The following is a 144,179-nucleotide window of genomic DNA, read 5'->3' as shown; positions in this document are numbered from 1 at the left end:
CATTCCACCACTGTGGGGCCAGGACAGAAAACAGCCGTGATCGGGTCGATCGGCCGTTGGGACCTCTGAGCGACGGGGCAACCAATCGCCCCGAGGCAGCAGAGCGAAGTGGTCGGGCGGGGGTGTAGGGCTTGACCATGGCCTGGAGATAGGAAGGAGCTGTTCCTTTCACTTTCCTGTAGGCTAGCACCAGGGTCTTAAACTGGATGCGAGCTCTTACGTGGAGCCAGTGTAGAGATCGGAGAAGGGAAGTTGTGTGGGAGAACTTGGGGCGATTGAACACCAGGCGAGCTGCAGCTTTCTGGACAAGCTCCAGCGGTCTGATGGCCGACGCCGGGCCTCCGGCAAGTAGTGAGTTGCAGTAGTCCAGGCGGGAGATGACCAGAGCCTGGATGAGCACCTGTGCCGTCTCGTCAGTAAGGAAGGGGCGAATCCTCCTGATGTTGTCGAGCAGGAATCTGCAGGAGCGTGTAACCGATGCAATGTTTGCTGAGAACGACAGTTGGTCATCCAGGGTCACACCCAGGTTCCTCGCAGTCCGAGTTGGCGTCACCACGGTATCATCAATGGTGATGGACAGGTCTCGGTGTGGGCAACCCTTCCCCGGGAGGCACAGTAGCTCGGTTTTGTCCAGGTTGAGCTTGAGGTGGTGTGTTGTCATTCATTTCGAGATGTCAGCCAAGCACGCAGCGGTGCGTGCCTCCACTTGAGTGTCACCGGGGGGCTATGACAAGACCAGCTGGGTGTGATCGGCATAACAATGGTAATGTAAAAATGATTATATTCATTATATTAAAATGATGATTCATTATACTACAGTCCCTCAATAATATCACAAAGTAACAATGGTTTATGGGTTTTAATATTGAACTTGCTGATTAAATCAAAGAGTAAGCAACTGATATCAGACAGATATGAAAAGGCACAGTCCAACAATGTTGTTAAATTACTTTACTAATTCACTTTACTATTACTTACAATCATGGTGCATTTAACCCAAAAACATCATACAGAAAACTAAACTTTTCTAACTATCCACATGTAAGGGCCTATTTGAGTAATCCTCTGTGTGCACACCAGATGGTCTTTAATTCCATACAAACAAGTCACATGTAATCAATCGTGTTATTTATTGTAGAACATAACATTTTTAAACTTAAGATAATTTAAAACTGATGTGTTGTGTCTACCCGACGCGGTCGAGAACACAATATTAAAGCTAATGCTTTGTTTCTATACAACAAACCAAAAGTTTATTTCTTGTGTCTTCAGTTTTGAAGCCAGTGCAGGAAGAAAAGTGGAATTCTATGATACATGGTGCCAGGGTTTCAGTACGTTCACAATAACGATAACCTTACACAGAACTGAACAGACACTGAAAGGGAACATTTGTAGGCGTGTTTGTTATAGTTGGGTTTTCCTCTTCATCCTTCCTTCTTCCTCAAACTCCTGTCAAACACAAGGCTTGGAGATAGCCCAGCACCATTAAGCCTGAGTGACAAGAGAGGACGAGGAGGACAAACTAGGAGACCAGAGACATGTGCTTGTGGGACATCCAACAACAAACAGTAAACCCCAGAAACAGTCTACATTTGATCAGAGACACAGAGGAAAGAAATGCTGAATAAGTAAGTATAACTGATACACTGAACATTTTTACCCCGGAGCAGATTAGTCGTAAGTTACCATGGTGATCTAGTGGTTACAATAAAGTCACCATCGTGACATCAAAAACTCCAGCTTTAGGCGCAACTTAGCCCACTACCCCATCAATCTCCCCTCATAGTTCACTCCTCTGGAAGAAGAAAGACTACAGAAACACACAAGAGGCAAAACTCAAGCCCACCATTCACACAGATAGGAGAAAGGAAACAAACAAGGAGAGAGATCCAAAGATCACCAAGATAGCTCTAAGTCTTGTTGTGGCAGAAAGTCAGAGGTTGAGTGTGAGAATGGAATTAAAGGTAAACAAGGTGTGTTTTATCTCTTTTGACACGGTATTTAGAAAAGGAAACATTCTTTGGAATATGACTCCTACAGGTAACGATTGCACAATGACTGAACTGCTGAAAGGTTAAGGCAACCGGTACAATGAAAGATTCTTTGGAATCCTCAGACAGGCAATAATTGCGTTACTGGCAACAGATAAGAGGCCTGAAGTAATCAAAGAAAAAGCAAATAACTGAAGGTTAGGACCAAAAGATGAGTTTCAAATTGGGATTTAAAGGCCTCAACTGCTGATGTGAGCAGAAAGGTCATTCCAGAGGAAGGGGATGTGATAGGAAAATGTTTATGAATGATTGAATGTTACGTCTCTGTATCACTTTATTCTGCACATTTCAATAAAGACAACTTTGTAAAAAGTGTAATAAATACAAGTGATAATCCTTTACCCAGTCTTTTAACTTAAGAAGTCTCTCATGATGTACAAATGCTTTTTAAGAGAGCTCAGACTTCTTTCAAGCTGCATGTTTGAACAAACTATCATTAGTCATGATGATTAACACGTTAGCTGAATGCAAACAACAAGAATAAAGCTGATTCTGGCCCAACAAGAAAACAGTTGTTAACTTTCTCAAAGCAGGTGTGACTTACACAGAACTGGACCAAACACTTGATAAGAACACAAAGCGTTCTGATTTTGTAATGTACATTACACTACATTACATTACAGTCATTTAGCAGACGCTTTCATCCAAAGTGACTTACAATAAGTGTATTCAACATCGGTTTTCAAGAGAACTACTAGTCACCAGAAGTCACAAGTGCATCTCCTTTTTCAAACACGCATCTAAGAGCATAAACCAGAGCAAACGTACAGTTCAGAAACAAACAAATACAATAAGTGCCACAAACTAATACGAATACAATAAGTGCAGCAAACTAGTACGAATACAATAAGTGCTAAGTGGAAGGCTCAGGGTAGGCCTGACATCAGTGGGGAGTTCATTCCACCACTGTGGGGCCAGGACAGAAAACAGCCGTGATCGGGTCGATCGGCCGCAGGGACCTCTGAGCGACGGGGCAACCAATCGCCCCGAGGCAGCAGAGCAGGTGTGACTTACACAGAACTGGACCAAACACTTGATAAGAACACAAAGCGTTCTGATGGACCAGCACAGGACAAGAAGGAGAACCTATGATCTCGTCAGCAGGACAGACATTGACTTTAAGAGCTCGACTCATTAGATTCATTGAGACTGAGACTGACCCGTCAGAAGGGTAACAGCAGCACAGAGAGGGCCCAACACTGTAGAGAGCTTTAGACAGCCGAGGTCACAGATAAGAAGTTTGAAACATGACGTCAGAAGAGAGCGTTGGTGAATAAACACTTTTGCCTTCAGACGTCTTCAAATAACTGGCTGTTTGTTTACCAGCAGCCCCGCTGAGGACGTGTCCAACAGACACAGGGTCACCCATGTGTCCCATTGTACATGGAAGGTTGGACTGGTTCATATGAACACATATCAATAAACACACAATAAACACATGAGCATTGGAGCAAGGTAGCTTTGGTGATTGTTTTGGAAAGAATTCAGAGGTTGAGTTTGATGATATTTACTGAAAGGTAATCAAGATATCAATAGTTTGATAAGATATTATATACTTTAGAATATGACTCCTCACAGATAATAACTAAACAATGAGCTATAGCATCTCTGTTGTAGAAGTACCAGTAAAAGTACTGCATTCAAAAGTTTACTTCAGTTAAAGTACAAAAGTACTAACATCAAAATATACTTTAAGAACGAAAAGTAAAAGCAAACATTACACAGAAGAGCTTATTTCAGAATAAGAATTATATTATTGAATTATAATTATGAACGCATCAATATGTACATTGCTTTAATGTTGCAGTTGTTTTACTTTATATAGTGCTAAGTAGCAAAGGATCAATAAAGTCTACATCTTTATTGATTTGTTGATTATATTCATTATTATTACTCTGAATCTGTAAAGTAACTAAAGGGGTGTAGAAGGGGCCGTTTTCAACACTGTTAATGAATGATGAATATTACGTCTCTGTGTCACTTTATTCTGCACATTTCCTGCTTTTCAATAAAGACAACTTTGCATATGAAGTGTGTTTGCTTCAGACTCTATAGAAACTTCACTTTGAGTGTTTAGTGTGAGTCAACCCCCAACGACATTTGTTGGAACTTAAATCACAGCGTTTGTGTTGCATTTTATGGCTATTAAACACATGTATTACCCATGTCTGCCATTGGACATGGAAGGTTTGACTGCTCCGAAAAGACAAGATTTAAAATATTAAGACATTTAGTTTTGTCCAGATTGTTCAGCTGCAACTTTTTGTTGAGCTGGAAACGATTAAATAGAAACAAAAAAGACACATGAGCCGTGGAACAAGGAAGCTTTTGTGCTTGTTTGGCAAGAGTTTAGAGGTGGAGTTTGATGATATTAATCAAAGGTTATCAAGATACCACTCTGGTTTGACAATATGTCACTTTCTTTGGAATATGACTCATGACAGGAAAGACTTGCACAATGGGAAAGAGCATCTCTCTATATAAAGGCAGCTGACCTGCAGTGAGTACAACAGAATCCAGAGGACCAGCTGACTTCTTCCTGCCGCTCTATCACTGACTGTCAGCAGACACGTAAGTCTTCAAGAATGTCATGTTTTATGGTTGTGGAACATAAAGTTTTCTATTTCAGATCTTAATTGATTATATTCACTGTGATTAGTGTAAATGGTGGCAGTATGCATGCACATTTAAAAAGTAATTTATGTTAGATGTCATTATGGTGATCCATATTTCAGCACTGATATTGTAATTTGTAGTGATGATATTGGCGCTCACCTGAAGACGCACAGTCATGCTGCTAACTGTTTACTCATGATGTGTCTTTCTTTAATGCAGTTACCCACCATGCCCACCTACATCTCACAACTTGATGTGTCCCTCAATGATGGAGAGGAGCAAAATCTCAGAGGCAAGGGCTTCAAGCAGCTCCGAGGTAATCTGAACAAAGGAGCAGGTGGAAATGAAATCTATCTTTGGTACAAAGAGGGGTCAAAAGCAATCACTAAGCTTCAAGTTACATTCAACGATGGCATGACTGCTGGATTGATCAGTGCAGGGTACAAAAAGATCTATAAAGATCTCAATGCTGGAGCAGGAGGTAGTAGCATCTACCTTTGGTCCTACCAAGGGTCTGGAGAGTTTGATACTCCCATAGTGGACATTGATGTCACTACAGATGCAAACAATGAAGCTGCAAAGTTTGGCTTCGACTGGGAGAGACTGGCCTGTGATCTGAACCGCGAGACCGGAGGGGCCTGGATCCACATCTGGGTGAAGAGAGAGAAACAAACCTACATCTGCGACATCACTGCCACCGATTCCTACGGATCAGACGCCGACCTGTTTGGAACCGGTTACATCCGTGTGGATGAAAATACTAACAAGGGAACAGGAGGATCCAAGGTCTTCATCTGGTACCGTCAGACCACCGACCCCAAGCGTGCCCTCACTGATCTGAAAGTCTCCATCAGTGACAAGGAGTCTCGTGAATATCAGGACCAAAGATACAGTATTGTGAATGTCAACCTCAACGATGAATCCTGTGGTGACCAAGTGTACCTGTGGTACAAGAAGGAGGAATCCAGCGATCCCATTAAGACCATCGCCCTGCTTCTCAACACAGCTTTGGCTGATGACTACAGGAAGGCTGGTCTCACTGTAATCGAGAAAAATCTCAACGCAGGTGATTGTTGCCACACTCAGTACCTGTGTGTGTATCAGTGAAAGCAAAAAGCCCTCTTCATGGTAGCAGAGCTGAGAATTCCCAACACTCACTGAAGTGGAAAGAAAAGTCCAGCAATGCAGTTAAATCTTTTTGGTGATGGACTCTTTCACTTTTTTTCTCTTTTTCACTATATAACAATGTGATTATTATATTACTGTAATACTACTGGTAATATCAGAAAGTATCAATAGTATATGATTTCTACTGTTAAACCTGATGTCAATGAAATGAATCAAACTATTTCACATTGTTTTTTAACACTGTTAATGAATGATGAATATTAAGTCTCTGTGTCACTTTATTCTGCACATTTCCTGCTTTTCAATAAAGACAACTTTGCATATGAAGTGTGTTTGCTTCAGACTCTATAGAAACTTCACTTTGAGTGTTTTCATGTGTTTTCATCACCTACTCAGATTTCTGACTCTAGTCAAGTCAAAGGTGCAGCACCACAGTATATAAATACAAGTTAAAGTCCTACATTACTTATTATTGGTTATAATTAATAATGCATGACAATGTACATTGCTTTAATAATGCAGTTTTTTACTATATTTACTGCCAGGTAGCAAGGGATCAATAAAGTCTACATCGTCCATTATTTGTTGATAATATTTATTTTTAGTACTCTGAATCTGTAAAGTAACTAAATATCAAGTAAGTGTAGAAGAGTAAAAAGTACAATATTGGCCTCTGAAATGTAGTAAAGTAGTACAAGGCAAGGCAGGTTTATTTGTATAGCACATTTCAACAACAAGGTAATTCAAAGTGCTTCACATAAAACCATTAAAAGCATCAAAACATAAGGCAAAAGAAAAGGAGATTTAAAAACAATTAAGAACATTCATTGAAACACTAAAAACAGTCATTAAAACACTAAGATATGTAAGATATAGTGTAAGTGTAAGAAATAAAATACAGTAGTAAAATGCAGAAATGCAGGAAAGTGATTAATATCCTTGAATATGGTTCAATTAAAGGCAGCAAACAGAAAAGTCTTCCATCTTGATTTAAAGGAGCTGAGGGTCTCAGCAGACCTGCAGCTCTCTGGGACTTTGTTCCAGATATGTGGAGCAGAACAACTGAACGCTGCTTCTCCATGTTTAGTTCTGACTTTACAAGAAAGTAAAGTATAGGAACCTCAACATTGTACAGAAGTACTTGACTGAATGTATTTAGTTACATTTCACCACTGTGGACTCAAGCTGCTCTATTGGACAAAGTCATTATTAGTGTTTTCTGATAACAGAGACTTCACACAATGTCGGTCATCTCATGTCAATCACTTATATTTCTGCAGAGTAAGAGTAAAATTGCAAGATTACATTTTTTTTTAAAGAATATACAATTTGGCAGAGGTAGGGCAAATCCTTGCCTCTGATTGGCTCTCGGCATACATGTGATCACTTCAAGTTGTTCTTGCTTCTTATTCTTCACACTGAGCCAGTTGGCTCTTCAGAGCATTCTTTGGTGAAGTTATTCATTCATGTACAAGTTTTTCTTTCCAAGTTTGGTTGTATTGGTTTGTGAGGAGGAAGATGCATTTGTGCTTTCTATGAAATCAAATATGTAAATGTTTTATGTGTATCATGAAACATGCTTTAGAGTTCAGTATTGAGATCAATTTCTCTCCAAATTTTCCGTGTCAGACACACACACACACGCACGCACGCACGCACGCACGCACGCACACACACACACACACACACACACACACACACACACACACACACACACACACATGAACTAACATTCTTCAGTCCTCAGTGTCCCATGTTAGTGAACTGTCTTCTCCACAGGGAGCAGCTAACTACAGTACAGCTACTCTAACTGCAGTAACAACAGATTGATACTGGATATGCATTCATGCATCATCCTCTTCAACAGCACTCTCTCATAAATAACCATAAACTGATGCAACACCATGTATGTGATGTTTCCCCAGAAGCTGAAGCAGACTCGGTCACACTGAAGCTGCATTCTCCAGGACAATAAAGAAGTTCCTCCAGCACTTGAACTGAGATCATGAGCTAAATGATTGCTGTATGTTTTATTTATTTATATATCTGTTGTTTATTGGTTGAATAAATAGCTCTGGATAGATGACTATTTATTGTGCGATAGTCTAAATAGCATAATATTAAAGGTGCAAGATAAGGGATTGGCAGCAGATCGATTGCCTCTCAACAGATCTCAACATGGCGACGGCAAGTCTGCATGAACATGGACTAAAGGTGTTGGGAGTTGTAGGAAATTTGGGTTTAGAAGTGTTTTAAGAAATCATAATTATAAGTGTTTTGGAATACATAATTAGAAGATTCATAATTGAAGAAGTGATTTGTAGTTAGAAGTGTATCTTAGTAGAATTTGTAGCACCTTTATATTTGCTTGTGAAACTTGTGAAGGTTTTTGCCAAAAGTTGCAAATCCTAATCTTTATATAGAATGTTTACCATAGAAGTGTTAAGCCATAAAAGACAGTCATTGAATGTATTAAACTGTGAAGAATAGCCAAGGGAAAGTCAGACTTCTAGACAGACATTTGCAGGTTGTACCCGCGCGAGGGTTTTCGGAAGCCTGACGCCAGGAGGAGGCAACCGAAATTAGCCAATAGGAATTAAGATGGACAAAAGGGAGGGGATTTCAAACTGTAAGAGGAAGTGCTGGAAAGGAATTCACTCTCTTTCTTCTCGGCTCTCAGCCCGGAAACATCTGTGTTTCCGGGCTGAGTCGCGCGGATCATATTATTATCTATTTTGTTAGTAGTGTACTTCATTCTGTAATTGTATTAGCTTCAGTAGGATTAAATACTTTTAATTGTAGACCAGTTTATGGTAGATTTATTAAGAAGCAACTCTACTGTAAAACAACAGTGGAGCGTGCTCTCCGGCCTTCTCTTGGTGGGGAAGATTTCAGCCCCCACAGAGTAGAACCTCTCGGAACTGTGGAAGACCGCACGTCTCTCGCTGCTGCGTGCCAAAAAGTCAGCTGGATCCGGTTTATAATCAAAAATGTATTTAATAATTACAGAGGCTAAACAGTTACAACCTGAATTACACTATTGATAGAAAACAAACATATAAATTCCATGAAATGTGAGATCCAATCCGAGCCACCCAGGAGACTGGTATGCCTCCTGGGTGGCCAGCAGAAGATCTGAAACCCGCCAGAGCTTTAGACCCTTTTGTCCCCTCAAAGTTACATCTCTCAGCTCATCGATCAGCTCATTGATTGGCTGAAGTCCAACAAGCCCCTCCTTGGCTCTTGACCTGTTGAGACCTCTTAGGCCATGTCCATACTACTCTGTTTACATTTGGAAACACATGTTTTGCTACGTTTACACTGAGCGGCCACACTACGCCGGAGTTTTGGAGCACCCGAAACGGAGGAGTTTGAAAACACCCCCGAGATTGGAGGTGTTTGAAAACTCCGGGGTTGCGTTTGAGTGTGGACGGTCGGAAACTGATGTGTTTAGAAAAAATGACATTTTCATGCTCGTATTTATCCCTCTTCTCTTGCCGTAGTTAGTGCCTCGTTGTTTTTAGATTCTAATGAGAAGACACGCTGCACTAACGTTTTACTTCTTCCGTTTGGTAGCCTTGAGAGACCTTAGTCTGTAAGTATGTATTTATGAAGCATGAAAAGATGTACGGAGATATATTCTATTCGCTCTTTTAGTATAGCATTTGTGTTGTATTAAATGCTAATCGCGGTTCGCATTTCTCCATTGGCGGTAATGTTAAAATTAGCTTAGAAGCTAGCTAGTCGGACATGTTACATGATGGCTAAGCAAGAGCAGAATAGAGTGAGAGACGTGTGTTGACCACATTTATGGACCCATAATCTAGTAAACGTTTACGTGTAAGTGTTGATTTTAAAGTAAGTTTGATGTGAGAGAGAGAGATGGAGAGAGAGAGAGAGAGAGAGAGAGAGAGAGAGAGAGAGAGAGAGAGAGAGACCCGCAGCGCTGTAACTAAGTCTGAAAAATAAAACTTCTAAAACGTTCCACGAACTGTGTCTGTTTGAGTTTATAGAGGGAGATTTTAGAGGAAGATCTTAAGTATCAAATACAACCTTTCATTATTAAAGACTACTTTATTACTCTGTCGTATTTTTTTTAACTAAGCAACCAATCCACTTCCTGTTTACACCATCACGCGCATGCCCAGTGTACGTTAATGGTCACGTGCTGTCCGTCTTCGAAGGTTGCCGTGTGGATGCAGATCAACTCGAGAATGATGCTGAAACTCCCGTGTGGACGGAGATCGTTTCTATTTGACAAATCTGCTTCCAAATAGAAACGGAGTAGTATGGATGTAGCATAACACCTCACGAAGCTACTTCCCAACCCCCCTTGGCTCTTGGGCTATTGTTCTTCTCCAACACCTCAAGCAGACACTTTCGCCCAACCCCCGCTCCAGCATATTCCTCAAACCTGATCACACAGACACTCAAACACATTTATTGGTCTAAACTTCCATAAGTAAACACATTGTAACATATAATATCCATAATTAGGAGCTTCAAAACTTAAATTCCTCACAAAGCATGCAGGGCGGCCCGGCTATGTCCACAAAACAAGGAGAAGCCCGGATACCAACACACATACAGAGGGAGAGCGACTTCATTCTCAATAGTTGTTTACTGCTCTATTAATGTTCAGAATATCATAAAGAGAACCTTTAAAGCAGTGGTTCTCAAACTGTGGGCCGCGCCCCACTAGAGGGGCGCGGCGGTATTGCAGGTGGGGCGCAGGGGGAAATGCAGAATTTTTTTATTTCAAGAACTTTATTCTTACCTGCAAACTTGTCGCTTTTCGGCGAAATTCTCTGTTTTGAATCAAAATATATCATCCACGTGAATCGTGTAGATCCGTAGAGGGTTTTTTTTTTGGGGGGGGGGGTCAACTGGCCAGCCAGCGTTTCTCAAATTGGAGTGAGACGAGGAGAAAAGGTGATGTCGTGATCTTCACAATAAAACATCTCTGATGTGACGTGTCGAGTCTTGGCCAATCAGCGTTAAGATGTCTACACCGTCTTTCCCTCCGTTACAGTTTAAGTTACGTTATGTCCCGTTACCGTTCATACTTGCTGGGTTAAGTTAACGTCCACTGCATGCGGAACTTCGTGGACTGTTAACGTTCGTCATTATCACGATTTAGGAGGAAAAAACGTAACGTGATGAAACATGAAGCCCCCCGTGTTCCGGTTCAGTTCACGCGGTCACTCGTTAACGTTAAACCAGAACACCGGCGGATCTGGTTGCAGGTTGTTTGTTTTAACTCAAAGTAGAATGAAAGGCCCAGATACTGATGAGATGATGAGGTCAAAGAGCTCCAGGGAGAGGAGTCTGTTTGTGTAGCGCAGCTTGACGCAGGGCTGAGCTGTGAGTGGAGCTGGGCCTGGATAAAGGTGGAGGTGGGCCTGGATAAAGGTGGAGCTGGGCCTGGATAAAGGTGGAGGTGGGCCTGGATAAAGGTGGAGGTGGGCCTGGATAAAGGTGGAGCTGGGCCTGGATAAAGGTGGAGGTGGGCCTGGATAAAGGTGGAGCTGGGCCTGGATAAAGGTGGAGCTGGGCCTGGATAAAGGTGGAGGTCTAAACAGACGTGAGTACAGCTTCCTGCTGTCACAGTGTTTTAAATACATTGATAAGGCAGGTATGCTAAATGCAGCCTCTGCTCCAAGGAGATAAAGTACAGCAACAAGGGCTCACATGTCCTCTCATCACACTGTACACACTGTTCACTGTGATGACCACAGCCAGTGTACTAACAGTCCCAACAGTCCCACGTGCTGTTAAATCACAGCTATTTTACTTTTAGAATGCTACATTTTAAAGCTCATATTTAAAATAAAATGCTCCAGATATGTGTGACACATATCTGGAGCATTTTGTTTTGTTTTGCACAGATTGCACGTTATTGTTGTTTTGAAAAGATATGCAGTGTAAAACTCAGTAAAACTCTTTATTGCCAAATATTTGAACTTGTTTTGTTTAGTTTTTCACAGGTTGCACTTTATTGTTATTATCTTAGAAAGATATTCAGTGCAAAACAGGTTAATTGCAGCCACAATAAGCTATTTTTTGTGGGCGGTGGGGCATGAACATTTTTCTTCCTCCAAAGTGGGGCGTGACAGAAAAAGTTTGAGAACCACTGCCATAGGCCCTATATATATATTCTAAACATTTTTTGTAATTATTGATGTTTTGAGGGATATTTCAACAAGTGTAATCCTTTTATACAGGCGACAAGCGCTTTCAAGGGCGGCCATCCTCTAGGCATCCAACTTGAGGAAGATGATGGGCATCTCATTCTGAAGTATATGGTAAGTCAATGTAACCAGCCACATGTACTGTTTTGTATTACAGAAAATGTTTTAAGATCCTAATATCACTAATAGTTATAACAAGTCATTGCGACAGCCCAAAAAACTCAGTTCACACCTGTTGAATAGGTATAGAACATGTCTGTGATTTTGAGAAAGGAAAACAATGCTGAACTTTTTTGCTTTAACTTGTCATTGTGAAGTAAATGTTGATTGCTCAGTGTAAGGGCTATAGAAAAATGACACCACGTTCCTTTTGTCTTCCCCAGCATCGTCTGCTGTTCAAGTTCAAATGTGTCAGAAATAAAGTGATGGGATTTACTAGGTTACATGTGTCACACATCAGTCATGTGAATTAGTAGAGAGTGGGAACCTCCACACCATAGAGGGATGTACAGACTACTAGCAGTGTTTTAAATAATGAAGCACATTGTATTCATATGTGAATAAGGTCTATTAATTCCTAATAGGCAGGGAGAGATCTTCCAACTGTATATTAATGTGTTCCATTGATTCTCTCATATACAGCAGGCCTTGGCTGGCAGCACAGTGATGGTTTCAAAGAGGGCCTTCCTGCGGCTTAATCGATCATGACCCTTTTTTTCCAGGAGCTGGCTGCTCTGGTGTTCACAAAGGAGGTCCTTGCACTGTCCACCCTGACTGGGAAGTCTGGGAAAGTGGGACCTCCTAAAAGACAACTGGACGTTGCCAAAGTGCAGGCCATAACAGGTAGGTAATTGTCTTGACTCGTATGTAGACAATTTAAAGCTTCTGTGATTTATAAAGCAGCAGGATCACATGTTCAACACACCACCCGTGATGAAATATATGTTTGACCTGCACTGGTAGGAATATTGGCATATCATATTGATATAGTTCCTCAATATTAATCCTGATTTACTGTTCAAAAAATAATATTGGTTCAACAGGATTTCCTGTGTGGTCAAAATAGAAGAAACTGTTGTATGAATATGCTGTGTGACATCATTTCTCGTCTCTTCTCTTAACAGATGCTGTTATTCAAGAGTTTCCGCAGACGAGAGCCTCGGACGTGCGAGCAGCCATCAGACGGAAGTCTAACAACGAGCAGTTCCATATTAACTTAAATCAGAATTTTTTTGCTCTCTCTTAAGTATATTTTTGTTATATTTCTCGAAAATGCACTACATTACATATATTTGAAAGTGTGTTTAAAGATTTAATTTGCAAATTGTTAGACGTACAATGTTAGTATATTTTATATATTTGCAAATAGTAAAATTATTGGCAATGTATTTGCAATGTACTATTATATATATATATAATATATTAAGAATATATTTGAAATTCAATAAATGTTTTTGAACTTTTTATTATTGTTTAATCTTATTGTTCAAAACAAGATCAATTACATCAGATATTGTTAATATTTGTGGTTACACTTATCACAATGTGTTTTCTGTGCATGCATTACACTAGCAAACTTAGTTTTTCCTTTACTACTTTATTGACTTGAAAGCGAAATAAGTACCACATAAAATTCCAAACTTTTTATTTAAAGGAGACGCGTCATACTGCCTGTATAGAATCACAAGCACCTGCTGCCTGGAAGGGGATCTGATCATTTAAATCACTATGAAGGCCAACACAGTGTACTCAGGCAAAATGTGACCTTTGACCTTCGTGATAATAGAGCAAATGAATCCAATTTACAACGAAAGAGGAAACTAATATTGTATCTCACTAGAAACATTCCTTTTTCCTACAAAATTACATTCCAATATCATTAAACTGCAATTTCAATTACATTTCGAGGGACATGTTTTTTCTCTCATATCGCGGTCGCAGTTTTCAACAGTTTTCAACAGCCCTCCTCCCACAGCAGTCTTCTGCAGACCAGTGTTATTGGATGGGAACTTAATTTTACGAGACAGTGTCATGCTGGTGTGGCCAACATGCTAAATAGCTGGTAGTCTGTTGCATTAGTTCCCAACTCAATTCATCCTGACGGTCTGCATCCGCCTACAGCTCCAGAGATCAATCTGAGGGGTCACGAGACCGGTAACATGGCAGCAAAGAAGAAAAGAGAACCAATTAATCTGGTTTTTGCTCTTGTCTTTTGAGATTAGGGAAAACAAATGAAAACATTCTAGAGTCAAACTCTCTGTAACTCAATGGCATTAAAACTGAAGTCATTTTATTTGGACTACAGCATTTAACCCACATATGGGTCCAACCTGAAAGCTCTTCTTAACAAGAAGAAAGCAGCTTTCAGGTCTGGGGACAGGGACGAGCTCAGGAGAGTCCAGCGCGACCTGAAGTTGATGATCAGAGAGTGCAAGGACACCTACAGGAGGAAGCTGGAGGCCAAACTCCAGCAGAACAACGGGAAGGAGGTGTGGACGGGGATGAAGCAGATTACCGGCTTCAAGGTTGGAGGCAGACAACCAGGGGGCTCCCTGGAGAGGGCCAACGAGCTAAACTCTTTCTTCAATTTAGGTTTAGCTCAGAGCCCTCATCTATGTCCTCCACACACCACACCTCCCAAACACCACCACCTCCCCCTCTGTCCCCCCTGGTGAGCTGCATGGACACAGAGCCCTCAACATCAAAGGGCTCTTCCACCCTCCCCGCCCTCTCTGTGACGACTGGCCAGGTTAGGAGACAGCTGGAGAGACTCCACCAAGGCAAGGCTGCTGGACCTGATGGCATCAGCCCCAGGGTCCTGAAGACCTGCGCCAGCCAGCTGTCTGTTGTCCTGCAACACCTCTTCAACCTGAGCCTGAAGCAGGAGGAAGTCCCGGTGCTGTGGAAGACGTCGTGCCTGGTTCCTGTACCAAAGAAGACGACACCATCTGGCCTCAATAACTACCGACCAGTTGCCCTCACATCTCATGTGATGAAGGTGCTGGAGAGGCTGGTCTTGGCCCACCTCCGACCGCAGGTGAAATCCTCACTGGACCCTCTGCAATTTGCATACCAGCCTCATGTGGGAGTGGACGACGCCATCATCTACCTGCTGCAACGAGCTCAGTCGCACCTGGATGGATCCGGTGGCTCTGTGAGAATCACTTTCTTTGATTTCTCCAGTGTATTCAACACCATCCAACCAGTGCTGCTGAGTGATAAGCTCCGTGTGGTGGGGGTTAACGCGTCCACCGTCTCCTGGATCACTGACTACCTCACAGGCAGACCACAGTTTGTCCGACTAGGCCGTGTGCTGTCTGATACGGTGGTCAGTGATACTGGAGCCCCACAGGGAACTGTCCTGTCTCCCTTCCTGCTCACCTTGTACACCACTGACTTCCAGTACAACTCAGGGTCATGCCATCTGCAGAAGTTCTCTGATGACTCTGCAGTGGTCGGGTGTATAAGGAACAGACGGGAGGAGGAGTACAGGGCAGTAGTGGATGATTTTGTGGAGTGGGCCGGTAGAAATCACCTGCGTCTGAACGTGGCCAAGACCAGAGAGATGGTGGTCGACTTCAGGAGGAAGACGACGGCTCCACAACCGCTGAGAGTTCTGGGAGAGGATGTGGACATGGTGGAGGAGTACAAGTTCCTGGGTTTCTCCATCGACAGCAGACTGAACTGGCAGACCAACATCAACGCTGTGTACAAGAAGGGGATGAGTCGACTCTTCTTCTTGAGGAAACTTCGATCCTTCAACGTGTGCAGCAAGATGCTGGAGATGTTCTACCAGTCTGTTGTGGCCAGTGCACTGTACTTCTGTAGTCTGCTGGGGGAGCAGCATTGGAGCCGGAGACACCAACAGACTTAACAAACTTGTTAAGAAGGCCGGCTCCATCATTGGCTGCAAACAAGACTATCTGGAAGAGGTGGTGGAGAGGAGGACACTGAAGAACTTATTATCCATATTGGATAACGCGGACCACCCTCTCCACCACCTACTGCAGGGACAGCGGAGCACTTTCTCCAACAGACTGATCCAGTTCCGCTGTCACAAGGACCGATACAGGAGAACATTCCTGCCCTCTGCAATAACACTTTACAATAAATCACCTCTGGCCAGATCATCCTCCACATAACTACACACTGCTTCACTGTTGTTTGCTGGGGTTGATTTTTGCACTACTGTTATTCACCTAGTTAGTTCATTTAACACTATTCTATTTCATTGTATATATTGTGCATTTTTTAATACTTAAAAAAAATATTTTTGGTTACTCTGTTACTTTGCTTCTTGGTGTGTCTTGCTGCTATGTTGAGTTCTTAAATGACACAAATATAACATGTAAATACATGATGTATACAACTAATGCAAATTAACCATAAACATCAAATATCAGATGAAATAATCAGCATTAAATACATCTGTATCAATAACCTAAAGGCACAGGTAAATATGACTAAATCTATGGTTTAAATACACTTATACTGTCATCTACTGGTAAAAATGGCAAACACTTTGACTTTGCATCTACTTCACGTTCACTAAATCAACAGCACAATACGGTGGAAAAATAAATATCAGTGCTCTGTGAACACGAAAATGACTTTGATTAAACTATATCACGAACTGTATTGCATCAAACAATGCACCGATTAATCGAAAACTTAATTATTGCTGTGTACATAGATAAATGAATATTAAACAGCATGTAGTCAACTACTGATGCTAACGCACTCCCATCGGCCCAGATTAATTAATTAATTAATGTATTAATTTCTTGCATACGGTCATTATATCGTCTTCACTTTTATTTTGAAATATTCTTCTTTCCGGGTTACCTGTTGTGCTCTGCGTCTCGTTTTAAAGGAAAAAACAAAAAAGGGATTTGCAAAAACGAAATACGGCTCGTCATTTGACTTTGGTTTTTCCGTTTTTGGTTTGAAACGAAAAACAAGAATACCATGGTGTTTCCGTATTTTCGTCTGAACGGTAAAACAGATGACTAAAACGTACACGGACCGTTCTCCCACACAACTTCCCTTCTCCGATCTCTACACTGGCTCCCTGTAAAAGCTTGCATCCAGTTTAAGACCCTGGTGCTAGCCTACAGGAAAGTGAAAGGACTACTATAGCAACTATAACAAACACGCCTACAAATGTTCCCTTTTAGTGTCTGTTCAGTTCTGTGTAAGGTTATCGTTATTGTGAACGTACTGAAACCCTGGCACCATGTAACATAGAATTCCACTTTTCTTCCTGCACTGGCTTCAAAACTGAAGACACAAGAAATAAGCTTTTGGTTTGTTGTATAGAAACAAAGCATTAGCTTTAATATTGTGTTCTCGACCGCGTCGGGTAGACACAAGACATCAGTTTTAAATTGTCTTAAGTTTAAAAATGTTATGTTCTACAATAAATAACACGATTGATTACATGTGACTTGTTTGTATGGAATTAAAGACCATCTGGTGTGCACACAGAGGATTACTCAAATAGGCCCTTACATGTGGATAGTTAGAAAAGTTTAGTTTTCTGTATGATGTTTTTGGGTTAAATGCACCATGATTGTAAGTAATAGTAAAGTGAATTAGTAAAGTAATTTAACAACATTGTTGGACTGTGCCTCTTCATATCTGTCTGATATCAGTTGCTTACTCTTTGATTTAATCAGCAAGTTCAATATTAAAACCCATAAACCATTGTTACTTTGTGATATTATTGAGGGACTGTAGTATAATGAATCATCATTTTAATATAATGAATATAATCATTTTTACATTACCATTGTTATGCCGATCACACCCAGCTGGTCTTGTCATAGCCCCCCGGTGACACTCAAGTGGAGGCACGCACCGCTGCGTGCTTGGCTGACATCTCGAAATGGATGACGACACACCACCTCAAGCTCAACCTGGACAAAACCGAGCTACTGTGCCTCCCGGGGAAGGGTTGCCCACACCGAGACCTGTCCATCACCATTGATGATACCGTGGTGACGCCAACTCGGACTGCGAGGAACCTGGGTGTGACCCTGGATGACCAACTGTCGTTCTCAGCAAACATTGCATCGGTTACACGCTCCTGCAGATTCCTGCTCGACAACATCAGGAGGATTCGCCCCTTCCTCACTGACGAGACGGCACAGGTGCTCATCCAGGCTCTGGTCATCTCCCGCCTGGACTACTGCAACTCACTACTTGCCGGAGGCCCGGCGTCGGCCATCAGACCTCTGGAGCTTGTCCAGAAAGCTGCAGCTCGCCTGGTGTTCAATCGCCCCAAGTTCTCCCACACAACTTCCCTTCTCCGATCTCTACACTGGCTCCACGTAAGAGCTCGCATCCAGTTTAAGACCCTGGTGCTAGCCTACAGGAAAGTGAAAGGAACAGCTCCTTCCTATCTCCAGGTCATGGTCAAGCCCTACACCCCCGCCCGACCACTTCGCTCTGCTGCCTCGGGGCGATTGGTTGCCCCGTCGCTCAGAGGTCCCTGCGGCCGATCGACCCGGTCACGGCTGTTTTCTGTCCTGGCCCCACAGTGGTGGAATGAACTCCCCACTGATGTCAGGCCTACCCTGAGCCTTCCACTTAGCACTTATTGTATTCGTACTAGTTGCACTTATTGTATTCGTACTAGTTTGTGGCACTTATTGTATTTGTTTGTTTCTGAACTGTACGTTTGCTCTGGTTTATGCTCTTAGATGCGTGTTTGAAAAAGGAGATGCACTTGTGACTTCTGGTGACTAGTAGTTCTCTTGAAAACCGATGTTGAATACACTTATTGTAAGTCACTTTGGATAAAAGCGTCTGCTAAATGACTGTAATGTAATGTAGTGTAATGTACATTACAAAATCAGAACGCTTTGTGTTCTTATCAAGTGTTTGGTCCAGTTCTGTGTAAGTCACACCTGCTTTGAGAAAGTTAACAACTGTTTTCTTGTTGGGCCAGAATCAGCTTTATTCTTGTTGTTTGCATTCAGCTAACGTGTTAATCATCATGACTAATGATAGTTTGTTCAAACATGCAGCTTGAAAGAAGTCTGAGCTCTCTTAAAAAGCATTTGTACATCATGAGGAACTTCTTAAGTTAAAGGACTGGGTAAAGGATTATCACTTGTATTTATTACACTTTTTACAAAGTTGTCTTTATTGAAATGTGCAGAATAAAGTGATACAGAGACGTAACATTCAATCATTCATAAACATTTTCCTATCACATCCCCTTCCTCTGGAATGACCTTTCTGCTCACATCAGCAGTTGAGGCCTTTAAATCCTAATTTGAAACTCATCTTTTGGTCCTAACCTTCAGTTATTAGCTTTTTCTTTGATTACTTCAGGCCTCTTATCTGTTGCCAGTAACGCAATTATTGCCTGTCTGAGGATTCCAAAGAATCTTTCATTGTACCTGTTGCCATTAACCTTTCAGCAGCTCAGTCATTGTGCAATCGTTACCTGTAGGAGTCATATTCCAAAGAATTGTTATTTTTCTAAATACTGTGTCACAACAGATAAAAGACACCTTGGTTACCTTTAACTAAGCTGTGTGCCGCTCTCTCTCTCTTCTCCCATAAGGAATTCTCAAGTTAATGTTGGTTTTACAAGTAATAAAAGTAAAGCATTTTTTCTTTAATTTTTCACATAAGTCTAGAATGTCCCTTTATCAGTTTATTAAATGATGTCCTACAAGCACATGTCTCTGGTCTCCTAGTTTGCCCTCCTCGTCCCCTCTCTTCACTCAGGCTTAATGGTGCTGGGCTATCTTCAAGCCTTGTGTTTGGCAGGAGTTTGAGGAAGACGCGTCTATCATGAAAAGAAGCAGAACATGAACACACACACACACACATCACACACACACACACACACACGAACACACATTTCTTTGGGTGAAATGCACCCTTATTGTGACTCTGCAGACACATTTTAACATTTGGTTTGCAGTTATTATAACATCTGTAACATCTAATACAGCTGTGTTCTGTTTGAACTCACTCAAAACCAAACTAGATGAGAAATGAGAAGCTGCCAGGGTACAAAGATAAACTACCAAAGACACACCAGAAAAATGAGAGTTAAATATTTATCCTGAACATGAGAATGCTGGATTCACCCCACGTCAACAATCTAATTTATTTACAATAAATAGAGATGAAACTGAAATGGTGTACAGCCTAGCTGTGTAACCGATACCCCCTCCTAGTGCGAGAGAAGCGCTGGAAGACGGCGTGTTCAGTAACCTCTGACCTAGGTAACGAACGCACCCCCAAGATCTACACGCGAGACCGTCTTAGCCTGCTTAGTGAGGCGAAAGCCAGGATAACTTAATAACACTAGCCACCGCCGTATCACTGATTTCAGGCTAAAAACGTCGGCCTCCCCGACAGCCGGATATCAACGGATTTAGGTGTGTGTGTGCAATAGGTGTGGGAGGCCTGGAAGTACCCCAGGGTAGACCCGCTCTAAAGGGCCACTGGAGGAGGAACCCTGTGTGGTTGGGAAACTCACTTGGTTCTTCAGGGCAGCTTAAGGACCCTGGCCCTAACACCCCCAATTTAGATGCCAATCTGACCGCTATTGCTTCCTAATACACAACAGCTAATGTCTAATTATTATCATCACACTGCAACATCACATAAAATACGTTTGCAGAGCTTCAAAGTCAATCTGAGCCAACCAAGTTAGTAAATCACAACAATAATGAACAACACCATCTTAACCTTAGCTTGTAACAGGAATGTCATTCAAAATGTCATGTCATGTCATAACTATGATAGAAAGTCATAATTATGAGATAGAAAGTCAAACTGATGAGATACTTAAACACACAGTCACAGAAGCAGCTCTTTGGCTGGTTACTGTACACTTGGAATGGAAATGTATTGTGAGTACATTGAAGACTACTTTAAACGTGGCTTTACAACACATGAAATACTTCACGTGGGATTGTGCAAACGCACCCTTGAAAGGATTTTAAGCATTGAACAAAGTTATTGTAATAACTTGTGTTTGATATTTGTCTTTGCTATTTTCTTTAATAGTTTGATCTTTGATAGAGTAATGTGGGTTTATTAACCCTAAATTAAAAGGATTTAAGTTATAATAACAGAAATGTGCTTAAATATAGTTTTACATTTATATAACTGCATGTACAATATTTTTACACTTGAATAAACAATAATCAAATGCAGAGACAGTTATTTAACAATATGTTAGGAGTAGTTACAGTTATACAGTCTTACATTTACAACCGGCCCTTTGAGGGAAACCATGATGCTGATGTGGCCCAGAGTGAAGATGAGTTTGAGACCCCTGGTCTAGAGCATGAACCCTCCAGAAGTCATCAAAAAAGCCTCCATCCTTTGTTGTCTCCTCTTATACGCTTCTCCTTGGCGCTTCCTGCAACCTCCAGGTCCATATCGGGTAGAGAACAGATCACTCTCAAGTCATAGTGTGGATTACAACACCATCTGGTGTGCACACAGAGGATTACTCAAATAGTCCCTTACATGTGGAGATGTGGTTTGAAAGGTTTATTCTGTATGATAACTTTCAGGTGAAATGCACCTTTATTGTAGTGATTTACAATCCATGATCTCTCTGAAGCGTAATAGAAAATAGTGGAGCAGGGAGGAAGTTCTGCTGCTGGTGGATGAGCTACATCAGAGAAATCATATAATATTTAAATATATAGTAGACCAGGGGTATTTCATTAGAATTCAACGAGGTACTTTTAGAGAGAATTTCCTCATGCAAAGGTCCAGAACATCACAATAATGTTTAATGGATCACCGTGTGTCTCACTTTACATGCATTTCCGGAACTCCCGTATAACCCCCAGTATATGTGCAAGCCAGGGGCGTTTCTAGGATTCAAAGAAAGGGGGGGCTAAGCCCCAAGGAGAGTGGCATGTTTGCGCGCACAGTTTTGCTTGCATTCAGTATATGATAACACAGGAGACAGAATTTCAGGGTCATAGTGAAATTTGACAACACAAATATGAACTTTTCTCAAATAAAGAGAGAGAAATAATTTTCCTGCTTGTAAAGGAAAGACGGATAAACTAGCTTTCATATCCGCGTCACTCCCAAATCCTAATTCTTAAAAGGGCCGCACACAATGGATGGAGAATGGACCTGACAGTGTCAACTTTACATCGTTAGGTATGATGATAGGCTGTTGGATTGTAATTTGAAGGGGGAGAGAACATACAAACCAGAACGCACGCACAGATGTAGCATGTTAGAGTTATAAATAACTTGTCCATGTGAGAAACAATAGTTTAATTTAATGACATCACCAAAACAATATATATATTTTTATTTTTTATTTTTTTAAAGCCAATAATGCCAAATTATTTGGGGAGACTGAAGAACATTTTAGGGGGGCTTCAAAAATTAAGTTCCCCCAAAACTAAAATGCATTCTCAATTACCTTTGACCAAAAACGTATTTTCTCCCAGATTATGTTTGTGTTTGACTTATTACATTGACTTATTACAAATACGTTTGTTGGAGCTATTTATTTGATATTGTATTTTGTTATTTCATTTATAAGTAGTATTGTTTAATTATTGTAGATGTTTTATATATTAAGATAATTTTTCTCTTTAATAGTAATTTGTTTAGTTATATTGTTTTTTGGGTAATTACTGTGGGCACCTGTTGCTATATATATGAGTAGAAGGATAGGACCAGCATGCACCGGGGTGGGCGTATAGTTTTTACCAGCATATCACATCACAGGAGAGACAGCACGACAGGAGTTTTTGTTAGTTCGTTTGTTTGTTCGTTTATTTGCTTTATTCAATAAACACAAAAATCGGAATCCTGCATGGACAATCCACTCTCTTCTGGCTGCGTAAAAATACCGACCACGGTGCATCAGTGGCGTTTGAGTATTGTTTGTTTAAGTTGGATGAAGTCGACAAATGGCCACTACAACGTTTCTAATCAACATTTTAACACTTTAACCTTTTTTTCCCTCTCCACCACCGCCTCTCCTTCTCCCTATTACGCGGTCAGAATACTACCAAAACACCCCGCCTGTCTCCAGCAGAAACGCGCTCATCCAGGCCGAGCAACGATACATTACGCGGCTACAATACCTCCACAAAGGCCCGCGTGTAAAATCCGGGAGTAACCGTGACTCTCTTAAGGGTTAGGTTTGGGTGGGGACGTGGCTTCTTAGTGGAAGTTATGGTTAGGGTTAGATGGATACAAATAAATAAAATATACCTCCATAACACCCCGCCACTCTCGGCTCATACCTCCCCAGCAATGAGGCACATCACCCGGCCACAATACCTCCAGAATGTCCCCCGGGTGAAATCCGGGACTTGGTTTTATGGTTCCGAGTGGCGGGCGCTCACCCGTCGGCGCCGGACGCGAGGTCTCCAGCCGCCCCCGCCCTGAGGCACCCCATCGTCAGTGTCTGTCAGCCCTCGGAACAGGCCACGGGGCAACAACTTGTGGGTGGCGGGGGTAGAGGCGAGGCAGATCACAGAAAAATAATAAAGACTAGAGTATGGCAAAGATATGTTGATGAGAAACGTATTTGTAATAAGTCAAACACAAACGTAATCAGGGAGAAAATACGTTTATGGTCAAACATAATTGAGAATGCATTTTAGTTTTGGGGGAACGTAATTTTTAGGAGACAGGACTGCACCATTAGACCACCATTACATTTTTCCTCTCGCGCACACCCTAGAGGCAGCTCGCGCACCCCCAGGGGTGCCCGTTTACAGCCAGGTACTTCATCTCGGGCACATCCACCAGTTTAAGTGAGTTACAGGGCAGAGGAGCTGCAACGTGACCTGCGGGCATGAGGTCAAGTTCAGAGCATTCACTCAACTTTTTCTTTATAACTCAGAGCGTTGAGAGATGTAACACTTGAGTAAGTCCTTCTTATTTATTACCTGCTTTCCAGTCTCCGGGCATGGTCATGGTGCATCCAGCAGTACACTCTGTGTTCCATAACCTTCATAGAACTGAGACAAAGAAAAAACATGATTATTAGTATTATCATGACTACTACTGCTGCTACAAACAGGATTATGCAACGTAGAACCTATTGGGGACAGAGAAGGAGCATTTCTACTTTTTTGTTTAAATTACCTGTTGCACTGCAGATTTTCAGGACAGGTGATAGAAAGACACATAGATATCAAGATAACATTTGAAACAAGGGCCTGTGTGTGTGTGTGTGTGTGTGTGTGTGTGTGTGTGTGTGTTACCTGACAGCCTATTGCAGCTCTGAGCAAGGTGAGGACAGTAGGAGGGATGGGAGCAGCTCCTCTCAGCATGAGACGCACGTGACCTCCGAGGCTGGCCTGTAGAGGGCAGCACACTGCGTTAATGCTTGACAGCTCTATCAGTCACATCCACAACACATTCATGTAAATCTTAAAATGCCACATAATGTTTATGCCGTTACAGCTGTCTGAGGCTGATAACAATGCTGTACACATTTGACTGTGTGCTCTTAGGAGATTAATCAATGCCTTATATGATAAGCTAAGATAATACATTTGCAATGTTGCAGCAGAAAAAGGGATTGTGCAATAACAAGAAGCATTAGTAAACTAAAGCAAGATATAATAAATGAGTGAAACTGTAACAATCTAAATGTAATCAGTATACAGATTAAACAGTTGAATTCACATTATTCCACATATGAATTATTATATAAGATACTAGGTAAATCTTAAAAGTAGGAATGATAAATAGAAAGCTAAATGTCTTCTTTGTAGCTTCATATATAATATACTACTGTAACGTAACGTCAGCTGACTGACACACCAGCGTTTGCTGTCAAATGTCTAGACTGTGTTTCACTGGCGCAGGATACTTTAGTCTCCGACTGACCGAGGAAGCAGCAGTCCGAGTAGTTGTTGTGGTCTGTGTTCTTGTGGTTATGTAACTTTAGCTAGAAATGAACAATTTTGAACCTGAGCCCTAAATAAAATGTCTTGTTTTGCCTCGAAACAGCTAACGAGCTTTCTGGATGGACAGTTGGTTATTGAGCGGTGCAGCTCACAGTTGACCCAGTCCAGCAAAGTCACTTTACAATGAGAAAGGGAGATTTTTCTAGTTTATGCTGTAGTCACAGTAGTTCACTGTATTTGAGGACAGGTCACGCGCCCCTCTCAACGTAATACCAGAGCACTGAGACAGCTGATATGCAGCAATAAGCATTTAGAAATAATTACATTCATATATTAAAGATATCTGATATTTTCTGCTTTGCTTTTAATAACCATGAAATAAAGGTGGCTCAATAATGCTTCACAGACTTCCTGTATTGTATATGTGGTGTTGCAGTTAAAGCCTGACATGAACACATAGAGTACCACAAATGAGGTGAGGGCTCTGTGTAGTTATCCACTGTTCATTTACAGAAATATCTCCTCTCCTCTGACAGCTATGCCAGAGCTGAGGACGGACGTTGAAATCATTGTTGCTGATGTGTCTGTCGAGGAATCGCTGGCCATCATGTGCCAACAAGGCGTGGTGATTCTCAACTGTGTGGGCCCTGTAAGTATGTTATCCACACTTTGTCTCAGGGAGGGGGGCGAAGGAGACTTTCAGATGACATTTGACACACGTTTGTGAATTGGATTCGAACCGACAACACTGAAATATTGTGGTTTGTGTAGAAACTATTCTCTCTATGCTCTTTGTCCTTTCAGTACAGGTTTGATGGCCAACCAGTGGTCAAAGCCTGCATAGTAAATGGAGCTCACTACATAGACATCTGTGGGGAGCCTCAGGTAGGAAAATAAATGTCCACTGTGTTTTTTAGGTGTTGATTCACTGTGTTACTTTGTATTATAGCTCGGTTATAACTCATCTTTAAGTAGACGGACTATATCGACTTCTCTGTGCGTGGCGGTTCAGGTGCATTTAGTTTTGGTGTGTACGTGTGTGTATCCATCCTCTATAGTTCCTAGAGCGCATGCAGCTCGAGCACCACACTAAGGCGTTGGACAGGGGAGTGGATGTGATCGGCAGCTGTGGCTTCGACTCCGTACCGGCCGACCTGGGTGTTCTCTACACACAGAAGCAGTTCAAAGGTAAAAACAGAAGGCTCAGTCAGCCATTGAGAACCATAGAGCCTGTAACTGGTTTACTCAATGAAGTCGGTAAAAAGTTAAACATTCAGTATTCTCAATATATAAAGGTGTACAACACTAGACACTCACTTTTAAAACCTGATGCTTATATATTCATTTTCTTTAGTAGTAACTAGAGTAGTAATTAATCAATTAATACAGTAATACATTTATAATAGATTTCAACTTATTTTTATCATGTTCGTAACATCTGGTGCGCACCTTCTACAACTGAAAGATAAGCAGAACCTGTTGTCATATGACCAAATACTGCTGATTGGAAACACAAAATTTAGTGAGTGAGTGGTGCTCAGATCAGTGGCTCGGGTGTATTCCATACACACTGATTGTTTGCGCCCTGAAAGTCGAATTCCGGTGATTTCCTAACTGAATATCAACTATCACAAGTCAAAGTTTGGATCACGTAGATATTGTGTGAATAATTCTGTGTATAGGGATAACAATAGTTTGATAAAACATAATGGCAAATTTTGGACAGATATATGCTGCAGCAGTCCTATTCGCACAGCGCAATGAGAGACAGGAACATCAAGAAAAATTTAAAAAGGAGTTGTTAAAACTAAAAGAAGATTATCAGAAAGAAGGCTTGTTCCCAGGGGACGACGCCACAGATTACAACATGGACATGTGGAATAAACTGTATGAACAGTCAAAAGAGCGCACAGAGAAGGCAGAAAAAGACCACAAAGACAATCAATGCGTAGTAAAACGTAAAACAAAGAAGGCTCTGGCCGATGCACAAAATAAACACCGGATTTTTGTCAGAGGACTGAATTCGTTCAACACAGCTCATGAGAATCACAAAGCTAAACAAAGACGGGAGATAAGAAAGAAAAAAGAGAGAGTGGAGGCATCACTAGCCCCACCTCTCCACCTCATTTGTATCCAGTTGCAGATTTACAGCTGCTCGACCGACCTCCTCTGTACACACACACACACCAGTACAGGCACCTCAGCTACAGTTTAGTGGGAGTGTAGATTACAAACATGTAGCAGATGAAGACAGGCAGGATCCCCCAGGACCAGGACCAGACTCAGGAAGAAAGACGCCTAGGGACAGTGAGAGAGATAAGAGAAGGAATGAGGGAGAACAGGATGAGACCTGGGGAATGGCAGACATGCAGATGTTAGAGCAAAAATGACCAGAGTTAACATGTGGGGGAAGTAGGTGGATTAGGGCTTTTGAAGGCCGCACAACAAGTTACAATTTGGCTTTGGGAGACTTGAGGGCCATCTTCGTTGCATGCACTTCAGCCAGAGTGATGCATGAAATTGACACAGGTGCAATTACTGCCGGTCTCCATGACGAGACACCGTTTACTCAGTGCCGCACCTCGTGGTGGCAGCAAGTGAGAGACCTGTATCCAGGTCATCAGGCTGGATACAGGATACATGCTAAACAAATGCCTGTTCAGCAAGCTGAGCCACAAACTTTCCCCTTCCCACAATCACAACAGCAACAGTAACAGTATTCTCCGCCGCCAGCACAAGCACAGCAATGGCGGCAGCCTCAGAGGGGCTATCAAAGACCATCTCAGGGCTTTAGAGGGAGAGGCAGGGGAAGATATATGTCAAAGCAGCAAGGGGGAAGACCAAGACCAGGAGACCCAGGAGGTCAGGGGTGTTACATCTGTGGAGACCCAGGCCATTGGTCTCGTGAGTGCCACACTGGGCCCACCCAGAGGGGGAGGTCCCTCACCACCTGTTCACCAGCAGTCCAGCCTGCCTCATCCAGGGCCGGTGCCGACTCAGGCCTGGCAGAGCAACCACTAGGGGTGCCCAAGCAACCCCAACGCTCCACAAAGTGGGTTGAGCGACCCCATGTTAAGGTGTACTGTTTTACATACACCTGTTGACATGATGGTTGATTGTGGGGCGAGATACTCTACGATGACAAAGACTTTGCCAAAAATGACAATGTCCACTGAATCTACAGCAGTATCGGGTTTCTCGGGAAAAACAGAACGATTACCATTCACATCGCCTCTCTTGACCCAGGTGGGCACTCAGACTTTTCGCCAGCAGTACCTCTACTCACCAGCATGTCCTGTAAACTTAATGGGGAGAGACATGTTACAGACAATGGGTGCTGTGATCCTGTGTGGTCCTCTTGGACTACAAGTGACATTGAGAGACGGTACAATCCTCCACTGCAATGAACATGTTATGTACAGCTCAAAGAACATGTTGCTGCAGTCTGACCAGCAGCCTCCCACCTTTGCAGCAGAAATGTTTTGGGGCCTGTTACAGCCTGAAACACCTGAAAAAGGAGGCATTTTCTCCCTTTTCCAGCTTTGGAAGCCCTGGATTGCACAGCTTGCTCCATATGCTCCTCCAGCTGATCCCCTCCATGTCACCCTGAATTACTTACGCGAGCCTGACGATTTGTACACAGAGGCTTTTGAATCTGAACTTGCAGGAGGTGTTTGGCACATAGCATCACCTTGTTTGTTTGTGGGAAGAGAGGGTGTTGTTGCTGCAGTTACCTTAACAGAAGAGCAGCTAAAATGGTATGAATTATCAGAAGACAGCTCTCCTCACGTCTCTCTGGCTCTGCATGCCAGGCATGAAGCCAGGCAATTGGGCCCAATGACTAAAAGAATGTCTCAGTTAACGGATTAACAGCCTACTCAGTGCCCTGCCATCATGTTTTCACCTTCAGATAACAGCTAGAAGATTACGCATCACACACGTGACACAGTTGTTTTGCAACAAATCACATTGGACCGGTTTCATGGTCGCGAGAGAACAAACCACCCACACACCGACACCATGTTTGCTACACTCCCTGATTCTCTTTGGTCCACCTCCCCTGCGGATGTGGGCCACTGCACACACACATCGGTTTCGTTTGTACTCGAGGCGAATATGCAGCCTATTTGGAGGAGACAATATCCTCTTAAACCTGAAGCAGAAGCAGGAATTAAAGACACGATTGATGGCCTTTTGAAAGCAGGTGTTTTGGTTCCTTGCCATTCACCGTGGAACACACCGATTCTCCCTGTCCCAAAACCTAACAATGATAAATACAGAATGGTTCATGGCTTAAGGTTGATAAACAAAATAATCACCACACATTCTATGTCCGTGCCCAACCCTCACACTGCTCTCTCATCATTGTCTCCTGCTCACTCGTATTTCACTGTCGTTGATCTCGCAAATGCGTTTTTCTGTCTTCCACTTGACCCAGCCTTACAAGAGGTTTTTGCATTTACTTTCCAGGGACAGCAGTACACCTACACCAGACTGCCACAAGGCTTGGTTCTCTCGCCAGGACTGTTTAACCAACATTTGAAACATGACTTGTCAACTCTAGAACTTCCTGAGGACGTATTGTTAATCCAATATGTTGATGACCTACTGATTGCTGCTCCATCAGCAGAGACATGCATGAGTGCAAGCCACCAGGTGCTCGCACGATTGGCTGAATGCGGGTTTAAAGTAAGCAAAACTAAGGTTCAACTCTGCAGAGAGGTTGTTGCCTTCTTAGGCCGAGAAGTTGCTCAAAACTCTTCTGGCCTCTCTAGTGCTCATAAAACATCAATCCTGCACCACTCAAAACCTACCACAGTAAAATACATGCTCTCTTTTCTAGGCCTATGTGCCCTTGTCGCCGCTGTAGGTCATCGCAACCTCACAGCGCAGCTGACTTGGACCGCTAACGCTGAAGCACAGTTCATTTCACTCAAACAATCCTTGTCAGAAGCAGTCTCACTCTCTGTGCCAGACTACACATTGCCTTTCTATTTGGATGTTTCTGAAAAAGCAGGCATTGTCAATGCCGCCTTATTTCAGAAAAAAGAGGGGGGTAGAGACATACTAATGTACTACAGTGCAAAATATGTAATGAACATAATGCTAAACCAACAGTGAAACCAACCATGGGCAGCTATCCAGTTCCTACAGCGCCATGGCAAGAAATAATGATCGATTATACAGACATGGGACAAGAACAACGAGTTGGAGTTCACAGGTTCATGTTAGTAATAGTCGACTGTTTCTCAAAGTGGGTGGAGGCAGTCCCCACTAAAAAAAAGAGGACGCCGCGTCAGTGATAAAATATTTGGTAAATCAACATATCTCTAGGCATGGACTCCCTATGAGGATAAGATCAGATAATGGTACACATTTTTCAAGCAAGGACCTAAAAAAGGTAGAGGCTGTGTTAAACATAACGCACTCTTACGGTTCAGTGTATCACCCGCAGTCCCAGGGGAAGGTGGAGAGAGCAAACTGAACTCTCAAGGACAAATTGTCAAAAGCCTGCAGAGAAACCTGTTGTGGAATATTTCTTATGACTAGTCGGGAGAAGAAAGTGAAGGTTTTCTATCAATATAAAGTAAACAGAGTTTTGATGAACGATCAAGGTTTGTAAAGTCAATTTATTTGCTTGCAAGCAAAGAGAACAGTCTCACAGACACATTGCAGTGATCTGTAAGAGTGCTCTACCTAACAGTCACAATACATGGACATTTATGCTCAGCCAGCTTCCTGTTATATGCTTAGCTAACAAGAATACACAAAGAACACCATAAAAGGCAGGTCATCCTTCAAGCCTTAGTATACTTCATTTAAGACAGTCAGGAAGATGCTTTATCTCCTGTTTGCAAATCCCTTTGTTCACAGTTTGCCTTACAATAAACAGTTTAAACTCACAGCAGATGCTTCCTTTGAAGCCACTGTGACATTGTTAAAATGACCATTGCAGAGACAGAATAGACATTCTTTACCCTCACACATCATATATGCATGCAAAGGTTTACGCCTTTACAACTTCAGATAACGCGTCACAAAGGAAGTCAAAAGTATTTCAAACAGAGGATCTCTGTTAGTCAAGGCCTCTCTGTGTCTCTGTCTTACGAAGAAGAAAGAAACAGTGCACAATATAACAGATAACAAGACACCTGGATACTAAACGAATTAAAGTCATCTACTGAAACTACAGTTTGGTGTCTGCACTTTTAGGACTTACATTCTTAAAACCTTCACATGAGACTATGACATATTTTCCCATTACAAACCGGCCTCAGTTGGGTAGAGGCATTACCACATGTACTAATGAGCATTAGATCATTAATAAACAGCAGTACGGGTTTCTCTCCCCATGAATTAGTAACAGGAAGAAGGATGCCAGGACCGGCATCCAGTGGCCCTCTGAAGGAGCCTGTAGAGCTATCATGTATAGAGGGTAAAGTATACTATGATGCACTAACAATATTGGTAGCTTCCCTCTCGCAATAGGCGCAGGATCAGCAGAGGCAAGCCAAGGATCGGGCTCCCCCAGCAGAACCGGTGAAAGAAGGAGAGTGGGTTTGGTTAAAAGTCATTAAAAGAAAATGGACTGAACCAAGGTGGACAGGACTTTACAAAATAGAGGCTGCCACCACACATTCAGTAAGACTTGACAAAAAAGGGTCAAACTGGTATCATCAGACTCAGTGTGCAAAGGCACAAGACAACCAAAGTTAGATTTGCCCCGACTGGCAAAAAGACAAAAAAGCTCTGTGCCACGGGGAACTTTGGTTTAAACGCTCATAAAACATTAACTAAACCAGGCCCTCTCCCAGGAGAGGTTATCACTGCCTATTGTGTTTTATTCTTTTTTGTTTTTTCTGTTGCAATAGCCCTCCCTTTCGTGCTCCGTCTACTGTGTGTTGGCAAGACGCCCAGATGTGTGTGCGCAACTGAAAGTATCTATAATAGTCAACAGCTCTCCTCTTCTTTTGGAATAAAATGACCAGCAAATTATGAGGCACTTATACACAGAATATATCAGGACCAAACCATTCAGTAAAAACCAATCAGCCTTTATCATCAGAAGCTAAAACAGCCTTAATAGCAGGGCTCACTTTGCTTCTGTTATTAGTGGGTTTTTCTATCTTAATTTGGTGTATATCTGTAGAAAATGGCCAATAGGGCCCCGTAGGTCCAGACAAAGACGTCTGTGGGGATGTGGGTTACGAGAATCAACTTGCGTACTGGGACTCCTTACCTTCTGTATTGTTGTCCCCATCCTATTTTACGAGGGTTACCAAAGGTCACTGACGAGACAAAGTGACACTGATGTAACAACTACTGACCCTACTCCTAATAAAAAAGTGACTGACAAAAGAGGGATCCGTTCCCAGACAAATGCGCCTCACTTAGTTCCAACTGTATCAACCTCTGACACAACAAGACCCAGACCGATACCTCGACTTACACTCTTGACGATGACTATCAGGACGCTGAAGGGGGTGAATGCGAATCCCCTCCAGCCACTAAACTGCGACGATGTTGCTGTTATAACCACTTCCAAATAACTCTGCCTTAAAAATGCACATTTAAACTGTTTAACCATTTCCACGTGTCAAAATAATTGTAATGTGCTCCTTTGCTCTGCCTGCACACTTACATTGCAAAATGACCACTGATATAGCAATTTATATTCACACTGTTAAATAGTGTGAAAAGAGGGATTGTAGAAATATGCTAATGGTATTTACAGGCATTAAACGTATAAGTATTATGTGTGTGCTCATTTGCAATAGTGTTGCGTGTGTCATAGAGCAAAGGTTTGAATCTCCGGGTGAGGCACGCACGCGCTTCCCGTACAAAGAAGAAGCTCTGACCCACACAGGTGGTTTAGCTTAAACTAGATGTGTTGTGAAGCGGGTTAGTCCGTGAGATATTATGTAGCAACAACAGGTGGAAAGCAGGAACAGCTTCGTCGCTATCCCTGAGAACGACTGGACTCCCACACACACAGTGGCCCCAACCCTGGCGTGTGTGTGTGTGAAGATAACTCGTCTCTGTGCAGGACAAGGTCAACTCCTCATGAGAATGAATAAAGAAACGGGGCTCACAAAACACCGAGAGGAGAGATGCGTGGACCGAGCCCTGACTTTCTGTCTGTTACTAGGGATACTTAATCAATTCTTGTGTTTTGTGAAACCATAGATCTATGTTTTTTATGCTTTGATGCTTGACTTATTAAATTGTTAATACTTATAGATCGTCTACCGTCTTCTGTTCATCGAATGTAATTCCAATCAAACGATCTGCGCGGGGTCCTTCTGAAGGTGTAGTCTTTTGGAGTCAGATTATACGGTGGGCTTTTTGTCCGAGGGTAAATCCCCAACAAAAGGCTCCGTGTCGTTTTTAGAGAATCTTACACAAACAGGAGTAAATCGTGCATTTGTTGGGGACTATATCCTGCGGTGGATTCATCCACATTTGGTGCCCGAGGGAGTATTAATAATGAAAACATCTATTTGAATAGCTTGTATGCATGATTATCATGCAATTGACAGACAATGTTGATATTGGCATTGGTATCAGTTGACAAGGTATGTTTATAAATGGCAGTGGCTCGGCCTCCCTACTCACTGTACCTTGCACATGTTTAAAATAAAAACATGAATATATGAACCTGTGTATTATTTGAATAGCTTAGTATTGAATGCAATAAAGAGGTATTCACGGTACTAGGCCCATTTAATATAAAACACAATTTTATACAATATATATATTCGGGGGTCCCTGCTCCATCTCTCTACAGTTTGGGGGTCCTTGTCCTGAAAAACGTTGAAGACCCCTGCTTTAGAGAGTAGAGTTTGTGGATTGTAAATCACTACAATAAAGGTGTATTTCACCTGAAAGTCAACATACAGAATAAACCTTTATAACCACATCTCCACATGTAAGGGACTATTTGAGTAATCCTCTGTGTGCACACCAGATGGTGTTCTAATCCATCCGAACAAGTAACATGTGAAATGCTTATTCTTCACCAGAGTCTCTGTGCTTTCTCACCTCACAGGTTCCCGTGGATCCTGGTTCCACCTGGACCTGGTCTTGCCTCCTGCCGTGGTTCTGTCATATACATTGAATGTGTTGTAACTCTGTTATGTTGTTCATTCTGTACACATGACATCTATCGCACTTCTGTCCATCCTGGGAGAGGGATCCCTCCTCTGTTGCTCTCCCTGAGGTCTCTCCCTCTTTTCTCCTCGTTAAAGGGTTTTTTGGGGGAGGTCTTCCTGTTCCGATGTGAGGGTCCTGGGACAGAGGATGTCGTATGTGTACAGATTGTAAAGCCCTCTGAGGCTAATTTGTAATTTGTGATTTTGGGCTACACAAAAATAAATTGAATTGAATTGAATTAAAACATAACATTTTTAAACTTGAGATAATTTAAAACTGATGTCTTGTGTCTACCCGATGCGGTCGAGAACACAATATTAAAGCTAATGCTTTGTTTCTATACAACAAACCAAAAGTTTATTTCTTGTGTCTTCAGTTTTGAAGCCAGTGCAGGAAGAAAAGTGGAATTCTATGTTACATGGTGCCAGGGTTTCAGTACGTTCACAATAACAATAACCTTACACAGAACTGAACAAACACTTAAAGGGAACATTTGTAGGTGTGTTTGTTATAGTTGGGTTTTCCCCTTCATCCTTACGTCTTCTTCAAAGTCCTGCCAAACACAAGGCTTGGAGATAGCCCAGCACCATTAAGCCTGAGTGACAAGAGAGGACGAGGACAAACTAGGAGACCAGAGACATGTGCTTGTAGGACATCATTTAATAAACTGACAAAGGGACAGTTTAGACTTATGTGAAAAATTAACGAAAAATATTTTACTTTTATTTCTTGTAAAAACATTAACTTGAGAATTTCTTATGTCAAAATTATTTTAACAAAAAAATAATACGTTAGCTGAATCAATATGTAAAATTCATAAAAGGGTATTTTAGTGTATTATTTCCATTGATTTGAACCTTTGATAAGATATTTCACAACTTGTTATTTGTAGCATTCTTCAGGAGTGCAAACAACAAGAATAAAGCTGATTCTGGCCCAACAAGGAAACAGTTACTTTCTCAAAGCAGGTGTGACTTAAACAGAACTGGACCAAACACTTGATAAGAACACAAAGTGTGCTGATGGACCAGCACAGGACAAGAAGGAGAGAGAGAGAGAGGGAGACAGAGGGAGAAGAGAGAGAGAGAGGCACACAGCTTGGATGCTCATGTGTTTGTGGGACAACAAACAAACACAGGCTCAGAGAGATGCAGTGCTTTTCAGGACGTTTACTATGTTCTCGTCAGCAGGACAGACATTGACTTCAAGTGCTGGACTTATTTGGGTCTTTGAGACTGAGACTGGCCCGTGAGAAGGATAATGATTCAGGTTCAAGCAAACACAAGCAGTGAGGTCCAAACATCACTGGACGTGGACCAAGATAGCTTCAGGGCTTATGGCAGAAAGTCAGAGGCTGAGTGTGGGAATGGAATTAAAGGTAACCAAGGTGTGTTTTATCTGTTGTGGCACAGTATTTAGAAAATAACAATTCTTAGGAATATGACTCCTACAGGTAACGATTGCACAATGACTGAGCTGCTGGAAGGTTAATGGCAACAGGTACAATGAAAGATTCTTTGGAATCCTCAGACAGGAAATAATTGCGTTACTGGCAACAGATAAGAGGCCTGAAGTAATCAAAGAAAAAGCAAATAACTGAAGGTTAGGACCAAAAGATGAGTTTCAAATTAGGATTTAAAGGCCTCAACTGCTGATGTGAGCAGAAAGGTCATTCCAGAGGAAAGGGATATGATAGGAAAATGTTTATGAATGATTGAATGTTACGTCTCTGTATCACTTTATTCTGCACATTTCAATAAAGACAACTTTGTAAAAAGTGTAATAAATACAAGTGAAAATCCTTTACCCAGTCTTTTAACTTAAGAAGTTCCTCATGATGTAAAAATGCTTTTTAAGAGAGCTCAGACTTCTTTCAAGCTGCATGTTTGAACAAACTATCATTAGTCATGATGATTAACACGTTAGCTGAATGCAAACAACAAGAATAAAGCTGATATCAGACTGATATGAAGAGGCACAGTCCAACAATGATGCTAAATCATTTTAGTGATGGATTCTTTCTCTTTCTCTTTTTCACTATAAAACAATGTGATTATCATATTACTGTAATACTACTGGTAATATCAGAAAGTATCAATCGTATATGATTTCTCCTGTTAAACCTGATGTCAATGAAATGAATCAAACTATTTCACATTGTTTTTTAACACTGTTAATGAATGATGAATATTAAGTCTCTGTATCACTTTATTCTGCACATTTCCTGCTTTTCAATAAAGACAACTTTGCATATGAAGTGTGTTTGCTTCAGACTCTATAGAAACTTCACTTTGAGTGTTTTCATGTGTTGTCAAACTGCTAAAGTGATGTTTTGGACTCACAGTGGTGGAAGAAGTACTCAGATCTCTGACTCAAGTAAAAGTATCAGTACCACAGTGTAGAAATACAAGTAAAAGTCCTGCATTTAAACATGTAGTTAAGTTAAAGTACAAAAGTACTTTAAAGTGATGAACTCATTCGTTAATGCTTGTGTTAGTCTGTTATATATTTAAATATGATATGATTTCTCTGATGTAGCTCATCCACCAGCAGCAGAACTTCCTCCCTGCTCCACATTTCATCTCTATTAAGTACAGTAAATATATTAGATTGTTGTTATTTAATCTCATTTTGTGGACTTCACTCAAATAAAGCTTGAGTTGTTGTTTTTAAGAACATTTTTACAGAATATGAGAGTAAAACACAACTTTTCTTCTTTTTTTTGTAATTCTTTATTAGATTCATTGAGACTGAGACTGACCCGTCAGAAGGGTAACAGCAGCACAGAGAGGGCCCAACACTGTAGAGAGCTTTACACAGTGTGTGTGTGTGTGTGTGTGTGTGTGTGTGTGTGTGTGTTCATGTTCTGCTTCTTTTCATGATAGACGTAGGGAGACCAGAGACATGTGCTTGTAGGACATCATTTAATAAACTGATAAAGGGACATTTTAGACTTATGTGAAAAGTTAAAGAAAAATACTTTACTTTTATTACTTGTAAAAACAACATTAACTTGAGAATTCCTTATGATGTCGAAATTATTTTAACAAAAAAAAAATACGTTAGCTGATTCAATATCAGTTCATAAAAAGGGTATTTTAGTGTATTATATTCATTGATTTGAACCTTTGATAAGATATTTCACAACTTGTTATTTGTAGCATTCTTCAGGAGTGCAAACAACAAGAATAAAGCTGATTCTGGCCCAACAAGGAAACAGTTACTTTCTCAAAGCAGGTGTGACTTAAACAGAACTGGACCAAACACTTGATAAGAACACAGAGCGTGCTGATGGACCAGCACAGGACAAGAAGGAGAGAGAGAGAGAGGGAGACAGAGGGAGAAGAGAGAGAGAGACAGAGGGAGAAGAGAGAGAGAGAGAGAGAGAGGGAGACAGAGGGAGAAGAGAGAGAGAGAGAGAGAGAGAGAGGGAGACAGAGGGAGAAGAGAGAGAGAGAGGCACACAGCTTGGATGCTCATGTGTTTGTGGGACAACAAACAAACACAGGCTCAGAGAGATGCAGTGCTTTTCAGGACGTTTACTATGTTCTCGTCAGCAGGACAGACATTGACTTCAAGTGCTGGACTTATTTGGGTCTTTGAGACTGAGACTGGCCCGTGAGAAGGATAATGATTCAGGTTCAAGCAAACACAAGCAGTGAGATCCAAACATCACTGGACGTGGACAAGATAGCTTCAGGACTTATGGCAGAAAGTCAGAGGCTGAGTGTGGGAATGGAATTAAAGGTAACCAAGGTGTGTTTTATCTGTTGTGACACAGTATTTAGAAAATAACAATTCTTTGGAATATGACTCCTACAGGTAATGATTGCACAATGAATGACCTGCTGGAAGGTTAATGGCAAGAAACATGAGCAGTGGAACAAGTCATTTGTTGTGCTTGATTTGGCAAGAGTTTAGAGGTGCAGTTTGATGATATTAATTAAAGGTTATCAAGGTACCACTTTGGTTTGACAAGATATTACTTTCTTTGGAATATGACTCATGACAGGAAAGACTTGCACAATGGGAAAGAGCATCTCTCTATATAAAGGCAGCTGACCTGCAGTGAGTACAACAGAATCCAGAGGACCAGCTGACTTCTTCCTGCCGCTCTATCACTGACTGTCAGCAGACACGTAAGTCTTCAAGAATGTCATGTTTTATGGTTGTGGAACATAAAGTTTTCTATTTCAGATCTTAATTGATTATATTCACTGTGATTAGTGTAAATGGTGGCAGTGTGCATGCACATTTAAAAAGTAATTAATGTTAGATGTCATTATGGTGATCCATAATTCAGCACTGATATTTTAATTTGTACTGATGATATTGGCGCTCACCTGAAGACGCACAGTCATGCTGCTAACTGTTTACTCATGATGTGTCTTTCTTTAATGCAGTTACCCACCATGCCCACCTACATCTCACAACTTGATGTGTCCCTCAATGATGCAGAGGAGCAAAATCTCAGAGGCAAGGGCTTCATGCAGATCCGAGGTAATCTGAACAAAGAAGCAGGTGGAAATGAAATCTATCTTTGGTACAAAGAGGGGTCAAAAGCAATCACTAACCTTCAAGTTACATTCAACGATGACATGACTACTGGATTGAGCAGTGCAGGGTACAAAAAGATCAATAAAAATCTCAATGCTGGAACAGGAGGTGATCGCATCTACCTTTGGTCCTACCAAGGGTCTGGAGAGTTTGATACTCCCATAGTGAAAATTAATGTCACTACAGATGCAAACAATGAAGCTGCAAAGTTTGGCTTTGACTATGAGAGAGTGGCCTGTGATCTGACCCGCAAGACCGGAGGTGCCTGGATCCACATCTGGGTGAAGAGAGAGAAACAAAACTACATCTGCGACATCACTGCCACTGATTCCTACGGATCAGACGCCGACCTGTTTGGAAGCGGTTACATCCGTGAGGATGAAAATACTAACAGGGGAGCAGGAGGATCCGACGTCTTCATCTGGTACCGTCAGACCACCGACCCCAAGCGTGCCCTCACTGATCTGAAAGTCTCCATCAATGACAAGGAGGCTCGTGAATATCAGGACCAAAAATACAAGAGTGTGAATGTCAACCTCAACGAAGGAACCGGTGGTAGCCAAGTGTACCTGTGGTACAAGAAGGAGGAATCCAGCGATCCCATTAAGGCCATCGTCCTGCTTCTCAACACAGCTTTGGTTAATGACTACAGGAAGGCTGGTCTCACTGTAATCGAGAAAGATCTCAACGCAGGCAATCGTTGCCACACTCAGCACCTGTGTGTGTATCAGTGAAAGCAAAAAGCCCTCTTCATGGTAGCAGAGCTGAGAATTCCCAACACTCACTGAAGTGGAAAGAAAAGTCCAGCAATGCAGTTAAATCTTTTTGGTGATGGACTCTTTCAACTTTTTTTCTCTTTTTCGATGTAAAAATGATGATTCATTATATTACAGTCACTCAATAGTATCACAAAGTATCAAAGGTTTATGGGTTTAATGTTAAACTTGCCGATTAGATCAAAGAGTCCTGTTTTATTAGAGAGGACAGGATGGAATAGAAGGTGAAGGAGATCAGACTGATGTGAAAAGGCTCAATACAACAATGCAGTTAAATCATTTTAATGATGGATTCTTTCACTTTTTTCTCTTTTTCACTATAAAACAATGTGATTATCATATTACTGTAATACTACTGGTAATATCAGAAAGTATCAATAATATATGATTTCTACTGTTAAACCTGATGTCAATGAAATGAATCAAACTATTTCACATTGTTTTTTAACACTGTTAATGAATGATGAATATTAAGTCTCTGTATCACTTTATTCTGCACATTTCCTGCTTTTCAATAAAGACAACTTTGCATATGAAGTGTGTTTGCTTCAGACTCTATAGAAACTTCACTTTGAGTGTTTTCATGTGTTTTCATCACCTTTCATCACCTACTCAGATCTCTGACTCTAGTCAAGTCAAAGGTGCAGCACCACAGTACATAAATACAAGTTAAAGTCCTACATTACTTATTATTGGATTATAATAATGCATGAATATGTACATTGCTTTAATGATGCAGTTTTTTACTATATTTACTGCCAGGTAGCAAGGGATCAATAAAGTCTACATCATCCGTTATTTGTTGATTATATTTATTTTTAGTACTCTGAATCTGTAAAGTAACTAAATGTATCAAATAAGTGTAGAAGAGTAAAAAGTACAATATTGGCCATTGAAATGTAGTAAAGTAGTACAAGGCAAGGCAGGTTTATTTGTATAGCACATTTCAACAACAAGGTAATTCAAAGTGCTTCACACAAAACCATTAAAAGCATCAAAACATAAGGCAAAAGAAAAGGAGATTTAAAAACAATTAAGAACATTTATTAAAACATTAAAAACAGTCATTAAAACACTAAAAAGCAGTGTAAGATATAAAATACAGTAGTAAAATGCAGAAATGCAGGAAAGTGATTAATATCCTTGAATATGGTTCAATTAAAGGCAGCAAACAGAAAAGTCTTCCATCTTGATTTAAAGGAGCTGAGGGTCTCAGCAGACCTGCAGCTCTCTGGGACTTTGTTCCAGATATGTGGAGCAGAACAACTGAACGCTGCTTCTCCATGTTTAGTTCTGACTTTACAAGAAAGTAAAGTCTAGGAACCTCAACATTGTACAGAAGTACTTGACTGAATGTATTTAGTTACATTTCACCACTGTGGACTCAAGCTGCTCTATTGGACAAAGTCATTATTAGTGTTTTCTGATAACAGAGACTTCACACAATGTCGGTCATCTCATGTCAATCACTTATATTTCTGCAGAGTAAGAGTAACATTGCAAGATTCAATTTTTTTTTAAAGAATATACAATTTGGCAGAGGTAGGGCAAATCCTTGCCTCTGATTGGCTCTCGGTATACATGTGATCACTTCAAGTTGTTCTTGCTTCTTATTCTTCACACTGAGCCAGTTGGCTCTTTAGAGCATTTTTGGTGAAGTTATTCATTCATGTACAAGTTTTTCTTTCCTAGTTTGGTTGTATTGGTTTGTGAGGAGGAAGATGCATTTGTGCTTTCTATGAAATCAAATATGTAAATGTTTTATGTGTATCATGAAACATGCTTTAGAGTTCAGTATTGAGATCTATTTCTCTCCACATTTTCCCTGTCAGACACTCAGACACACACACACACACACACACACACACACACACAGAGCTCATGAACATTCTTCATTCTTCAGTGTTCCATGTTAGTGAACTGTCTTCTCCACAGGGAGCAGCTAACTACAGTACAGCTACTCTAACTGCAGTAACAACAGATTGATACTGGATATGCATATCCCACTGCTCCCTATATACTAGGGATGGGTCAAATGCCCCTTATTAGTCACTGCAGCACTAATATGGGATTGTTTAATCTTTCAAATACTGTATATACTAAGTCGAAATGTATCATAACTCACCCGCTGAATGTCTGTCCACAATGTTCAAAATAATTACTAATGTTGAATAACTCAATTAATAACTCAATAAATAATGTTGCAATTCATGAATTATCATAATTATGCAAATTCATTATTGAGTTATGGTCAAAAAGGTGTGTTGTGAGGTGTGGTGGAAAATGTCTAGGTTAATCGGGAGAAGAGAGTTTTTGTTCACATATCAATAATGAAGTCATCAGAAGATTCAAAGTTGTCTTTTTCCGTTTATTTTCTTGCAAGAGGGAAGAAAGCACAACAGCTTTGACAAAGTGCAACATTCAACATCATTTATGCATACAAAAGGTTCACGCCTTTACAACTTCAGATAATGTGTCAAAAGGGGAGTATAAGTATTTCAGACACAGGCTGTCTGTTTCTGCGGACATTGAGTTCTGGAGTCAAGGTCTCTCTGTGTCTTTGTCTTACCAACAAAGACACAGAGTCTCTTCACTTCTCACCCTTGTGGGAAAAGATAACAAGACACCTGGATACAAAACTAATTAAAATCATCTGCAGAACTGCTGTTCTGTTGTCTGCCTGTGTTCCTCACTTTCAGTTGTACATTCTTTAAAACTTCACATGATACTATAACATATTTTCCCATTACAGAGGTCACAGTGACCTTTGACCTTCAGTTCATCCTTGAGGTGGAAGGTCAACATCTCACTTTGAAACAGTTGAAAACACCTTCTGAAGCATCCTAAACAATCTCTCCTGTGGAAAAAGGTTCATGCTCAACTTCAGGTGGACTCATGAAGAAGGGATGCAGGCTACTGTAGGAAATTTGGATTTAGAACTGTGCTTTAAGAAATTATAATAGAAGTGTTTAATGATTCATAATTAAGAATTCATAATTAGTCATAATTATAGGAGTGTTTTTTATAGTTAGAAATGTTTCTTAGTAGAATTAGTAGCACCTCTTACAGGTGGATAATAATATAGCACATACTTGGGGAGTACCAGCTATGCTTGTAAAACGTGTGACGTTTTTGCCAAAAGTTGCAAATCCTATCTTTATATAGAATGTTTATCATAGAAGTGTTAAACCATAAAAGACAGTCATTGAATGTATTAAACTGTAAAGAGTAGCGGAGGGATAGACAGAGATTTCTAGACAGGCAATTGCAGCGGACGCAGAAGGAGCATCACCCGAGCCAGGGGTCCTAGCTGGCTGAGAGAGAAGGAGGAGCCAGCTGGAGTTAGCCAATAGGAACTAAGATGGACAAGAGGGGAGGGGTTTTCAAACTGTGAAGAGGGAGTCAGAGAAAGATTCTGTCTCTTGCTCCTGTACCACCGGGTGGGTGGTAATGCTTTCTGGGGGGAGGCACGGGGTCATATTTTATGTAACTGTAAATAATGTACTTCACTTTGCAATTGTTTTAGCTTCTGAAGTATGAAATACTTTTGTTCATAATTGAAACCGGCTGACTTTTTAGTAAGGCCGGGTCAAAGGCGGTCTTCCCCACAGTTTAAGAGGCTCTCGAACTCAACACTACCCAGAGTCAATCAACGCAGTCAATAACAATTCATATGACTTTATTATTCTTCTGTGCAAATTCAAAGGATAAGACTGGTCTCCATAAGAGACGTGTGTCCAGGGCCCTCTCAGGACCAGGATCCGGCCCTGCTGTCTCGTCTCTTACATTCATCAATAAGAAAAACATAGACGATACTGCTGACAGGGGATCAGTCCAGCAGCTAAACAGCAACGACGAGTATTTTATCACGTTTAGTGTTTTTGTTTTTCTTACATTTCAAGTACACATTTGCATGGCGACTGAGATTCTTGTTGAGAAAACCAACCTCGCTTATTCTCACAAATACATAATCAATAATTAGCGGGCAAGATTTGTCAGCTGTTTAACGAGATGTAGAGATCCAGAGACCATCAGTGGGTGACGACCAGTGTGTTCAGGTCTTCTGATCCTGGTTCTGTTCCCAGCTTTGACCCCTCAGATGAATTCTATAGTTATATCACTAAAACAAGTAAACCGACAAACACAAGGTGCAGGGTTCATGGGTCTTACAGTCACACTCACTGTAAAAAGTGCAAACACACACACACACACACACACACACACACACACACTGGGCGACCTTTACAGTGGCTACTGTTGAAGGTGGAGTCAGTGATTCTGCAGAAAGAGTTCATATTTGAACTCAACAACCCAGTCAAATAAAAAAAGATTTACCTTCCACTGCCTTTCTCTTTGTACACCCATGGAAGTGTTCCTCTGTCCTGTGCCCCAGCACCAGCGCTCTCTGTTGCTGATTGGCTGGAATAGTGTATGTTCCCCATCAGAGCCAGGACTGCATCTGAACACCAGATGTGCACTCACAGAATGGACAGCTAACTGACTGAGGAGATATTCACTGACTGTGACCAAAAGTGTTCTGATTAAAATCACTGACTCCACCTTTCAAAGGGCTACTGGTAGTTCCTGACTGAGAACTTGATGCTGTGCTTGTGGAGGCGGTCAAGGAGACTGGTTTTATGGGATGCAGCTCCTGGAGTGTACACCCCTCCTCTGTCAATCACAATAGAGCTAGCGAGAGAATGAGGGATGATGCTTGAAGAGAGGAGGAAGGCAGATATAGATGAGACAGAAGGTTTTCACCAAATCTCCCCGTTTATGAAGAGAAAACGGACTAAACTGACCTCCTGGGCAGAGAGTGCAGCTCATTCAGCAAGGTTACGGCTGCTTGTACCAGAGCAGAGACTGTAGCGACATAACCAGGCTCTGTAAACCAGAACAAAAACACAAACAAGATAAAAACAGCTCCAGAAATGGTCAACGTTCATTTAAATTTTTTTTTACTATTTCTTTTGTTTATTAGCGGTTTTCAAATGACAACAAAGACCAAAGTGAATTGAAGTGTTTAATCTAGATTTAAGTAAATGACTGACAGGAGTTTAGCCCACTAAACTGCTGTCCAGGATAATTGAAATGCTCGCTTGCGCTTCAGCTCATCAACTTTGTCTTTTCTCGCGAGTGCCCGATCGCTACTGAGCATGAGCAACTCTCAACAGAGACGAGAAGGAAGCGTGACGGCTCACTCCTTAGCTACTTCCATCATCAGCTCTGGAACAACAACATGTGTTTGATTCTTTTTACCACTTACCAGATCGAACAAGGGAATTGCTAGATGTACCATCAACCCCGCTTACACCGTCCTGCTGCTCTTAAACATAAATGTGGAAACGAAAAATTAGTGATGCTATTAGTGCCACTGCCATGCATACACATGTTATCTTTCATACAATACTGAACTATTAAAATAATGGACACATTCATGTTTAGAGAAAAAAAAAAAAATTTTTTAAATAGTCTAATCAACCAAAAATTTCGCGGACCCCCTGCAGTACCTCCGCGGACCCCCTAGGGGCTGCGGACCCCCTGTTGAAGACCTCTGCTCTAAAGCGTAATATAGCAAAGACAACGTTAAGTAATACAACTAAAGTAATACAGTTTTTTGTAGATTAAAGAACTGTTCAGTTTTCTTTAATACTCAGAGAAACTATGAAACATGAGACAGATGAGAGGTAGTGCATATCAACAGAAGCTCTCTCATGGCGTACAAAAAAGGTGGATAAACTATAAACTTTAGTCGCCAACATACAAGACAAGATATACAAGATATACAAGACTATAACCACTAAAACAATATATCAATTCATCATTATTACTATTATTGTTGTTGTTCATTTGGTGTATTGGTATTAGATTTGAAATGCCAACCATTAAAACTTTAAAAATATATATTTAAACCATGCATAAACTGTAAAAATGAATAGGACTGTCGACTCCGGCCACTAAACCAGTTAACTTGGGCAGCCAATATTTCCTGGAGTACTACTGTACCTGTTTGTTTGCTGGTTGTGCTGCTGCTCCAGTACAAGGTGGAGCCTGCTCATCTTGCAGCTAATGGAGTTTGCTGGCCTCCATGTGTTCAAAGGAGGGCATTCTAATAGTGTGATGCAGCTGGCGAGCTCGTGCTGTGATCCTCAAACCTCTGAGTCTGCCCCGTCCCTGTCGATCGTTGCATCATGGGTTAGGGTTAGCTTACAGGCGCTGGGTTCTTTACAACGAGTAAACGTGAACACTGCTGTTCTCTGGGGCACTTTAGTTCTATACTGAAGGTCTTTCCTTTTCACTGGTGACTCTTTACAGCCACCTGAAGGCTGCAGGTGTCTGTTCCATCTGCACAGTCAAGCCACAGTTATGCGCGACAGATCCGCTGGTTACATTTGAAGCAGCCAGCCTCAGACTGTTGTAAGATACACAGAGCTCACATTAAACGTGCACTTTTGATGAATTGTTCTACACTGTTTCTTCTGCATCGACAGGCGTGTTGGAGACGGACGCATTGAAAACAGCTCACAAAGCTCCACGAAAACATTGTAAATCACTTTATCAAGAATGTAACCTCATCATCATCATCATCATAGTTTGACAGCTTGTGGAAATTAGCTTCTTCCCTTTCTTGCAGAGTTAGATGAGAAGATAGATACCACTCTCTAAATATGAATCGATAGCCAGCAGCCTGTTAGCTCGGCTAACATGAAGCGTATAGACCTAGAACAGCACACAACCCTCCATAAAACCACAGCATCTCATTTTCACACTTTGGTTTTTGGGCTTTAGAGATGGCTGTCAATCAAATCTGATCGAACATCACCCACAAAGTCCTGAAGAAGTTTTTCCGTGTTAAACTCTTGATGAATATGTGGGTCAGATTGTTGCCTATTTGGTTGAGAATATCGAATGTTTTAGAGAAATACTTATGAGTTCAGGGGCTTTAAGCATCATGTCAAACTCTGCTCGACTGGCTGGATCCTTTACATTTGAGTTTTCTCAAATCGTCGTGTGGATTACAACACCATCTGGTGTGCACACAGAGGATTACTCAAATAGTCCCTTACATGTGGAGATGTGGTTAGAAAGGTTTATTCTGTGTGATGTCTTTCAGGTGAAATGCACCTTTATTGTAGTGATTTACAATCCATGATCTCTCTGAAGCGTAATAGAAGATAGTGGAGCAGGGAGGAAGTTCTGCTGCTGGTGGATGAGCTACATCAGAGAAATCATATAATATTTAAATATATAGTAGACCAGGGGTATTTCATTAGAATTCAACGAGGTACTTTTAGAGAGAATCTCCTCATGCAAAGGTCCAGAACATCACAATAATGTTTAATTTGTGCTGACTTAGTCCCATATATATTGAAGTAGACAACAGTTGTATCAACATCTGTATGTAGCCAACAACTGACTGTCAAATCAAAGAAAGAAAGTTTGATTGAATAATATCTTAACAATATTTATTGTCTGTTTTCAAATTGAACTGGATGAATTATAAATAATACAACTCTAAAGCGAGGATCCACTCGACTACAGTACGTTTGTGGAGAAGCCTTTTCAAATTTCTAAGAACCGGGGGATTGTTAAGAAACTTGCAAATATGAAAAGCAAAGTGTGGACCAACTATTCCTCTACATTGCTGTCACATGTGTCAATACACAAGTAAAGAGTTTACAATATGACATACCAGATTAAGGGGATTAACACAGTGAAAACTTGAATTGAATTCCTAAAATCTTAATCCCCAACCCTATCTGCAGGTCAACCGGAGGAGAAGAGGAGTCCTAGGCCCACCGGAGGAGAGGAGTCCCAGTTCAACCGGAGGAGAGGGGTCTCAGGTCCACCGGAGGAGAGGAGTCCCAGGCCCACTGGAGAAGAAGAGTCCCAGGCCCACCGGAGGAGGAGAGGAGTCCCAGGCCCACCGGAGGAGGAGAGGAGTCTCAGGTCCACCGGAGGAGAAGAGTCCCAGGTCCACCGGAGGAGAAGAGTCCCAGGCCCACCGGAGGAGAACAGGAGTCCCAGGCCCACCGGAGGAGGAGAGGAGTCTCAGGTCCACTGGAGGAGAAGAGTCCCAGGTCCACCGGAGGAGAAGAGTCCCAGGCCCACCGGAGGAGAAGAGTCCCAGGCCCACTGGAGAAGAGGAGTCTCAGGTCCACCGGAGGAGAAGAGTCCCAGGTCCACCGGAGGAGAAGAGGAGTCCCAGGCCCACCGGAGGAGGAGAGGAGTCCCAGGCCCACCGGAGGAGAAGAGTCCCAGGCCCACCGGAGGAGAAGAGGAGTCCCAGGCCCACCGGAGGAGAAGAGGAGTCCCAGGCCCACTGGAGGAGGAGAGGAGTCTCAGGTGCACCGGAGGAGGAGAAGAGTCCCAGGTCCACCGGAGGAGAAGAGTCCCAGGCCCACCGGAGGAGAAGAGGAGTCCCAGGCCCACCGGAGGAGAAGAGGAGTCCCAGGCCCACCGGAGGAGGAGAGGAGTCTCAGGTCCACTGGAGGAGGAGAGGAGTCCCAGGCCCACCGGAGGAGAAGAGGAGTCCCAGGCCCACTGGAGGAGGAGAGGAGTCCCAGGTCCACCGGAGGAGAAGAGGAGTCCCAGGTCCACTGGAGGAGAGGAGTCTCAGGTCCACCGGAGGAGAGGAGTCCCAGGTCCACCGGAGGAGAGGAGTCTCAGGTCCACCGGGGCGGCTGTGGGTGAGAGGTAGAGAGGGTCGTCTAACAATCTGAAGATCGAAAATTCGATCCCGGGCTCCTCCTGTCCACATCATGGTAGCACCTGTCATCAGTGTATGAATGGGTGTGAATGGGTGAATGGTGACACGTGTCATATGATGTACAGACTTTATTAAAACAATTATTATAATCATGCATTCAATAAAATATGATTTGTGATATTTGGCTAAAATTAAATTGATGTGACCTCACTTCCAAATTTAAATGATATTAAATTTTTTTACTCAGTTTTAAACGGACATTACTGAATAAAGTATATACTAGAAATAATCTGAATAATGATAATGATAATAATAAATACTAACAACAACAATCATGATAATAATAATCAAAAAAGTTTCTGAAGTTATGATGTTAACCTCAGTTAATGTATAATCAGTTCATTGAAGTTTCTTAAAAATTAGGATCAACTTTGAATATTCAGAAATAGGTTTGTGATTTTAAATGATGAGTCTGATAACAGTTGTGAGAGGTTTTGACTCAAATCTGTTTACATTTAGCTAAAGTGTAAAGATTTAATCATGAAAGATCCGTGGTCTATTTTAGTGGTATATACAGTACACCAAAGCGCGTGTGTGTTTTTTTTTTTTTTTTCAAATTTACATTTGACCTTATTGACCTTATTCACACGTACATGAGAGTGTATCAGTAAGTTAAAAACACTGACAGTTTGCCTTTGTCCTGAATGTTCTTTAGTAGCTGAGTTCCCTGTTTCCACCTGGCTCTGTTCAGATTATCTTTAATATTGCTCACTCTGCTGGTTAACAGGGTCCTAATTGGACCCAAGCTTATTCATGAAAGAAAGGACCCAACAGAAACAATCCCGTTATCCATTGTGGATTTCAACTTTCTACGAACTCGAGAAACACAAAAAGATAAAATCATGACATCTGAGAAAGACACTGAAATGTTGAAGATGCAGTGTGTGAGCTGTTTGAGAACCCGTTTCAGTGCTCAGTCGTCTACTTGAAATGAAAAGGTGTGTGTGTACGTGTGTGTAGGAGGTATTGTGTGTGGTTCCTGCCAGTAAAGTCCTGAGAAGCTACAGAGCTGCACTTTGATATTTCCCTTTTAAAAACATCCTTCATGAAAATATTATCTCAAAATAGCTATTGTGAAGCTGAGATGAATGAAGCGAGGTTGATTCAAACATAAGTCAAAACGGCACTACTTCACCTACAGGAAGCCATTTTCCAATGTCTCCTGTGTGAAGCCATCCATCTGCATCGATGGCCTCCGCAGTCTTCTCGGGGTCCTTCAGGTAGCCCTGGAACACGTTAAGGCCCTTCACACACACCTAGAAACCAACACACACGTATGAGTGACGTAATATTATGGTAAAAGACAGAGCTTCTGTGAAGATGTCTGCTTGTCTTTGTGTTTCACCTCTCCCTCCCCGTTTACAGCCAGGTAGTTCATCTCGGGCACATCCACCAGTTTAAGTGAGTTACAGGGCAGAGGAGCTGCAACGTGACCTGCGGGCATGAGGTCAAGTTCAGAGCATTCACTCAAATTTTTCTTTATAACTCAGAGCGTTGAGAGATGTAACACTTGAGTAAGTCGTTCTTATTTATTACCTGCTTTCCAGTCTCCGGGCATGGTCATGGTGCATCCAGCAGTACACTCTGTGTTCCATAACCTTCATAGAACTGAGACAAAGAAAAAACACATGATTATTAGTATTATCATGACTACTACTGCTGCTACAAACACAGGATTATGCAACATAGAACCTATTGGGGACAGAGAAGGAGCATTTCTACTTTTTTGTTTAAATTACCTGTTGCACTGCAGATTTTCAGGACAGGTGATAGAAAGAGACATAGATATCAAGATAACATTTGAAACAAGGGCCTGTGTGTGTGTGTGTGTGTGTGTGTGTGTGTGTGTGTGTGTGTGTGTGTGTGTGTGTGTGTGTGTGTGTGTGTTACCTGACAGCCTATTGCAGCTCTGAGCAAGGTGAGGACAGTAGGAGGGATGGGAGCAGCTCCTGTCAGCATGAGACGCACGTGACCTCCGAGGCTGGCCTGTAGAGGGCAGCACACTGCGTTAATGCTTGACAGCTCTATCAGTCACATCCACAACACATTCATGTAAATCTTAAAATGCCACATAATGTTTATGCCTTTACAGCTGTCTGAGGCTGATAACAATGCTGTACACATTTGACTGTGTGCTCTTAGGAGATTAATCAATGCCTTATATGATAAGCTAAGATAATACATTTGCAATGTTGCAGCAGAAAAGGAGATTGTGCAATAACAAGAAGCATTAGCAAACTAAAGCAAGATATAATAAATGAGTGAAACTGTAAAAATTAAATGTAATCAGTATACAGATTAAACAGTTGAATTCACATTATTGCACATATGAATTATTATTTAAGATACTAGGTAAATCTTAAAAGTAGGAATGATGAATAGAAAGCTAAAATTCTTCTTTATAGCTTTATATATAATAAACTATATATAGTACAGTGTATATCTACATACTGTACATATATGTATTCCAATTTTTCCAATTCATTAATTCAAAGTTTTCAATTAAATCATGTAAACATATTGTGTCATGCAGCTGTAGGCTCACAGCATCATATGCGTTATTCAAAGATCACATACAATATAGAGAAAGGCTGTCCCTATAGTGATGAAGAAAGATTATTACCATATATATTCATCTTATAACCTGTTCTTAGCTTTAATCTATGGTTTGTGTCCTTCTCTTCACACATCTACACCAATAGGGCCCCATTGTATGAGTCAGTTTGAAGTGCAGGCTGCACTAGTTCCCTGTTAGGGCTGGTGACATCAGAGGGTGAAGGGAATAGTCAGATAACCTACTTTTATGATAAGATAACAGTCTTTGGTGTATAAATGACTCTTTTGTGATCAGTATCAGTCTCCTTACTATGATAATGACAGACATACGTATATACACATGGATTTTTGATTTTTAGTTTCCTATTCACGTTCTGCTTATAATTCATGTTTGTTTAACCGTGCACATTTCAAAGATGAACAAAGGTATGGATGAAACATTTGCTTTATTGGATGCAATAACTGTCCGTGAACATCCAGTTCACATTTGGTGACATTATGATCATTGTTTCCAGAGATACATGTGATAAGGCAGACGCTGTCCCTTTTGGAGAAGCCTACATTTGCGGTTTTGGGGAGAATCCAAACATCAACCAAAAAAACTCATTTAGCAGTAAAATATTTCATACAACAGTCCATTTCTTTAAAAACTAGACACATTAAAGTTAGAAAAACCTGGTTGTGCTTTGTTCTACCTCGGGTAGGGGTAACGAAAAAACGAAAGGCTTTTTGGGGGATTTGTTCTTCTAGTTTGTAGTTGAGTGAGTGCATCGTGCCCTAGATATTGGATATGTTAGAATATTAAATAAATGTGGAATAACATAACGTCACCTGTGGAATAAACACATGTACATTGTAAATCTTTAAAAATAATACAACTATAATCATAATAAATAATGTAAATTAAACAATAATTATCTACAATTATGAACAATTTTGAACCTGAGCCCTAAATAAAATGTCTTGTTTTGCCCCGAAACAGCTAACGAGCTTTCTGGATGGACAGTTGGTTATTGAGCGGTGCAGCTCACAGTTGACCCAGTCCAGCAAAGTCACTTTACAATGAGAAAGTTAAACATTCTAGTATTCTCAATATATAAAGGTGTACAACACTAGACACTCACTTTTAAAACCTGATGCTTATATATTCATTTTCTTTAGTAGTAACTAGATTAAGTAATTAATCAATTCAGTCTTTTAACTGACTTGGCTGCAGTGCCAGTCCTGTTTTTAAAGGTGAGCAAAGCCATCCCCAGCATGCTCACGTCACGTAACTGTCCACTGACACTGATGCATCTTTTTGACGCCTGACCTTCGTTTCAATAGTTTGATTCCAGAGTGAAATATGGAGTTTTTTTAATCATTTTTAATATAGTGCCATTTCAGCAAATGCAATCCTCACCAAGTATATTTAATTTAATGTAATGAACATGTGGTGCAGGGGGGGGGGGATAAAATGAGCTGGAATACACTAAAGTGAGTAAATGGTGAGCGTTGACCACTGTGCTTCCTCCTTTTGTAATTTGGTGTGTGTGTGTTCGTCCAGGGGGTTTGTGTTTTTCAGCAGAGAGATGGAGCAGTAGGCCATCCCATTCATGGGTTCTGACCCCTCAGTAGAGAACCCAGCGTTTCTGTCACGGGGCATGATGGAGGACTCAAACGCAGACCAGACCAGAAGTAGAGGGAAGTGGGAATTTAATGAACACACGACACTTACAAGAACACACAAGGAATTCACGGACGAGAATAGAGACGAAGGGGGGAAATCCAGCAGGAGGAGGCAGGGCAGGCAGACGTGGGGAACAGGACAAGCCAAACTGGCGGGTAGACATGGCAATGATCTGGCAGTGAGTGACTGAGAGGCAGGGGTTTAAATAGTGGCTAGAACAGGTGAGGAGAGTTGTGCTGATGAGGGAGTGCTTGATTAGTGATCAGAGGCAGGTGAAGGGAGTTAGACTGGTGCTGAGGGAGTGGCTGACAGGTAGAGTGAGGAGGGTGGAGCTATACAAAGACACACACAGAACACAGAAGGAAAAGCCTGATCGTGACAGTTTCCTCTACGAGGAGGAACACCGGTCGCCAGTAAGATAAAATCAACACAAGGACTCGTGCTGTGTTTTATTATTATTATTATTTAATATTATTTATTTCAGTGGTGGTAGTTAAAGTTAAATATTTCCCAAACTCCAGCTTTAGGATTATTCCAGGCATTCAAACGCCGATGAATGTCACAGTTAGGTGAGGGTATTTAGCTGAAAGGCTTACCCACAGCTACTCACATTAAATGCAGCAACTGTTATACAACTGTTATACAACTGTTGTACTACTGTTGTACTTCTGTTGTACTACTGTTGTACTACTTGATGCTTGTGAGTGTAGAAATGTCTCTAACCAACATGAATTGCAGTTTTAATGCTTCATTTGTCAGCACTGCAAGTCATGGAGAGTCAATGGAGTCAGTAAATGGTCCTTACAGACTTAGCATATCATTCTGCTGTAAGCACCATTTTGTGACATTTAAATATACAGTATATGTATTGATATATTGGTATGATTGATATATTTGTTCTTTGTCTTTCCTAAAGTTCCCATCACTCTTCTCCTTTGGCTTGTTCACCAAATCTGGTCCAACCTTGAAGCAGGTGACATAAATACTGTACTAGTGCTCTTTGTATCATTGTGGGACTCTGAGATGAATTGAAAGCCTGTGAAATGGCTGCTAAACATCGGCCGCAGTAACCAAGTGAAAGGAAAGCCAGCAACATTAAGTTTGTGTTGTTAAAGGCCCTGAAAACCTATTTTCTTAATCATGTTCTCATATTGAGTGATGGGGTCCAACAGAATTAGCAACAGTTTTGGTTATTTGTGTTTCTGTCCCTGATTGGTCGGGGTAAGTATGGATTTAGAGCATTTAGGTGCTTTAATGTCATGTCAAATTAAATGTGAGTAGTCAACTATGAGCTACTAGGAGGGATACAAAAACACCCTAATATAAGAAGATATACCAGATGTCTCTTTCCTACACTGTGTTTAGCTGCTCACTTTGTTGTGCAGTAGTTTCATGGATTTGTCCGCCCATTCGGTTCTTTCTCTTCCCTCAGATAGAAGACACGTGTTTCAGCTTGACACTTTTTGGGGAGGGCTGCTCAGAGGGTTCAGATCCCACGCAGGGCCGACCCAACACAAAGATCTGCACTCAGGTCATAGGAGCAGGTAAAGTACAGTACACATAGGCTTCTAGTTGTGTTTAATGGAAACATATATCATTATACAATTCATGATTATTTCATCAGGGGTTGTGAGTAACACCTGTGCTTCTCCTGCTGTGTAGTAGTACAAGTAGTGCTGTGAAAAAGGCCCATTCAGCTTTAGCAGTTAAAGGATCAGGCTGGTGTTCTGTATCAAAAGGCTCCGTGTCGTTTTTAGAATTTCTTACACAAACAGGAGTAAATCGTGCATTTGTTGGGGACTATATCCTGCGGTGGATTCATCCACATTTGGTGCCCGAGGGAGTATTAAGAGCAGCAGGACGGTGTAAGCGGGGTTGATAGTACATCTAGCAATTCCCTTGTTCGATCTGGTAAGTGGTAAAAAGAATCAAACACATGTTGTTGTTCCAGAGCTGATGATGGAAGTAGCTAAGGAGTGAGCCGTCACGCTTCCTTCTCGTCTCTGTTGAGAGTTGCTCATGCTCAGTAGCGATCGGGCACTCGCGAGAAAAGACAAAGTTGATGAGCTGAAGCGCAAGCGAGCATTTCAATTATCCTGGACAGCAGTTTAGTGGGCTAAACTCCTGTGAGAGGATGTTTACTTAAATCTAGATTAAACACTTCAATTCACTTTGGTCTTTGTTGTCATTTGAAAACCGCTAATAAACAAAAGAAATAGTAAAAAAAAATAAAAATGAACGTTGACCATTTCTGGAGCTGTTTTTATCTTGTTTGTGTTTTTGTTCTGGTTTACAGAGCCTGGTTATGTCGCTACAGTCTCTGCTCTGGTACAAGCAGCCGTAACCTTGCTGAATGAGCTGCACTCTCTGCCCAGGAGGTCAGTTTAGTCCGTTTTCTCTTCATAAACGGGGAGATTTGGTGAAAACCTTCTGTCTCATCTATATCTGCCTTCCTCCTCTCTTCACATCATCCCTCATTCGCTCTCTGTTGTGATTGACAGGGGAGGGGTGTACACTCCAGGAGCTGCATCCCATAAAACCAGTCTCCTTGACCGCCTCCACAGCATTTGTTAAAAAAGGCCAAACGTTCATAAAGAAGGCCCTTACACTTCACCATTCACATGAGGCCATGTCTGTGCGAAAGTATAAAAAAGGTGAGCAGGTTCTGCTTAACCCTATTGGAAAAATGCAAGTTTGTGTACGGCTCAGGTTCCTGGTGTCATAATGTGGTTCGTTAAGTTTTCATTAACGCTTTGTCTGTCTTTTGGTGTTTGGATTCCAAAGAAATGTCTAAGCTACATTGACTATAAGATTTCAGGTATACAGTTGCTGCGTATTTATCATTGGACACCGTGAGAGGTGTATGTACTGTCGTGTTGTAGTAAAACATATATATTTTAAATCTTTAAAGCCAAATATTAAGAGCAAGTGTTTGCTTTAAGTTTATGAACAGAGAATTCTCAAAGCACTGTAAAAGTCTACAGAAGTTGAAAATCACGTCTTAGATTTTAATTTATTAATCGAATGTCTTTATTTCAGTGACAGTGGAAGCCAATGAAGTGGATGTTGAGGCATCAGCTGTCCACCTATACGTTCTTGTTGAAAGCAACCGCTCCCTCCTGGCCGACGGCGACCTCGGCGCCAAGGGCGACCGCTCCCTCCTGGCCGACGGCGGCCTCATGGCCAAGGGCGACCGCTCCCTCATGGCCGCCGGCGGCCTCATGGCCAAGGGCGACCGCTCCCTCCTGGCCGACGGCGGCCTCATGGCCAAGGGCGACCGCTCCCTCCTGGCCGACGGCCGCAGCTACACAGTAGCGTCTTTCTGCTTGTCCGTACTTTTATATCCGTTTTGAATAAAACTTTTTTTAATGATATTTTGGTTTCCTTATTTCTCTGGGGAGGGGAAGATGAATGAGGTCTGACAAAGTGCATCCTGAGATTTGATTCTGTACTGTAGTCCCGCAGTGGAAAAATGTACAGGATTACAGCGGCATAGTAAATGGTGCAAACAAGAGACATAGTAAAAACAAGTATAAATGGTAACGAATATTAAACAAGTAAAAATCCACAATAACTAAAAATATTATATATACAGACATTTTTTATTGCACGGAATATTTATACAGCGCAGATTTTTCTTGTGTGGTCAACTGGGAGCACAGGTGTCACTGTGCTTACTGACCTTAAAGGCCTGCAGCTTCAAATCTTATCTTCAGCACATACAGAAAGAAAGCCCCAAAGCTTGTACATGGAGATTGGTGACCTCACATAAATCCCAGAATAGCTTAGTGCTCCTTCAACATTAGTATCTCTAATCAGACACAATAACTGCAAACACCTCCGTGGGTGTGCAGGGTTATAATATCTATAATAATATATCATATTTTATAAGTTGATAACACATATAGCTTAACGCTAGCGGCATTGTGGCTCTCAACATCTATCGGGTGGATTGCTATGGAATTAGCTACATGTATCCAATGTCCAGAGAGGATACATTTGATTCTAATGACAGTGGCTGATGGCGATAGTCTTTTTTATTGTAACATAAAAGTAACTAGTAACTATAGCAGATGAATACATGTAGAGTAAAAATGCAAAATTTGAAGTACTGTAAATCAGAATAAATTGTTTTGGCCAGACTTTTACTTTTGTAAAAAAATCTTGAGAGTGTGTTGGGTTGGAAGCTGTTCATCTTTTATAGTCATCTCCCAAATACAACCTTCATTGCAACTAGTTGTCTGAAAAGGAGGGGTATCTTTGAAATCTTCCATTTTCCCCATTTATGGAGCATTGTCAGTGTTTGGACCTAAAGCGAGATTGTATTTAAAACTAGAAAATGCATTGGAATGCTGAAAGCTGAAATGAATTGTAAAAAATTGCTGAAAATTAAGAAATGGGAGACTACCCGTCTGAAAATTGTTGAAGCCCGAAAGCATTTAAACTGCACTGCTGACAAAAAAACAGACAATAAATATTGTTATGATATTATTCAATCAAACTTTCTTTCTTTGATTTGACAGTCAGTTGTTGGCTACATACAGATGTTGATAGAACTGTTGTCTACTTCAATATATATGGGACTAATTCAGCACAAGTTAAACATTATTGTGATGTTCTGGACCTTTGCATGAGGAGATTCTCTCTAAATGTACCTCATTGAATATGAATGAAATACCCCTGGTCTACTATATATTTAAATATTATATGATTTCTCTGATGTAGCTCATCCACCAGCAGCAGAACTTCCTCCCTGCTCCACTATCTTCTATTACGCTTCAGAGAGATCATGGATTGTAAATCACTACAATAAAGGTGCATTTCACCTGAAAGACATCGTCCAGAATAAACCTTTCAAACCACATCTCCACATGTAAGGGACTATTTGAGTAATCCTCTGTGTGCACACCAGATGGTGTTGTAATCCACACTATGACTTGAGAGTGATCTGTTCTCTACACGATATGGACCTGGAGGTTGCAGGAAGCGCCAAGGAGAAGCGTATAAGAGGAGACAACAAAGGATGGAGGCTTTTTTGATGACTTCTGGAGGGTTCATGCTCTAGACATTTGACATTTTGTATTAACTTTTAGATCATTTTCCGATATTCACTTTCTGTAATATTTGAACTTGCTTTTTGTGAAAACCAAATGAAAGTGTTTTGTATTTTGTGCATTCCAACTAAAGTCCAGTGCTGCTCATCTCTGGTGGGGTCCTCGTAGTCTCCTAAAGGTAAGAGTGCTCTTCCCCTGCGATAGGCTGACAGTGGTAAATAAATCAGACATGACATTTTGAATGACATTCCTGTTACAAGCTAAGGTTAAGATGGTGTTGTTCAGCATTGTTGTGATTCACTAACTTGGTTGGCTCAGATTGACTTTGAAGCTCTGCAAACGTATTCTATGTGATGTTGCAGTGTGATGATAATAATTAGACATTAGCTGTTGTGTATTAGGAAGCAATAGCGGTCAGATTGGCATCTAAATTGGGGGTGTTAGGGCCAGGGTCCTTAAGCTGCCCTGAAGAACCAAGTGAGTTTCCCAACCACACAGGGTTCCTCCTCCAGTGGCCCTTTAGAGCGGGTCTACCCTGGGGTACTTCCAGGCCTCCCACACCTATTGCACACACACCTAAATCCGTTGATATCCGGCTGTCGGGGAGGCCGACGTTTTTAGCCTGAAATCAGTGATACGGCGGTGGCTAGTGTTATTAAGTTATCCTGGCTTTCGCCTCACTAAGCAGGCTAAGACGGTCTCGCGTGTAGATCTTGGGGGTGCGTTCGTTACCTAGGTCAGAGGTTACTGAACAAGCCGTCTTCCAGCGCTTCTCTCGCACTAGGAGGGGGTATCGGTTACACAGCTAGGCTGTACACCATTTCAGTTTCATCTCTATTTATTGTAAATAAATTAGATTGTTGACGTGGGGTGAATCCAGCATTCTCATGTTCAGGATAAATATTTAACTCTCATGTTTCTGGTGTGTCTTTGGTAGTTTATCTTTGTACCCTGGCAGCTTCTCATTTCTCATCTAGTTTGGTTTTGAGTGAGTTCAAACAGAACACAGCTAGTTACAGATGTTATGATAACTGCAAACCAAATGTTAAAATGTGTCTGCAGAGTCACAATAAGGGTGCATTTCACCCAAAGAAATGTGTGTTCGTGCGTGTGTGTGTGTGTGTCTTTATGTGTGTGTGTGTGATGTGTGTGTGTGTGTGTGTGTGTGTGTGATGTGTGTGTGTGTGTGTTCATGGTCTGCTTCTTTTCATGATAGACGCGTCTTCCTCAAACTCCTGCCAAACACAAGGCTTGAAGATAGCCCAGCACCATTAAGCCTGAGTGAAGAGAGAGGACGAGGAGGACAAACTAGGAGACCAGAGACATGTGCTTGTAGGACATCATTTAATAAACTGATAAAGGGACATTTTAGACTTATGTGAAAAATTAAAGAAAAAATGCTTTACTTTTATTACTTGTAAAACCAACATTAACTTGAGAATTCCTTATGGGAGAAGAGAGAGAGAGCGGCACACAGCTTAGTTAAAGGTAACCAAGGTGTGTTTTATCTGTTGTGACACAGTATTTAGAAAAATAACAATTCTTTGGAATATGACTCCTACAGGTAACGATTGCACAATGACTGAGCTGCTGAAAGGTTAATGGCAACAGGTACAATGAAAGATTCTTTGGAATCCTCAGACAGGCAATAATTGCGTTACTGGCAACAGATAAGAGGCCTGAAGTAATCAAAGAAAAAGCTAATAACTGAAGGTTAGGACCAAAAGATGAGTTTCAAATTAGGATTTAAAGGCCTCAACTGCTGATGTGAGCAGAAAGGTCATTCCAGAGGAAGGGGATGTGATAGGAAAATGTTTATGAATGATTGAATGTTACGTCTCTGTATCACTTTATTCTGCACATTTCAATAAAGACAACTTTGTAAAAAGTGTAATAAATACAAGTGATAATCCTTTACCCAGTCTTTTAACTTAAGAAGTTCCTCATGATGTACAAATGCTTTTTAAGAGAGTTCAGACTTCTTTCAAGCTGCATGTTTGAACAAACTATCATTAGTCATGATGATTAACACGTTAGCTGAATGCAAACAACAAGAATAAAGCTGATTCTGGCCCAACAAGAAAACAGTTGTTAACTTTCTCAAAGCAGGTGTGACTTACACAGAACTGGACCAAACACTTGATAAGAACACAAAGCGTTCTGATTTGGTAATGTACATTACACTACATTACATTACAGTCATTTAGCAGACGCTTTTATCCAAAGCGACTTACAATAAGTGTATTCAACATCGGTTTTCAAGAGAACTACTAGTCACCAGAAGTCACAAGTGCATCTCCTTTTTCAAACACGCATCTAAGAGCATAAACCAGAGCAAACGTACAGTTCAGAAACAAACAAATACAATAAGTGCCACAAACTAATACGAATACAATAAGTGCAGCAAACTAGTACGAATACAATAAGTGCTAAGTGGAAGGCTCAGGGTAGGCCTGACATCAGTGGGGAGTTCATTCCACCACTGTGGGGCCAGGACAGAAAACAGCCGTGATCGGGTCGATCGGCCGTTGGGACCTCTGAGCGACGGGGCAACCAATCGCCCCGAGGCAGCAGAGCGAAGTGGTCGGGTGGGGGTGTAGGGCTTGACCATGGCCTGGAGATAGGAAGGAGCTGTTCCTTTCACTTTCCTGTAGGCTAGCACCAGGGTCTTAAACTGGATGCGAGCTCTTACGTGGAGCCAGTGTAGAGATCGGAGAAGGGAAGTTGTGTGGGAGAACTTGGGGCGATTGAACACCAGGCGAGCTGCAGCTTTCTGGACAAGCTCCAGAGGTCTGATGGCCGACGCCGGGCCTCCGGCAAGTAGTGAGTTGCAGTAGTCCAGGCGGGAGATGACCAGAGCCTGGATGAGCACCTGTGCCGTCTCGTCAGTAAGGAAGGGGCGAATCCTCCTGATGTTGTCAAGCAGGAATCTGCAGGAGCGTGTAACCGATGCAATGTTTGCTGAGAACGACAGTTGGTCATCCAGGGTCACACCCAGGTTCCTCGCAGTCCGAGTTGGCGTCACTACGGTATCATCAATGGTGATGGACAGGTCTCGGTGTGGGCAACCCTTCCCCGGGAGGCACAGTAGCTCGGTTTTGTCCAGGTTGAGCTTGAGGTGGTGTGTTGTCATTCATTTCGAGATGTCAGCCAAGCACGCAGCGGTGCGTGCCTCCACTTGAGTGTCACCGGGGGGCTATGACAAGACCAGCTGGGTGTCATCGGCATAACAATGGTAATGTAAAAATGATTATATTCATTATATTAAAATGATGATTCATTATACTACAGTCCCTCAATAATATCACAAAGTAACAATGGTTTATGGGTTTTAATGTTGAACTTGCTGATTAAATCAAAGAGTAAGCAACTGATATCAGACAGATATGAAAAGGCACAGTCCAACAATGTTGTTAAATTACTTTACTAATTCACTTTACTATTACTTACAATCATGGTGCATTTAACCCAAAAACATCATACAGAAAACTAAACTTTTCTAACTATCCACATGTAAGGGCCTATTTGAGTAATCCTCTGTGTGCACACCAGATGGTCTTTAATTCCATACAAACAAGTCACATGTAATCAATCGTGTTATTTATTGTAGAACATAACATTTTTAAACTTAAGATAATTTAAAACTGATGTGTTGTGTCTACCCGACGCGGTCGAGAACACAATATTAAAGCTAATGCTTTGTTTCTATACAACAAACCAAAAGTTTATTTCTTGTGTCTTCAGTTTTGAAGCCAATGCAGGAAGAAACGTGGAATTCTATGATACATGGTGCCAGGGTTTCAGTACGTTCACAATAACGATAACCTTACACAGAACTGAACAGACACTGAAAGGGAACATTTGTAGGCGTGTTTGTTATAGTTGGGTTTTCCTCTTCATCCTTCCTTCTTCCTCAAACTCCTGTCAAACACAAGGCTTGGAGATAGCCCAGCACCATTAAGCCTGAGTGACAAGAGAGGACGAGGAGGACAAACTAGGAGACCAGAGACATGTGCTTGTGGGACATCCAACAACAAACAGTAAACCACAGAAACAGTCTACATTTGATCAGAGACACAGAGGAAAGAAATGCTGAATAAGTAAGTATAACTGATACACTGAACATTTTTACCCCGGAGCAGATTAGTCGTAAGTTACCATGGTGATCTAGTGGTTACAATAAAGTCACCATCGTGACATCAAAAACTCCAGCTTTAGGCGCAACTTAGCCCACTACCCCATCAATCTCCCCTCATAGTTCACTCCTCTGGAAGAAGAAAGACTACAGAAACACACAAGAGGCAAAACTCAAGCCCACCATTCACACAGATAGGAGAAAGGAAACAAACAAGGAGAGAGATCCAAAGATCACCAAGATAGCTCTAAGTCTTGTTGTGGCAGAAAGTCAGAAGTTGAGTGTGAGAATGTAATTAAAGGTAAACAAGGTGTGTTTTATCTCTTTTGACACGGTATTTAGAAAAGGAAACATTCTTTGGAATATGACTCCTACAGGTAACGATTGCACAATGACTGAACTGCTGAAAGGTTAAGGCAACCGGTACAATGACAGATTCTTTGGAATCCTCAGACAGGCAATAATTGCGTTACTGGCAACAGATAAGAGGCCTGAAGTAATCAAAGAAAAAGCAAATAACTGAAGGTTAGGACCAAAAGATGAGTTTCAAATTGGGATTTAAAGGCCTCAACTGCTGATGTGAGCAGAAAGGTCATTCCAGAGGAAGGGGATGTGATAGGAAGATGTTTATGAATGATTGAATGTTACGTCTCTGTATCACTTTATTCTGCACATTTCAATAAAGACAACTTTGTAAAAAGTGTAATAAATACAAGTGATAATCCTTTACCCAGTCTTTTAACTTAAGAAGTCTCTCATGATGTACAAATGCTTTTTAAGAGAGCTCAGACTTCTTTCAAGCTGCACGTTTGAACAAACTATCATTAGTCATGATGATTAACACGTTAGCTGAATGCAAACAACAAGAATAAAGCTGATTCTGGCCCAACAAGAAAACAGTTGTTAACTTTCTCAAAGCAGGTGTGACTTACACAGAACTGGACCAAACACTTGATAAGAACACAAAGCGTTCTGATTTTGTAATGTACATTACACTACATTACATTACAGTCATTAGCAGACGCTTTTATCCAAAGTGACTTACAATAAGTGTATTCAACATCGGTTTTCAAGAGAACTACTAGTCACCAGAAGTCACAAGTGCATCTCCTTTTTCAAACACGCATCTAAGAGCATAAACCAGAGCAAACGTACAGTTCAGAAACAAACAAATACAATAAGTGCCACAAACTAATACGAATACAATAAGTGCAGCAAACTAGTACGAATACAATAAGTGCTAAGTGGAAGGCTCAGGGTAGGCCTGACATCAGTGGGGAGTTCATTCCACCACTGTGGGGCCAGGACAGAAAACAGCCGTGATCGGGTCGATCGGCCGCAGGGACCTCTGAGCGACGGGGCAACCAATCGCCCCGAGGCAGCAGAGCAGGTGTGACTTACACAGAACTGGACCAAACACTTGATAAGAACACAAAGCGTTCTGATGGACCAGCACAGGACAAGAAGGAGAACCTATGATCTCGTCAGCAGGACAGACATTGACTTTAAGAGCTCGACTCATTAGATTCATTGAGACTGAGACTGACCCGTCAGAAGGGTAACAGCAGCACAGAGAGGGCCCAACACTGTAGAGAGCTTTAGACAGCCGAGGTCACAGATAAGAAGTTTGAAACATGACGTCAGAAGAGAGCGTTGGTGAATAAACACTTTTGCCTTCAGACGTCTTCAAATAACTGGCTGTTTGTTTACCAGCAGCCCCGCTGAGGACGTGTCCAACAGACACAGGGTCACCCATGTGTCCCATTGTACATGGAAGGTTGGACTGGTTCATATGAACACATATCAATAAACACACAATAAACACATGAGCATTGGAGCAAGGTAGCTTTGGTGATTGTTTTGGAAAGAATTCAGAGGTTGAGTTTGATGATATTTACTGAAAGGTAATCAAGATATCAATAGTTTGATAAGATATTATATACTTTAGAATATGACTCCTCACAGATAATAACTAAACAATGAGCTATAGCATCTCTGTTGTAGAAGTACCAGTAAAAGTACTGCATTCAAAAGTTTACTTCAGTTAAAGTACAAAAGTACTAACATCAAAATATACTTTAAGAACGAAAAGTAAAAGCAAACATTACACAGAAGAGCTTATTTCAGAATAAGAATTATATTATTGAATTATAATTATGAACGCATCAATATGTACATTGCTTTAATGTTGCAGTTGTTTTACTTTATATAGTGCTAAGTAGCAAAGGATCAATAAAGTCTACATCTTTATTGATTTGTTGATTATATTCATTATTATTACTCTGAATCTGTAAAGTAACTAAAGGGGTGTAGAAGGGGCCGTTTTCAACACTGTTAATGAATGATGAATATTACGTCTCTGTGTCACTTTATTCTGCACATTTCCTGCTTTTCAATAAAGACAACTTTGCATATGAAGTGTGTTTGCTTCAGACTCTATAGAAACTTCACTTTGAGTGTTTAGTGTGAGTCAACCCCCAACGACATTTGTTGGAACTTAAATCACAGCGTTTGTGTTGCATTTTATGGCTATTAAACACATGTATTACCCATGTCTGCCATTGGACATGGAAGGTTTGACTGCTCCGAAAAGACAAGATTTAAAATATTAAGACATTTAGTTTTGTCCAGATTGTTCAACTGCAACTTTTTGTTGAGCTGGAAACGATTAAATAGAAACAAAAAAGACACATGAGCCGTGGAACAAGGAAGCTTTTGTGATTGTTTGGCAAGAGTTTAGAGGTGGAGTTTGATGATATTAATTAAAGGTTATCAAGATACCACTCTGGTTTGACAATATGTCACTTTCTTTGGAATATGACTCATGACAGGAAAGACTTGCACAATGGGAAAGAGCATCTCTCTATATAAAGGCAGCTGACCTGCAGTGAGTACAACAGAATCCAGAGGACCAGCTGACTTCTTCCTGCCGCTCTATCACTGACTGTCAGCAGACACGTAAGTCTTCAAGAATGTCATGTTTTATGGTTGTGGAACATAAAGTTTTCTATTTCAGATCTTAATTGATTATATTCACTGTGATTAGTGTAAATGGTGGCAGTGTGCATGCACATTTAAAAAGTAATTTATGTTAGATGTCATTATGGTGATCCATATTTCAGCACTGATATTGTAATTTGTAGTGATGATATTGGCGCTCACCTGAAGACGCACAGTCATGCTGCTAACTGTTTACTCATGATGTGTCTTTCTTTAATGCAGTTACCCACCATGACCACCTACATCTCACAACTTGATGTGTCCCTCAATGATGGAGAGGAGCAAAATCTCAGAGGCAAGGGCTTCAAGCAGCTCCGAGGTAATCTGAACAAAGGAGCAGGTGGAAATGAAATCTATCTTTGGTACAAAGAGGGGTCAAAAGCAATCACTAAGCTTCAAGTTACATTCAACGATGACATGACTGCTGGATTGATCAGTGCAGGGTACAAAAAGATCTATAAAGATCTCAATGCTGGAGCAGGAGGTAGTAGCATCTACCTTTGGTCCTACCAAGGGTCTGGAGAGTTTGATACTCCCATAGTGGACATTGATGTCACTACAGATGCAAACAATGAAGCTGCAAAGTTTGGCTTCGACTGGGAGAGACTGGCCTGTGATCTGAACCGCGAGACCGGAGGGGCCTGGATCCACATCTGGGTGAAGAGAGAGAAACAAAACTACATCTGCGACATCACTGCCACCGATTCCTACGGATCAGACGCCGACCTGTTTGGAACCGGTTACATCCGTGTGGATGAAAATACTAACAAGGGAACAGGAGGATCCAAGGTCTTCATCTGGTACCGTCAGACCACCGACCCCAAGCGTGCCCTCGCTGATCTGAAAGTCTCCATCAGTGACAAGGAGTCTCGTGAATATCAGGACCAAAGATACAGTATTGTGAATGTCAACCTCAACGATGAATCCTGTGGTAACCCAGTGTACCTGTGGTACAAGAAGGAGGAATCCAGCGATCCCATTAAGACCATCGCCCTGCTTCTCAACACAGCTTTGGCTGATGACTACAGGAAGGCTGGTCTCACTGTAATCGAGAAAAATCTCAACGCAGGTGATTGTTGCCACACTCAGTACCTGTGTGTGTATCAGTGAAAGCAAAAAGCCCTCTTCATGGTAGCAGAGCTGAGAATTCCCAACACTCACTGAAGTGGAAAGAAAAGTCCAGCAATGCAGTTAAATCTTTTTGGTGATGGACTCTTTCACTTTTTTTCTCTTTTTCACTATATAACAATGTGATTATTATATTACTGTAATACTACTGGTAATATCAGAAAGTATCAATCGTATATGATTTCTACTGTTAAACCTGATGTCAATGAAATGAATCAAACTATTTCACATTGTTTTTTAACACTGTTAATGAATGATGAATATTAAGTCTCTGTGTCACTTTATTCTGCACATTTCCTGCTTTTCAATAAAGACAACTTTGCATATGAAGTGTGTTTGCTTCAGACTCTATAGAAACTTCACTTTGAGTGTTTTCATGTGTTTTCATCACCTTTCATCACCTACTCAGATCTCTGACTCTAGTCAAGTCAAAGGTGCAGCACCACAGTACATAAATACAAGTTAAAGTCCTACATTACTTATTATTGGTTATAATTAATAATGCATGACAATGTACATTGCTTTAATAATGCAGTTTTTTACTATATTTACTGCCAGGTAGCAAGGGATCAATAAAGTCTACATCGTCCATTATTTGTTGATAATATTTATTTTTAGTACTCTGAATCTGTAAAGAAACTAAATATCAAGTAAGTGTAGAAGAGTAAAAAGTACAATATTGGCCTCTGAAATGTAGTAAAGTAGTACAAGGCAAGGCAGGTTTATTTGTATAGCACATTTCAACAACAAGGTAATTCAAAGTGCTTCACATAAAACCATTAAAAGCATCAAAACATAAGGCAAAAGAAAAGGAGATTTAAAAACAATTAAGAACATTCATTGAAACACTAAAAACAGTCATTAAAACACTAAGATATGTAAGATATAGTGTAAGTGTAAGAAATAAAATACAGTAGTAAAATGCAGAAATGCAGGAAAGTGATTAATATCCTTGAATATGGTTCAATTAAAGGCAGCAAACAGAAAAGTCTTCCATCTTGATTTAAAGGAGCTGAGGGTCTCAGCAGACCTGCAGCTCTCTGGGACTTTGTTCCAGATATGTGGAGCAGAACAACTGAACGCTGCTTCTCCATGTTTAGTTCTGACTTTACAAGAAAGTAAAGTCTAGGAACCTCAACATTGTACAGAAGTACTTGACTGAATGTATTTAGTTACATTTCACCACTGTGGACTCAAGCTGCTCTATTGGACAAAGTCATTATTAGTGTTTTCTGATAACAGAGACTTCACACAATGTCGGTCATCTCATGTCAATCACTTATATTTCTGCAGAGTAAGAGTAAAATTGCAAGATTACATTTTTTTTTAAAGAATATACAATTTGGCAGAGGTAGGGCAAATCCTTGCCTCTGATTGGCTCTCGGCATACATGTGATCACTTCAAGTTGTTCTTGCTTCTTATTCTTCACACTGAGCCAGTTGGCTCTTCAGAGCATTCTTTGGTGAAGTTATTCATTCATGTACAAGTTTTTCTTTCCAAGTTTGGTTGTATTGGTTTGTGAGGAGGAAGATGCATTTGTGCTTTCTATGAAATCAAATATGTAAATGTTTTATGTGTATCATGAAACATGCTTTAGAGTTCAGTATTGAGATCAATTTCTCTCCAAATTTTCCGTGTCAGACACACACACACGCACGCACGCACGCTGGCACGCACGCACGCACGCACGCACGCACGCACACACACACACACACACACACACACACACACACACACACACACATGAACTAACATTCTTCAGTCCTCAGTGTCCCATGTTAGTGAACTGTCTTCTCCACAGGGAGCAGCTAACTACAGTACAGCTACTCTAACTGCAGTAACAACAGATTGATACTGGATATGCATTCATGCATCATCCTCTTCAACAGCACTCTCTCATAAATAACCATAAACTGATGCAACACCATGTATGTGATGTTTCCCCAGAAGCTGAAGCAGACTCGGTCACACTGAAGCTGCATTCTCCAGGACAATAAAGAAGTTCCTCCAGCACTTGAACTGAGATCATGAGCTAAATGATTGCTGTATGTTTTATTTATTTATATATCTGTTGTTTATTGGTTGAATAAATAGCTCTGGATAGATGACTACTTCTTGTGTGATAGTCTAAATAGCATAATATTAAAGGTGCAAGATAAGGGATTGGCAGCAGATCGATTGCCTCTCAACAGATCTCAACATGGCGACGGCAAGTCTGCATGAACATGGACTAAAGGTGTTGGGAGTTGTAGGAAATTTGGGTTTAGAAGTGTTTTAAGAAATCATAATAGAAGTGTTTAATGATTCATAATTAAGAAATCATAATTATAAGTGTTTTGAAATACATAATTAGAAGATTCATAATTGAAGAAGTGATTTGTAGTTAGAAGTGTATCTTAGTAGAATTTGTAGCACCTTTATATTTGCTTGTGAAACTTGTGAAGGTTTTTGCCAAAAGTTGCAAATCCTAATCTTTATATAGAATGTTTACCATAGAAGTGTTAAGCCATAAAAGACAGTCATTGAATGTATTAAACTGTGAAGAATAGCCAAGGGAAAGTCAGACTTCTAGACAGACATTTGCAGGTTGTACCCGCGCGAGGGTTTTCGGAAGCCTGACGCCAGGAGGAGGCAACCGAAATTAGCCAATAGGAATTAAGATGGACAAAAGGGAGGGGATTTCAAACTGTAAGAGGAAGTGCTGGAAAGGAATTCACTCTCTTTCTTCTCGGCTCTCAGCCCGGAAACATCTGTGTTTCCGGGCTGAGTCGCGAGTGAATAGCTTTTCCGCGCAGATCATATTATTATATATTTTGTTAGTAGTGTACTTCATTCTGTAATTGTATTAGCTTCAGTAGGATTAAATACTTTTAATTGTAGACCAGTTTATGGTAGATTTATTAAGAAGCAACTCTACTGTAAAACAACAGTGGAGCGTGCTCTCCGGCCTTCTCTTGGTGGGGAAGATTTCAGCCCCCACAGAGTAGAACCTCTCGGAACTGTGGAAGACCGCACGTCTCTCGCTGCTGCGTGCCAAAAAGTCAGCTGGATCCGGTTTATAATCAAAAATGTATTTAATAATTACAGAGGCTAAACAGTTACAACCTGAATTACACTATCGATAGAAAACAAATATATAAATTCCATGAAATGTGAGATCCAATCCGAGCCACCCAGGAGACTGGTATGCCTCCTGGGTGGCCAGCAGAAGATCTGAAACCCGCCAGAGCTTTAGACCCTTTTGTCCCCTCAAAGTTACATCTCTCAGCTCATCGATCAGCTCATTGATTGGCTGAAGTCCAACAAGCCCCTCCTTGGCTCTTGACCTGTTGAGACCTCTTAGGCCATGTCCATACTACTCTGTTTACGTTTGGAAACACATGTTTTGCTACGTTTACACTGAGCGGCCACACTACGCCGGAGTTTTGGAGCACCCGAAACGGAGGAGTTTGAAAACACCCCCGAGATTGGAGGTGTTTGAAAACTCCGGGGTTGCGTTTGAGTGTGGACGGTCGGAAACTGATGTGTTTAGAAAAAATGACATTTGCATGCTCGTATTTATCCCTCTTCTCTTGCCGTAGTTAGTGCCTCGTTGTTTTTAGATTCTAATGAGAAGACACGCTGCACTAACGTTTTACTTCTTCCGTTTGGTAGCCTTGAGAGACCTTAGTCTGTAAGTATGTATTTATGAAGCATGAAAAGATGTACGGAGATATATTCTATTCGCTCTTTTAGTATAGCATTTGTGTTGTATTAAATGCTAATCGCGGTTCGCATTTCTCCATTGGCGGTAATGTTAAAATTAGCTTAGAAGCTAGCTAGTCGGACATGTTACATGATGGCTAAGCAAGAGCAGAATAGAGTGAGAGACGTGTGTTGACCACATTTATGGACCCATAATCTAGTAAACGTTTACGTGTAAGTGTTGATTTTAAAGTAAGTTTGATGTGAGAGAGAGAGAGAGAGAGAGAGAGAGAGAGAGAGAGAGAGAGAGAGAGAGAGAGAGAGAGAGACCCGCAGCGCTGTAACTAAGTCTGAAAAATAAAACTTCTAAAACGTTCCACGAACTGTGTCTGTTTGAGTTTATAGAGGGAGATTTTAGAGGAAGATCTTAAGTATCAAATACAACCTTTCATTATTAAAGACTACTTTATTACTCTGTCGTATTTTTTTTAACTAAGCAACCAATCCACTTCCTGTTTACACCATCACGCGCATGCCCAGTGTACGTTAATGGTCACGTGCTGTCCGTCTTCGAAGGTTGCCGTGTGGATGCAGATCAACTCGAGAATGATGCTGAAACTCCCGTGTGGACGGAGATCGTTTCTATTTGACAAATCTGCTTCCAAATAGAAACGGAGTAGTATGGATGTAGCATAACACCTCACGAAGCTACTTCCCAACCCCCCTTGGCTCTTGGGCTATTGTTCTTCTCCAACACCTCAAGCAGACACTTTCGCCCAACCCCCGCTCCAGCATATTCCTCAAACCTGATCACACAGACACTCAAACACATTTATTGGTCTAAACTTCCATAAGTAAACACATTGTAACATATAATATCCATAATTAGGAGCTTCAAAACTTAAATTCCTCACAAAGCATGCAGGGCGGCCCGGCTATGTCCACAAAACAAGGAGAAGCCCGGATACCAACACACATACAGAGGGAGAGCGACTTCATTCTCAATAGTTGTTTACTGCTCCATTAATGTTCAGAATATCATAAAGAGAACCTTTAAAGCAGTGGTTCTCAAACTGTGGGCCGCGCCCCTCTAGTTGGGCGCGGCGGTATTGCAGGTGGGGCGCAGGGGGAAATGCAGAATTTTTTTATTTCAAGAACTTTATTCTTACCTGCAAACTTGTCGCTTTTCGGCGAAATTCGCTGTTTTGAATCAAAATATATCATCCACGTGAATCGTGTAGATCCGTAGAGGGTTTTTTTTTGGGGGGGGGGGGTCAACTGGCCAGCCAGCGTTTCTCAAATTGGAGTGAGACGAGGAGAAAAGGTGATGTCGTGATCTTCACAATAAAACATCTCTGATGTGACGTGTCGAGTCTTGGCCAATCAGCGTTAAGATGTCTACACCGTCTTTCCCTCCGTTACAGTTTAAGTTACGTTATGTCCCGTTACCGTTCATACTTGCTGGGTTAAGTTAACGTCCACTGCATGCGGAACTTCGTGGACTGTTAACGTTCGTCATTATCACGATTTAGGAGGAAAAAACGTAACGTGATGAAACATGAAGCCCCCCCGTGTTCCGGTTCAGTTCACGCGGTCACTCGTTAACGTTAAACCACCGGCGGATCTGGTTGCAGGTTGTTTGTTTTAACTCAAAGTAGAATGAAAGGCCCAGATACTGATGAGATGATGAGGTCAAAGAGCTCCAGGGAGAGGAGTCTGTTTGTGTAGCGCAGCTTGACGCAGGGCTGAGCTGTGAGTGGAGCTGGGCCTGGATAAAGGTGGAGGTGGGCCTGGATAAAGGTGGAGCTGGGCCTGGATAAAGGTGGAGCTGGGCCTGGATAAAGGTGGAGGTGGGCCTGGATAAAGGTGGAGCTGCGCCTGGATAAAGGTGGAGGTGGGCCTGGATAAAGGTGGAGCTGGGCCTGGATAAAGGTGGAGGTGGGCCTGGATAAAGGTGGAGGTGGGCCTGGATAAAGGTGGAGCTGGGCCTGGATAAAGGTGGAGGTGGGCCTGGATAAAGGTGGAGCTGGGCCTGGATAAAGGTGGAGCTGGGCCTGGATAAAGGTGGAGGTGGGCCTGGATAAAGGTGGAGCTGGGCCTGGATAAAGGTGGAGGTGGGCCTGGATAAAGGTGGAGCTGGGCCTGGATAAAGGTGGAGGTTCTAAACAGACGTGAGTACAGCTTCCTGCTGTCACAGTGTTTTAAATACATTGATAAGGCAGGTATGCTAAATGCAGCCTCTGCTCCAAGGAGATAAAGTACAGCAACAAGGGCTCACATGTCCTCTCATCACACTGTACACACTGTTCACTGTGATGACCACAGCCAGTGTACTAACAGTCCCAACAGTCCCACGTGTTGTTAAATCACAGCTATTTTACTTTTAGAATGCTACATTTTAAAGCTCATATTTAAAATAAAATGCTCCAGATATGTGTGACACATATCTGGAGCATTTTGTTTTGTTTTGCACAGATTGCACGTTATTGTTGTTTTGAAAAGATATGCAGTGTAAAACTCAGTAAAACTCTTTATTGCCAAATATTTGAACTTGTTTTGTTTAGTTTTTCACAGGTTGCACTTTATTGTTATTATCTTAGAAAGATATTCAGTGCAAAACAGGTTAATTGCAGCCACAATAAGCTATTTTTTGTGGGCGGTGGGGCATGAACATTTTTCTTCCTCCAAAGTGGGGCGTGACAGAAAAAGTTTGAGAACCACTGCCATAGGCCCTATATATATATTCTAAACATTTTTTGTAATTATTGATGTTTTGAGGGATATTTCAACAAGTGTAATCCTTTTATACAGGCGACAAGCGCTTTCAAGGGCGGCCATCCTCTAGGCATCCAACTTGAGGAAGATGATGGACATCTCATTCTGAAGTATATGGTAAGTCAATGTAACCAGCCACATGTACTGTTTTGTATTACAGAAAATGTTTTAAGATCCTAATATCACTAATAGTTATAACAAGTCATTGCGACAGCCCACAAAGAACTCAGTTCACACCTGTTGAATAGGTATAGAACATGTCTGTGATTTTGAGAAAGGAAAACAATGCTGAACTTTTTTGCTTTAACTTGTCATTGTGAAGTAAATGTTGATTGCTCAGTGTAAGGGCTATAGAAAAATGACACCACGTTCCTTTTGTCTTCCCCAGCATCGTCTGCTGTTCAAGTTCAAATGTGTCAGAAATAAAGTGATGGGATTTACTAGGTTACATGTGTCACACATCAGTCATGTGAATTAGTAGAGAGTGGGAACCTCCACACCATAGAGAGATGTACAGACTACTAGCAGTGTTTTAAATAATGAAGCACATTGTATTCATATGTGAATAAGGTCTATTAATTCCTAATAGGCAGGGAGAGATCTTCCAACTGTATATTAATGTGTTCCATTGATTCTCTCATATACAGCAGGCCTTGGCTGGCAGCACAGTGATGGTTTCAAAGAGGGCCTTCCTGCGGCTTAATCGATCATGACCCTTTTTTTCCAGGAGCTGGCTGCTCTGGTGTTCACAAAGGAGGTCCTTGCACTGTCCACCCTGACTGGGAAGTCTGGGAAAGTGGGACCTCCTAAAAGACAACTGGACGTTGCCAAAGTGCAGGCCATAACAGGTAGGTAATTGTCTTGACTCGTATGTAGACAATTTAAAGCTTCTGTGATTTATAAAGCAGCAGGATCACATGTTCAACACACCACCCGTGATGAAATATATGTTTGACCTGCACTGGTAGGAATATTGGCATATCATATTGATATAGTTCCTCAATATTAATCCTGATTTACTGTTCAAAAAATAATATTGGTTCAACAGGATTTCCTGTGTGGTCAAAATAGAAGAAACTGTTGTATGAATATGCTGTGTGACATCATTTCTCGTCTCTTCTCTTAACAGATGCTGTTATTCAAGAGTTTCCGCAGACGAGAGCCTCGGACGTGCGAGCAGCCATCAGACGGAAGTCTAACAACGAGCAGTTCCATATTAACTTAAATCAGAATTTTTTTGCTCTCTGTTAAGTATATTTTTGTTATATTTCTCGAAAATGCACTACATTACATATATTTGAAAGTGTGTTTAAAGATTTAATTTGCAAATTGTTAGACGTACAATGTTAGTATATTTTATATATTTGCAAATAGTAAAATTATTGGCAATGTATTTGCAATGTACTATTATATATATATATAATATATTAAGAATATATTTGAAATTCAATAAATGTTTTTGAACTTTTTATTATTGTTTAATCTTATTGTTCAAAACAAGATCAATTACATCAGATATTGTTAATATTTGTGGTTACACTTATCACAATGTGTTTTCTGTGCATGCATTACACTAGCAAACTTAGTTTTTCCTTTACTACTTTATTGACTTGAAAGCGAAATAAGTACCACATAAAATTCCAAACTTTTTATTTAAAGGAGACGCGTCATACTGCCTGTATAGAATCACAAGCACCTGCTGCCTGGAAGGGGATCTGATCATTTAAACCACTATGAAGGCCAACACAGTGTACTCAGGCAAAATGTGACCTTTGACCTTCGTGATAATAGAGCAAATGAATCCAATTTACAACGAAAGAGGAAACTAATATTGTATCTCACTAGAAACATTCCTTTTTCCTACAAAATTGCATTCCAATATCATTAAACTGCAATTTCAATTACATTTCGAGGGACATGTTTTTCTCTCATATCGCGGTCGCAGTTTTCAACAGTTTTCAACAGTTTTCAACAGTTTTCAACAGCCCTCCTCCCACAGCAGTCTTCTGCAGACCAGTGTTATTGGATGGGAACTTAATTTTACGAGACAGTGTCATGCTGGTGTGGCCAACATGCTAAATAGCTGGTAGTCTGTTGCATTGGTTCCCAACTCAATTCATCCTGACGGTCTGCATCCGCCTACAGCTCCAGAGATCAATCTGAGGGGTCACGAGACCGGTAACATGGCAGCAAAGAAGAAAAGAGAACCAATTAATCTGGTTTTTGCTCTTGTCTTTTGAGATTAGGGAAAACAAATGAAAACATTCTAAAGTCAAACTCTCTGTAACTCAATGGCATTAAAACTGAAGTCATTTTATTTGGACTACAGCATTTAACTCACATATGGGTCCAACCTGAAAGCTCTTCTTAACAAGAAGAAAGCAGCTTTCAGGTCTGGGGACAGGGACGAGCTCAGGAGAGTCCAGCGCGACCTGAAGTTGATGATCAGAGAGTGCAAGGACACCTACAGGAGGAAGCTGGAGGCCAAACTCCAGCAGAACAACGGGAAGGAGGTGTGGACGGGGATGAAGCAGATTACCGGCTTCAAGGTTGGAGGCAGACAACCAGGGGGCTCCCTGGAGAGGGCAAACAAGCTAAACTCTTTCTTCAATTTAGGTTTAGCTCAGAGCCCTCATCTATGTCCTCCACACACCACACCTCCCAAACACCACCACCTCCCCCTCTGTCCCCCCTGGTGAGCTGCATGGACACAGAGCCCTCAACATCAAAGGGCTCTTCCACCCTCCCCGCCCTCTCTGTGACGACTGGCCAGGTTAGGAGACAGCTGGAGAGACTCCACCAAGGCAAGGCTGCTGGACCTGATGGCATCAGCCCCAGGGTCCTGAAGACCTGCGCCAGCCAGCTGTCTGTTGTCCTGCAACACCTATTCAACCTGAGCCTGAAGCAGGAGGAAGTCCCGGTGCTGTGGAAGACGTCGTGCCTGGTTCCTGTACCAAAGAAGACGACACCATCTGGCCTCAATAACTACCGACCAGTTGCCCTCACATCTCATGTGATGAAGGTGCTGGAGAGGCTGGTCTTGGCCCACCTCCGACCGCAGGTGAAATCCTCACTGGACCCTCTGCAATTTGCATACCAGCCTCATGTGGGAGTGGACGACGCCATCATCTACCTGCTGCAACGAGCTCAGTCGCACCTGGATGGATCCGGTGGCTCTGTGAGAATCACTTTCTTTGATTTCTCCAGTGTATTCAACACCATCCAACCAGTGCTGCTGAGTGAGAAGCTCCGTGTGGTGGGGGTTAACGCGTCCACTGTCTCCTGGATCACTGACTACCTCACAGGCAGACCACAGTTTGTCCGACTAGGCCGTGTGCTGTCTGATACGGTGGTCAGTGATACTGGAGCCCCACAGGGAACTGTCCTGTCTCCCTTCCTGCTCACCTTGTACACCACTGACTTCCAGTACAACTCAGGGTCATGCCATCTGCAGAAGTTCTCTGATGACTCTGCAGTGGTCGGGTGTATAAGGAACAGACGGGAGGAGGAGTACAGGGCAGTAGTGGATGATTTTGTGGAGTGGGCCGGTAGAAATCACCTGCGTCTGAACGTGGCCAAGACCAGAGAGATGGTGGTCGACTTCAGGAGGAAGACGACGGCTCCACAACCGCTGAGAGTTCTGGGAGAGGATGTGGACATGGTGGAGGAGTACAAGTTCCTGGGTTTCTCCATCGACAGCAGACTGAACTGGCAGACCAACATCAACGCTGTGTACAAGAAGGGGATGAGTCGACTCTTCTTCTTGAGGAAACTTCGATCCTTCAACGTGTGCAGCAAGATGCTGGAGATGTTCTACCAGTCTGTTGTGGCCAGTGCACTGTACTTCGCCGTAGTCTGCTGGGGGAGCAGCATTGGAGCCGGAGACACCAACAGACTTAACAAACTTGTTAAGAAGGCCGGCTCCATCATTGGCTGCAAACAAGACTATCTGGAAGAGATGGTGGAGAGGAGGACACTGAAGAACTTATTATCCATATTGGATAACGCGGACCACCCTCTCCACTACCTACTGCAGGGACAGCGGAGCACTTTCTCCAACAGACTGATCCAGCTCCGCTGTCACAAGGACCGATACAGGAAAACATTCCTGCTCTCTGCAATAACACTTTACAATAAATCACCTCTGGCCAGATCATCCTCCACATAACTACACACTGCTTCACTGTTGTTTGCTGGGGTTGATTTTTGCACTACTGTTATTCACCTAGTTAGTTCATTTAACACTATTCTATTTCATTGTATATATTGTGCATTTTTTAATACTTAAAAAAAATATTTTTGGTTACTCTGTTACTATGCTTCTTGGTGTGTCTTGCTGCTATGTTGAGTTCTTAAATGACACAAATATAACATGTAAATACATGATGTATACAACTAATGCAAATTAACCATAAACATCAACTATCAGATGAAATAATCAGCATTAAATACATCTGTATCAATAACCTAAAGGCACAGGTAAATATGACTAAATCTATGGTTTAAATACACTTATACTGTCATCTACTGGTAAAAATGGCAAACACTTTGACTTTGCATCTACTTCACGTTCACTAAATCAACAGCACAATACGGTGGAAAAATAAATATCAGTGCTCTGTGAACACGAAAATGACTTTGATTAAACTATATCACGAACTGTATTGCATCAAACAATGCACCGATTAATCGAAAACTTAATTATTGCTGTGTACATAGATAAATGAATATTAAACAGCATGTAGTCAACTACTGATGCTAACGCACTCCCATCGGCCCAGATTAATTAATTAATTAATGTATTAATTTCTTGCTTACGGTCATTATATCGTCTTCACTTTTATTTTGAAATATTCTTCTTTCCGGGTTACCTGTTGTGCTCTGCGTCTCGTTTTAAAGGAAAAAACAAAAAAGGGCTTTGCAAAAACGAAATACGGCTCGTTATTTGACTTTGGTTTTTCCGTTTTTGGTTTGAAACGAAAAACAAGAATACCATGGTGTTTCCGTATTTTCGACTGACCGGTAAAACAGATGACTAAAACGTACACGGACCTTATTTGACTTTGGTTCTTGGTTTTTCCGTTTTTGAATTCAGAACCAAAAACGGAAATACGACCGTCCATTTCCGTTTTCCCGTTCTTGGTTTGAAACGAAAAACGAGAATACCATGGTACTGTGGTACCATGGTATCTGTTTTACCGTTAATTCGGAAAAAACAAAATACCATGGTATTCTCGTTTTTCGTTTCAAACCAAGAACGGGAAAACCAAAGTCAAATAACGAGCCGTATTGGTCCGTGTACGTTTTAGTCATCTGTTTTACCGTTAATTCGGAAAAACCAAAATACGGAAATACCATGGTATTCTCGTTTTTCGTTTCAAACCAAAAACGGAAAAACCAAAGTCAAATAACGAGCCGTATTTCGTTTTTGCAAATCCCTTTTTTGTTTTTTCCTTTAAAACGAGACGCAGAGCACAACAGGTAACCCGGAAAGAAGAATATTTCAAAATAAAAGTGAAGACGATATAATGACCGTAAGCAAGAAATTAATACATTAATTAATTAATTAATCTGGGCCGATGGGAGTGCGTTAGCATCAGTAGTTGACTACATGCTGTTTAATATTCATTTATCTATTTACACAGCAATAATTAAGTTTTCGATTAATCGGTGCATTGATGTTTGATGCAATACAGTTCGTGCACTGCTGTCTGTCCACAGGTCTCAGTTTTCGGTAAGTAAGCAATTTATAACCATATGTGTGTTGTATTTGTTCTAAAACAGAGTTTTCCTTACACTTTAAAACAGTGTTTGATCGAAAAAATCATTTAGCTGACTATCAATTTTGTGTTTGCTACTTTAGCTAACGCCACAACAGCTAGCTTAGTTGTGTAGTAACATAATGTGAAGGTGACATGTATGTTAACATTAAGCTAACATGATATTGCTCTCAAGTGTTGCTCTTGGTGAATTCAATTTTAGTAGCTTTTAGACTGTTTTAGTAGCGTGTGGACTTCACAAACATGCAAATGTTAATGGAATATTTAATGAGTTGTAGACTGGCCATGCTGATTGCCAACTGTATATTCCTGACTGGTTGCAAGTGTGCTTTCAAATATTTTTAGTGTGGTCGAATTAGACAAAGCTAACTGAAATCACGTTAGTAAATGGTGTTGAAGATGCACTTAATAAACAGCAAGGGGTTAATGTTACCGTCCCTCATAATGTAAACTGAACGGCGTGACACCATAACGTTAACGTTGTATTTCAGCAGCAAGCTGCCGTTCAGTCAACACAATGACGCTGAGTCATTACAGAGCAACAGCAGCTCACTTTGTGTAAGTCTAGTCTGAGTTCACCAGAAGCAGGCTTCAGTAAAGTGAAAGTAATCACCAGGTTGTGCTTTATGAGAATAACTATAAGTAAAGGTAGTAGGGTCATGTAAGCAGAACTAAGATAATTCATTATTCCATTAAGAGAATATATAATAAAGTCAGTGTATATTTTAAGGTCACCATAGGTCCTATATATATTCTAAACATTTTTTGTAATTATTGATGTTTTGAGGGATATTTCAACAAGTGTAATCCTTTTATACAGGCGACAAGTGCTTTCAAGGGCGGCCATCCTCTCGGCATCCAACTTGAGGAAGATGATGGACATCTCATTCTGAAGTATATGGTAAGTCAATGTAACCAGCCACATGTACTGTTTTGTATTACAGAAAATGTTTTAAGATCCTAATATCACTAATAGTTATAACAAGTCATTGCGACAGCACAAAGAACTCAGTTCACACCTGTTGAATAGGTATAGAACATGTCTGTGATTTTGAGAAAGGAAAACAATGCTGAACTTTTTTGCTTTAACTTGTCATTGTGAAGTAAATGTTGATTGCTCAGTGTAAGGGCTATAGAAAAATGACACCACGTTCCTTTTGTCTTCCCCAGCATCGTCTGCTGTTCAAGTTCAAATGTGTCAGAAATAAAGTGATGGGATTTACTAGGTTACATGTGTCACACATCAGTCATGTGAATTAGTAGAGAGTGGGAACCTCCACACCATAGAGAGATGTACAGACTACTGGCAGTGTTTTAAATAATGAAGCACATTGTATTCATATGTGAATAAGGTCTATTAATTCCTAATAGGCAGGGAGAGATCTTCCAACTGTATATTAATGTGTTCCATTGATTCTCTCATATACAGCAGGCCTTGGCTGGCAGCACAGTGACGGTTTCAAAGAGGGCCTTTGTTCGGGTTAGATGTTTTCAGGGGAGACCCAGACCGCTGGACTTTCCAGTCGCACCAAAAATGAACTGGATCCGGTTAACAATCAAAAAGTATTTAATAAACAAGAGAAGCTAGAACAGTTGCAAACTGAATTACTCTATCGATATCAATATGTCCCCAGGGCAGAGTTCTCACAAGGCCCACTAAATAGCCCAGCCCAGCTGGTAAACTACCCAGAGTGGTAACGGCGCGAAGTCTTGCAAAAACCCTCTGGAACTAAGCCTATATTTAAAAGTCTCTGTCCGAAAGTTTAAATGTCCAGTATCAGCCTCTGTGATTGGCCGAAATTCAATAGCCCCTCCTGGCTTGGGGCAGTTATCATCTCAGTGTTTGGTTGAAGTCGTCCGGACTCCTCCTCAGGTCCTGGTGGTCAGTTGTCCATCCCTCTGTTCTCTGCTGCACCTCTGTAAAGACTCACTCAAAATGATCTCTTTCTGACCCTCAAAACTATTCATACAGTGTTTTAATACCTTTAGTGACTATACTTCTATGGTTTAATACATTCAATGAGTAAAATACTGTAACATAATATCCTCTACAAGTAAGAATATTGTAAACATAATACATTCCATAAGTAAATATTTTGTGACTTTTTAACCTATTTTGACATTATTATTATTGTGACACTTCTACTCACCACTAGGGGTGCTATTTAATCCTACTTATAATATTTCTAATACTGAAATCCTTAACAAATCCCCCCTAACACACTATTCATAGTGTGTTCATAAAACCCCGGAAGAACACAGTCCCTTTTCCGAACCAGCGTGCATGGAAGTTTCCAACCGCAACAACCGTATCTTACATACTGGCCCGAGGGCATCCTTCCCTAACTAAACAGTCACTAACAACAGTTCAAGTACACATTCATCATCTACACCTAACCGATTGCCCTATGCTTGCCTCACTAAACAGTATCAATCAACCTCTGTATAAGTACACGAATGCAAGGGATGCAGCAGCATCCAGAGAGGACCAGGTGGTGGGGCTGCAGATCGTGGAGGAGGACATGCGTCGAGTTCTGGATCCATCCTGTGAAATGAGGGATAGAGAAGAATTCTGAGAAGCTTTGTCTGCTCCTTTTTCACTTGACAAAAATAATATTTCCTAATACAATGCACCTCTAAATCCCAAATTGACCCTATAAAACAAAAAAACAAACAAAACAAACAAAACAATCTCTCAGAGTCAATTTTCCAAATTGTCAGTATCTCACCGGATGTTTTCAGAAGTCCATCTGGACTCAATCAGGTCCTTCAGGATCCCAGCGAAGATGATCAGGAGCTGCTCTGTTTGGAATGAAAATACAACATGCAGATCCAAACATCCTGCAACTCTTCTAGAATCATATTTAATGCTATTCTGTTCTACCAGGTCATTAAACTAGTCTTATCTACCTGCTCGTGAAGTCCTGCTATGGCGTCACGAGTGAAGTTTACAAAATGTTGCTGGTTATAACATATGTAATTGATCCAATTTACATTTTTATTGATCGACACCCTTCAGGAAAAAACAGATTCTAAATCTGCAGCTATTTGATTTCTGGCTTTAAATTCACCCCCCTTGGTACCCCTATGTCATCTATGTATCGTGGCTATAAAATGAATCTTCCATGGTCCAGTCCACCTTGTTGGTCAGTACCACTTACACCTTTGGACCACATCCACAGCCAACTACCTGGTGAGACAATAGGAGACTGCTTTCTCCTGTCCGCGGATGCCTCTGTGTTCTCCACCTGTGAAAACAAAACTTAACTCATGTTAGTTAGCACCCTAGTCTATCTTATTGGTCAACACCGCATCTGTTGCTGTGGGGGTTTCATGAGGGGAGGTGGTCCTGGATACTGCTGATGTTGTGGTGGGAATGGCGCTCATTGTGGTGGTGCATTGGACTGTCTTCCTCTTCTTTTATGTGGGCAGCCTTTTGCCCAATGACCTTCTTTTCCACATATGTAGCAATTCCATTCATCTACATGTCTTCCACACCCCCCTTGCTGAAGTCCTCTTCCTCTGCCGTATCCACGTCCTCTGCCTCTGGACTGTGGAGGGGGCTGGTCGTACACCACTGTAGGGGCCAGGAATGCTGGATATTGAGGCTTTGAGGCCTCGGTTACTGCCATCTGTTTCTTGCTTATTTCTCTGTCGGCCTCCACTATTTGAATCTTCAGCAGCCGCTGTATCAGTTTTTTCAGATCTTCCTCTCTGCTTGTCTCATCAGTTAGGTGTCTTTGATTGTGATGGTTGAGATATTCTCTCCACATGGCATCTTCCATGTTGCTCAACCCTACTACTCCTTCCAGCGCTGTTTGTACTGGTAGGGGCAGGCCTTTCTGTACAGTATGTCTCCATACAACAGTAGTAGCTTCATGGCTGTCATGTCTTCCTCCTGTGGCCTCATGCCACTCTACTTCCGCTCTTTTTAAATACTGATACATTTCTTCTTCTGGTTTTATTTTCAAACCAGTGAGGGAGTTCATGTTTGGTTTCGTGGGCCAGATGCTTCGTATCGATGCCCAAAAGACTCCTCTGAAGTTGTTGAATGGGGTCTGGTCCGTTCTGGCGGACGTTCCCGTTCTTGCTTCCAGGGCGTTCAATTGAATTGTTCCCTCTGCTTGGATTATCATAGCCCGTATGTCCCCCAATGCCAATTTATCCGCTGCCGTGAGCTTTTCAAAGAGACGGATCCAAGGGCTTGCTCCTCCTCTCAGCGGTGGCAGTGCCTTCTCCAGTGTGTCCATGTCTCGGTGTCCCCATGGCACAAACTCAGTTTGTCCATTGGATTTCACCAGCAGGGGGTACTGTTGGGCTCTGGGCAATGGTGGCATCTCACCTCTTACAGGGCAAAACCTGTCGGCATAGCGTTCTGGTTCCTTCCTTTTCCTGGTGTAGCATCTGAGAGGTGGACGTCTTCCAGATGCACCCTTCATCTCTTCATCATCGTCGCATGGGGATGTTCTATGTCTCCAGGGTTTAATGGTCAAGACTCCCATTGCCTCAAACTTCTCACTCTCATCCTTTTTCTTCTTCTTTATCTTTTCTTCTTCTTCACTTCTTCTTTGTTCTGTCTGCAGTTGCAGATTCTTTCTGGCATCTTCCAGTTGTATTAATTCTTCTTCCTTTTTCTGTCTGTACCTTTCATACTCTCTTTCTTCCTGCTCCACTATATTCAACACGTCCGATAATGTCATTGTTTGTTTGTAGACACCATTCTTGTGCCTTGTGGTCTCTCTGACTTTGTACAAGATTGCTTGGATTGAGGGTTTTTCCAAGGAGGGATTGGTTGTTCTTTGCTTCTTCTTCTCATTCGATGGGAGAAGTTCAGACCACCCGTGTGCTTCTGTTGACAATGGCGGATAAACCGGTGTGTGGACAGGTTTGTCAGGTTCGGGAGTGGTGGCGGTCCTGTGGGGCTTGAAGTCTGTCACCCCTACTTTCAGGACCTCAGGCAGTCCCACAGCAGATGCAGGGGTGGTCGGGTCTGCGGCCTTCCAGTAGGTGAGCAGCCGTTCGGTGTCTGCGCACCTCTTGTCTTCTTTGTCGAGGGCTCTTTTCCTACCGTATCTGCTCATGCGACTGGCTCCTTCGTAATCAGCAGTGGCGTCGTTGCTAGCCTTCGCAGCCTCTCTCAACACCTTGCATCTGTTTTCAGCTGTGGGGGCCGTCACTGTTGGAAACCACCCGTTCTTTTGCCATCTCTCCAGATATTTCTTCATCTTTCTCCACTCCTTTCCCCTCTTTTTGGGCTTCGTCTTATCCTCCATCCTTTCTCTGGCTCTTCCAGCATTTCCTGAGTGCTTAGTGTGACCACCATACAGCCTGGGAGAGTTCACTGACCTCTCAACTATCTCTATCATATGGATCTCTATTCTGGCTGTAGCTTTGACGTGTGAAAAATGTAAGCAGTGGAATTTTACAATTTTGAGCAAAAATTAATCAATAGCAAATATCTAAAAAATTTGATTTTTTTTCTTTTTTTAAAAATGTTGAATTAAAAATTGAAATCTAAACTAAGATCCTAAATTAAAATTGTATTAAATATTGACCATTGAAGTCAAAATATTGAATCAATACTGGAAGTTAAAATATTGGATTAAAACTAAATTTAACAACTGAAGTTGAAATGTTAAATTGAAACCTAAATCAACATGAAAGAAACACAATTAAAACTATCAATGAAAGTTAAAATACTGAATCAAAACTAAAATTACCAATCAAAGAAGTACAATTAAAATGATCAACTGTAGTTTAAAATGCTAAATTAAAACTAAGATTAACAATCGAAATAAAAATGCAAGTCAAAAGCAAGGAATATTACAAGTTCATCCCCAAAACTCAATTTATCTATCAATCTACTGGGTGACAGAGTATTGTGTAGTTCTAAGACAATTTCACCTCTAGGTTTTCTGGGTAATGGAGTTTTCTGTAATTATCAAGCAATTACTCCTCCAACCGATAGGTGGTAAAGTTGTCTCTTCTTCTTCTATGGTGTTTTTTTCAAAAATCCGCGCGAAAACAGACAAAGGACTAATGCTATTAGCGCCTATCGCTACAGGCTGAGCTAACCGGCAAAAACATGTCTTCAGCACACAGACAAAACACCGTAGTTTTAACTCGTATAACATGCCGCATTCACACACTTTATTTCTGCTAGACCGGGCCTTGGCCTTCCACCAACGTACCGGTTATTTTTTTATAATCTCCTCTTACCTAGATATCTAAGGTAAGCACCGAAGCTGTCAGCAGCCTCAAGCTAACCATTTCATTCACGCCGCACTTCGCCACAACAATCTTTCACAACGCTATTTTCAGCACTGCAACAATCATGTATCACGAAGTACAACTGTTAGTACACTGTACTATGTTCCCCTTCTTTCTTGTCTACCCACGCCAGATTATTTCCCCGTGAACTCAAGTCAAAACCAGCGCTTTGTTACAGCCAGCCTCCTTCCAGCGGAGCTAACCAGCCAGCCTCCTTCCAGCGGAGCTAACGAAAGCGTGACCCCGTTCTTTTCGGCTCTTTAAACTCGTATTAAATGTATTCCCTCCCGTATATTTGAGCCTTTAGTTGCCTAGACCCAAGACGCAAATGCAAGACCCCAAGAGACCTCGCTTCGCGATCTCAGTCCGCTTGTAGCTCACTCAAGGCTCTGTTATCTCGCCTGAACTGCACAATTCAGAGCTAGCACTCACTCAAATATCACCATGCAGAGCTACCACTGACTCACCAAACCACCTCGTTTAGATTACCAAATTAAACATCACATACCAGTATTCGTAATTCAGCCTGCAAATGTGCCTCATAGAGTAGACCAGCTACTTTAAAGTTTTCAGTCAATACACATTACCAGTTTGCTGCGGTCTCCCCCTCGTCTTCAGGCTTTCAGAGGCACGCAGACCCTCGACACATTCCCTAAGTTTTCCTATACTAACTATACAGATTTTATTAAAAAGGTTCTGTTTACCTGTTTGTCTGTGGGCCCAGAATGTGTCGAGTGTCAACAACCTCTTCCACTCCGTGTTCGAGGTCCAGCAATTATCACGTCGGGGTCACCAATTTGTTAGGGTTAGATGTTTTCAGGGGAGACCCAGACCGCTGGACTTTCCAGTCGCACCAAAAATGAACTGGATCCGGTTAACAATCAAAAAGTATTTAATAAACAAGAGAAGCTAGAACAGTTGCAAACTGAATTACTCTATCGATATCAATATGTCCCCAGGGCAGAGTTCTCACAAGGCCCACTAAATAGCCCAGCCCAGCTGGTAAACTACCCAGAGTGGTAACGGCGCGACCTCTGGCAAAAACCCTCTGGAACTAAGCCTATATTTAAAAGTCTCTGTCCGAAAGTTTAAATGTCCAGTATCAGCCTCTGTGATTGGCCGAAATTCAATAGCCCCTCCTGGCTTGGGGCAGTTATCATCTCAGTGTTTGGTTGAAGTCGTCCGGACTCCTCCTCAGGTCCTGGTGGTCAGTTGTCCATCCCTCTGTTCTCTGCTGCACCTCTGTAAAGACTCACTCAAAATGATCTCTTTCTGACCCTCAAAACTATTCATACAGTGTTTTAATACCTTTAGTGACTATACTTCTATGGTTTAATACATTCAATGAGTAAAATACTGTAACATAATATCCTCTACAAGTAAGAATATTGTAAACATAATACATTCCATAAGTAAATATTTTGTGACTTTTTAACCTATTTTGACATTATTATTATTGTGACACTTCTACTCACCACTAGGGGTGTTATTTAATCCTACTTATAATATTTCTAATACTGAAATCCTTAACACCTTCCTGCGGCTTAATCGATCATGACCCTTTTTTGCCAGGAGCTGGCTGCTCTGGTGTTCACAAAGGAGGTCCTTGTACTGTCCACCCTGACTGGGAAAGTGGGACCTCCTAAAAGACAACTGGACATTGCCAAAGTGCAGGCCATAACAGGTAGGTAATTGTCTTGAGTCGTATGTAGATCATTTAAAGCTTCTGTGATTTATAAAGCAGCAGGATCACATGTTCAACACACCACCCGTGATGAAATATGTTTGACCTGCACTGGTAGGAATATTGGCATATCATATTGATATAGTTCCTCAATATTAATCCTGATTTTCTGTTCAAAAAATAATATTGGTTCAACAGGATTTCCTGTGTGGTCAAAATAGAAGAAACTGTTGTATGAATATGCTGTGTGACATCATTTCTCGTCTCTTAACAGATGCTGTTATTCAAGAGTTTCCACAGACGAGAGCCTCGGACGTGCGAGCGGTCATCAGACGGAAGTGTAACAACGAGCAGTTCAACCAAAAGAAAGGAACATAATGTGGAGCATGTTTGTGTTTCTATTTAGTGAGCGAGAGTCTGCAGCGGTGCAATTTGTTTTGATAGTTCAGTGTTCTGTGTTGTTTTAATTTGAAACATGGTCATTCTGTTTTGTTTAGTAATACATGTACCATATCAACTTAAATCAGAATTTTTTTGCTCTCTGTTAAGTATATTTTTGTTATATTTCTCGAAAATGCACTATATTACATTTATTTGAAAGTGTGTTTAAAGATTTAATTTGCAAATTGTTAGACGTACAATGTTAGTATATTTTATATATTTGCAAATAGTACAATTATTGGCAATGTATTTGCAATGTACTATTATATATATATATATATATATATATATATATATATATATATATATATATATATATATATATATATATATATATATATATATATATATATATATATATATATATATATATATATATATATATATATATATATATATATATATATATATATAATATATTAAGAATATATTTGAAATTCAATAAATGTTTTTGAACTTTTTATTATTGTTGAATCTTATTGTTCAAAACAAGATCAATTACATCAGATATTGTTAATATTTGTGGTTACACTTATCACAATGTGTTTTCTGTGCATGCATTACACTAGCAAACTTAGTTTTTCCTTTACTACTTTATTGACTTGAAAGCGAAATAAGTACCACATCAAATTCCAAACTTTTTATTTAAAGGAGACGCGTCATACTGCCTGTATAGAATCACAAGCACCTGCTACCTGGAAGGGGATCTGATCATTTAAACCACTATGAAGGCCAACACAGTGTACTCAGGCAAAATGTGACCTTTGACCTTCGTGATGATAGAGCAAATGAATCCAATTTACAACGAAAGAGGAAACTAATATTGTATCTCACTAGAAACATTCCTTTTTCCTACGAAATTACATTCCAATATCATTAAACTGCAATTTCAATTACATTTCGAGGGACATGTTTTTCTCTCATATTACGGTCGCAGTTTTCAACAGCCCTCCTCCCACAGCAGTCTTCTGCAGACCAGTGTTATTGAATGGGAACTTAATTTTACGAGACAGTGTCATGCTGGTGTGGCCAACATGCTAAATAGCTGGTAGTCTGTTGCATTGGTTCCCAACTCAATTCATCCTGACGGTCTGCATCCGCCTACAGCTCCAGAGATCAATCTGAGGGATCACGAGACCGGTAACATGGCAGCAAAGAAGAAAAGAGAACCAATTAATCTGGTTTTTGCTCTTGTCTTTTGAGATTAGGGAACACAAATGAAAACATTCTAGAGTCAAACTTTCTGTAACTCAATGGCATTAAAACTGAAGTCATTTTATTTGGACTACAGCATTTAACCCACATATGGGTCCAACCTGAAAGCTCTTCTTAACAAGAAGAAAGCAGCTTTCAGGTCTGGGGACAGGGACGAGCTCAGGAGAGTCCAGCGCGACCTGAAGTTGATGATCAGAGAGTGCAAGGACACCTACAGGAGGAAGCTGGAGGCCAAACTCCAGCAGAACAACGGGAAGGAGGTGTGGACGGGGATGAAGCAGATTACCGGCTTCAAGGTTGGAGGCAGACAAACAGGGGGCTCCCTGGAGAGGGCAAACAAGCTAAACTCTTTCTTCAATAGGTTTAGCTCAGAGCCCTCATCTATGTCCTCCACACACCACACCTCCCAAACACCCCCACCTCCCCCTCTGTCCCCCCTGGTGAGCTGCATGGACTCAGAGCCCTCCACTTCAAAGGGCTCTGCCACCACTGACACTATGACCCCCCTCCCCTCTCTGTGACGACTGGCCAGGTTAGGAGACAGCTGGAGAGACTCCACCAAGGCAAGGCTGCTGGACCTGATGGCATCAGCCCCAGGGTCCTGAAGACCTGCGCCAGCCAGCTATCTGTTGTCCTGCAACATCTCTTCAACCTGAGCCTGAAGCAGGAGGAAGTCCCGGTGCTGTGGAAGACGTCGTGCCTGGTTCCTGTACCAAAGAAGACGACACCATCTGGCCTCAATGACTACCGACCAGTTGCCCTCACATCTCATGTGATGAAGGTGCTGGAGAGGCTGGTCTTGGCCCACCTCCGACCGCAGGTGAAATCCTCACTGGACCCTCTGCAATTTGCATACCAGCCTCATGTGGGAGTGGACGACGCCATCATCTACCTGCTGCAACGAGCTCAGTCACACCTGGATGGATCCGGTGGCTCTGTGAGAATCACTTTCTTTGATTTCTCCAGTGCATTCAACACCATCCAACCAGTGCTGCTGAGTGAGAAGCTCCGTGTGGTGGGGGTTAACGCGTCCACCGTCTCCTGGATCACTGACTACCTCACGGGCAGACCACAGTTTGTCCGACTGGGCCGTGTGCTGTCTGATACGGTGGTCAGTGATACTGGAGCCTCACAGGGAACTGTTCTGTCTCCCTTCCTGCTCACCTTGTACACCACTGACTTCCAGTACAAGGTCATGCCATCTGCAGAAGTTCTCTGATGACTCTGCAGTGGTCGGGTGTATAAGGGACGGACGGGAGGAGGAGTACAGGGCAGTTGTGGATGACTTTGTGGAGTGGGCCGGTAGAAATCACCTGCATCTGAACGTGGCCAAGACCAGAGAGATGGTGGTCGACTGCAGGAGGAAGACGACGGCTCCACAACCGCTGAGAGTTCTGGGAGAGGACGTGGACATGGTGGAGGAGTACAAGTACCTGGGTGTCTCCATCGACAGTAGACTGAACTGGCAGACCAACATCAACGCTGTGTACAAGAAGGGGATGAGTCGACTCTTTTTCTTGAGGAAACTTCGATCCTTCAACGTGTGCAGCAAGATGTTGGAGATGTTCTACCGGTCTGTTGTGGCCAGTGCACTGTACTTCTGTAGTCTGCTGGGGGAGCAGCATTGGAGCCGGAGACACCAACAGACTTAACAAACTTGTTAAGAAGGCCGGCTCCATCATTGGCTGCAAACTGGACACTCTGGAAGAGGTGGTGGAGAGGAGGACACTGAAGAAACTATTATCCATATTGGATAACGCGGACCACCCTCTCCACCACCTACTGCAGGGACAGCGGAGCACTTTCTCCAACAGACTGATCCAGCTCCGCTGTCACAAGGACAGATACAGGAGAACATTCCTGCCCACTGCAATAACACTTTACAATAAATCACCTCTGGCCAGATCATCCTCCACATAATTACACACTGCTTCACTGTTGTTTGCTGGGGTTGATTTTTGCACTACTGTTATTCACCTAGTTCGTTCATTTAACACTATTCTATTTCATTGTATATATTGTGCATTTTTTAATACTTAATATTTTTGGTTACTCTGTTACTATGCTTCTTGGTGTGTCTTGCTGCTATGTTGAGTTCTTAAATGACACAAATATAACATGTAAATACATGATGTATACAACTAATGCAAATTAACCATAAACATCAACTATCAGATGAAATAATCAGCATTAAATACATCTGTATCAATAACCTAAAGGCACAGGTAAATATGACTAAATCTATGGTTTAAATACACTTATACTGTCATCTACTGGTAAAAATGGCAAACACTTTGACTTTGCATCTACTTCACGTTCACTAAATCAACAGCACAATACGGTGGAAAAATAAATATCAGTGCTCTGTGAACACGAAAATGACTTTGATTAAACTATATCACGAACTGTATTGCATCAAACAATGCACCGATTAATCGAAAACTTAATTATTGCTGTGTACATAGATAAATGAATATTAAACAGCATGTAGTCAACTACTGATGCTAACGCACTCCCATCGGCCCAGATTAATTAATTAATTAATGTATTAATTTCTTGCATACGGTCATTATATCGTCTTCACTTTTATTTTGAAATATTCTTCTTTCCGGGTTACCTGTTGTGCTCTGCGTCTCGTTTTAAAGGAAAAAACAAAAAAGGGATTTGCAAAAACGAAATACGGCTCGTCATTTGACTTTGGTTTTTCCGTTTTTGGTTTGAAACGAAAAACGAGAATACCATGGTGTTTCCGTATTTTCGTCTTAACGGTAAAACAGATGACTAAAACGTACACGGACCGTTCTCCCACACAACTTCCCTTCTCAGTTCTCTACACTGGCTCCCTGTAAAAGCTTGCATCCAGTTTAAGACCCTGGTGCTAGCCTACAGGAAAGTGAAAGGACTACTATAGCAACTATAACAAACACGCCTACAAATGTTCCCTTTTAGTGTTTGTTCAGTTCTGTGTAAGGTTATTGTTATTGTGAACGTACTGAAACCCTGGCACCATGTATCATAGAATTCCACTTTTCTTCCTGCACTGGCTTCAAAACTGAAGACACAAGAAATAAGCTTTTGGTTTGTTGTATAGAAACAAAGCATTAGCTTTAATATTGTGTTCTCGACCGCGTCGGGTAGACACAAGACATCAGTTTTAAATTGTCTTAAGTTTAAAAATGTTATGTTCTACAATAAATAACACGATTGATTACATGTGACTTGTTTGTATGGAATTAAAGACCATCTGGTGTGCACACAGAGGATTACTCAAATAGGCCCTTACATGTGGATAGTTAGAAAAGTTTAGTTTTCTGTATGATGTTTTTGGGTTAAATGCACCATGATTGTAAGTAATAGTAAAGTGAATTAGTAAAGTAATTTAACAACATTGTTGGACTGTGCCTTTTCATATCTGTCTGATATCAGTTGCTTACTCTTTGATTTAATCAGCAAGTTCAATATTAAAACCCATAAACCATTGTTACTTTGTGATATTATTGAGGGACTGTAGTATAATGAATCATCATTTTAATATAATGAATATAATCATTTTTACATTACCATTGTTATGCCGATCACACCCAGCTGGTCTTGTCATAGCCCCCCGGTGACACTCAAGTGGAGGCACGCACCGCTGCGTGCTTGGCTGACATCTCGAAATGGATGACGACACACCACCTCAAGCTCAACCTGGACAAAACCGAGCTACTGTGCCTCCCGGGGAAGGGTTGCCCACACCGAGACCTGTCCATCACCATTGATGATACCGTGGTGACGCCAACTCGGACTGCGAGGAACCTGGGTGTGACCCTGGATGACCAACTGTCGTTCTCAGCAAACATTGCATCGGTTACACGCTCCTGCAGATTCCTGCTCGACAACATCAGGAGGATTCGCCCCTTCCTCACTGACGAGACGGCACAGGTGCTCATCCAGGCTCTGGTCATCTCCCGCCTGGACTACTGCAACTCACTACTTGCCGGAGGCCCGGCGTCGGCCATCAGACCTCTGGAGCTTGTCCAGAAAGCTGCAGCTCGCCTGGTGTTCAATCGCCCCAAGTTCTCCCACACAACTTCCCTTCTCCGATCTCTACACTGGCTCCACGTAAGAGCTCGCATCCAGTTTAAGACCCTGGTGCTAGCCTACAGGAAAGTGAAAGGAACAGCTCCTTCCTATCTCCAGGTCATGGTCAAGCCCTACACCCCCACCCGACCACTTCGCTCTGCTGCCTCGGGGCGATTGGTTGCCCCGTCGCTCAGAGGTCCCTGCGGCCGATCGACCCGATCACGGCTGTTTTCTGTCCTGGCCCCACAGTGGTGGAATGAACTCCCCACTGATGTCAGGCCTACCCTGAGCCTTCCACTTAGCACTTATTGTATCCGTACTAGTTTGCTGCACTTATTGTATTCGTACTAGTTTGTGGCACTTATTGTATTTGTTTGTTTCTGAACTGTACGTTTGCTCTGGTTTATGCTCTTAGATGCGTGTTTGAAAAAGGAGATGCACTTGTGACTTCTGGTGACTAGTAGTTCTCTTGAAAACCGATGTTGAATACACTTATTGTAAGTCGCTTTGGATAAAAGCGTCTGCTAAATGACTGTAATGTAATGTAGTGTAATGTACATTACAAAATCAGAACGCTTTGTGTTCTCATCAAGTGTTTGGTCCAGTTCTGTGTAAGTCACACCTGCTTTGAGAAAGTTAACAACTGTTTTCTTGTTGGGCCAGAATCAGCTTTATTCTTGTTGTTTGCATTCAGCTAACGTGTTAATCATCATGACTAATGATAGTTTGTTCAAACATGCAGCTTGAAAGAAGTCTGAGCTCTCTTAAAAAGCATTTGTACATCATGAGAGACTTCTTAAGTTAAAAGACTGGGTAAAGGAGTATCACTTGTATTTATTACACTTTTTACAAAGTTGTCTTTATTGAAATGTGCAGAATAAAGTGATACAGAGACGTAACATTCAATCATTCATAAACATTTTCCTATCACATCCCCTTCCTCTGGAATGACCTTTCTGCTCACATCAGCAGTTGAGGCCTTTAAATCCTAATTTGAAACTCATCTTTTGGTCCTAACCTTCAGTTATTAGCTTTTTCTTTGATTACTTCAGGCCTCTTATCTGTTGCCAGTAACGCAATTATTGCCTGTCTGAGGATTCCAAAGAATCTTTCATTGTATCTGTTGCCATTAACCTTTCAGCAGCTCAGTCATTGTGCAATCGTTACCTGTAGGAGTCATATTCCAAAGAATTGTTATTTTTCTAAATACTGTGTCACAACAGATAAAAGACACCTTGGTTACCTTTAACTAAGCTGTGTGCCGCTCTCTCTCTCTCTTCTCCCATAAGGAATTCTCAAGTTAATGTTGGTTTTACAAGTAATAAAAGTAAAGCATTTTTTCTTTAATTTTTCACATAAGTCTAGAATGTCCCTTTATCAGTTTATTAAATGATGTCCTACAAGCACATGTCTCTGGTCTCCCAGTTTGTCCTCGTCCTCTCTCTTCACTCAGGCTTAATGGTGCTGGGCTATCTTCAAGCCTTGTGTTTGGCAGGAGTTTGAGGAAGACGCGTCTATCATGAAAAGAAGCAGAACATGAACACACACACACACACATCACACACACACACACACACACACACACACACATCACACACACACACATAAAGACACACACACACACACGCACGAACACACATTTCTTTGGGTGAAATGCACCCTTATTGTGACTCTGCAGACACATCTTAACATTTGGTTTGCAGTTATTATAACATCTGTAACTAGCTGTGTTCTGTTTGAACTCACTCAAAACCAAACTAGATGAGAAATGAGAAGCTGCCAGGGTACAAAGATAAACTACCAAAGACACACCAGAAACATGAGAGTTAAATATTTATCCTGAACCTGAGAATGCTGGATTCACCCCACGTCAACAATCTAATTTATTTACAATAAATAGAGATGAAACTGAAATGGTGTACAGCCTAGCTGTGTAACCGATACCCCCTCCTAGTGCGAGAGAAGCGCTGGAAGACGGCTTGTTCAGTAACCTCTGACCTAGGTAACGAACGCACCCCCAAGATCTACACGCGAGACCGTCTTAGCCTGCTTAGTGAGGCGAAAGCCAGGATAACTTAATAACACTAGCCACCGCCGTATCACTGATTTCAGGCTAAAAACGTCGGCCTCCCCGACAGCCGGATATCAACGGATTTAGGTGTGTGTGTGCAATAGGTGTGGGAGGACTGGAAGTACCCCAGGGTAGACCCGCTCTAAAGGGCCACTGGAGGAGGAACCCTGTGTGGTTGGGAAACTCACTTGGTTCTTCAGGGCAGCTTAAGGACCCTGGCCCTAACACCCCCAATTTAGATGCCAATCTGACCGCTATTGCTTCCTAATACACAACAGCTAATGTCTAATTATTATCATCACACTGCAACATCACATAAAATACGTTTGCAGAGCTTCAAAGTCAATCTGAGCCAACCAAGTTAGTGAATCACAACAATGCTGAACAACACCATCTTAACCTTGGCTTGTAACAGGAATGTTATTCAAAATGTCATGTCTGATTTATTTACCACTGTCAGCCTATCACAGGGGAAGAGCACTCTTACCTTTAGGAGACTACGAGGACCCCACCAGAGATGAGCAGCACTGGACTTTAGTTGGAATGCACAAAATACAAAACACTTTTATTTGGTTTTCACAAAAAGTAACTTCAAAATTACAAAAAATGAATATCAGAAAATGATCTAAAAGTTAATACAAAATGTCAAATGTCTAGAGCATGAACCCTCCAGAAGTCATCAAAAAAGCCTCCGTCCTTTGTTGTCTCCTCTTATACGCTTCTCCTTGGCGCTTCCTGCAACCTCCAGGTCCATATCGTGTAGAGAACAGATCACTCTCAAGTCATAGTGTGGATTACAACACCATCTGGTGTGCACACAGAGGATTACTCAAATAGTCCCTTACATGTGGAGATGTGGTTTGAAAGGTTTATTCTGTGTGATGACTTTCAGGTGAAATGCACCTTTATTGTAGTGATTTACAATCCATGATCTCTCTGAAGCATAATAGAAGATAGTGGAGCAGGGAGGAAGTTCTGCTGCTGGTGGATGAGCTACATCAGAGAAATCATATAATATTTAAATATATAGTAGACCAGGGGTATTTCATTCATATTCAATGAGGTACATTTAGAGAGAATCTCCTCATGCAAAGGTCCAGAACATCACAATAATGTTTAACTTGTGCTGACTTAGTCCCATATATATTGAAGTAGACAACAGTTCTATCAACATCTGTATGTAGCCAACAACTGACTGTCAAATCAAAGAAAGAAAGTTTGATTGAATAATATCATAACAATATTTATTGTCTGTTTTTTTGTCAGCAGTGCAGTTTAAATGCTTTCGGGCTTCAACAATTTTCAGACGGGTAGTCTCCCATTTCTTAATTTTCAGCAATTTTTTACAATTCATTTCAGCTTTCAGCATTCCAATGCATTTTCTAGTTTTAAATACAATCTCGCTTTAGGTCCAAACACTGACAATGCTCCATAAATGGGGAAAATGGAAGATTTCAAAGATACCCCTCCTTTTCAGACAACTAGTTGCAATGAAGGTTGTATTTGGGAGATGACTATAAAAGATGAACAGCTTCCAACCCAACACACTCTCAAGATTTTTTTACAAAAGTAAAAGTCTGGCCAAAACAATTTATTCTGATTTACAGTACTTCAAATTTTGCATTTTTACTCTACATGTATTCATCTGCTATAGTTACTAGTTACTTTTATGTTACAATAAAAAAGACTATCGCCATCAGCCACTGTCATTAGAATCAAATGTATCCTCTCTGGACATTGGATACATGTAGCTAATTCCATAGCAATCCACCCGATAGATGTTGAGAGCCACAATGCCGCTAGCGTTAAGCTATATGTGTTATCAACTTATAAAATATGATATATTATTATAGATATTATAACCCTGCACACCCACGGAGGTGTTTGCAGTTATTGTGTCTGATTAGAGATACTAATGTTGAAGGAGCACTAAGCTATTCTGGGATTTATGTGAGATCACCAATCTCCATGTACAAGCTTTGGGGCTTTCTTTCTGTATGTGCTGAAGATAAGATTTGAAGCTGCAGGCCTTTAAGGTCAGTAAGCACAGTGACACCTGTGCTCCCAGTTGACCACACAAGAAAAATCTGCGCTGTATAAATATTCCGTGCAATAAAAAATGTCTGTATATATAATATTTTTAGTTATTGTGGATTTTTACTTGTTTAATATTCGTTACCATTTACACTTGTTTTTACTATGTCTCTTGTTTGCACCATTTACTATGCCGCTGTAATCCTGTACATTTTTCCACTGCGGGACTACAGTACAGAATCAAATCTCAGGATGCACTTTGTCAGACCTCATTCATCTTCCCCTCCCCAGAGAAATAAGGAAACCAAAATATCATTAAAAAAAGTTTTATTCAAAACGGATATAAAAGTACGGACAAGCAGAAAGACGCTACTGTGTAGCTGCGGCTGTCGGCCATGAGGCCGCCGTCGGCCAGGTGGGAGCGGTTGCTTTCAACAAGAACGTATAGGTGGACAGCTGATGCCTCAACATCCACTTCATTGGCTTCCACTGTCACTGAAATAAAGACATTCGATTAATAAATTAAAATCTAAGACGTGATTTTCAACTTCTCTAGACTTTTACAGTGCTTTGAGAATTCTCTGTTCATAAACTTAAAGCAAACACTTGCTCTTAATATTTGGCTTTAAAGATTTAAAATATATATGTTTTACTACAACACGACAGTACATACACCTCTCACGGTGTCCAATGATAAATACGCAGCAACTGTATACCTGAAATCTTATAGTCAATGTAGCTTAGACATTTCTTTGGAATCCAAACACCAAAAGACAGACAAAGCGTTAATGAAAACTTAACGAACCACATTATGACACCAGGAACCTGAGCCGTACACAAACTTGCATTTTTCCAATAGGGTTAAGCAGAACCTGCTCACCTTTTTTATACTTTCGCACAGACATGGCCTCATGTGAATGGTGAAGTGTAAGGGCCTTCTTTATGAACGTTTGGCCTTTTTTAACAAATGCTGTGGAGGCGGTCAAGGAGACTGGTTTTATGGGATGCAGCTCCTGGAGTGTACACCCCTCCCCTGTCAATCACAACAGAGAGCGAATGAGGGATGATGCTTGAAGAGAGGAGGAAGGCAGATATAGATGAGACAGAAGGTTTTCACCAAATCTCCCCGTTTATGAAGAGAAAACGGACTAAACTGACCTCCTGGGCAGAGAGTGCAGCTCATTCAGCAAGGTTACGGCTGCTTGTACCAGAGCAGAGACTGTAGCGACATAACCAGGCTCTGTAAACCAGAACAAAAACACAAACAAGATAAAAACAGCTCCAGAAATGGTCAACGTTCATTTTTATTTTTTTTACTATTTATTTTGTTTATTAGCGGTTTTCAAATGACAACAAAGACCAAAGTGAATTGAAGTGTTTAATCTAGATTTAAGTAAATGACTCTGACAGGAGTTTAGCCCACTAAACTGCTGTCCAGGATAATTGAAATGCTCGCTTGCGCTTCAGCTCATCAACTTTGTCTTTTCTCGCGAGTGCCCGATCGCTACTGAGCATGAGCAACTCTCAACAGAGACGAGAAGGAAGCGTGACGGCTCACTCCTTAGCTACTTCCATCATCAGCTCTGGAACAACAACATGTGTTTGATTCTTTTTACCAGATCGAACAAGGGAATTGCTAGATGTACTATCAACCCCGCTTACACCATCCTGCTGCTCTTAATACTCCCTCGGGCACCAAATGTGGATGAATCCACCGCAGGATATAGTCCCCAACAAATGCACGATTTACTCCTGTTTGTGTAAGAAACTCTAAAAACGACACGGAGCCTTTTGATACAGAACACCAGCCTGATCCTTTAACTGCTAACTGCTAAAGCTGAATGGGCCTTTTTCACAGCACTACTTGTACTACTACACAGCAGGAGAAGCACAGGTGTTACTCACAACCCCTGATGAAATAATCATGAATTGTATAATGATATATGTTTCCATTAAACACAACTAGAAGCCTATGTGTACTGTACTTTACCTGCTCCTATGACCTGAGTGCAGATCTTTGCGTTGGGTCGGCCCTGCGTGGGATCTGAACCCTCCGAGCAGCCCTCCCCAAAAAGTGTCAAGCTGAAACCCGTGTCTTCTATCTGAGGGAAGAGAAAGAACCGAATGGGCGGACAAATCCATGAAACTACTGCACAACAAAGTGAGCAGCTAAACACAGTGTAGGAAAGAGACATCTGGTATATCTTCTTATATTAGGGTGTTTTTGTATCCCTCCTAGTAGCTCATAGTTGACCACTCACATGTAATTTGACATGACATTAAAGCACCTAAAAAAAACTAGATTTTCTCAAAAACATTTCTCTGTCATCCCACTTTGATGCTCTAAATCCGGATTTACCCCGACCAATCAGGGACAGAAACACAAATAACCAAAACTGTTGCTAATTCTGTTGGACCCCATCACTCAATATGAGAACATGGTTAAGAAAATAGGTTTTCAGGGCCTTTAACAATACAAACTTAATGTTGCTGGCTTTCCTTTCACTTGGTTACTGCGGCCGATGTTTAGCAGCCATTTCACAGGCTTTCAATTCATCTCAGGGTCCCACAATGATACAAAGAGCACTAGGACAGTATTTATGTCACCTGCTTCAAGGTTGGACCAGATTTGGTGAACAAGCCAAAGGAGAAGAGTGATGGGAACTTTAGGAAAGACAAAGAACAAATATATCAATCATATCAATATATCAATACATATACTGTATATTTAAATGTCACAAAATGGTGCTTACAGCAGAATGATATGCTAAGTCTGTAAGGACCATTTACTGACTCCATTGACTCTCCATGACTTGCAGTGCTGACAAATGAAGCATTAAAACTGTAAAATTCATGTTGGTTAGAGACATTTCTACGCTCACAAGCATCAAGTAGTACAACAGTAGTACAACAGTAGTACAACAGAAGTACAACAGTAGTACAACAGTTGTATAACAGTTGTATAACAGTTGCTGCATTTAACGTGAGTAGCTTTGGGTAAGCCTTTCAGCTAAATACCCTCACCTAACTGTGACATTCATCAGCGTTTAAATGCCTGGAATAATCCTAAAGCTGGAGTTTGGGAAATGTTTAACTTTAACTACCACCACTGAAATAAATAATATTAAATAATAATAATAATAAAACACAGCGCGAGTCCTTGTGTTGATTTTATCTTACTGGCGACCGGTGTTCCTCCTCGTAGAGGAAACTGTCACGATCAGGCTTTTCCTTCTGTGTTCTGTGTGTGTCTTTGTATAGCTCCACCCTCCTCACTCTACCTGTCAGCCACTCCCTCAGCACCAGTCTAACTCCCTTCACCTGCCTCTGATCACTAATCAAGCACTCCCTCATCAGCACAACTCTCCTCACCTGTTCTAGCCACTATTTAAACCCCTGCCTCTCAGTCACTCACTGCCAGATCATTGCCATGTCTACCCGCCAGTTTGGCTTGTCCTGTTCCCCACGTCTGCCTCGTCCTGCTGGATTTCCCCCCTTCGTCTCTATTCTCGTCCGTGAATTCCCTGTGTGTTCTTGTAAGTGTCGTGTGTTCATTAAATTCCCACTTCCCTCTACTTCTGGTCTGGTCTGCGTTTGAGTCCTCCATCATGCCCCGTGACAGAAACGCTGGGTTCTCTACTGAGGGGTCAGAACCCATGAATGGGATGGCCTACTGCTCCATCTCTCTGCTGAAAAACACAAACCCCCTGGACGAACACACACACACCAAATTACAAAAGGAGGAAGCACAGTGGTCAACGCTCACCATTTACTCATTTAGTGTATTCCAGCTCATTTTATCCCTCCCCCCTGCACCACATGTTCATTACATTAAATTAAATATACTTGGTGAGGATTGCATTTGCTGAAATGAAACTATATTAAAAATGATTAAAAATAACTCCATATTTCACTCTGGAATCAAACTATTGAAACGAAGGTCAGGCGTCAAAAAGATGCATCAGTTTCAGAGGGAAATCCCTCTCTGCTGTACATTAAAGAAACATCTTCCTTCACTAATCGCTGCCAAGCTCCAGACAGTAATGGCTCAGTTATAGCCTCACCTCTTTTTGACTTTGGCTCCCACCACAGGCAGCGGCTTGTGGCCGAGCTTCTTCCTCAGCTGGCGGAGGGATCCGCTGTCTGCGGAGCCGTACACGGCGAACCGCTGAGTGGCGTCGTGGCCGTCCGAGTCCTGCAAGGGGGTTGAGATGGCTTTAACCTGGGTCACGGACAGCGCAGAGGAAACCAGTGCTATCCAAGAGTCCCCTCCGTACACACCAAAGGTTTGATGTGAAGACACGATTAGTTTCTTCTGACTGACAGTTATGTGACGTGAGCATGCTGGGGATGACTTTGCTCACCTTTAAAAACAGGACTGGCACTGCAGCCAAGTCAGTTAAAAGACTGAATTAATTAATTACTTAATCTAGTTACTACTAAAGAAAATGAATATATAAGCATCAGGTTTTAAAAGTGAGTGTCTAGTGTTGTACACCTTTATATATTGAGAATACTAGAATGTTTAACTTTTTACCGACTTCATTGAGTAAACCAGTTACAGGCTCTATGGTTCTCAATGGCTGACTGAGCCTTCTGTTTTTACCTTTGAACTGCTTCTGTGTGTAGAGAACACCCAGGTCGGCCGGTACGGAGTCGAAGCCACAGCTGCCGATCACATCCACTCCCCTGTCCAACGCCTTAGTGTGGTGCTCGAGCTGCATGCGCTCTAGGAACTATAGAGGATGGATACACACACGTACACACCAAAACTAAATGCACCTGAACCGCCACACACAGAGAAGTCGATATAGTCCGTCTACTTAAAGATGAGTTATAACCGAGCTATAATACAAAGTAACACAGTGAATCAACACCTAAAAAACACAGTGGACATTTCTTTTCCTACCTGAGGCTCCCCACAGATGTCTATGTAGTGAGCTCCATTTGCTATGCAGGCTTTGACCACTGGTTGGCCATAAAACCTGTACTGAAAGGACAAAGAGCATAGAGAGAATAGTTTCTACACAAACCACAATATTTCAGTGTTGTCGGTTCGAATCCAATTCACAAACGTGTGTCAAATGTCATCTGAAAGTCTCCTTCGCCCCCCTCCCTGAGACAAAGTGTGGATAACATACTTACAGGGCCCACACAGTTGAGAATCACCACGCCTTGTTGGCACATGATGGCCAGCGATTCCTCGACAGACACATCAGCAACAATGATTTCAACGTCCGTCCTCAGCTCTGGCATAGCTGTCAGAGGAGAGGAGATATTTCTGTAAATGAACAGTGGATAACTACACAGAGCCCTCACCTCATTTGTGGTACTCTATGTGTTCATGTCAGACTTTAACTGCAACACCACATATACAATACAGGAAGTCTGTGAAGCATTATTGAGCCACCTTTATTTCATGGTTATTAAAAGCAAAGCAGAAAATATCAGATATCTTTAATATATGAATGTAATTATTTCTAAATGCTTATTGCTGCATATCAGCTGTCTCAGTGCTCTGGTATTACGTTGAGAGGGGTGCGTGACCTGTCCTCAAATACAGTGAACTACTGTGACTACAGCATAAACTAGAAAAATCTCCCTTTCTCATTGTAAAGTGACTTTGCTGGACTGGGTCAACTGTGAGCTGCACCGCTCAATAACCAACTGTCCATCCAGAAAGCTCGTTAGCTGTTTCGGGGCAAAACAAGACATTTTATTTAGGGCTCAGGTTCAAAATTGTTCATAATTGTAGATAATTATTGTTTAATTTACATTATTTATTATGATTATAGTTGTATTATTTTTAAAGATTTACAATGTACATGTGTTTATTCCACAGGTGACGTTATGTTATTCCACATTTATTTAATATTCTAACATATCCAATATCTAGGGCACGATGCACTCACTCAACTACAAACTAGAAGAACAAATCCCCCAAAAAGCCTTTCGTTTTTTCGTTACCCCTACCCGAGGTAGAACAAAGCACAACCAGGTTTTTCTAACTTTAATGTGTCTAGTTTTTAAAGAAATGGACTGTTGTATGAAATATTTTACTGCTAAATGAGTTTTTTTGGTTGATGTTTGGATTCTCCCCAAAACCGCAAATGTAGGCTTCTCCAAAAGGGACAGCGTCTGCCTTATCACATGTATCTCTGGAAACAATGATCATAATGTCATCAAATGTGAACTGGATGTTCACAGACAGTTATTGCATCCAATAAAGCAAATGTTTCATCCATACCTTTGTTCATCTTTGAAATGTGCACGGTTAAACAAACATGAATTATAAGCAGAACGTGAATAGGAAACTAAAAATCAAAAATCCATGTGTATATACGTATGTCTGTCATTATCATAGTAAGGAGACTGATACTGATCACAAAAGAGTCATTTATACACCAAAGTTTAATTGAAAACTTTGAATTAATGAATTGGAAAAATTGGAATACATATATGTACAGTATGTATATATACACTGTACTATATATAGTTTATTATATATAAAGCTATAAAGAAGACATTTAGCTTTCTATTCATCATTCCTACTTTTAAGATTTGCCTAGTATCTTAAATAATAATTCATATGTGCAATAATGTGAATTCAACTGTTTAATCTGTATACTGATTACATTTAATTTTTACAGTTTCACTCATTTATTATATCTTGCTTTAGTTTACTAATGCTTCTTGTTATTGCACAATCTCCTTTTCTGCTGCAAATGTATTATCTTAGCTTATCATATAAGGCATTGATTAATCTCCTAAGAGCACACAGTCAAATGTGTACAGCATTGTTATCAGCCTCAGACAGCTGTAAAGGCATAAACATTATGTGGCATTTTAAGATTTACATGAATGTGTTGTGGATGTGACTGTTAGAGCTGTCAAGCATTAACGCAGTGTGCTTCCCTCTACAGGCCAGCCTCGGAGGTCACGTGCGTCTCATGCTGAGAGGAGCTGCTCCCATCCCTCCTACTGTCCTCACCTTGTAACACACACACACACACACACACACACACACACACACACACACACACACACACACACACACACACACACACACACACACACACACACACACACAGGCCCTTGTTTCAAATGTTATCTTGATATCTATGTCTCTTTCTATCACCTGTCCTGAAAATCTGCAGTGCAACAGGTAATTTAAAAGAAAAGTAGAAATGCTCCTTCTCTGTCCCCAATAGGTTCTATGTTGCATAATCCTGTGTTTGTAGCAGCAGTAGTAGTCATGATAATACTAATAATCATGTGTTTTTTCTTTGTCTCAGTTCTATGAAGGTTATGGAACACAGAGTGTACTGCTGGATGCACCATGACCATGCCCGGAGACTGGAAAGCAGGTAATAAATAAGAACGACTTACTCAAGTGTTACATCTCTCAACGCTCTGAGTTATAAAGAAAAAGTTGAGTGAATGCTCTGAACTTGACCTCATGCCCGCAGGTCACGTTGCAGCTCCTCTGCCCTGTAACTCACTTAAACTGGTGGATGTGCCCGAGATGAAGTACCTGGCTGTAAACGGGGAGGGAGAGGTGAAACACAAAGACAAGCAGACATCTTCACAGAAGCTCTGTCTTTTACCATAACATTACGTCACTCATATGTGTGTGTGTTGGTGTCTAGGTGTGTGTGAAGGGCCTTAACGTGTTCCAGGGCTACCTGAAGGACCCCGAGAAGACTGCGGAGGCCATCGATGCAGATGGATGGCTTCACACAGGAGACATTGGAAAATGGCTTCCTGTAGGTGAAGTAGTGCCGTTTTGACTTATGTTTGAATCAACCTCGCTTCATTCATCTCAGCTTCACAATAGCTATTTTGAGATAATATTTTCATTTAGGATGTTTTTAAAAGGGAAATATCAAAGTGCAGCTCTGTAGCTTCTCAGGACTTTACTGGCAGGAACCACACACAATACCTCCTACACACACGTACACACACACCTTTTCATTTCAAGTAGACGACTGAGCACTGAAACGGGTTCTCAAACAGCTCACACACTGCATCTTCAACATTTCAGTGTCTTTCTCAGATGTCATGATTTATCTTATTGTGTTTCTCGAGTTCGTAGAAAGTTGAAATCCACAATGGATAACGGGATTGTTTCTGTTGGGTCCTTTCTTTCATGAATAAGCTTGGGTCCAATTAGGACCCTGTTAACCAGCAGAGTGAGCAATATTAAAGATAATCTGAACAGAGCCAGGTGGAAACAGGGAACTCAGGTACTAAAGAACATTCAGGACAAAGGCAAACTGTCAGTGTTTTTAACTTACTGATACACTCTCATGTACGTGTGAATAAGGTCAATAAGGTCAAATATAAATTTGAAAAAAAAAATTTGAAAAACACACACGCGCTTTGGTGTACTGTATATACCACTAAAATAGACCACGGATCTTTCATGATTAAATCTTTACACTTTAGCTAAATGTAAACAGATTTGAGTCAAAATCTCTCACAACTGTTATCAGACTCATAATTTAAAATCACAAACCTATTTCTTAATATTCAAAGTTGATCCTAATTTTTAAGAAACTTCAATGAACTGATTATACATTAACTGAGGTTAACACCATAACTTCAGAAACTTTTTTGATTATTATTATTATCATGATTGTTGTTGTTAGTATTTATTATTATCATTATCATTATTCAGATTATTTCTAGTATATACTTTATTAAGTAATGTCCGTTTGAAACTGAGTAAAAAAATGTAATATCATTTAAATTTGGAAGTGAGGTCACATCAATTTAATTTTAGCCAAATATCACAAATCATATTTTATTGAATGCATGATTATAATAATTGTTTTAATAAAGTCTGTACATCATATGACACGTGTCACCATTCACCCATTCACACCCATTCATACACTGATGACAGGTGCTACCATGATGTGGACAGGAGGAGCCCGGGATCGAATTTTCGATCTTCAGATTGTTAGACGACCCTCTCCACCTCTCACCCACAGCCGCCCCGGTGGACCTGAGACTCCTCTCCTCCAGTGGACCTGAGACTCCTCTCCTCCGGTGGACCTGAGACTCCTCTCCTCTGGTGGACCTGGGACTCCTCTTCTCCTCTGGTGGACCTGGGACTCCTCTCCTCCGGTAGACCTGGGACTCCTCGTCTCCTCCAGTGGACCTGAGACTCCTCTCCTCCGGTAGGCCTGGGACTCCTCTTCTCCTCCGGTGGACCTGAGACTCCTCTCCTCCGCTAGGCCTGGGACTCCTCTTCTCCTCCGGTTGACCTGAGACTCCTCTCCTCCGGTGGGCCTGGGACTCCTCTTCTCCTCCGGTGGACCTGAGACTCCTCTCCTCCAGTGGGCCTGGGACTCTTCTCCTCCGGTTGACCTGAGACTCCTCTCCTCCGGTGGGCCTGGGACTCCTCTTCTCCTCCGGTGGACCTGAGACTCCTCTCCTCTGGTAGGCCTGGGACTCCTCTTCTCCTCCGGTGCTGAGACTCCTCTCCTCCGGTGGGCCTGGGACTCTTCTCCTCCGGTTGACCTGAGACTCCTCTCTTCCGGTGGGCCTAGGACTCCTCCTCTCCTCCGCTAGGCCTGGGACTCCTCTTCTCCTCCGGTTGACCTGAGACTCCTCTCCTCCGGTAGGCCTGGGACTCCTCTTCTCCTCCGGTGGACCTGAGACTCCTCTCCTCCGCTAGGCCTGGGACTCCTCTTCTCCTCCGGTTGACCTGAGACTCCTCTCCTCCGGTGGGCCTGGGACTCCTCTTCTCCTCCGGTTGACCTGAGACTCCTCTCCTCCGGTGGGCCTGGGACTCCTCTTCTCCTCCGGTTGACCTGCAGATAGGGTTGGGGATTAAGATTTTAGGAATTCAATTCAAGTTTTCACTGTGTTAATCCCCTTAATCTGGTACGTCATATTGTAAACTCTTTACTTGTGTATTGACACATGTGACAGCAATGTAGAGGAATAGTTGGTCCACACTTTGCTTTTCATATTTGCAAGTTTCTTAACAATCCCCCGGTTCTTAGAAATTTGAAAAGGCTTCTCCACAAACGTACTGTAGTCGAGTGGATCCTCGCTTTAGAGTTGTATTATTTACAATTCATCCAGTTCAATTTGAAAACAGACAATAAATATTGTTAAGATATTATTCAATCAAACTTTCTTCATTTGAGTTGACAGTCAGTTGTTGGCTACATACAGATGTTGATACAACTGTTGTCTACTTCAATATATATGGGACTAATTCAGCACAAGTTAAACATTATTGTGATGTTCTGGACCTTTGCATGAGGAAATTCTCTCTAAATGTACCTCGTTGAATTCTAATGAAATACCCCTGGTCTACTATATATTTAAATATTATATGATCTCTCTGATGTAGCTCATCCACCAGCAGCAGAACTTGCTCCACTATCTTCTATTACGCTTCAGAGAGATCATGGATTGTAAATCATTACAATAAAGGTGCATTTCACCTGAAAGACATCACACAGAATAAACCTTTCTAACCACATCTCCACATGTAAGGGACTATTTGAGTAATCCTCTGTGTGCACACCAGATGGTGTTGTAATCCACACGATGATTTGAGAGTGATCTGTTCTCTACACGATATGGACCTGGAGGTTGCAGGAAGCGCCAAGGAGAAGCGTATAAGAGGAGACAACAAAGGACGGAGGCTTTTTTGATGACTTCTGAAGGGTTCATGCTCTAGACATTTGACATTTTGTATTAACTTTTAGATCATTTTCCGATATTCATTTTTTGTAATATTTGAAGTTACTTTTTGTGAAAACCAAATAAAAGTGTTTTGTATTTTGTGCATTCCAACTAAAGTCCAGTGCTGCTCATCTCTGGTGGGGTCCTCGTAGTCTCCTAAAGGTAAGAGTGCTCTTCCCCTGCGATAGGCTGACAGTGGTAAATAAATCAGACATGACATTTTGAATAACATTCCTGTTACAAGCTAAGGTTAAGATGGTGTAGTTCAGCATTGTTGTGATTTACTAACTTGGTTGGCTCAGATTGACTTTGAAGCTCTGCAAACATATTCTATGTGATGTTGCAGTGTGATGATAATAATTAGACATTAGCTGTTATGTATTAGGAAGCAATAGCGGTCAGATTGGCATCTAAATTGGGGGTGTTAGGGCCAGGGTCCTTAAGCTGCCCTGAAGAACCGAGTGAGTTTCCCAACCACACAGGGTTCCTCCTCCAGTGGCCCTTTAGAGCGGGTCTACCCTGGGGTACTTCCAGTCCTCCCACACCTATTGCACACACACACCTAAATCCGTTGATATCCGGCTGTCGGGGAGGCCAACGTTTTTAGCCTGAAATCAGTGATACGGTGGTGGCTAGTGTTATTAAGTTATCCTGGCTTTCGCCTCACTAAGCAGGCTAAGACGGTCTCGTGTGTAGATCTTGGGGGGTGCGTTCGTTACCTAGGTCAGAGGTTACTGAACAAGCCGTCTTCCAGCGCTTCTCTCGCACTAGGAGGGGGTATCGGTTACACAGCTAGGCTGTACACCATTTCAGTTTCATCTCTATTATTTATTGTAAATAAATTAGATTGTTGACGTGGGGTGAATCCAGCATTCTCAGGTTCAGGATAAATATTTAACTCTCATGTTTCTGGTGTGTCTCTGGTAGTTTATCTTTGTACCCTGGCAGCTTCTCATTTCTCATCTAGTTTGGTTTTGAGTGAGTTCAAACAGAACACAGCTGTATTAGAAGTTACAGATGTTATAATAACTGCAAACCAAATGTTAAAATGTGTCTGCAGAGTCACAATAAGAGTGCATTTCACCCAAAATAATGTGTGTGTGTGTGTGTGTGTTCATGTTCTGCTTCTTTTTATGATAGACGCATCTTCCTCAAACACAAGGCCTGAAGATAGCCCAGCACAATTAAGCCTGAGTGAAGAGAGAGGACGAGGAGGACAAACTAGGAGACCAGAGACATGTGCTTGTAGGACATCATTTAATAAACTGATAAAGGGACATTTTAGACTTATGTGAAAAATTAAAGAAAAAATGCTTTACTTTTATTACTTTAACTTGAGAATTTCTTATGGGAGAAGATAGAGAGAGAGAGAGAGAAGAGGGAGAAGAGAGAGAGAGACAGAGGGAGAAGAGAGAGAGAGAGGCACACAGCTTGGATGCTCATGTGTTTGTGGGACAACAAACAAACACAGGCTCAGAGAGATGCAGTGCTTTTCAGGACGTTTACTATGTTCTCGTCAGCAGGACAGACATTGACTTCAAGTGCTGGACTTATTTGGGTCTTTGAGACTGAGACTGGCCCGTGAGAAGGATAATGATTCAGGTTCAAGCAAACACAAGCAGTGAGACCCAAACATCACTGGCCGTGGACCAAGATAGCTTCAGGACTTATGGCAGAAAGTCAGAGGCTGAGTGTGAGAATGGAATTGAAGGTAACCAAGGTGTGTTTTATCTGTTTTGACACAGTATTTAGAAAAATAACAATTCTTTGGAATATGGCTCCTACAGGTAACGACTGCACAATGACTGAGCTGCTGGAAGGTTAATGGCAACAGGTACAATGAAAGATTCTTTGGAATTCTCAGACAGGGAATAATTGCGTTACTGGCAACAGATAAGAGGCCTGAAGTAATCAAAGAAAAAGCAAATAACTGAAGGTTAGGACCAAAAGATGAGTTTCAAATTGGGATTTAAAGGCCTCATCTGTTTGATGTGAGCAGAAAGGTCATTCCAGAGGAAAGGGATGTGATAGGAAAATGTTTATGAATGATTGAATGTTACGTCTCTGTATCACTTTATTCTGCACATTTCAATAAAGACAACTTTGTAAAAAGTGTAAAAAATACAAGTGAAAATCCTTTACCCAGTCTAACTTAAGAAGTTCCTCATGATGTAAAAATGCTTTTTAAGAGAGCTCAGACTTCTTTCAAGCTGCATGTTTGAACAAACTATCATTAGTCATGATGATTAACACGTTAGCTGAATGCAAACAACAAGAATAAAGCTGATTCTGGCCCAACAAGAAAACAGTTGTTAACTTTCTCAAAGCAGGTGTGACTTACACAGAACTGGACCAAACACTTGATAAGAACCCAAAGCGTTCTGATTTTGTAATGTACATTACACTACATTACATTACAGTCATTTAGCAGACGCTTTTATCCAAAGTGACTTACAATAAGTGTATTCAACATCGGTTTTCAAGAGAACTACTAGTCACCAGAAGTCACAAGTGCATCTCCTTTTTCAAACAAGCATCTAAGAGCATAAACCAGAGCAAACGTACAGTTCAGAAACAAACAAATACAATAAGTGCCACAAACTAATACGAATACAATAAGTGCAGCAAACTAGTACGAATACAATAAGTGCTAAGTGGGAGGCTCAGGGTAGGCCTGACATCAGTGGGGAGTTCATTCCACCACTGTGGGGCCAGGACAGAAAACAGCCGTGACCGGGTCGATCGGCCGCAGGGACCTCTGAGCGACGGGGCAACCAATCGCCCCGAGGCAGCAGAGCGAAGTGGTCGGGCGGGGGTGTAGGGCTTGACCATGGCCTGGAGATAGGAAGGAGCTGTTCCTTTCACTGCCCTGTAGGCTAGCACCAGGGTCTTAAACTGGATGCGAGCTCTTACATGGAGCCAGTGTAGAGAACGGAGAAGGGAAGTTGTGTGGGAGACCTTGGGGCGATTGAACACCAGGCGAGCTGCAGCTTTCTGGGCAAGCTCCAGAGGTCTGATGGCCGACGCCGGGCCTCCGGCAAGTAGAGAGTTGCAGTAGTCCAGGCGGGAGATGACCAGAGCCTGGATGAGCACCTGCGCCGTCTCATCAGTGAGGAAGGGGCGAATCCTCCTGATGTTGTCGAGCAGGAATCTGCAGGAGCGTGTAACCGATGCAATGTTTGCTGAGAACGACAGTTGGTCGTCCAGGGTCACACCCAGGTTCCTCGCAGTCCGAGTTGGCGTCACTACGGTATCATCAATGGTGATGGACAGGTCTCGGTGCGGGCAACCCTTCCCCGGGAGGAACAGTAGCTCGGTTTTATCCAGGTTGAGCTTGAGGTGGTGTGTCGTCATCCATTTCGAGATGTCAGCCAAGCACGCAGCGGTGCGTGCCTCCACTTGAGTGTCACCGGGGGGCTATGACAAGACCAGCTGGGTGTCATCGGCATAGCAATGGTAATGTAAAAATGATTATATTCATTATATTAAAATGATGATTCATTATACTACAGTCCCTCAATAATATCACAAAGTAACAATGGTTTATGGGTTTTAATGTTGAACTTGCTGATTAAATCAAAGAGTAAGCAACTGATATCAGACAGATATGAAAAGGCACAGTCCAACAATGTTGTTAAATTACTTTACTAATTCACTTTACTATTACTTACAATCATGGTGCATTTAACCCAAAAACATTATACAGAAAACTAAACATTTCTAACTATCCACATGTAAGGGCCTATTTGAGTAATCCTCTGTGTGCACACCAGATGGTCTTTAATTCCATACAAACAAGTGACATGTAATCAATCGTGTTATTTATTGTAGAACATAACATTTTGAAACTTAAGATAATTTAAAACTGATGTCTTGTGTCTACCCGACGCAGTCGAGAACACAATATTAAAGCTAATGCTTTGTTTCTATACAACAAACCAAAAGCTTATTTCTTGTGTCTTCAGTTTTGAAGCCAGTGCAGGAAGAAAAGTGGAATTCTATGATACATGGTGCCAGGGTTTCAGTACGTTCACAATAACAATAACCTTACACAGAACTGAACAAACACTAAAAGGGAACATTTGTAGGCGTGTTTGTTATAGTTGGGTTTTCCTCTTCATCCTTCCTTCTTCCTCAAACTCCTGCCAAACACAAGGCTTGAATATAGGCCAGCACAATTAAGCCTGAGTGACATGAGAGGACAAGGACAAACTAGGAGACCAGAGACAGCCGTGACCGGGTCGATCGGCCGCAGGGACCTCTGAGCGACGGGGCAACCGATCGCCCCGAGGCAGCAGAGCGAAGTGGTCGGGCGGGGGTGTAGGGCTTGACCATGGCCTGGAGATAGGAAGGAGCTGTTCCTTTCACTGCCCTGTAGGCTAGCATCAGAGTCTTAAACTGGATGCGAGCTCTTACAGGTAGCCAGTGTAGAGAACGGAGAAGGGAAGTTGTGTGGGAGACCTTGGGGCGATTGAACACCAGGCGAGCTGCAGCTTTCTGGACAAGCTCCAGAGGTCTGATGGCCGACGCCGGGCCTCCGGCAAGTAGAGAGTTGCAGTAGTCCAGGCGGGAGATGACCAGAGCCTGTATGAGCACCTGCGCTGTCTCATCAGTGAGGAAGGGGAGAATCCTCCTGATGTTGTCGAGCAGGAATCTGCAGGAGCGTGTAACCGATGCAATGTTTGCTGAGAACGACAGTTGGTCGTCCAGGGTCACACCCAGGTTCCTCGCAGTCCGAGTTGGCGTCACCACGGTATCATCAATGGTGATGGACAGGTCTCGGTGCGGGCAACCCTTCCCCAGGAGGCACAGTAGCTCGGTTTTGTCCAGGTTGAGCTTGAGGTGGTGTGTCGTCATCCATTTCGAGATGTCAGCCAAGCACGCAGCGGTGCGTGCCTCCACTTGAGTGTCACCGGGGGGCTATGACAAGACCAACTGGGTGTCATCGGCATAACAATGGTAATGTAAAAATGATTATATTCATTATATTAAAATGATTCATTATACTACAGTCCCTCAATAATATCACAAAGTAACAATGGTTTATGGGTTTTAATGTTGAACTTGCTGATTAAATCAAAGAGTAAGCAACTGATATCAGACAGATATGAAAAGGCACAGTCCAACAATGTTGTTAAATTACTTTACTATTACTTACAATCATGGTGCATTTAACCCAAAAACATCATACAGAAAACTAAACATTTCTAACTATCCACATGTAAGGGCCTATTTGAGTAATCCTCTGTGTGCACACCAGATGTGTCACGGGAGTTCACGGTTAGGACCCAATAGCAAGACCACAGGAGACAGAAGTTGATATAAACAGGTTTTATTTTGAAGGTGTGGAGCCCGTGGTCCGACACCAGAGAGTAGGCAGATCGACGGTGTGAGTCCCGTGGCTCGACACCGGAGGGCTGGTAACTTGACGGCGAGATGTCCCGTGGCTCGACACTGGAGAGCTGGCAGCTTGACGGCGTGTGTAGTCCGCTAACACAACGGAGGGCAGAGCAGCGGTGAGTAGTCCGTAAACACAGAGGGCACGGGGGATTCCCGGACCGACGGACACCTGAGGCAGGCGCTCGAGGGAGAAGATGCAACGGTGTTGAAGCGGGTGAAAGACGGTACGACCTGACAACCTCAGACTGCAGGACCAGAGTTTATATAGTGCCAGGGTAATCGTTAGTGGGACCCGAGTCTGGTGTGACAGCCTGCAGGAGGTGATTAGCTGAAGTAGCTGCAGCTGTGTGGCAATGGGAGGTGTCTGGTCTGACAGGGATCCTGACAAGATGGTCTTTAATTCCATACAAAACATTTTGAAACTTAAGATAATTTAAAACTGATGTCTTGTGTCTACCCGACGCGGTCGAGAACACAATATTAAAGCTAATGCTTTGTTTCTATACAACAAACCAAAAGCTTATTTCTTGTGTCTTCAGTTTTGAAGCCAGTGCAGGAAGAAAAGTGGAATTCTATGATACATGGTGCCAGGGTTTCAGTACGTTCACAATAACAATAACCTTACACAGAACTGAACAAACACTAAAAGGGAACATTTGTAGGCGTGTTTGTTATAGTTGGGTTTTCCCCCTTCATCCTTCCTTCTTCCTCAAACTCCTGTCAAACACAAGGCTTGAATATAGGCCAGCACAATTAAGCCTGAGTGACAAGAGAGGACAAGGAGGACAAACTAGGAGACCAGAGACATGTGCTTGTGGGACATCCAACAACAAACAGTAAACCCCAGAAACAGTCTACATTTGATCAGAGACACAGAGAAAAGAAATGCTGAATAAGTAAGTATAACTGATACACTGAACATTTTTACACCAGAGCTGATTAGTCGTAAGTTACCATGGTGATCTAGTGGTTACAATAAAGTCGCCATCGTGACATAAAAAACTCCAGCTTTAGGCTCAACATAGCTCACTACCCCATCAATCTCCCCTCATAGTTCACTCCTCTGGAAGAAGAAAGACTACAGAAACACACAAGAGGCAAAACTCAAGCCCACCATTCACACAGATAGGAGAAAGGAAACAAACAAGGAGGGAGATCCAAAGATCACCAAGATAGCTCTAAGTCTTGTGGCAGAAATTCAGAGGTTGAGTGTGAGAATGGAATTATAGGTAAACAAGGTGTCTTTTATCTGTTGTGACACGGTATTTAGAAAAGGAAACATTCTTTGGAATATGAGTCCTACAGGTAATGATTGCACAATGACTGAGCTGCTGAAAGGTTAATGGCAACAGATAAGAGGCCTGAACTAATACAAAAAAAAAGCAAATAACTGAAGGTTAGGACCAAAAGATGAGTTTTAATTCAGGATTTAAAGGCCTCAACTGCTGATGTGAGCAGAAAGGTCATTCCAGAGGAAGGGGATGTGATAGGAAAATGTTTATGAATGATTGAATGTTACGTCTCTGTATCACTTTATTCTGCACATTTCAATAAAGACAACTTTGTAAAAAGTGTAATAAATACAAGTGAAACTCCTTTACCCAGTCTTTTAACTTAAGAAGTCCCTCATGATGTAAACATGCTTTTTAAGAGAGCTCAGACTTCTTTCAAGCTGTATGTTTGAACAAACTATCATTAGTCATGATGATTAACACGTTAGCTGAATGCAAACAACAAGAATAAAGCTGATTCTGGCCCAACAAGAAAACAGTTGTTAACTTTCTCAAAGCAGGTGTGACTTACACAGAACTGGACCAAACACTTGATAAGAACACAAAGCGTGCTGATTTTGTAATGTACATTACACTACATTACATTACAGTCATTTAGCAGACGCTTTTATCCAAAGTGACTTACAATAAGTGTATTCAACATCGGTTTTCAAGAGAACTACTAGTCACCAGAAGTCATAAGTGCATCTCCTTTTTCAAACACGCATCTAAGAGCATAAACCAGAGCAAACGTACAGTTCAGAAACAAACAAATACAATAAGTGCCACGAACTAATACGAATACAATAAGTGCTAAGTGGAAGGCTCAGGGTAGGCCTTCTTGAAGAGGTGAGTTTTCAGCCTGCGTCGAAAGATGGGCAGCGGCTCTGCTGTCCTGACATCAGTGGGGAGTTCATTCCACCACTATGGGGCCAGGACAGAAAAAAACCGTGACCGGGTCGATCGGCCGCAGGGACCTCTGAGCGACGGGGCAACCAATCGCCCCGAGGCAGCAGAGCGAAGTGGTCGGGCGGGGGTGTAGGGCTTGACCATGGCCTGGAGATAGGAAGGAGCTGTTCCTTTCACTTTCCTGTAGGCTAGCACCAGAATCTTAAACTGGATGCGAGCTCTTACATGGAGCCAGTGTAGAGAACGGAGAAGGGAAGTTGTGTGGGAGACCTTGGGGCGATTGAACACCAGGCGAGCTGCAGCTTTCTGGACAAGCTCCAGAGGTCTGATGGCCGACGCCGGGCCTCCGGCAAGTAGAGAGTTGCAGTAGTCCAGGCGGGAGATGACCAGAGACTGGATGAGCACCTGTGCCGTCTCATCAGTGAGGAAGGGGAGAATCCTCCTGATGTTGTCGAGCAGGAATCTGCAGGAGCGTGTAACCGATGCAATGTTTGCTGAGAACGACAGTTGGTCATCCAGGGTCACACCCAGGTTCCTCGCCGTCCGAGTTGGCGTCACCACGGTATCATCAATGGTGATGGACAGGTCTCGGTGCGGGCAACCCTTCCCCGGGAGGAACAGTAGCTCGGTTTTGTCCAGGTTGAGCTTGAGGTGGTGTGTCGTCATCCATATCGAGATGTCAGCCAAGCACGCAGCGGTGCGTGCCTCCACTTGAGTGTCACCGGGGGGCTATGACAAGACCAGCTGGGTGTCATCGGCATAACAATGGTAATGTAAAAATGATTATATTCATTATATTAAAATGATGATTCATTATACTACAGTCCCTCAATAATATCACAAAGTAACAATGGTTTATGGGTTTTAATGTTGAACTTGCTGATTAAATCAAAGAGTAAGCAACTGATATCAGACAGATATGAAAAGGCACAGTCCAACAATGTTGTTAAATTACTTTACTAATTCACTTTACTATTACTTACAATCATGGTGCATTTAACCCAAAAACATCATACAGAAAACTAAACTTTTCTAACTATCCACATGTAAGGGCCTATTTGAGTAATCCTCTGCGTGCACACCAGATGGTCTTTAATTCCATACAAACAAGTGACATGTAATCAATCGTGTTATTTATTGTAGAACATAACATTTTGAAACTTAAGATAATTTAAAACTGATGTCTTGTGTCTACCCGACGCGGTCGAGAACACAATATTAAAGCTAATGCTTTGTTTCTATACAACAAACCAAAAGCTTATTTCTTGTGTCTTCAGTTTTGAAGCCAGTGCAGGAAGAAAAGTGGAATTCTATGATACATGGTGCCAGGGTTTCAGTACGTTCACAATAACGATAACCTTACACAGAACTGAACAGACACTGAAAGGGAACATTTGTAGACGTGTTTGTTATAGTTGGGTTTTCCTCTTCATCCTTCCTTCTTCCTCAAACTCCTGCCAAACACAAGGCTTGAATATAGGCCAGCACAATTAAGCCTGAGTGACAAGAGAGGACAAGGAGGACAAACTAGGAGACCAGAGACATGTGCTTGTGGGACATCCAACAACAAACAGTAAACCCCAGAAACAGTCTACATTTGATCAGAGACACAGAGGAAAGAAATGCTGAATAAGTATAACTGATACACTGAACATTTTTACTCCGGAGCAGGTTAGTCGTAAGTTACCATGGTGATCTAGTGGTTACAATAAAGTCACCATCGTGACATCAAAAACTCCAGCTTTAGCCTCAACTTAGCTCACTACCCCATCAATCTCCCCTCATAGTTCACTCCTCTGGAAGAAGAAAGACTACAGAAACACACAAGAGGCAAAACTCAAGCGCACCATTCACACAGATAGGAGAAAGGAAACAAACAAGGAGGGAGATCCAAAGATCACCAAGATAGCTCTAAGTCTTGTTGTGGCAGAAAGTCAGAGGTTGAGTGTGAGAATGGAATTAAAGGTAAACAAGGTGTGTTTTATCTGTTGTGACACGGTATTTGGAAAAGGAAACATTCTTTGGAATATGACTCCTACAGGTAATGATTGCACAATGACTGAGCTGCTGGAAGGTTAATGGCAACAGATACAATGAAAGATTCTTTGGAATTCTCAGTCAGGCAATAATTGCGTTACTGGCAACAGATAAGAGGCCTGAAGTAATCAAAGAAAAAGCTAATAACTGAAGGTTAGGACCAAAAGATGAGTTTCAAATTGGGATTTAAAGGCCTCAACTGCTGATGTGAGCAGAAAGGTCATTCCAGAGGAAAGGGATGTGATAGGAAGATGTTTATGAATGATTGAATGTTACGTCTCTGTATCACTTTATTCTGCACATTTCAATTAAGACAACTTTGTAAAAAGTGTAATAAATACAAGTGAAACTCCTTTACCCAGTCTTTTAACTTAAGAAGTTCCTCATGCTGTACAAATGCTTTTTAAGAGAGCTCAGACTTCTTTCAAGCTGCATGTTTGAACAAACTATCATTAGTCATGATGATTAACACGTTAGCTGAATGCAAACAACAAGAATAAAGCTGATATCAGACAGATATGAAGAGGCACAGTCCAACAATGATGCTAAATCATTTTAGTGATGGATTCTTTCTCTTTCTCTTTTTCACTATAAAACAATGTGATTATTATATTACTGTAATACTACTGGTAATATCAGAAAGTATCAATAGTATATGATTTATACTGTTAAACCTGATGTCAATAAAATGAATCAAACTATTTCACATAATTGTTTTTCAACAGCATTAATGAATGATGAATATTAAGTCTCTGTGTCACTTTATTCTGCACATTTCCTGCTTTTCAATAAAAACAACTTTGCATGTGAAGTGTGTTTGCTTCAGACTCTATAGAAACTTCACTTTGAGTGTTTTCATGTGTCGTCAAACTGCTAAAAGTGATGTTTTGGACTCAGTGGTGGAAGAAGTACTCAGATCTCTGACTCAAGTAAAAGTATCAGTACCACAGTGTAGAAATACAAGTAAAAGTCCTGCATTTAAAAATGTAGTTAAGTTAAAGTACAAAAGTACTTTAAAGAAGGGTAACAGCAGCACAGAGAGGGCCCAACACTGTAGAGAGCTTTACACAGTGTTAGTGTGCATGTGTGTGTGTGTGTGTGTGTGTGTGTGTGTGTGTGTGTGTGTGTGTGTGTTCATGTTCTGCTTCTTTTCATGATAGACGCGTCTTCCTCAAACTCCTGCCAAACACAAGGCTTGAAGATAGCCCAGCACCATTAAGCCTGAGTGAAAAGAGAGGACGAGGAGGACAAACTAGGAGACCAGAGACATGTGCTTGTAGGACATCATTTAATAAACTGATAAAGGGACATTTTAGACTTGTGTGAAAAATTAAAGAAAAAAAACTTTACTTTTATTACTTGTAAAAACAACATTAACTTGAAAATTCCTTATGAGGTCAAAATGCTTTAAAAAATAATAATACGTTAGCTGATTCAATATGTAGAGTTCATAAAAAGGGTAGTTTTAGTGTATTATTTTCATTGATTTGAACCTTTGATAACATATTTCACAACTTTTTATTTGTGGCATTCTTCAGGAGTGCAAACAACAAGAATAAAGCTGATTCTGGCCCAACAAGGAAACAGTTACTTTCTCAAAGCAGGTGTGACTTAAACAGAACTGGACCAAACACTTGATAAGAACACAGAGCGTGCTGTAATATAAAAATGATGATTCATTATACTACAGTCCCTCAATAATATCATAAAGTAACAATGGTTTATGGGTTTTAATGTTGAACTTGCTGATTAAATCAAAGAGTAAGCAACTGATATCAGACTGATATGAAAAGGCACAGTCCAACAATGATGTTAAATCATTTTACTGATGGATTCTTTCACTTTTTTTCTCTTTTTCACTATAAAACAATGTGATTATCATATTACTGTAATACTACTGGTAATATCAGAAAGTATCAATAGTATATGATTTCTACTGTTAAACCTGATGTCAATGAAATGAATCAAACTATTTCACATAATTGTTTTTCAACAGCATTAATGAATGATGAATATTAAGTCTCTGTGTCACTTTATTCTGCACATTTCCTGCTTTTCAATAAAGACAACTTTGCATATGAAGTGTGTTTGCTTCAGACTCTATAGAAACTTCACTCTGAGTGTTTAGTGTGAGTCAACCCCCAACGACATTTGTTGGAACTTAGATCACAGCGTTTGTGTTGCATTTAATGGCTATTAAACACATGTATTACCCATGTCTGCCATTGGACATGGAAGGTTTGACTGCTCCGAAAAGACAATATTTAAAATATTAAGACATTTAGTTTTGTCCAGATTGTTCAGCTGCAACTTTTTGTTGAGCTGGAAACGATTAAATAGAAACAAAAAAGACACATGAGCCGTGGAACAAGTAAGCTTTTGTGATTGTTTGGCAAGAGTTTAGAGGTGGAGTTTGATGATATTAATCAAAGGTTATCAAGATACCACTCTGGTTTGACAAGATATTACTTTCTTTGGAATATGACTCATGACAGGAAAGACTTGCACAATGGGAAAGACCATCTCTCTATATAAAGGGAGCTGACCTGCAGTGAGTACAACAGAATTCAGAGGACCAGCTGACTTCTTCCTGCCGATTGTTGACTGTTGCTCTGCAGACATGTAAGTATTCTTGAGATGATAAACAATAATTTTTCTAATTCAGATCTAAATCAGTTATAATCTGTGTTAAAAGGGTAAATGGGTGCAGTATGCATGCACATTAAGAATAATTATTTTCTTTAGATATTTTATATATAATTTGACGGTTGAATTTGTGAATTTGAATTTGTTGTGATTATATTGGAGCACACCTGAAAAGGCACAGTCATGCTGCTAACTTGTCATGTTTCCTCATGATTTGTCTTTCTTTAATGCAGTTAACCACAATGACCACCTACATCTCCCACCTTGATGTGCACCATCATGACGCTGATGAGAAAAAGCTCCAATCAGAAGGTTTCAGGAAACTCAGTGTTGATCTGAACAAAGGAGCAGGAGGAAAGTCCTCCTTTCTTTGGTACAAAAAAGGAAGCCGCTCAGCAGCAATCACCAGGATTCAACTGACATTCAACGCACAGATGAGTGTTGGATTGATCAAGGCAGGGTACACAAAGATTCCTTGGCCAATCTGTCCTGCTCCAGGTGCTGATCCCATCTACATTTGGTTGTTCCAAGGGTCCACAGAGTATGACATTCCCATAGTGAACTTGGAAATCACCACAAATTCAGAAAATGAAGCCCCGCTGTTTCGCGAAGGTTGGGAGAGACTGTCCTGTGATCTGAATCGCAAGGCCGGAGGGGACTGGGTCCACATCTGGGTAAAGAGAGAATTACAAACCTACATCTCTGATGTAGCTATCACTGATTCCCCCACATCCGACGAGAAGTACCTTCGCGATGGCTACATTCGCCTGGATGAAGATGCTCACAGGGGGGTAGGAAGTGACTTCGTCTTCATCTGGTACCGTCTGACCACCATCCCGGACCATGCACTCAGGGATCTGAAAGTCTCCATCACTGAGAGCGAGTTTCAGGCCCTTCAGGAGCAAAATTACCAGCCAGTGAACTTCAACCTTAACAAGGGGGCCGGAAGTCTCCCGATGTACCTGTGGTTCAAGAAAGAGGGATCCAACACTCCCATCAAGACCATCATCCTGCTTCTCAACATTGATGCTGTTCCAGTGTTTGAAAAGGCTGGTGTCACCGTGATCAAAAAAAGTCTCAACGCAGGCATTAAAGGCCGCATTGAGTACCTGTGTTTCTATCAGTAAAAGCCTGAGAAAGCCTTCCTCACTTTAGGAGAGCTGAGAATTCTCAACTCTCAACTGAAGTGGAAAGAAAAGTCCAACGATGGTGTTAAATCACTTTGGTGGTGGCCTCTTTGATTGTTTCTTCTCTTTTTCTATACAAAACATTAATTAATGACATAGTTATGGTAGTACTACTGGTACTATTAAAGTATCAATGGTATATGGGTTGTTCTTGCTGATGTAATCAAAGAATAAGTAACTAAGTGAAAGTTATGATGAAAAGATGAGTTTCAATGTAAAGGATTCAACTGTCTGAGGTCAGCAAGGAGATTATTCCAGAGGAAAGGAGGCATGAAAGGAAAAGGCCCTGCAGCCTGCTGACTCCTTTATAAATCTGCGACAGACAGCAGTTCTATATAAAACATCTATATATTACAGTTATACTGGTAATATCAGAAACGATCAATGGTGTATGAGTTCTAGTGTTAAACATGTCAACAAAATCAATGAAATTATTTTAAATGATTTTTCAACTATGATGTTAACGAATGATTGAATATTAAGTCTCTGTATCACTTTATTCTGCACATTTCCTGCTTTTCAATAAAGACAACTTTGCATGTGAAGTGTTTCTGCTTCAGTCTCTACACAATTGAAACTTCACTTTGAGTATTGTCATGTGTTTCCATCATCTTAGTCCCATCGCTGTCATCATGCTGACAAATCAGGGCCCATATCTATCAAAATGCTGAAAGGGATATTTTGGACTTGATGTGAAAAATGACAAAGTACAAATCCTTCACTTGTATTACTTGTAAAGCCAAGATAAACTTGATAATTCCATGTAGTGTAAAAATGCTCTTTAAGAAAGCTCAGGAGGTCTTTCAAGCTGGTTAAGAGTAGATCCTGGAATACTTACAATTAAGGTGCATTATACTAAACCTTTCTAGCTAACCACATCTCCACATGTAAGGGACTATTTAAGTGATCCTCTGTGTGCACACCAGATGGTGTTCAAGTCCATGCAAACGTGACAGATAAAATAAAATAATCCTTTATTAGTCCCACAGTGGGGACATTTACAGGATTACAGCAGCATAGTGGATAGTGCAAACAAGAGACATAGTAAAAAACCAATGCATCAAAACAAGTATCATAAATAAGTAATAAACAGTAAAGGATATTAACTAAGTAAAAAAAGTAAAAATCCACAATAACTGAAATATAACTGTAACTACAGATATGTTACAGACAGAATGATTGTTGTATTGTACGGTGTATTGATATTGCACAGATTTCTTTGTGTTTGGTGGTGTAAAATGTTTCACTTTTATTACTTGTAAAACTAACATTAACTTAAGTTTTTCAAGCCTCATGTTGAAACAAACTATCATTGGTCATGATTAATAACACGTTTAATGAATCTATATGTAGAATTCAAATAAATTAGGTCGACTATTTTCCCCTTTCTGCTAGCCAGCGATACACCCGGCGCCGTAAATCATCCCTCGTCTGGGTCCCTGCCTGGCTCATGGGGCGGGGTAATCTTATGAAAAGTGACTTGTTATCCGCTTGGCCTGAGGGGCGTTTAGAGGACCCCACAGGGGATAGGAAGAGCTACAACCCAAGTCCAGCTCCTGAAGCCTGATACCAACACGGTCTACGGTCCTTCTAAGTTTAGAAATTATCTTTTAAATGAGAAACTTTAAGACTGAATATATTTTGCCTCATGTCTAAAGAATGTCTATTAATTGAGCTCCATCGAAGACAAATTTCTGTCATGTTTTCTAAAAACAGCAGTTTGATTTGGAAAGACACGTTCTTGTAAGCCCCCCCGAGAGCATCCGTCAGATCCAGAGTGGACCTCACTGATGACGTGATATCTGATACTTAATTAAAGGCCAAAACCGGACCTCAGACCTGCTCCCTCCCTCCTGGTCCTGACCTGCAACCAGACAAAGTGACGCTCCCCGACCACTGGTCTTCTTTAAAAGTCACAAGCAAATCCCTGCAGCAGCTGCTTTCACTGATTTGTGCACATCCAACCAGAGAACGGGGGGGGCGGGACTAATTAGAGGAACCAGCTGCTGTTGTGATTAGAACCTGCAGACTCTCAAACCTCCACAGTGCAGATTCTGCACACAAACGCAGCAAGTGGGTCAGAGGTTGAAGCAGGTCCAGTGAAGGTCCAAGTCCTCTGTCCCCGTCACCCCCCCCCCCCCCCCCCCCCTCCCCACACACACACACACACTTTGCAACACCCGCGGCCTGCCACTTATCCTCTACAGGGAGCAGGAGAGAGAAAGGGACAAACAAACCGGGATATGTCACCGACGATAAAGCCACGCGGCTAGACGAGACAGATGCTCGGGCTGGGGTTTCGCGGGCCGAGGTTGGAACACTGTCACATCTGATCTGGGCGACGCGTCGCGCTGCCGAGTCAGTCAGAGTCTGTCTGTTGGCTGAGGGGAACAACGAAGGCCCTACATGCAACCAGCCAACCACAGATCAGCCATGGGGGGGGGGGAGCAGTTCAGGGTTTGTATCAAAATCAACTTTTACTGTACGCTCATGCCGCAATATTTTGAGTTGGTGGACAACTTTATGTTGAAACCTGACACTTCTTGGTCTAGCATGTAGCATGTGGCGACATCTAGCGATGAGGTTGCAGACTGACACGAACTGGAACTTCTCCCGTGTTGCCAAGCATCTCGGAGAACTACGGAGGCCGATGCACAAACAGAAACGTGAATGTCCCTCTCAGTGTTTGATTCGTCCGTTCTGTGTTCCTGTAGAAACATGGAGGCTGGCTCCTTGAAGACGACACGCTCCGTATGTAGAGATAAAGCTCATTCTAACGTATGAAAACACAACAATTCTTATTTTCAGGTGATTATAAAGAAAACATACTTCTTCTATTCAATTTCTGCCAATAGACACCTCCCAAATGCTCCACTGTACCTTTAGATAAAGATTGCCGTTATAAACCAACTCGTTACCAGATTTACTGTGAAAACAATCAAATGTATCAGCATGAGAGCCCCATGTGATGCTTCCTAAAACGTAATCCTGAAGAGTTCACACATTCGTTCTTTGGTTCTCAGCTGCCTCACAGTGTTTAGGACACGGCTGTCACGGCTCCGCTGTGACCTCAGCTCGTGTCGGTGTCTCCCCTCTGTTCTCTCTGTCAGTGTGTGTGTGTGTGTGTGTGTGTATGGCATGGGCGCGGCATCAATCATCCGGCACCTGGGCTCATCTCCACACCTGCCAACAATCAGACCATCATCACGGACAACTCAAATAACCCAGCTTCCTTCAGTCTCGTTTCTTCAGCTCAGGGGTAGCTACAGCCTCGGCCCCTCTGAGTTTTATCTCGTCTCGCCAGTTAGTTCACGTTGTTATCCCGATCTGCAACTAACTTGTGTTTTCTTGTGCGCCAAGATTCCTGTGCCACGTCGCTGCCCAGCCGCCGCCACTCACACCGCCTCACCTTCCTACCTGCATGTTCCACCGGCTCCACAAACAAACTAAATAAACCCTTTTATTTCACCTACCCTGTTGTCCCGGTGTCTGCGCATGGGTCCAGAACAACTGACCGTAACAACGGCTGGCTCAAGATGTTCCGTGATAAGTCTACGAAGAAACGGTGCTGAGATTTTAGATCATTGCGTGCATCTTTTGAGAAACTGGATATTTTCACCCATTCAGTCCTAAAATTGGGTAAATCTGAGAAGAAAACATTTCTCCTTGGTTGAACGTGGTTAAATGTCCTCACTACAGCCGTGTCCTTGAGCAATGTCACAAATCTTAGGGTTCATGATGATAAAATAATTAAAAAGAAACTTGAGCTGGTGGTTCTTGTGAAGTACTGGATGCTTTAGCCTCTATGGACCTTTAGAAATCCATAAAATGAAACAAGCTTTCATATTCACAAACAGATGTTATGTTATTCGGCGCCGACAGGAGGACCCGTTGCCACGCTGCAATGTGCGTTATTCTGCTCGTGCTTGTGACTTCGGTATCCGTGCGTAAATTCAAGACAACATTGGTTTTGACCAGTTTATTTTTCCTTTTTTTTCTTGTGATGGTGTCGTATCTTTCATGCGACAGTGCTGTTGAAGTGATGAGGAAGGATGCTCCGTGGACACTGTTCTTGCTGGTATAATAAAGTTTATTACAAACAAGCAACGCATGCCATTACGGACGTCTAGATCGCCCGGAGGTCTCAAGTCGAATCTGCAAGTCCCTCCTCTAGGGCTCTCGCTTCATCTTTATATAGGATACATGTTATGTTTACATCTGGGCGGAACGTAAGAGAATGTATGTGGCCTCCTCATTCTACACATCCCCCCTTCTGCCCCTGGTCTCCTGCACATCTGGTTTTCATCTAAGACAACTACACTTGGGGTCTTCGCTGTATTGTGCAAGACCTGAAAATATACCACATATTCCCCCCTTCGAGACTTACACAAAGTCTCGAAAAAATAAAAGAAGAGACATACAAGTGTATAATCATGACAAAATTAACAACCCGTCCTTTTTAACATTAAAGCAACGGTACGGAGTATAAAAGTGAGAGTGAAAAACCTGTTAGGCAGCTAATTTTTCTTGAAATATCCATTAAACAATGTAGACAGGAAAATTCTCTCACGGTCCCTCTGCCAAGGCGACCATAAGTAATACTCCATAACACTGAAATGAGGAATTTAGCAATTTGTGTAAGGAAATGACTTAAGCAAATACATATGGAACACTCAGCAAATCAAAACAAAACAATGTCCACAGTCAGGCTGGTCGACCCATCGCACCTTTCTATGGACCTTTTCCTGCCTACCCCACTGTCCCTAAACATCGAGAAAAAGAAAACATCCGAGGTCCCATTATATTTAGAAACCATCATTTCCCAAGCATTTAATACACAAAGAAGAAAATTCATTTTTAATAATACTAATGTAACATTTAAGAGAAGACATAAGACTGTCTAACGCTGCAGTTTCTCAGCAGCCGTGACTCAGGTGTAGTATCGATGATGTCTTGAATCTGGATGTTGTATCGCCAGTCCACGTTCAGAGTCCTTCAGACCATCCGTATTTTCATGTTTGAAGTGTCTGAATCCATTCAGCCCATCGGAGTCCCTGACAATCCACCACCCTCACAGTGGTCTTCCCCCAATATGTTCTAGAATGAAAGAAAAGAAGACCAGTATCTTTTGCATACAGAACAGATACACATTAAAACATCAAACACCGAATAAGAACACTTCTATAAGTAAAATGTGAGATTATAACTCATAATGTCCATTAATCATATTGTTCATTTGTTTCCCTACCCCCCCTTCGAGACTAAACAAAGTCTCGAAAGAGCAAAACAAAATCAACACTACAAACTACGCAAGCAATAACAGAGGTAAATAATAGGATTATAATCATGAGATATTCAAAATGGATATTCCTCCACCACTTCGATCTTTATTGCGTCATCCTCATCCCTGTCCGTGTCAGCTTCGTGTAATAATGGCATCAGAGTTTGATCGCCGGGTAGCACAACTCCAACCCAGCTAATTATCATTGCCTTTGCAAAGGTCAACAACAGCGTACAAAAACAAAACATCACACACAACGACAGAACGAGCGCTACCACAATCTGAACTAACACTGCTCCTAGTGGCCCCAATTTATCCTGCAACCAAGCATTTGCAGACCATCCCGCGTCTTCTGACGGACCAAACGCATCTCTTATGAGCTTCAATGCCTCTATGACACTAGTCATATTATCAGAACTATCAGGAATCAACGTATAGCAAGCCTCCCCTGTTAAGTTCAAAGTCATACAAAGGCCCCCTTGTTTGGCCAAAATATAGTCAAGAGCCATGTCATGTTTTAGCAATGTCAGTCTGTGGCTTCTCTGAGTATTTGACAAAAATTCGAAACCTCTTATGGTTTCGTTCGCAAAGCCCTGCAAGGTGTAGGTAATGTTGTCGATGTGATCTGCCAAGAATGTCACCCCATACCATGGAAATAATCCTATACCCCACTTCTCTCCTATACTTATTCTCCAATGGCAAGATTCCAAATTGTGAAACTGTGCCAACGCACGTTTCATCCTACTATGTGAAGCGACATCCGATTGGCCCCCATCTGGCCCTACTCCCTTCTGGATAGTAAGAACCTCATATGGAAGTTTCAACAGTGCCATATAACAGCATCCTGTCCACCCATATGGTAGAAATATGTATGCCTTATCACCACAGACCCACCAAATATCCTTAAAATTCCCTATAGTCACATTCCCCGGCAATATCTGGTTATATACCCTTAAAATTGTCTTCTTTTTGTTTTTTGGTATCTGAAAAGATGCTTCATACGAATCATTCCTATTCTCATGTTCCATTTTACCCAAGTCCATCATATATTTATCACAATCTGATAACCCCATACACGTTCCCGGCCCATTATAAGTTGTATTTGAACAAAAACAGCTGGTAGCTCCCACTGATGTCACCTCCATTATATCAGGGACCGCTGTTCTGATATCTTCATGCTGATCAAGTAAATTTACATATGATAATTCCGTCAACCAAGAACAAGTAAATCTAGGCCTAAACAGATGCACTGACCAAGACATCAGTGCATCTCCTGCTGCCTGCTGGTGATACAACAGCCATGATAATGCATAACTTTGACACATAGTGGTTAGTGGTTCTGGTATCGTCTCTAAAATTGACGGCCATGAATTCGGCGATTGGACTTTCACCAGACATGGACCATCCGTTTTCACAACCGATCTTACAGAGTGGGTTATTTGCTGGAACCATAAGTTCCTACCTGCCCAAGGGTCTGCAATTTGTAACACCGAAGGATCAAACCCAAATGCCTTCCATTTAGTGTCTCTCTTTTGTACTGTATGGTATTGATCCATCATGTACTCTGGTGCCTGATCAGAGTCACCAAAGTTATTATCTACGTTTGAAATAGTCCTCTGAGCTGTCATGGATGACTCGACATGCTTCTCTTCCATCCTTTGTTCTCTAACTTCAACAATGTCATTACTGTTGTTCACGCTAGGCTCTATTTTTGATATTAGCTTCTGGGTTGCATTAATCACATCCTTAAATGTCCGAGATGTCATATTAGATGTCCGCGTTATGTTTACAAATGTCGTAGGTGCCACAGATGTCGTCACTGTTGTAGCATTCCTCCCCTTTGTAGTCATAGCTAGAGTAGTAGTCTGAGTAGTTGTATGAATATTCTTAGTTGTTTCTGGAACTAACGTAACAAGTTTCATCTGTGTACTAATCACCCTTGGAGTGGTTACTGTAGTAAATTGTTTCTGAACCCCTTTAGTACTTGTAGAAATTTCAATAGGCCCCAAATCTCTTATCATGATCCAATTTAATCCCGTGTGCTGGCACATTTTGACAATACGATTTTTCAGAACACCATTCATTCTTTCGCGCATCCCTTGACTTTGCGGATGATAGACTGCACCAAGACGCTGTTTAATTCCAAGTTTTTTTTCAAAATCAATTTCACCGTCTTATCCACAAACTCTTTCCCAGTGTCTGAGGATATTCGATCTGGAAGTCCCCACCTGCTTATGACCTCTCTACATAAGAACTTGGCAACCGATTGAGCATCTTTTCGTTTTGTTGGACAAGCCTCAGGCCATCGTGAAAATCTGTCCACCACGACTAGCATATACCTTTTCCCTTCAATCGGTTTTAACATGTCAACATAGTCCACAACTAGTTCACGCATAGGACCCCTTGGAGTTGGGATGTGGCCAGGAGGAACCGTCACTCCCCTCCGAACATTGTTTTTCAGACAGATAGTGCACCTGCCTATGACATAATCAATCTGTTCAAGCAAACATGGTGCCCAAAAACCATACTCTTTTGTAATCTTTCTCTTAACTTCCCCCCTTGCAACATGAGCTAAACCATGCGCCTCCTGAATCATCAGACCCAACAGGTCTGGAGGTGATAGTATCAGCCCCTCATGATTTCTCCAAAGTCCAGTAGAATCGCGGGTGGCACCTCGGTCTAGCCACAACTGTTTGTCCATTTCAGGAGCGGATTCCTGCATTAAAATCACATCTTTGAACGTAATTTTGTCTTCCAAGTTCACTTCATGTGTGACGAGAAGAACTTTGCCCAATTTATCTGCTCCTGTGACTGCTTTTGCAGCTTCATCAGCCGCTCTATTCCCTTTTGAAACCCTTGATGCATCCCTCTTATGCGCCGCACATTTAGCTATTGCTATTTCTTTAGGCTTCATCATAGCATGCAACAATTTCATGATCTGGGCGTGATGTTGTATCGGTGAACCATCCGTTTTCTTAAACCCTCGGTTTTTCCACACCGCTCCAAACAAATGGCACACATTATGTGCATATGCAGAGTCGGTATATATCGTCACTCGCTTCCCTTCTGCCAACAAACATGCTTCAGTTAGCCCCACCAGCTCCGCAAGCTGTGCAGATGCAGGCTGTGGTATCTTTTCAGCCTTCTCAACTGCAAATCCAGTTCCTTGGGCTTTTACTATCGCATAGCCAGCACTCAATTTATCGCCCACACGATAACAAGACCCATCAGTCCAATACTCCAGGTCCACCACATGCAATGGGAGAGCTTGTAAATCTGATCTAAGTCTAGAGTACTTCTCTGCTTCTTGAACACAATCGTGTGGCTCACCGTCTTCTGGAGTTGGCAAATTCTCAGCTGGATTTACTGTAGCACACCTTGCTAGAGTAACATCTGCCTGCTCTAAGAGCCTATGATAGTCTCTGAGCCTAGACATAGTCAAGTTGTTCTTACCATAATTCAAAAGATTTCTGAGACTATGATGTGTAAGAATTGTTACTGGATAACCCATTGTTACAGATGATGCTTTATTGTACATTAGAGAAACTCCCACCATAGCTCTGTAACACAGTGGTAACCCTAGCTCCACTTCTGAATAAGCCGTGGAGTAGTATGAAATAGGTTGAGGACTCGTCCCCGTACCCGTTGGTTGGCAAAGAACTGCACATGCATGTTTACCCCCAGTAGAAGTAGATACATATAACACAAAATTCTTAGAGTAGTCTGGAATTGCTAGCGCCGGAGCTCTTGCAACTTATTTTTTGTCGTTTCAAATGCCAAAAGGCCATCGTGTGTCCAGGACAGATTACAGTGTAGCTTAGCATTCCCAGTATCTTTAATCATAGCTCTCAAAGGCCCTGTCAAGCTAGCATAATCCTCAACCCATGCTGAAGAATATCCTGCAATACCAAGAAATGTCATCATCTCTCGAACTGTTCTGGGTTTTGGAGCCTTGCGAATAGCCTCCACATGACTATCAGAGATGCTTCTGTGTCCCTGCGTTATTGTTTGACCCAAATAAGTTACCTTCTCCTTACAATACTGCAGTTTCTTCAGAGAGGCCTTGTGACCCTTCTCTGCCAGTATTTGTAGCAATTTAGTTGAGTCCTTATGACATGTCTCCTCATCTGGTGAACAAATGATGATGTCGTCCACATATTGAATTACATTGCTTGTTAATACCTGCTCTATCCCCTCCAAATCGTCTTTCACTATTTTATTGAAAATGTGAGGACTATGTTTGAACCCTTGTGGCAGTCTCTCATACTCATAAGATTGTCCATTGTACGTGAACCCAAATAAGCTTTGGCTTTCCCTACTAAGTGGAACACTAAAAAACGCACCACATAAATCTAACACTGTGAAATGTGTCGCATTTGGCGGAAGTTGGGCTAACAAAGTATGTGGATCCGGCACTTCTGCTTGAAAATCAACCACCACTTCATTGACCGCTCTTAAATCATGTGTCAGGCGATATGAATTATCTGGCTTCTTTATTGGCAACAAAGGCGTGTTGCTCTGCGGGTCCTGTGTTATTCTTAAAACACCCGCCTTCAAAAGTCCTTCAATCTGTGGTTCAATTCCTCGGATTGCCTCTTCACTCAGTGGATACTGGTTCTTCCAAGGTGGTTTGACTCCTGGTCGGAGTTCAACTCTTACTGGTTGAGCTGACTTCACAAGTCCAATATCAGTACTATGCCGAGCCCACAAACCTTCTGGAACTTGTTGTAGCATCTCTTCTCTCCTTGAGTCTGAGTCCATCTTAGTACTGCAGATTGACTCATGTGTCATTCTCACAGCATGTGGCTGTCCTTGTCCTTGAGCAGAGATCATGATCTTAATGAACCTCTGATCCTCGCTCTTCCAGATGGCAAGATTCTCTGTTACTGGTGTAAAAACAGCTTCTTCTGCCTCCGCCATCATTTCTCCCACTTGCTTCTGCGTATGTTCTTCACGCACCCACAAGGTCACATGTGGCACACTCTTCTCGATATCAAACTCTTTGTCCAAATAGTCATTTCTGTGTATCTTCATAGCTGCTCCTTGTGGTCCCAAAATTATACAGCCCGAATTTAGTTGAACTTGTTTTGGTTGTCGACTCAACCATTCTTCTGCGTATGTTTGAGCATCTTTTTTGAAATACTTGAGCGTGCAGTGAAATGGATACTCTGGAAGCTTCGCGTCGGGCATATTTACGATGATAAACTTTTCCCACAACTTAACTGGCTCAAGAAAATCTTCATTAAGATTTCCGATCCAACATACTGTAGAAGCTTCAGTCTCTGTTGTCATCAATAATTGGTGAACACTCTCGTTTGGCATTTCATCCTTTTTCCTATACACTCCCTTCCTCTCTTTTCTTTCTCTTTATCTGTTCTCTCCTTCTCCCTCTCCCTTTCACTTTGCTCTCTCTATCCTGTTTCTCCTTCTCTCTCTGCTCCCTATTCCTTCTATCCCTCTCTTTCAGCTCTCTCTCTTTTCGCTCTTTCTCATACTCTCTTCTCTCCCTGTCTTTTTGTGCTTTCTCTCTTTTCTCCTTTTCTTTCTGCTCCTTCTGTACGTTCCCTCTTCGTTTGCTCTCTGTCCTCTCTTTTTCAAACAACTGGAGAATGCCAAGCTCCACTTGCCTCTTCTCCTTGCGTTTTCTCCCCTTTTTTCCTTCTTTTGCTCTGCCTTGTATGTTGATACAAGTACCAGCATTATTTTAATTACATCTGGGTTAAGAGTCCCCTCCACTGGCCATGGTTGGTCAATTTCAGGCCAGCGTTTATGCCATTTTTCCGATATTTTTGCAATGTTTGCGATGCCTCTAATTAAAGGATTATTCTTCTGTACCACTTCAACAGGAGTGATTACTTTTGGATTTTTAGTGTTCTTTTTCCCCATTATAATGACTTCCTCTTATGTTCCGTTATTGTTCTTTAAGAATTAATTGCTACAATTAAAACTACTCAAGGCTATTTAGATTACTTCCCCCTTCAATTAACCAATTAGCAATTAACCAATTATCAAATCAACCAATTAACAAATTAACCAATTAACAAATCATCAAATTTACCAATTATCCAATTAACCAATTAACCAAGCATCAAATTAACCAATTAACAAATTAACAAATCAATCAATCAACAAATTTACCAATTATCCAATTAACCACTTAACAAATCAACAAATCAATCAATCAACAAATTAACCAATTATCCAATATTCAGCTCAAATCATCGACAGTCACCATATTGATGTACACCACAGCACAGATCCGAACAAACCACGCACAATAACAAAAATGGACATCTGCAATTATCAGCAGAGGTTAGACCAAACAATCATATGCCATTAATTAATTAAATGCATTAACTGGTCAATCAGTTGCCAAGTTTTCTATTTATTTATTTCTCCTATCTGCCTAGAGCATGTATTCTTTCATGTGTATAGGAGCAGGTCAGTATCCTCTTAGGCTTATAAATGAAAGCAGGTTTATATGTGTACCATCAATATTACCTACGACTGAGAACACATACAAATATGGAAAATGCAGGTTTTCTTTTTTTTTTTTTTTGCTAAAGAGTCTGTAGATAAATTTGTACCGGCCTTTAGTAGATTGAAACGGAAGCCTCCCCGTGGACGTCAGCCAGCCACACTCCGTGATGTGCCGGTCCACTGCCTTGCCTCCCCTTCTCAATTCTCATTCACCGTAAATGACATAACAGACAAGAAACAGGCAATGATTTAGTCTCTTATGAACCCCTTAGGTCCCTTTAACAGCATACATAAATATTATTCCTAAATTGAACCCCTTACCTAAACATTGTAGCATTTAGTGAACTCCAACTGAACCCAAACAGTTCAACTGGCAAAGAAATTCTCTGTATCTCCCAAGAGAGTTTTATCATCACCGAACGACTTTCCACCCTCACATTCCGACCTCCATCTGGAGGGAATTTTGAGACGAGTAAGGGGGGGGGGTGTCAAACTCTACCCTTCTTAAACGAAGTTCATTGTGCATTTAACAGCTCATTTGCTATATTAGTCCCTTTTAAGAAGAGCTCATGTTTTATTTACTGACTCGTTCAATTCATTACGTCTTCTCAAACGGAGCTCATTGTTTTATAAAATACATTGTTCAATTCATTACGTCTTCTCAAACGAAGCTCATTGTTTTATAAAATACATTGGACCACATATCTGTCCTTTCAAATTATTAAATGTCCCGTTCTCAAATCACCACCTATGTACGTTTATTCAATCATAATATGTTTTTTCTTTCCTTTAACACATCTATTCTCATCCTATGCATTTTTATAGCACCCATCTGGAACACATCAGCAGCTAAGTTTCACACACATCCCTTCAGCACTTCTACACACACCCATTCTCCCCTCTCTTCTCATCCCAAAGTAAACACACACACTCATTCTCTTAGCCTTCATTCACACAGCATGCTTTTTGCCGCTATTTCCTTTTTCTCATAAAATTTATGCTACCTCTGAGGTGTAAATATTCGATGAGAGGCTGCATCAGACACCGTTCGTCAACAAATGTCAGAGTGGTAACAGTCAATCGAATTGTGAATTTACACTCTCCAGTTATTAAACTGACCATAAGATGTTGTTTCAGGTTTTACGCGGCCCGTACTACATGCTCCTACACTTGAGGGCTCTATCCTATCTGATTTTGCGGCTCAATCATATGATCATTTCCTTTATTTCCTTATCACTCTTTCTTTTAACTTTTTACATTTATTTATTCAAATTACCTGGATCCAGGTTTCCCCAATTTTGTCTTTCTACCTTAATTCCGGACTATGTCAGAGCCATCGTTACGCAGTGGCTCAGTCATTGTGCAGTCATTACCTGTAGAAGTCATGTTCCAAAGAATTGTTATTTTCTAAATACTGTGTCACAACAGATAAAACACACCTTGGTTACCTTTAATTCCATTCTCACACTCAGCCTCTGACTTTCTGCCATAAGTCCTGAAGCTATCTTGGTCCACGGCCAGTGATGTTTGGATCTCACTGCTTGTGTTTGCTTGAACCTGAATCATTATCCTTCTCACGGGCCAGTCTCAGTCTCAAAGACCCAAATAAGTCCAGCACTTGAAGTCAATGTCTGTCCTGCTGACGAGAACATAGTAAACGTCCTGAAAAGCACTGCATCTCTCTGAGCCTGTGTTTGTTTGTTGTCCCACAAACACATGAGCATCCAAGCTGTGTGCCGCTCGCTCTCTCTCTTCTCCCTCTGTCTCCCTCTCTCTCTCTCTCCTTCTTGTCCTGTGCTGGTCCATCAGCACACTTTGTGTTCTTATCAAGTGTTTGGTCCAGTTCTGTTTAAGTCACACCTGCTTTGAGAAAGTAACTGTTTCCTTGTTGGGCCAGAATCAGCTTTATTCTTGTTGTTTGCACTCCTGAAGAATGCTACAAATAAAGTTGTGAAATATCTTATCAAAGGTTCAAATCAATGAAAATAATACACTAAAACTACCCTTTTTATGAACTCTACATATTGAATCAGCTAACGTATTATTATTTTTTAAAGCATTTTGACCTCATAAGGAATTCTCAAGTTAATGTTGTTTTTACAAGTAATAAAAGTAAAGTTTTTTTTCTTTAATTTTTCACATAAGTCTAAAATGTCTCTTTATCAGTTTATTAAATGATGTCCTACAAGCACATGTCTCTGGTCTCCTAGTTTGTCCTCCTCGTCCTCTCTTTTCACTCAGGCTTAATGGTGCTGGGCTATCTTCAAGCCTTGTGTTTGGCAGGAGTTTGAGGAAGACGCGTCTATCATGAAAAGAAGCAGAACATGAACACACACACACACACACACACACACACACACATTATTTTGGGTGAAATGCACTCTTATTGTGACTCTGCAGACACATTTTAACATTTGGTTTGCAGTTATAACATCTGTAACATCTAATACAGCTGTGTTCTGTTTGAACTCACTCAAAATCAAACTAGATGAGAAATGAGAAGCTGCCAGGGTACAAAGATAAACTACCAAAGACACACCAGAAACATGAGTTAAATATTTCTCCTGAACATGAGAATGCTGGATTCACCCCACGTCAACAATCTAATTTATTTACAATAAATAATAGAGATGAAACTGAAATGGTGTACAGCCTAGCTGTGTAACCGATACCCCCTCCTAGTGCAAGAGAAGCGCTGGAAGACGGCTTGTTCAGTAACCTCTGACCTAGGTAACGAACGCACCCCCAAGATCTACACGCGAGACCATCTTAGCCTGCTTAGTGAGGCGAAAGCCAGGATAACTTAACAACACTAGCCACCACCGTATCACTGATTTCAGGCTAAAAACGTCGGCCTCCCCGACAGCCGGATATCAACGGATTTAGGTGTGTGTGTGCAATAGGTGTGGGAGGACTGGAAGTACCCCAGGGTAGACCCGCTCTAAAGGGCCACTGGAGGAGGAACCCTGTGTGGTTGGGAAACTCGCTCGGTTCTTCAGGGCAGCTTAAGGACCCTGGCCCTAACACCCCCAATTTAGATGCCAATCTGACCGCTATTGCTTCCTAATACACAACAGCTAATGTCTAATTATTATCATCACACTGCAACATCACATAAAATACGTTTGCAGAGCTTCAAAGTCAATCTGAGCCAACCAAGTTAGTAAATCACAACAATGCTGAACAACACCATCTTAACCTTAGCTTGTAACAGGAATGTCATTCAAAATGTCATGTCTGATTTATTTACCACTGTCAGCCTATCGCAGGGGAAGAGCACTCTTACCTTTAGGAGACTACGAGGACCCCACCAGAGATGAGCAGCACTGGACTTTAGTTGGAATGCACAAAATACAAACCACTTTTATTTGGTTTTCACAAAAAGTAAGGTAAAATATTACAAAAAATGAATATCGGAAAATGATCTAAAAGTTAATACAAAATGTCAAATGTCTAGACCAGGGGTCTCAAACTCAAGGCTCACGGGCCAAATCCGGCCCACCACGTCATTTTAGCCTCAAGTTAGACTTGATAATAAAAATATCCCCTTAGTCGAAGTTATGAGACAGAAAGTCATAACTATGATAGAAAGTCATAATTCTGAGATAGAAAGTCAAACTGATGAGATACTTAAACACACAGTCACAGAAGCAGCTCTTTGGCTGGTTACTGTAGACTTGGAATGGAAATGTATTGTGAGTACATTGAAGACTACTTTAAACGTGGCTTTACAACACATGAAATACTTCACGTGGGATTGTGCAAACGCACCCTTGAAAGGATTTTAAGCATTGAACAAAGTTATTGTAATAACTTGTGTTTGATATTTGTCTTTGATATTTTCTTTAATAGTTTGATCTTTGATAGAGTAATGTGGGTTTATTAACCCTAAATTAAAAGGATTTAAGTTATAATAACAGAAATGTGCTTAAATATAGTTTTACATTTATATAACTGCATGTACAATATTTTTACACTTGAATAAACAATAATCAAATGCAGAGACAGTTATTTAACAATATGTTAGGAGTAGTTACAGTTATACAGTCTTACATTTACAACCGGCCCTTTGAGGGAAACCATGATGCTGATGTGGCCCAGAGTGAAAATGAGTTTGAGACCCCTGGGTCTAGAGCATGAACCCTCCAGAAGTCATCAAAAAAGCCTCCATCCTTTGTTGTCTCCTCTTATACGCTTCTCCTTGGCGCTTCCTGCAACCTCCAGGTCCATATCGTGTAGAGAACAGATCACTCTCAAATCATCGTGTGGATTACAACACCATCTGGTGTGCACACAGAGGATTACTTAAATAGTCCCTTACATGTGGAGATGTGGTTAGAAAGGTTTATTCTGGATGATGACTTTCAGGTGAAATGCACCTTTATTGTAGTGATTTACAATCCATGATCTCTCTGAAGCGTAATAGAAAATAGTGGAGCAGGGAGGAAGTTCTGCTGCTGGTGGATGAGCTACATCAGAGAGATCATATAATATTTAAATATATAGTAGACCAGGGGTATTTCATTAGAATTCAACGAGGTACTTTTAGAGAGAATTTCCTCATGCAAAGGTCCAGAACATCACAATAATGTTTAATGGATCACCGTGTGTCTCACTTTACATGCATTTCCGGAACTCCCGTATAACCCCCAGTATATGTGCAAGCCAGGGGCGTTTCTAGGATTCAAAGAAGGGGGGGCTAAGCCCCAAGGAGAGTGGCATGTTTGCGCGCACAGCTCGTCCAGGGGGTTTGTGTTTTTCAGCAGAGAGATGGAGCAGTAGGCCATCCCATTCATGGGTTCTGACCCCTCAGTAGAGAACCCAGCGTTTCTGTCACGGGGCATGATGGAGGACTCAAACGCAGACCAGAAGTAGAGTGAAGTGGGAATTTAATGAACACACAACACTTACAAGAACACACAAGGAATTCACGGACGAGAATAGTGACGAAGGGGGGGAAATCCAGCAGGACGAGGCAGGGCAGGCAGACGTGGGGAACAGGACAAGCCAAACTGGCAGGTAGACATGGCAATGATCTGGCAGTGAGTGACTGAGAGGCAGGGGTTTAAATAGTGGCTAGAACAGGTGAGGAGAGTTGTGCTGATGAGGGAGTGCTTGATTAGTGATCAGAGGCAGGTGAAGGGAGTTAGACTGGTGCTGAGGGAGTGGCTGACAGGTAGAGTGAGGAGGGTGGAGCTATACAAAGACACACACAGAACACAGAAGGAAAAGTCTGATCGTGACAGTTTCCTCTACGAGGAGGAACACCGGTCGCCAGTAAGATAAAATCAACACAAGGACTCGCGCTGTGTTTTATTATTATTATTTAATATTATTTATTTCAGTGGTGGTAGTTAAAGTTAAACATTTCCCAAACTCCAGCTTTAGGATTATTCCAGGCATTTAAACGCTGATGAATGTCACAGTTAGGTGAGGGTATTTAGCTGAAAGGCTTACCCAAAGCTACTCACGTTAAATGCAGCAACTGTTGTACTACTGTTGTACTTCTGTTGTACTACTGTTGTACTACTGTTGTACTACTTGATGCTTGTGAGTGTAGAAATGTCTCTAACCAACATGAATTATACAGTTTTAATGCTTCATTTGTCAGCACTGCAAGTCATGGAGAGTCAATGGAGTCAGTAAATGGTCCTTACAGACTTAGCATATCATTCTGCTGTAAGCACCATTTTGTGACATTTACATATACAGTATATGTATTGATATATTGGTATGATTGATATATTTGTTCTTTGTCTTTCCTAAAGTTCCCATCACTCTTCTCCTTTGGCTTGTTCACCAAATCTGGTCCAACCTTGAAGCAGGTGACATAAATACTGTACTAGTGCTCTTTGTATCATTGTGGGACTCTGAGATGAATTGAAAGCCTGTGAAATGGCTGCTAAACATCGGCCGCAGTAACCAAGTGAAAGGAAAGCCAGCAACATTAAGTTTGTGTTGTTAGAGGACCTGAAAACCTATTTTCTTAATCATGTTCTCATATTGAGTGATGGGGTCCAACAGAATTAGCAACAGTTTTGGTTATTTGTGTTTCTGTCCCTGATTGGTCGGGGTAAGTATGGATTTAGAGCATCAAAGTGGGATGACAGAGAAATGTTTTTGAGAAAATCTTGTTTTTTAGGTGCTTTAATGTCGTGTCAAATTACATGTGAGTGGTCAACTATGAGCTACTAGGAGGGATACAAAAACACCCTAATATAAGAAGATATACCAGATGTCTCTTTCCTACACTGTGTTTAGCTGCTCACTTTGTTGTGCAGTAGTTTCATGGATTTGTCCGCTCATTCGGTTATTTCTCTTCCCTCAGATAGAAGACACGTGTTTCAGCTTGACACTTTTTGGGGAGGGCTGCTCAGAGGGTTCAGATCCCACGCAGGGCCGACCCAACGCAAAGATCTGCACTTAGGTCATAGGAGCAGGTAAAGTACAGTACACATAGGCTTCTAGTTGTGTTTAATGGAAACATATATCATTATACAATTCATGATTATTTCATCAGGGGTTGTGAGTAACACCTGTGCTTCTCCTTCTGTGTAGTAGTACAAGTAGTGCTGTGAAAAAGGCCCATTCAGCTTTAGCAGTTAGCAGTTAAAGGATCAGGCTGGTGTTCTGTATCAAAAGGCTCCGTGTCGTTTTTAGAGAATCTTACACAAACAGGAGTAAATCGTGCATTTGTTGGGGACTATATCCTGCGGTGGATTCATCCACATTTGGTGCCGAGGGAGTATTAAGAGCAGCAGGACGGTGTAAGCGGGGTTGATGGTACATCTAGCAATTCCCTTGTTCGATCTGGTAAAAAGAATCAAACACATGTTGTTTTTCCAGAGCTGATGATGGAAGTAGCTAAGGAGAGAGCCGTCACGCTTCCTTCTCGTCTCTGTTGAGAGTTGCTCATGCTCAGTAGCGATCGGGCACTCGCGAGAAAAGACAAAGTTGATGAGCTGAAGCGCAAGCGAGCATTTCAATTATCCTGGACAGCAGTTTAGTGGGCTAAACTCCTGTCAGAGTCATTTACTTAAATCTGGATTAAACACTTCAATTCACTTTGGTCTTTGTTGTCATTTGAAAACCGCTAATAAACAAAAGAAATAGTAAAAAAAAATGAAAATGAACGTTGACTATTTCAGGAGCTGTTTTTATCTTGTTTGTGTTTTTGTTCTGGTTTACAGAGCCTGGTTATGTCGCTACAGCCTCTGCTCTGGTACAAGCAGCCGTAACCTTGCTGAATGAGCTGCACTCTCTGCCCAGGAGGTCAGTTTAGTCCGTTTTCTCTTCATAAACGGGGAGATTTGGTGAAAACCTTCTGTCTCATCTATATCTGCCTTCCTCCTCTCTTCAAGCATCATCCCTCATTCTCTCTCTGTTGTGATTGACAGAGGAGGGGTGTACACTCCAGGAGCTGCATCCCATAAAACCAGTGTCCTTGACCGCCTCCACAAGCACAGCATCAAGTTCTCAGTCAGGAACTACCAGTAGCCCTTTGAAAGGTGGAGTCAGTGATTCTAATCAGAACACTTTTGGTCACAGTCAGTGAATATCTCCTCAGTCAGTTAGCTGTCCATTCTGTGAGTGCACATGGTGTTCAGATGCAGTCCTGGCTCTGATGGGGAACATACACTATTCCAGCCAATCAGCAACAGGGAGCGCTGGTGCTGGGGCACAGGACAGAGGAACACTTCCATGGGTGTACAAAGAGAAAGGCAGTGGAAGCGAGGCGGAAGGTAAATCTTTTTTTATTTGACTGGGTTGTTGAGTTCAAATATGAACTCTTTCTGCAGAATCGCTGACTCCACCTTCAACAGTAGCCACTGTAAAGGTCGCCGTGTGTGTGTGTGTGTGTGTGTGTGTGTGTGTGTGTGTGTGTGTGTGTGTGTGTGTGTGTGTGTGTGTGTGTGTGTGTGTGTGTGTGTGTGTGTGTGTGTGTGTGTGTGTGTGTGTGTGTGTGTGTGTGTGCACTTTTTACAGTGAGTGTGACTGTAAGACCCATGAACCCTGTAACTTGTGTTTGTCGGTTTACTTGTTTTAGTGATATAACTATAGAATTCATCTGAGGGGTCAAAGCTGGGAACAGAACTAGGATCAGAAGACCTGAACACACTGGTCGTCACCCACTGATGGTCTCTGGATCTCTACATCTCGTTAAACAGCTGACAAATCTTGCCCGCTAATTATTGATTATGTATTTGTGAGAATAAGCGAGGTTGGTTTTCTCAACAAGAATCTCAGTCGCCATGCAAATGTGTACTTGAAATGTAAGAAAAACACTAAACGTGATTTAAAATACTCGTCGTAGCTGTTTAGCTGCTGGACTGATCCCCTGTCAGCGGTATCGTCTGTGTTTTTCTTATTGATGAATGTAAGAGACGAGACAGCAGGGCCGGATCCTGGTCCTGAGAGGGCCCTGGACACACGTCTCTTATTGAGACCAGTCTTATCCTTTGAATTTGCACAGAATAATAATAAAGTCATATGAATTGTTATTGACTGCGTTGATTGACTCTGGGTAGCCTGCATCCCTTCTTCATACGTCCACCTGAAGTCTCTCCACAGGAGAGATTGTTTAGGATGCTTCAGAAGGTGTTTTCAACTGTTTCAAAGTGAGATGTTGACCTTCCACCTCAAGGATGAACTGAAGGTCTGTAATGATACATTTCTACTTAGTATATATTTTAAAGATGAAACAATCCCTTATTAGTCCTGCAGTGACTAATAAGGGCCATTTGACCCATCCCTAGTATATAGGGAGCAGTGGGCTGCCCCTGAGAAGAACCCGGGGAGCAGTTAGAGGTTCAGTGTCTTGCTCAGGGACACTTGTCATAACTGAGGATCGAACTCCCAACCTTGCGGTTACCGGACAACCCTCTCTACCTCATGTGCCACGGTCTTAGTATGGTGTGTAAATGCCTAAGCAGTTGTACTTTTGCTCTGAACTCAGTACACCTTCACCCTTTGTGTTAACATACATGCTCAAATGCATCTTGCTGTTGGGTAATGGAAATATGATATTCTTATAAGTATTTTATGTTCTTATAAGTAAACTGTTTTATAACTTGTTTCTGCAACAAGCTATCATAAGCTTGCATCATGTAACTTGTGATCCATGCAGCTGACTGCCTGCATATCCGTGTCCATCTTAGGTCAAGGTCTTGGCCCATTAACTTCTGTGCTTTCAGAATAACAAGAAGGGGGATGGATGTATAAGCAGCAAACTACACAATGTTTTAGCGCCACAGGGTTGCTGGATTGATTTGTTGCTTTGTTGTCATATTAATATATGTGACTGGTTCTTGTGAGTTTGTTCTTGTCATTGTGTTAATTACATTGATTTTGACTATATGCATTGTTCGTTAATGAGGAAGCATCCCGTCATGCGCGTATTCATGTATATGTTTTGTTTTACAAAGTAAGAATTATGGTCTGGAGAAATGGGGATTGTGTGGCGATTGCTTTATCCCTGTTTGAATCAGTAGGGAGCGGCTGCCTAAACGCTGCTGGGAGAGTTTGTAGCTTGTGTGCTACTGTTGGTTTTCCTGCTAAGCTAGTTTAGCGCGCCTCACCAGAGTACAATGTTGTGGTTCCAGGGTCAGAGTGTCTCTTACGTCATGTGGGTTGCCAGTTTGAGTGAAGTCCACCGAAAACATATTTACCACAATTTAAGCTTCTGCATTTTCCAAATGCACTAGTATTATTCAAACGTATTGTTCGGTTCGTAAGCCTCGTACTGAACGGTTTAATGTGAATACGTGTATTGTTACACCCCTAGAAACAAATAATAACCGTAGCTGTGGCAACATAATGAGGTTATTAGGAGATGGTTCAACTGTAGTAGGACAGCACTGAAGGCCCAGGTATAAAATGCACGGCCCGCCACTGCATTAAGGTAAGGCTCACACATACCTGCTGTGGGTATTGAAAACCTAAATAAAAAGAAAATGTAGCTTGTGGTTAAACGCCAAATGTTAGCATCTAAACCTTTTGTAAATCATTATCCCACTTATTATGATTATTATTATTATATGATTCTTCTTCTTCTTCTTATAGTAGCTTTCAAGTGCTGCATGTGATATGTGTGCACTAATATAGCAGCAGACGCCTATAATCTATATCTGTGTTTTTCATTGTAACACAAGAAATACAGCAAACAAAGAGCAGAGTGTTTGTTTAAAGGTTCTCTTTATGATATTCTGAACATTAATGGAGCAGTAAACAACTATTGAGAATGAAGCCGCTCTCCCTCTGTATGTGTGTTGGTATCCGGGCTTCTCCTTGTTTTGTGGACATAGCCGGGCCGCCCTGCATGCTTTCAGTCCATGTTCATGCAGACTTGCCGTCGTCATGTTGAGATCTGTTGAGAGGCAATCGATCTGCTGCCAATCCCTTATCTTGCACCTTTAATATTATGCTATTTAGACTATCACACAATAAATAGTCATCTATCCAGAGCTATTTATTCAACCAATAAACAACAGATATATAAATAAATAAAACATACAGCAATCATTTAGCTCATGATCTCAGTTCAAGTGCTGGAGGAACTTCTTTATTGTCCTGGAGAATGCAGCTTCAGTGTGACCGAGTCTGCTTCAGCTTCTGGGGAAACATCACATACATGGTGTTGCATCAGTTTATGGTTATTTATGAGAGAGTGCTGTTGAAGAGGATGATGCATGAATGCATATCCAGTATCAATCTGTTGTTACTGCAGTTAGAGTAGCTGTACTGTAGTTAGCTGCTCCCTGTGGAGAAGACAGTTCACTAACATGGGACACTGAGGAATGAAGAATGTTAGTTCATGTGTGTGTGTGTGTGTGTGTGTGTGTGTGTGTGTGTGTGTGTGTGTGTCACGTGATCACATGTATGCCGAGAGCCAATCAGAGACAAGGATTTGCCCTACCTCTGCCAAATTGTTTATTCTTAAAAAAAAATTAAAATCTTGCAATGTTACTCTTACTCTGCAGAAATATAAGTGATTGACATGACATGACTGACATTGTGTGAAGTCTCTGTTATCAGAAAACACTAATAATGACTTTGTCCAATAGAGCAGCTTGAGTCCACAGTGGTGAAATGTAACTAAATACATTCAGTCAAGTACTTCTGTACAATGTTGAGGTTCCTATACTTTACTTTCTTGTACTACTTTACTACATTTCAGAGGCCAATATTGTACTTTTTACTCTTCTACACTTATTTGATACATTTAGTTACTTTACAGATTCAGAGTACTAAAAATAAATATAATCAACAAATAACAGATGATGTAGACTTTATTGATCCCTTGCTACATGGCAGTAAATACAGTAAGAAACTGCATCATTAAAGCAATGTACATATTCATGCATTATTATAACCAATAAGTAATGTAGGACTTTAACTTGTATTTATATACTGTGGTGCTGCACCTTTGACTTGACTAGAGTCAGAGATCTGAGTAGGTGATGAAAGGTGATGAAAACACATGAAAACACTCAAAGTGAAGTTTCTATAGAGTCTGAAGCAAACACACTTCATATGCAAAGTTGTCTTTATTGAAAAGCAGGAAATGTGCAGAATAAAGTGATACAGAGACTTAATATTCATCATTCATTAACAGTGTTAAAAAACAATGTGAAATAGTTTGATTCATTTCATTGACATCAGGTTTAACAGTAGAAATCATATACTATTGATACTTTCTGATATTACCAGTAGTATTACAGTAATATGATAATCACATTGTTTTATAGTGAAAAAGATAAAAAAGTGAAAGAATCCATCATTAAAATGATTTAACTGCATTGTTGTATTGAGCCTTTTCACATCAGTCTGATCTCCTTCACCTTCTATTCCATCCTGTCCTCTCTAATAAAACAGGACTCTTTGATCTAATCGGCAAGTTTAACATTAAACCCATAAACCTTTGATACTTTGTGATACTATTGAGTGACTGTAATATAATGAATCATCATTTTTACATCGAAAAAGAGAAAAATAGTGAAAGAGTCCATCACCAAAAAGATTTAACTGCATTGCTGGACTTTTCTTTCAGTGAGTGTTGGGAATTCTCAGCTCTGCTACCATGAAGAGGGCTTTTTGCTTTCACTGATACACACACAGGTGCTGAGTGTGGCAACAATTGCCTGCGTTGAGATCTTTCTCGATTACAGTGAGACCAGCCTTCCTGTACTTATTAACCAAAGCTGTGTTGAGAAGCAGGACGATGGTCTTAATGGGATCGCTGGATTCCTCCTTCTTGTACCACAGGTACACTTGGCTACCATCGGTTCCTTCGTTGAGGTTGACATTCACTTTGGTGTATTGTTGCTGCTGATATTCAACAACCTCCTTGTCACTGATGGAGACTTTCAGATCAGAGAGGGCACGCTTGGGGTCGGTGGTCTGACGGTACCAGATGAAGACCTTGGATCCTCCAGTTCCCCTGTTAGTATCTTCATCCACACGGATGTAATGGTTTCCAAACAGGTCTGATCCGTAGGAATCAGTGGCAGTGATGTCTCAGATGTAGGTTTGTTTCTCTCTCTTCATCCAGATGTGGATCCAGGCCCC

General features: G+C 41.6%; 1 long non-coding RNA gene and 2 pseudogenes across 1 annotated transcript; 1 reads left to right on the top strand and 2 right to left on the bottom strand.

The window, feature by feature from the left end:
* Nucleotides 1-43,930: 43,930 nt before the first annotated feature.
* Nucleotides 43,931-100,947, bottom strand: LOC142942008 (saccharopine dehydrogenase-like oxidoreductase; annotated as a pseudogene).
* On the bottom strand, nucleotides 44,196-51,456 carry LOC142941849 (long-chain-fatty-acid--CoA ligase 1-like; annotated as a pseudogene).
* LOC142942197 (uncharacterized) lies at nucleotides 77,436-78,762 on the top strand. Its single transcript, XR_012951569.1, has 3 exons — nucleotides 77,436-77,612; nucleotides 77,777-77,865; nucleotides 78,732-78,762. It is a non-coding gene; the product is annotated as an uncharacterized LOC142942197 (long non-coding RNA).
* Nucleotides 100,948-144,179: the final 43,232 nt, after the last annotated feature.

The sequence above is a fragment of the Anarhichas minor genome, unplaced genomic scaffold (genome assembly GCF_050575085.1).
Source record: "Anarhichas minor isolate MPS153535 unplaced genomic scaffold, ASM5057508v1 ptg000136l, whole genome shotgun sequence".
NCBI classification, from domain to species: Eukaryota; Metazoa; Chordata; class Actinopteri; order Perciformes; family Anarhichadidae; genus Anarhichas; species Anarhichas minor.
The sequence above is the reverse complement of the archived record's forward strand: the minus strand, read 5'-3'. Positions and strand labels throughout refer to the sequence as shown.